The sequence below is a fragment of the Cibotium barometz genome, chromosome 19, assembly GCF_041138505.1.
Source record: "Cibotium barometz isolate CiBa-2024 chromosome 19, ASM4113850v1, whole genome shotgun sequence".
NCBI lineage: Eukaryota > Viridiplantae > Streptophyta > Polypodiopsida > Cyatheales > Cibotiaceae > Cibotium > Cibotium barometz.
Genome location: NC_141064.1, coordinates 4039951 through 4184129, shown reverse-complemented (window position 1 = coordinate 4184129; position 144179 = coordinate 4039951). Strand labels below are relative to the sequence as shown.

Here is a 144179-nt window from a genome sequence, read left to right as displayed (position 1 = left end):
TTTTACAACCTGATGGATTGCTTGGTACCCTTTCATGCTGATTCCAACTGCATCACAAGCATGTTGAATTAATGAAGAATCAATGGAGGTTGTAATCTCGCTCACCACATTGCTAACAATAGCTTTAGGACAATGAGGGTCAGTACAATTGAGAGAATATCCTTGGTATTTAGAATGGCTTTGACCAAATCCTTTCATCCCTCTTCGTTATTAGAACCACACACCTCTTGTAGAAAATTTCTGGCGTAAAACACAAATCATGACTATTTTGTTTAAATCACTGAGTGCATAATGAAAGTTTATGTTACTTACTTTGCTGTACGAATCCTTTTCTTTCATTTTCCACCTTTATACGCAAGAGATTCTATACCATCGAATGTCTTTTTGTATTCACGAGCACCATTTAGCGTTGCTTTGAGTCGTTTGATAAGTTCCTCTAGCCTTTGAATCTTTGCATCCTTCTCCACATTCTCTATGAGGATCTCTTTCATTTTATCTGATGATGTTTTAAGTCCTTCTTGACATTGTAAAAGGGTGAATTGTGATGCTTGCAATTGACATTAGAGAATATGGGTTTGCCAAGCTCCACTTGTAGTCAATCTTCTGCAGTATCCTAACAAGCCAAGCTCTCATTCACCAACAAATTGTATAAAAGATGATAAATCGCGGAAAGGAGGGTTTGCTTTTAATGGAGGGTCAATTGGATAGAGACGCCCATCAGCCCAAAGATCTATATTTTTCTCCTTAGCTATCCTATGAGCTTAGACAGATTGTGCATTAGTAGGATGGGTTTTTTTAGAGCTGCCATACTCTTCAGGAACACGAATGTGTAAATTAACCTTCCGTTTTCTAGCTTCACAAGGGGCTACACACACAACTTGCAAAGGCTCTATAGCTAAGCAGAGAAAGAAGCTAAAGTATAGAGATCCTGAGAGAGAGAGAGAGAGAGAGAGAGAGAGAGAGAGAGAGAGAGAGACTGTTAAAACTTTGCTGTTGAGGTTTATTGTACACAAATCTATTTTTCAAAGTAGAAAATGATATTTTTTATATACAAATATACTAACATAGAGTTTTTCATCAATAAATTACATTTATGAGAAAAAATAAAAAATAATAAATTTTGGGGTCCCCACAATTTCGGGATCTCATGGATGTGATTCTTGATAGTTAGTTATGTTTATGGGGTTGTGGGGACCTGACAGTTAGTTATGGGGGTTGTGGGGACCTGACAGTTAGTTATGGGGTTGTGGGGACCTGACAGTTAGTTATGGGGTTGTGGGGACCTGACAGTTAGTATTGGATGTACTGTTACCATATTATAGTAGTGATGTGTGTGAACACACTTAGGACCGCCGGGGCACTTTTTCCCTCACTAGGAGGTTTTTTCCCCCGTGCATTGTATATACGCCCATTATCTTCTAGGGCTGGTTATCTTTCATTTTTGGCACTCATAATACACTACTGTGTTGTGCTCAAGCTTCCTCATCTTCTTGAAGTTGTGTGTGCATTCCTGCAACCCTAATTCCAACAATTGGTATCAGAGCAGGCTTCCTCCTCCCGGGCAGCATCACCGGCACCTGCCGCTTCATCTCCTCCGATTGCAACGAGGTTTCACGTGCGTCTGCAGGTTAGTATATGCCGTGGGAGGGCCCGTAGGGCTCGTTTGTTTCAGAATTTTGATCTGAAGTCATTTCGCCCTCCGTTTTTGCATTCCAAGTACTGCGCAGGCAAAATCGTCCTACTGTGCAGATTTTCTGTCAAGTTTAAAATCTGCAGGACAGGTGCCCATTCGTCTGTTTTGGGCTGTGCTACATAGCACAGGTCGATTTTATACAGGTTTACCTCTTACAGACAGCATTTACATCTAGTAGTACAGTCATTGGCCATGGCTGACAACAATGATGTATTCCGCATGTTGGCTGCTGAGGATAAGTTGGATGGCACCAACTATCCATTGTGGGCATATATGATGCGACATGTATTGGTAGCAAAGGGGTTATGGAACATTGTGCAGGGTATTGATGCACGTCCTATTGTGGCTGGGAATGCTGCAAACACATCAGAAACAGGTACTGTTGATGATGGTGCAGGCACAAGTGCTGTAGCAGCTGTTCGAGAACCACCACTTTCAGCAGAGCAGATTCGTTGGGATGGTAGAGATGCGCAGGCTCATGCCTTGATTGCGCTGTCTGTCAAACGTACCATTATCCCACATATTCGCTCCTGCAGGACTTCTAAGGATGCTTGGGATGTACTTGCCACATTGTATCAGGCAAGAAATGAGGCTCGTGTTGCTTACCTCCGAAAACAGTTGGAGAATGAGCATATGAACGAAGGTGATTCTATGGATAGCTTTTTGACAAAGATCAAGGATTTCAAAGAGCAGCTCATTTCTGCAGATGAAATCCTGTCAGACAGTTCACTTGTGCAGACTGTTTTGAATGGTCTACCAGATTCTTATCAGGGTTTTGCTTCCACTCTTCGCTTGATGATGAAAGGCAATCCCAATGCCTTATCATTTGAGGAGTTAGTTTCTGTTTTGCTGCAAGAAGACCAGTCAAGGCAAAACAGGAATAATATGCGTGTCGCAGATCAAGCTTTCGTTGCTAGTCAGAGAAGCGGGAAAGGTAAAGCTGGCTTTTCTTCTAGTAAGCAGAAATCTGCAAATGCTGCGCAACCAAAGAAGGAAGACAAAGATGAGAAGAAGGGTGACAAACAGAAGACATTTTGCAAGTACTGTAAGGGAAATGATCATGTCATCAAAGCGTGTCCTAAGCTGGCTGCGAAAGAGGCTAAGAAGAAAGAGGCTGGTATGGCTGTTGCAGATGCCTCTCCTTCTAACAATGAATCTGCTAATGTTGTGCTAGATACAGAATGGGCATTCAATGCGCAGTGCAGTTATGACCCATCTTTGCATGACACATGTATGTCTGCAGTAGATTCAGATGTATGGTACTTTGACAGTGGTGCCACTAAGCATATCACCTCGCAGCGCAGTTTATTCACTTTCCTTGAGTCTGCTCCCACAGGGAATACTGTCACTTGTGCCAATAACTCCTCTTATCCCGTTAAAGGAGTTGGACAGATTGTGCTGAATGTTGCAAATGGCAACACCTTTACACTTTTTGATGCATTGTATGTGCCAGGGATCAAAAAGAATCTGCTGTCAGTCTCCGCATTTGCCAAAACAGGTTTGGTTGTAAAATTTGTGGATGACAGATGTACTGTTCATGATCTCTCTTGTGGTGACATCATTGTAGCATCTGGTTCACTATGTCGAGGGCTGTATAAGCTCAATATGGATGGCAAATGTGTAGAGGATTCAGCATGTGCTATTATGGATACGCAGGCTATTTCAAATGCAAAACTGTGGCATGCACGTTTTGGTCATCTGAATTTTGCAAGTTTGCTGCGCCTGCAGAAATCTGAAATGGTGTCTTCTTTGCCTAAGCTTGAGGCACCTGTCAAGCATGTTTGTGAGGGCTGCATATTGGGTAAAATGCAGCGTGCTTCCTTTCCCAAAGATGGATCAGTGAGAGCTGAACGCAGATTGCAGCTTGTTCACAGTGATGTTTGTGGTCCCATGCAAACTCCATCATTTGGAAACTACCTTTACTTCGTGACTTTCATTGATGATTTTACCAGGCATGCATGGGTATATCCTTTGAAGGCAAAGTCCGAAGTGTTTTTGTGCTTCAAACAGTTTTTGGTTATGGCTGAAAATGTGTCAGAAAGTAAGATGGGCACCCTCCGTTCAGATCGAGGGGGGGAGTATATGTCTTCAGAATTTAATGCATTTCTGGCTGAGCGTGGGATAAAACACCAATGTACAGTGCCGTATACACCACAGCAAAATGGTGTGGCTGAGAGAAAAAACAGGTCTCTCATGGAAATGGCAAGATGTATGGTTAAGAGTCAAAGTCTACCACATGGTTTTTGGCTTGAGGCTGTCATGTGTGCCACTTATGTACTAAACAGGTGTCCCACCAAAGCATTACAGGTTGTCACTCCATATGAGGCTTGGCATAGGCGCAAGCCATCTGTTGGCCATTTACGTGTTTTTGGTTGCCTGGCATATGCATTAGTGCCTGTGCAACATCGCAGAAAATTGGATGACAAAGCTGTCAAATGTATTTTTGTTGGATATAGTGCTCAGAGCAAAGGCTATCGTCTGTATCATCCACAGACAAAGCGCATTTTGGTTAGCCGTGATGTTGTGTTTGTGGAAGATGCAGTTCAGCCCTTGGTTTCATGTACTAAGGAGACAGATATCAGCTCACGTGATGTCTATGATACATTGTTGCCTCTTTTCAGTGGTGCACAGTCAAGTGCAATACCTCATGAGGCAGTTTTTCAGCCTATGCAGGTTTTAAATGATGGCACAGATCAGCCTATATCTGATGCAGATGTGCATGATGCACTTGAGGATGAGAGACAAGAGATTGAGGGCTCTAGGAATATGCCTAGATGGCTGGTGCAGACTTTGCGTGACAGCAAGTTGGATGCCCCTTTGTCTAGTCGCACTCGTTCTGGCTCTCATGGTGCCTCTTATGCGTCAGATTGTTATGCATTGGCTGTTTCTAGTATGTGCGATGAAAGTGAGCCTGTTTCATTTGATGAGGCACAAAGTTCAGAAAATTGGATGGCTGCTATGCAAGCAGAATACGATGCTATTATGAAGAATGGTACATGGTCTTTATGTGACTTGCCCCCTGGCAAGAAGGCCATTGGCACTAAGTGGGTATACAAATTGAAGCGTAAGCCTGATGGCACAGTGGATCGCCATAAGGCTAGGCTTGTTGCAAAAGGTTATGCTCAAGAGAAGGGCATTGATTTTGATGAGACTTTTGCTCCCACATGTCGTATGATCACTGTTCGTAGCATCTGTGCATTAGCAGCTCATAATGGTTGGAATGTACATCAGCTGGACATAAAGACTGCGTTCTTAAATGGAGATTTGCATGAGGAGGTGTATGTATCGCAGCCTCGTGGTTTTGTTCAAAGAGGGCAGGAAAACAAAGTGTGCAGGTTAAAAAAGGCTTTATATGGTTTAAAGCAAGCTCCACGAGCTTGGTATGAAAAAATACATGCATATTTGACTGCACATGGGTTTCAGAATAGTCCAACAGAAAGCACTTTGTATGTTAAACGTGTGGATGGTGTACATCTAATCATTGCTCTCTATGTCGATGACATGCTGCTCACAGGACCAAATGAGAGTCATATTGCTGATTTTAAGGCTGATTTGAATGCCTCTTTTGAGATGTCAGATTTGGGGCATTTGCATCATTATTTGGGGATACAATTTAAGCAGTGTGATGGAGGTATTGCTTTGTGTCAGACAAAGTATATTGAAACATTGTTGCGGAGATTTGGCCTTGAAGACTGCAAGCCTATTGCTACTCCAATGGAGACAGGTTTGAAGTTGAGTCTTCATGATGCTGGAGATCACTTTGATGTCACACTCTATCAGACAGCTGTTGGTTGCCTCATTTATGTATGCATTACGAGGCCAGACATTCAGTTTGCAGTCTCACAGGTGAGCAGATTTATGCATAGCCCAGGCATTAAGCATTGGCAGGCAGTGAAGCGTATCTTTCGCTATTTGAGTGGTACTCGGCATCTTGGGTTGTTTTATCCCAAGGGGGGATCATTGCCGCCAGATTTACATGCTTTTTCAGATTCTGACTGGGCTGGTTGTTATGACACACGCGTGTCCACGAGTGGTTTTTGCTTCATGCTTGGAAGCTCATGCATATCATGGTTGAGCAAGAAGCAGCCTACTGTGGCCACTTCTAGTTGTGAAGCTGAGTACAGGGCAGCTTTCACAGCTACGGTTGAGTGTGTGTGGCTCAGACGCCTTATGGCTGATTTGGGTGTTGGGCAGCCATCTGCCACCACCCTCTTCACTGACAGTCAGAGCGCATTGGCAGTTGCGCGGAACCCAGTGTTCCATGCTCGTACGAAGCACATTGAGGTGCACTACCATTATGTCAGGGAGAGACTCTCTGCAGGAGAGATCAGTTTGGCTTATGTGCCAACACAGGATAACCTTGCAGACCTTTTCACAAAGGCTCTGCCTCGTGAGAAGTTCGAAGCTTTTCGCAAAGCTTTGGGCTTACTCCCTTTTGTGGATTCGTCCACATAGCTAGACACTTCCCTATACATGAGTGCTAGCTCTTGTTCACCGCATCACTCCAGGGGGGATTTGTTACCATATTATAGTAGTGATGTGTGTGAACACACTTAGGACCGCCGGGGCACTTTTTCCCTCACTAGGAGGTTTTTTCCCCCGTGCATTGTATATACGCCCATTATCTTCTAGGGCTGGTTATCTTTCATTTTTGGCACTCATAATACACTACTGTGTTGTGCTCAAGCTTCCTCATCTTCTTGAAGTTGTGTGTGCATTCCTGCAACCCTAATTCCAACATGTACTAGCTCCTGATAGGCTTTTGATGTGACCCTTGAATTACAAGCTTTTTGGAGGGAAAAATTTATTTTGGTTGGGTGGTGTTTTTTCCACCTCAAAATGTTAAAAAAATAAAAAATAAAAAATGTCACTTTTCAGGGCCCACCTAAATACGAGAATGTTTTGCTGATGTGGAAGGGAGATATGGTGGGAGTTAATGAAGAAGGAGATTTCAAACTGACAAGAAAGATTCAATTTGTAGAGAGTGAAGATTTAAAAAATTCAAAAAGTAAGAGAGAAAGTATGAGAAAAGTAAAAAAGGAAGAGAGTATGAGAATATTCTCTTTAAAAAGTGAAACTAGGGGGGTATGGCTGATGTGGTGGCAAGGAAAAAAATAGGGGTCATCATAGCCTTTGTCTCCCTTAAGCCCAACCTTTTAAGCTCTAATCCCTTAAAATTAGGAATCCTTAGGAGGCCCTTTTTGGGTGGTCCAAAAAATTCCTAATGCACTACGTGTACTCATCCCTCCTCTCACCTCACATCACTCACACACACTCACTAGAATTCAGTAGAGAAAGGGATTCGTAAGAGGATTAGCAAGATCAAGACTCTATTGCACAATGGGAGAGTTCTTTGTATTATGAGAGATATTCACTTATATAATGGCCATAAGGGTTCACACTCACTTAAACTGTGGTTGGCCAGAAACTTTAGGCTTATAAGAGGCCTAATGCTATTACAATGACTACTCTCATAATATATCCATGAAGTACATCACTTAGGACTTCATCCTAACTTACTACCACACGCTCTCGAAGCAAAAATCATGATAAGTATTACATAGGACCATTACGGGTGCTCGTCCAAGTTGTAGATTTGGACACCATTGCTTCATATCTTGTATGTATAACCTTTTAGTGTATATATCTTGACTCCTTGATATAAGGTAATGGCAGTAGCTCTTGTTAACCCTAAGAATGGGTTAACATTCCTCCCTTCTTGATGCCGATCACATTGAAGACCTTTGTGTGGGGAGAATTGGCAAGTTGATTGCTTTTGATGTTGAGTGACGTTCAATGGTCTTTGTTCTTCTAGTAGGAATAAGAAAGGCTAGCTATTAAATTAAAAGGTTAGAAATTAGCAAAAATTCCTAATGGGGTGGGTGGCTGGGGGGTTATTGCTTTACTGCATTTTTATATTTTTGTGAGCCTATTTTTGGGGGTTAATATTTTTTGCTCACTTTGTTTTTTTGGCAATCATAAATAGAGTTACATGGGATTTTGTATTAGTTGGGAAACTAAGAGATGTTAATAATGGTAGAGACGAGAAGGAAGGGTCCAGAGGAACGTAAATAAAATCATCAGAATGAGATTGTGATTCTCAGTTCCTCATTTGATTCATTGAAGTGACATTCATCATTTTAATAAATTGGCCTTCGATGAAGTCCCTTTTTGTAGTAGGATTCGTGTCAGATGTCGTTGAGTAGGACTTGTTCCTGCACGCTTCTTCCTAGATGCTTTTTATTATTTTATGTAATATTTAAGTGCTCTTATGAAGTAAATATACATGAAGTACAAGAATTGAGTCACATAGACTCTTATTGAGCTGCTCTTGTTGAAGTAGCCACTTATTGGCGAGGCTTGAAACAATCATGTCGACTTGCGAGGCTTAGATAGATATCTTCACAAAGGATTATATATCATTGTGTTGTGAAGACTCTAGCTTTGCTTGGAGAGTTTGTAATTTGAAGGAAAATTCTAGGCGCGCGATGGGTTGCACCATTGACCAAGCTTTCGCCCAGCATGGCCTCCCCATCTAGAGATGATGAGCTTACAGGACTACCACCCCCTCAAGAAGTCGACCATGCACGAGAAACTTTGCCAACTCATTGAGAAAAGATTTGTACGCCCCAGCAACTCTCCTTGGGGGGAGCACCCATTCTTTTCCAAAGAAGAAGGACGACACTCTTCATCTCTGCATAGATTACCAAGGGCTAAATCAAGTCACTCTGAAGAACAAGTAACCTATCCCCTATATCAATGAGCTTCTTGATAGGCTTCATGGAGCGAAGGTTTTCACTAAGATAGATTTAAGGTTTATCAGATCAAAGTCCAGGAAGTAGATATACCCAAGACAACTTTTAATACCCATTATGGCCATTATGAGTTTACTGTGATGTCATTCGGGTTAAACCAATGCTCCTGCAACTTTCAACCGCCTAATGCAAGATATATTTCATCCCTACTTGGATAAATTTGTTCTTGTCTTTTAGACATAAACTCTATGCTAAAGAAAAGTAAATGTACCTTCTTTACTCACACTAGATTGATTATCTTGGATTCATTATCTCCCAAGATGGTGTCTCCGTAGATCCCTCTCAGGTCAAAGATATACTAGTATGGCCACCCCCTAATTTAGTCCGTAAAGTTTGTGGATTTTTGGAAATCACAGGATGATATAGGATTTTCATCAAAGATTACTCCCTAGTAGCTACATCCTTGACCGATCTTCTAAGAAGGATTGCAAAATAGTGTGGTTTCCAATCCATCAAGTCAACTCTAATCAGCTCAAAGCCATCATTACCTCAGTAACTTCTATATTTCACCAAGGAATTTGAGGTGGTTATTTACTGATGGTGGCAGTAGTCTAGCACTTGGTGGTGTCTTAGCTCAAGAAGGAAGATTGGTGGCTTATACTTCTTGAAAGCTAAAGCAAAATGAGGCCAACTATGCCACCCATGATTTGGAACTCTTATTAGTTGTTCATTGCCTCGAGTTATGGAGAAGTTTCAGCTTGTAACCAACCACGAGTCTAAAGTGGATCAGCCTAACCTCAATATGAGGCAGAGAAGATGGGTTGAAATCCTACAAGAATATGACTTTGACATCAAATTCTTCCTTGGAAAGGATATTGTGGTAGCAAATGCACTTAGCCTCTTGAGTGTTATTTCTATGTGAATGATCCCATACTGGTCAAGGTGAAAGAAGTCTCATTTCATGATCTTGACTGCCAAAGGATGGTGAACTTAGTTAGTCAAAGAAGGGAGACTTCAGAGAAAGAGAAAAATCTAATCAAGGGTTACTTCACCCATGATGGGTACCTCTACTTCAATCACAGGCTATGTATTCCTAAAGGACTCTTCCCTAAGGAAGCTAATCCTCCATGAAGCTCATGATAGCCCCGTCGCCCCGCAAGACACCCAAGCTATGCAAAGACCTTGAATGCTCTAAGGAGGAGCTATCATTGGGCAAGCTTGAAAAATGATGTCCTTCGATACTTGAAGAAATGTCTCTCATTTTAAAGGATCAAAGCTAAAAGGGTCATCAAGCCTTGGATATTCCTCAAATGAAGTGGGAATGCATTAGTATGGATTTTGTCATCACCTTCTTACCACGCATACTTTGCATGGGTTGGTTTTGCCATCAAGTGAACAATTTGTGGGACATGCATATGTAGATGACTTATTTCTGCCTAGAAATGATATGGATGATCTCAAGTGTGTAATGGCAGCACTTGACCTTTTTGCATGTGTGGCAAGCCTCAAAGTCAATTTTAGAAAATCCAAACTGCCTCAAAGTCAATTTTAGAAAATCCAAACTCTTTCCAATGAAAATTGAAGATTGGCATGCTCATATATGGCCACGAGGGCGAATAATTGAGCCTTCATAGATTGTGTGTCACTTAGGATATCGTTGGCATGAAACACTGCTGTGCTAATGCACAAGCAGACTGGATATTACAACGAATAAAAGGGAAGTTGTACTATTGGAATCTTGCCACTTGGCCTCTGCATGTGCTCTTGAGAATAGTGCAATCCATACTCACTACATATATTCAATTCTTTTTACCTCTTCTGTTTTGGCCGCGGGATCGAATTGATGCCTTTATGTCAAAAATATTAGAGATTTTTTGGAAATCAAAGCACCATACAAAAGCACTTAGGCTATTGTCAATGGCAAAGCTATGTACTCCTGTACAAGAAGGATATGATTCCATTTTTGTAGTGGTGGACTTGCTCACCAAAGTAGTTCATCTTATACCAACAAAGAAAACCTTCAAAGCTTTATCAAGGAGGTCGTCAAGCTTCATGGTTTACCAAAAAGGATTGTCCGTGATTGGGACTTTGATTTCACTTCAAAGTTTTGGAAGACCTTATTTTAGGCATTGGGTACTCGACTTTGCTTTAGTACATCTTACCATCCAGAGACTAATGGGGCAGACTCAGAGAGTCAACCAAGTAATCGAGGACATTCCCAGAGCATACTACGAGCGGGAGCCAAAAATGGATTCAATACCTTTCTCTAGTAGAATTTGCCTATAATACATCTTATCACCAGAGCATAGGGATGTCACCATTTAAGGCACTCCATGACCAGGAATGCTTATCTCTCATAAATTTCTTTGATCCGACCTTAAGAGTTGAAACCTCTAGAAAAATTCTCGAGGAGATGGAAGAGCAGAGAGAGGTTATCTAGAAAGATATTAAAGATGCTCAAGATCAACAGAAACATTACGCTGACACAAAGAGGTCTAAAAGGATATTTAAGGAAGGAGACAAAGTTCTTTTGCAACAAGTACAACCCAAGTGTAGCTCTCTATCACTTAGAAAATATAAGAAACTCATCCGGAGATATTGTGGACCCTATACAATCATCAAGTGTTTGGGTAGAAGTGCCTATAAGCTATAGCTCCCAGCAGCCATGTAAGCTTGTTGAAGCCTTATGTACCCAATCTCGATCATACTCTTGATGATGAGTAAGTTGTAATCCTAACTCAAGGAGTGCTTTTGATTTGTAGCCTAGTAGAATCATAGACTCTAGAGAAAGGTAGCAGCTCCATGATCGAACCCTTACAAAACATCTAGTGTAATGGGAAGACTGCCCTAAAGAGGATGCAACTTGGGAAGATGAAGCTACACTCTTAATAGATTACCCCAAATTCATGACGAGATGAGGACATCTTGATTTCTTTAAGGGAGGAAGGATGTAACATGCCCATCTTTAATAATAATATATGTCCATTTAATAAATGAAATTATAATCCTTTTTATAGTGTAAAAATTAACATTTTAATAATTGAGCTACTTTCACTCGGAACCTTAAAATTATGAGTTCAAATTGAAAATCTACGCATGATTTTACCCTAGTACAGGATTTTACAGCACTCAAAATGGACACCGGAATAAGCCTCTATGTAAAGTTTTAGTTAAATTATGGTAAACTTCCGACCTTAATAAATGCCTGTCCGGGTGTCTGATTGACGAATGGATTGCACCCTTGCAACCAGAAAAACGCCCCGGACAATTTCACTGAAAAAAAATTTAGCAATTGTGGGACGTGTCGGCACGCATAGAGACTGACGCCCCAAAAGATGCCTCCTTGGGAAATGTGCATCAAAGGACTTTACCTTGGACTGTACACATACAAGGGCGCCTACACATGGACCAAAAATTGGCCGCCCTAGCATATGGTCTCCACTAGCCCACCACATGGACACCCATGTGACCACTGCTCTGGAAGATACATGCATACCCCACCTTTGGCCTGCTTACAAAGCTCCACTCTTTATACAAGCCCATGCAACCAGAGGTCGACGTTCTTTCTCGTACACCATCCTTTTCCACCCCTCTTTACTCTCTCCTTACCCATACCCAACCCTATATAAACCCCCTAGTAGTAGCTGACTCATAGCCGACACCTCTTTGAGTGGAGACTCTCCCCGACAACCCTTTGTAGCCACCCTCCAGCAAGCCCTTTTTCAACCAAGCTCCAAGCAGCCGCCCATCCCTTGTATTGTGGAGGGGGGTGTCCTCCACCTCTCCCCCCCACAGTGTGAATAGACTTAAGCAGCAGAGAACCCTTCTCCTCCCCCTAGCCCTTTGATTCTAGTTTACAGCCATCCTTGCTCTCAGCTTAAGGACACTCTAGTTCTCCTCCCCCCCACCCCCCCCCCATTATAAAGAGACTTGAGTAAGCACATTCTAGCTCTTTAGAGGTGGTTTCCACGGGTAAGTTTTTTGCTCATAAAGTGAGCAAATGGACTTCAAATTGTGATCCGTCCAGATCATTCAATTCATGATTGGGCGATCTATGAGAGAGTGGATAGTATGGATCCTCCTTGAAGTCACCAAAATGTTGCCTTGGGAAGCATGCATGACAATGACACAAGAGGGAATGCTCCGAACGCGGCCCTAGCTCTTCCCTTGGGAGTTCCTCATGGAGGCAATGGCAGGTTAGCTTAACACTAGTTTGGTACCAAAACAGGACTCTTGAGTGTCCTTTTTTGGTGGTTGCGAAAAAAAAAATCAAACTCCTAATGTAGGCTTTAAAAACCAAAATGCTTCATTTGGCATGTAGAACATAACCCTATGCTTATGTAAAAAATGCTAAACATATAAAATGCCTTTTTATTTGGAAGTACATAAGCAACAAAGTAGCATATGTCTTGAAAATGAACATTTTTCAGGATTTTTCAGGATTTTTCCAAATATGCAAGCATCATTCTCTCAAAAAAAAAATCCAATGATATCAATAGCATTTTTCCCAAGATATTTTGATAGCATACATCAGTACAAGGAGGTAGAAGTTCACCAAAAAAATCATTTTCCTTTCCTAGAATTTTTTCCAAAAAAGTTGTATAAAATCAGCAAAACTCAATCACGCCACTAAAAAAAATTGTAGCCCTATCAATGAGAATGTTGATTATTGGTTTTCATGCTTGAGATGAGATAAATAAGCCATAATTTGATGTGTATGACACTAACTTAGCCTCCACTTAAGTAGGTTCTTATCGCCTAGTTCTAAAAAAACTGTAAAAAATAAAAATACAAAATTTGATCATCTTTTTTCAAAAACTAATCATAACTATGCTTGCACAAGTAGTCTACACCTATAGTTACAACAAATAATGCACTTACACAGCTTTTCCCTTTGATGAAAATCAAAATTAGGCTCATAATTAGACATTTTATGTATTAAAAACAGGTTGCGCAAAAGGCCATGTATGAGAAGAGGCCCAAAAAGTGGCTATAAAGTTTTGGAAAATTCAAAACATAGTATTTACCCTATATAACATGGGTGCACCTCAAGTTTTACATTATTAGCTTGCATATGGAAGGAGAAAAATTCATGCTCCACCTGTATAAAAAACGTCATTTCAATATTAGCGAGTCAAAAATTTATCCACCAATAATTATCATTTGATGATTCCAAGATTTAGTTTACATCATAGGCTTTCCATCAAGCCAAGTTTCATGATCAAACTATGTCCCTTCTAAAAGTTATGTACAAATTACTACTATTTTGAAAACAGCAAAAATCATGCATTTTATCAGCATGTGTCTAAGAAAATTAAAATATTGCCTTGCAAAAGCTAAGAAAAGTGCAATTTAAAAAATCTCAATTTTTTTTGGGTCTTGAGGAACATCTGTGGATGTTAAGCATTTCAAAACTCTTAATAGATTGCCCACAAAAATTCAAGAAAAATGCTAACTTTCAGGACACTTTAGTGTCCTTAGGACACTTTAGTGTCCAATTACAGAACTAGTGTTAATAATCATCTAAAAAGAGAATTTTAGATTAATCCTTAGTCTTAGCATAAATTAAGAAAGATCAAGGATGCTACTTTTCCTTGTTTTGAGAATATAAGCTTCCATAATTATCTAAACTTAAAATATCTTGTAGAATTATTACTTTCTCGAAAACATAATGTGGTTTCACATATCTTATAAGGTTGGATTGAACTATTATGTTGCTATCTTGTATAAATTAAAGTATAGGTACATCTTCTCCATGCCTTGATGCTAACTCCCTTCCTGTTCTTATGTAGCTGGGTGGCAACATTAGCGAGGGCCGAGTTAGCGAAAGGTATCCCTCATACAATGGGAAGTTGGAACTTGCTGGTTTAGTGAGAGTTATGGATGTTGCCTAGTTCTATGGGCCCCCCACCCTAGCGCATAGGCATTCCTCCTGATTAAGTGACGGAGCCTGAGAGGACGACAGACCATCTTGAGTTCTCACACCAGCTACCAACGACGACGAAGTGTATGGTCCCGTTAGGGATTGCCTAGTTTATGGAGATTGGAAGGCTGAATTCTAGATTATCGGTGGAATAAAACATGGAATAAGAGAGCTTGGAATTGTCACCAGCTACCAACGACGAAGTGTATGGTCCCGTTAGGGATTGCCTAGTTTATGGAGATTGGAAGGCTGAATTCTAGATTATCGGTGGAATAAAACATGGAATAAGAGAGCTTGGATCTGGCTATAGTTGGTTTGAACCTTTGTAATTATTATTATTTAATTAAGTTCTTTGTTTTCTAGTATTGTTATATCATTGTTTTAAGTTCTTTGTAATTATTATTATTTAATTAAGTTCTTTGTTTTCTAGTATTGTTGTATCATTGTTTTAAGTTATAACGGTGAGTTGGGTGGAAATTGGGAGGGTGGATCATCCTAACGGCACCATTCTATGGATGGGTAGACCCAATTAGTCGGGTAGCTTTCTAAGTAATCGTACTACGCTAGGTAAATAAGTCCCTGGGAAATTCTATTCTAGAGGACTAGGAGAGTGGTCGTGCCTTGCGTAGATGGGGAAAAAGGAGTTACTTCTAGGAATCAAAGATAGAGGTTGCCCAATATAGGTTGATCACCCTATGGGTGATTCAATTTTTTAGAACTATTTAGGAGACCAGGCTCCCCCTGCAAAATAGAACTAGGTCTTACCTGGTAGTCATATCCTGGTAGTCATATCCTAGGTCTTACCTGGTAGTCATATCCTCGTATCTCTACATAGTAGAGGTGTCGATGACTAGGAAATTCATTCAAAGGCTTAGTAGACTATCTTAAGGATTCCCCTTTTCAAGTTGGAGACCTTACACCTTAAGCTCTTTGGTTGTTACTACCTTTGAAGTTGAATCGTGAGCTTTTAGCTTCTTAGATGCCTTAGTTGAAGCTTGAGCTTTTAGCTTCTTAGCTACCTTGGTTGAAGCTTGAGCTTTTAGCTTCTTAGCTACCTTGGTTGAAGCTTGAGCTTTCAGCTTTGTAGCTACCTTGAATGTTTCCTTGGCAGCTTCCCTCGTCTTGGTCTCAAATCTTATGATGGCATTAAGGGAGACTATATAAATAAGTCCTCCTTGTATACTTAACAAGTTGTCAAAGTGGTTGATGCTCTTGCCATTGGGGTGATTGTCACTCTCTATTGTGATAATCCTTGAGAGCATATTTGAATTTTAACTTGTCATGTGTCTCTATATGGAATAACATTAGGGCTTTTGGTGCGGCAACTTTATGAGGACACTCAATAACATAGTATAGGCCAATGGAAACATTGGAGAGGTGGTTTGTGCGACATGTTATTGAAGTCTCTTGCTACTTGTTGCACCATACTTTAAACAAGGAGGCATAGTCAATGTATGGGATTTGCTATGCATATCCATGTGAATCATAATGCTTATATGACTCATAGATCTCCCATTCCGAACTCTCAGAGTCTATTGGTAGAGTCATTAAGTACTATTGTACTGGTGTGTAGCAAAATGTGGTGGTAATACTAGTGGCGTGGCTATAGAATTGGTGCTGTACATACCTCTCTATTTTGGGTTCTAATACATGGGCCCTAGATTATGCACCAGTTGGGTATGAGCGGTAAGGCTAGTGGTTCTAAGCATAGGTTATGGTATCGAGTTTCCCTGGTACCAACAATAGGTTGTATCATGGTTTTTATGAGGGAGCTAGCAATTGTTATCTAGGCCTTCACACTATTTCTCCATGGAAATAAATGTGAGTGTCCACCTTGATGAATTGGTTGGGTTTAGCCTTGTTGGGGCTAGCCTTTGTGCTAGTCGAAAACAATGAAGCATATTTTCTACCAACTCATCCATGTTCTTGTCCTTGACTATGACTCTAGTTGGTGTTGGTCATCTAGACCTGCTGTTAAGGCTTTAGATGACATGTCCCCTATCTGTTGGCTTAGACGGGTGACTTCTACATCCTCAATAACATGAAGATGTAGTGTGCCTAGAACTATAGAGATAGTCGTGGAGCCTCTTTCTCTTGAGACTGATTGTAAATTGATCAATTGAACATGATAATTCATCTAGTCTCTCATGCGTGGCGGGAGGGAATGCAAGATACTTGGTTCTAGCAATATAGTCCCTCATTATTTCACCCTCGTCTTGCTTGAGTTATAGATATATGCAATGAGGCTCCATTGGGCGAGGATCCCATAATGAATGTGTGCCTTAAGACCTTGTAGCCATGTGGATTTATAGATCTAAACCACTGGCATGCTTTGCCTTCAAGGCAAAGTCTGAATGAAAAGATCTTGGTGTGATCATCAATCCTTCTCATGGCCTTGCAAATTTGATTGAACTTTTCTAAATACAAAATGGGATCTCCAGTTCCATCAACTTTGGTTATCATCCTTAAGATATGGATTAGATTTTTTAAACCCAACTCTGAGCCTATAGGCATTATTTTTGGGTTAATCCCCCTTCCTATTTCAAATGCCATCCTAAGCATGTCTTTTGTATATTCCCATTGGGGTGTACTGTATGGAAATGGTTGCACAAAACCTTCTTGTTCAAGGTTTAGAAGTTTTTGCCCCATAATGTGGCACTTATCCTATATTGTTGGCTACAACCTTGCTATGAATAGGTGATGAGATTTCTCTCGTAGCTCCCTTTGGTTTGAGGTATTCCTTGTTGACATTGGCTCTTTACCCTTCCCCATTATATCCATGTTCCTCGTCCAAACGAAGAAGAACTCGAACTTGGTTCTAGTGAAGGTGCTTCTATAATGAGATCCTATGGAGAGTGGGGCTCCTGCTTGCATTCTATGTGTGCCTGCTAATGGTACAACAAAAGAGACATGTTTCGATTAGGGAACACTCGTCCCTAATGGTACAATAAAAGAGACATGTCTTCATTACCATTAGGGAACACTCGTCCCTAATAAAAGAGATGTCTGCATTACCATAAACTATAGTTGATGGGCTACTAGTGGTTGTGGTCCCTTAGACAAAACCATCTTAGGATCGACACCAAATGTTTGAAGCATTGTGGCATTGGGTGACATGGTTTGACCATTTCCATAGGGAGAAATTTTTGAGGTTTTTGGTCATCATGCTCCTCTCCTTCACTGGAGCTTTTCCAAATATAGGGCGGTTTAGTTCCCTTTTCATAAAGTTGATGGCGTTGTTCATAGAGTCGGTTGGTAAATATCTGAGGCTCGAAGGACCCATTGCAACTAACGTAAGTGTTGTTAAAAGAGAGGCTATCTTTGCATTCCAAGATATGAAAATTTGATTCCATTCAGTTAACCCTAAAAGTCCTCTAACTTCTCTCATTGTCTTGGTTTCTAGCTAATCTATCAACATTTGAAGAACTTTCTCAAACCCTAATTTTTTTGACCGATGGGCTGTCAAGAACCTTGCCAAAATCATTAGTTCAATGATCTTCTCTCTCATGTGCAATAGAGAAAGAGAGGTTTAATTAAAAGACAACCCTTTTGCTCAAAGGAGAGAGCCCTGTGCAAGAAAAAAAGAGAGCTTATTGCTATTGTGTCGTTTGGGTCAAGGGGAAGACTCCATTGCTTATTGCTTGTTGGTGGCAAGCGAGAGAGAGAGAGAGAGAGAGAGAGAGAGAGAGAGAGAGAGAGAGAGAGAGAGAGAGAGAGAGAGAGAGAGAGAGAGAAAGAGAGATACATCTCTAAAGTGCGATGGAGTTTGGGAGCTACCGCGCGACAACTCTAATAAGGTATTATAGATGGATATAATCACATTAAGAATCAATGTATATTTAAAATTATTATAAATACATTTTTAAATTATTGCCATGATTCCTTTAATATTTTGTGAAGACGACTACCATCATTTGTGACCTTGATGGCATCAGATGGCTCTTGTTGTCGTTCTAGTTGGTAGCCCATTTATGTACAACAATTATTATTTAGTGGGCCCTTTTAAAGGCACACATATGTCCTAGTGTTCCGTGAAAACCCACAAATAGCTATAATGAAACTAAAAATCTATGGTTTCACGCATGATAAAATCTTCATATTATATTTTAAAAATATTTTACGATCTTATGAAAGAATCTCTTTTTTTGTATGATATAATTCATACTTAACTATTCATATTTTGTTTGATCATAGATTCTGGTAGTTTTTTCAAGGGGGGAGAGAGTAAGGATTTATGGAGGCATTCTTCACTTTTATTTATCTTCATAAAGATATATAATACATATTTAATTATAAATTTGCAAGTTATAGGCACTCCATGATGATATTCTCTTGTACTAATGCTTATATATATCCTTGATGATTATGCTAAGACGAGTACCACCATCCAAGATTGTGGAGATCTCATTCCCTTATAAACAACAATAGGAAATATGGCATCGTTTGTGGGTTAGTCAAGAAGGTTCATTGGTGAGGGCCTCAAATTGTATTGATTCTCTGCCACCTCACCTGAGGCTAACTATTAGGAGATGGAGCCACCTTGGTGTTGGTGGCCTGGTCTCTTTTGGTGGATTCTCCGGGTGGCTCTATCACTATGCCTAGTTGTCTGGGGTCATTGCTCCAGCTCTCCTTGCATGTGCTAGGTGTCGACATGTTTTCATGCCATCCAGATATTCTCTTATACTTTGTCCTTCGTTCTGATCTGGTCTATGTCAATTCTTATCTTCCTTGAGTCCCTTCCACATCTCCTGTTCTTTGGTTAACCACTTGTGAAACTTGTTTTCTAGCTCATCCTTTGTAACTCTGCTTTGTACTTATGCCTAAGCTATTGGATCTCTTCTTCTCTGTTGGCTAGCTCAACCTAGACTTTTGTGAGTTTGGCAAGTTTCTCCTTTGTAGCTTCTTTTTCCTTTACGCCGTTGGTCCAGGATAACCTAGGTGATTTGTCCTTCACCTTCACTTTTAGCTCTTTGATTGGCCTTGGTGTCTTTTTCTTGTTGCTCTTTGAACTCCTTGATTGATTCATCTAACGCCTCTATATGAGTATGGAGTGCTTGTTCTTTATTAATTTTCTTTTCGAGCTTGTTTTCTTTGTTTATGTGCTCCCTCGACTCCTTCTTAGTTATATTATCTATTAGGGTATCTGCCCCCCTGAGCATAGCTCCCTCCTACAGGTCTTTTGGTTTCTTTTTTACCTTCTACTTTTAGGTTCTAAAACTTTTCTTTCTAGTCTTGCACTTCTTTTCATAGCTATGAATATGCATCCACAAAGAGTATCCACTCATACACAAGATTCGAATGCTTTGTAGCAACCTTCCTATTAATCAATGCCATGTCTTAATGAGATTCTTGATAATAGATGATAATGGTAGACTATCTATCCACACCCAAAACCAAGCAACTCCTCGTGCATGCTAATACCACCATCTTTTTTTGTTTCTCACTCTTGCGGTGCTATGTTCCTCAATAGCACGATCGTCAAAAGTGCTATCATTTGGTCAAACCCGACACTTTAATGGTTCAAGACTGGTATCTTGATATCTGACTGTGCCCAATGTAATAAGGTGGTGCACCACTAGCACCCACCAGCCTATAGGTCAATTTCTTGATGACTAGACTATAGCCAATCAACAACCGGATCGTTGATGAGATGAGAGAGAGAAGTGAGAAAACACTAACATGCTACAGTTCATAAATGCAAAAAAAGAGAGTCCATAAGCATGAATATTCGAAAAAAATGGCCAAGAGCCTCCATACACTAAAAAACACAGAAACTCTTCACTTTCCAAAACATAAGCAAGCCGGACACCCCAGATTACATTCATGCTTCTAAAACCAACCAAGTTTGTCTGCTCAATACAATGTAATACTATGGAATCCATACTCAAACTTACACATTATCTCTCTTGTCTCAATACAACCTCTGTTGTTATACATAAATGGACTCAACTGGGTACTACACATTGGCTCTCAAGATCGTTACAAAGAAAATATTGTTACCCAACATGTAATCTTGATCATTAATGAAACATTATGGCAATATTGTTGGTGGTGGTGGCCTTTAGAGCTAACTTGGCAATCTGTCGGCACCCTTAGAGCTAGTTCACCTCTTCCAACAACTCATGTCTCGACGTTTACAACTAACGTTTGCAAATGCATGGCTTGTGTTTCTAGGCTCACGTCTTTTTTTTTCATGGGATTCTCGGCTCACATCTCCTAAGTTAAGAGGTGATTTGGCCTAGTTTTTGGAGTTTCTTGTGGTTTGGCCTAGTTTTTGGAGTTTCTTATGGTTTGGTCTGGTTTTGGGAGTTTCTTATGGTTTCTTAGACATGAATGGGGGGTGATGAAGGTTCCTCATTCTAATTAATGGTGTTTATGCCACTAATTATATGTTTTTTTATTGAGTTTTGTTTACATGCTTCGAGCTATGAATTTTGATCATGCATGGAAAATTATGAAATGCATAAATAAAAAATTAACTTTCCATACAAAATGGGGCTCAAAGCTGATGTTTTTAAAGTGGATTACACTCACAAATGCTAAGCTTATTTTTTATTCAATGCAACAAAAGCAAAGCCTTGTGGTCTTCAAAATCATGCAAACCACCATTCCCCTTTCAAAATATGCAAATAGAATGACCTAATGCATGAAAAGATGCAGGGGGGAAGAGAGCTTGAGCTCTTGCAAGCACACACACACACTCACAAAACCCTAAAAAAGAACACACAAGGTGAGAGGCTGAAAATCTTCTTCTTCTTCACACAACACTCAACACATCATATACAAAGATAAGAGTACACACAATATGAAAAGGTGCTCAACCAAATACATACTAAGGTTCTCTATAGTGTCACACAGCCTGTCATCCCACTGGCGCATATCACCCATGATCTCACCAACAACGCCAGTGGTGTAAGTGTGGGGCCTATCCCTCAGGCGGGTCATCAGTGTCCACCGCCTCACTAGATGAGCTTGATATCTCAACACTCCCCCTCGAGCTCAACTCCATCTCATGTACACCAAGCGAAGCCCTAAATCTATGGAGCTTCTCTGTGCCCAATGCTTTGGTGAAGATGTCAGCGACCTGATCCTGTGCTGCTGACATAAACAAGGTCAACGTCTCCTGCCAAAACCTTCTCTCTGACAAAATGATAGTGGACCTCTATATGCTTCTTCGTGGACCTCTATATGCTTCTTCGTGGACCTCTATATGCTTCGTGCGAGCATGAAAAACTAGGTTCCTGGCCAACTGTATATACTGCTAATGTTGTCATAGAAAATGACAACTTGTCTATCCACTGATAGACCCAAATTTGCAAGTAGCTTTCTCAACCAAGCTACCTCACATGCTGCCATAGCAGCACCTCTGTACTCGGCCTCTGTAGTACTGGAGGTGCTGCCATAGCAGCACCTCTGTACTCGGCCTCTGTAGTACTGGGGATAGAGCAACCGTAGGCTGCTTCTTGCTGCTCCAAGTCACAGCAGCACTCCCCAAAGAAAACATGAAGCCACTAGTAGATCTTCTATGTGAGATACTACCAGTCCAATCAGCATCGTCTTCCCAGTTTCATAAAATAGTCCACAATGCAAATGCGTCTCAATGCATCCAGATGCGGCACAACCCCTCTATCACTGTGTCTCACATACAGAGACTCACATACAGCAAGAAATCTGCATTGGCTACATGAAAGCCAATAGTGACAAGATATTCAAAAATCTTGTCAGACCATGCTCTTGGTGCTTGTTTTAGGCCATACAAGGCTTTCTTCAACCTACAAACATGCTCGGGGAGTGGCTCACATCCTCATAACTAGGTGGCTGCAACATATACACCTCTTCCTACAAATCCCCATGCAAGAATACATTCTTTACATCCATCTGATGTAAAGACCATTGCCTTGATACAGCCACTGCTATCACAACTCTCATTGTTGCCATCTTGGCAACTGGGTTGAAAGTTTCCTCATAATCAATACTATATGTCTGCGCATATCCTTTGGCTACCAATCTAGCCTTGTACCTACTTATGCTTCCATCACTGTTATGTTTTATTTTATACACCCACTTGCATCCAATGGCTTTCTTGCCTTCAGGAAATTGTACTAAATCCCAAGTCTCATTTCCATATAGTGCATCCATCTCCTCATCCATAGCTTTCTCCCAACACACATTTCCAACAGCCTCATCAATGCATGTGGGCTCTACAACTTGTACAACTTTTGCCATGTATGCATAGTGATGTGCCACATAACCATCATAGGTAAACCTCTGCACAGGATTCTTCACCCTCCCAGATCTTCGCAGCTTTGCATTCATCGCTTCCATAGCCTTCTTTACACCAGGTGTTCTCATAGCTGGTATCCCAAGATCCTCATCAAGGCCACTAGACTCTCCATCAACATGAGAATGCCCTGCAAAAATGTCAGGCATACTAAGGGACTCAATCACTTTCTCTTTGCCTTTATGTGATGTACTAATCACATTTGCAGGACTGGTATTATGAGGCAGCCTGCCACTCCATGGTCTATCAATTGAACCACTAGATAGGAGTCAATAGCTTAGAATAGATAGAAAAATAGTACTAAACCCTAGTCTAAGCCCTTGTTGGTAGTGCCAAATATGATCTTACCTTATTACCAAAAAAAGTGTCATTTAGTCTTGCCTTAGAGCTACAAATGCAACTTCCTGATATAGGTACGCTAGCTCTCTTCTGTCACACCGTTGTCACATCGAAAGGCTTCCTTTACTATAAGGGGGTGAGCTCTCTATACCTAGACTAATACTAATTAAATTAAACCTAATTAAGTTAACTAATCTTAATTAGTTGAATTAATTAAATTAATCCTATTTAAGTTAACTAATTTGAATTAAGTTATCCTAATTAAATTAGCTTAAACTTATTAAAATTACTATTTTAATTAAAACTAACAAAAGCTAATGTAGACTAATTGAATCTTATTACTATTTCTCTCTCTCTCTCTCTCTCTCTCTCTCTCTCTCTCTCTCTCTCTCTCTCTCTCTCCCCTTTCTCTTTTTCTTCTCTTTCTTTCTCTCTCCTCTCTCTTTCTCTTTTTCTTCTCCTTATTTCTCTATTTCTCTCTTCTTCTTCTTCTTAATTCTCTATTTTATGCTCTTTTCTCCCTCCTCCTCTCTTCTCCGTGCACCTTTTTTTTCCCTTGTACACTGTCGGAAGCAAGGTTCAAGGACTAAGCTCATAATACAATGTGTGGGGGTATTACATAAGGTGAATACAGATGGTGTATGTGGAGCTAAGACTACAATGCCACCAGGGAGGAGGTTGGTGGGTGTGAGTTGGCTAATGTGGTACATTGATTACATTACCAAAGGTAGACAATGGAGAAGGTGATGAGTGAGAGTAGTGACTAGCAAGGTAAAGTTAACTCTTCTCAAGTCAAATCTTGTAATAAGTCCCAATATACATAGGGAAAGTGTCTAGAAGTGTATAGTAGTAGTCCCGATTCTTGCTGGCTCGAGAGAATCACGACTGGCTAGCATGGATTATAAATGTGGGGTCAAATTTAGTAGAACATTTTTAAAAATTTAAGTAGAGTACATAAGATATATATGGAGAGAGAATACGGTGAACATTTTGCTATCATTTTATCTTCATGATTTTATAGAGAATTCATAGTGTTTGAATCTAATCAAGTCGTTAAGTCATAATCAATCGTACCTAATTGCAATGGTAATAATACATTCTACTCTTTACATTTTTATCATTGTGTGCATAATATTGTTATTGTCATACCTTTCCATGCATGTGTATTAGGTTAATATCCAAACACGATTAAGTGAAAATAACTTATAATAGTTAGAATTGCTAATATGATTTTTTAAAAATTTTGGTGATTTGATTGTCACTTAATGATGAACCTTGTACTAGTCAAGTCTTTTGATAGTTAATACAATCCCTTTCCAACAATATTAGACCTAAAACAGTACCCTTTAACATTGGTGTTTAACTCAACAGCTTAACTTAGCCTTGTCGAATCATGTGTCGTTGGGTCTTGCCTTTGAACCGTACTGCAACTCTCGATCTGGGTGCACTAGCTAGTCTGTCGCATCCTCACGTTGTTGTCACGTTGGAATGTTCCTTTGCTTAGGGAGTGAAGGTAGAGCTCACTATGACTAGATGGGGACAAAAAGAGAATGTCCTTCACAATGTTTCTCTCAGAAAAGGTGGGTAAGGATGAGCTAATGGAACAGGGAAAAGGTGAGTAAGGAAGAAGCTAATGGAAGAGGGAAACCTACAATCAAACTTATTCAAGCAAGCATCCATCTAGTATACAAGAATCCAATAGAGTAGCATAAGAAATCAAGAGTAGACTACAGAAGAGCTCACAAGTATTCTATTGCAAGGAAATCATGATGTATTGCTTAGTGTCAAAATTTACAAGTGATTAAATTTTCACACTAGGCTGGCCAAACTTAAAAATAGTCCAACTACTATTACTTGTCTTAGTGTTGATTTTGCTTAAAGGAAGTGATATTGAGCCAAAGATTAAAGTTTTTGGGAGCGTGGAATCTCCCATGGTTTTCTACTGAGAGGGTGAACTTCATTTTGAGTGGATGTTCACATTAGGGTTCAAATGGACTTAGGATGGAAAATGAATGAAACTAGGGAGATGAGAGAAAGTGATGCACAAGACAAAAGGAGGAGTTAACTAGAGAAGGTGTGAAGGAGAGGGGACATGCATAAATTCTTATAAGATTTCATTTGTATAGAGCTCTCCTAGCACATTCAACCTCATGTTTATTGGACAAGGAATAGACACACGGAAGCATATCCCACAAGGGAGAAGGAGGGAGGAGAGTGAAGTAGGCTTGCCATTGTTATTCTCGAGCTTGGATGATGATTATCTCCCAATCACCTCGTACTCGCACTTGTGCTAGGAATCGCACTCACAATCACCTCGCACTCGTACTCATGATTATATCTTCGACTATTTAGTTCATTTGATCATAAATAAGTAAGTGAGTGACAAGTAAGTCTAAGAAGCTTGGATCTTGGATTCTTCCTTAGGCACTGGAGAGCACATGTGCCAACAAAAGACTCAAAGACAATAGACTAGCCATTGGCTAGTGAAGATAGAAGCGAGAGTGAGAAGAAGATAAAATGAATAGGATTAGGTAGAATCGTGGTGTTGTCCCCTCCCCTACCCCCCCCCCTGCCCCGCCCCCCCACACACACACACACAAAATTAGTCTAGGTTAGCTCTTCTAGGTTGTCTTAGGCCTTGTCCACTCCACCACAATAGACCCAACTCTATAGCCGCCCACATGGCTCGTAGCTAGTGAGTGCAACCGTGTAGCTGCCCATGAGGCTAGTGATCATAAATCCCAAAAAAGACATTTATGCACCCACAATAATATAATTGGGTTGATAAAAGTTTGGGCGCTATGGGGAAATTTTTGCCATTGTGTGGTTGATGTCACTCAAGTACCATATCAATTACATTTCAAGTAAGAAATCAATCTAATAAGAGGCAATAACCATCACTCGAGTTTGAAGTGATGCATGAAAGTGAGGTCCGATGTGATGCTTAGATTTGTGGAAAGTAGGGACACAATGCACAAGTACCCGACAAAGCCAAGGCAAAACTGGGCACAAAAACAAGGCTGGGCACCAGTTGCAAAAGAAGACCGAGCAAGAAAGCAAAAAACCGCAAGCAACTAGCCGTATGGGCTACCACCGAGGACAAGTGCTTTGTCAACCCCATCAATAACGACTAATTGGTTTGTGCAATAAAATTAATAAAGCCTCCTTTTATTGCTTATTTTGGTTTCCCCACTGGGTCACGAGAGCACCCCACGGAGGGCAAAGCTGATGCACAACTAGGATTGGTTTTGCATTGCTTATTTTGGTTCCCCCATTGAGTGGGTCATGAGAGCGCCCCATGGAGGGCAAAGCTGATGCAGAACTAGGATTGGTTTTGCAAGTATATCACTCGAATAATCTAAATGCTACACTCAGAAAGTCCATAACCAAATCCCAATCCAAATCAGCCCTCCACTTACAAACTTACCCTTGCAAGTTTTTGATTTGCATTCAATCCTCTTCACAACACATCCATGCCTCCTGCCTTGCACCCAATAGTCTCACTCTTGACACTCATTGGGTCCCATTCATGCAAGCCACACTCATGCCCCATGCCAATACTTTTCATGCTTGCCTTCAATCTGGTGTGGTTGACAACACTTTCTCTTATAGAATAGTCCGGTTAAAAAGAGAATGCTAGCTATGTTTAAAGGGTCTTATGTTAATACCTAATTGAATACTTAAGCCTTCCAAAGCAGACACAAGCTAATTAGGCTAAATGGCAACTGAGTTTTGTGTTGCACCTATTATGCCTTGTTTACAACCTACCTAAACTCCCAAGATATAAGACTTGTGGATTCCAATATCTTATTTCAATAACTTGCCTTGTGATGCCTCTACCCACATTCTTCTATACACTGCAAGTGCATTGCGACATACTTTGCTTCTTGTTTGTTTCTCTAATATTGATGTCATCCTTGCGTGCATACCTTATAACTTTTGACCGCCTACTTTCATATTTATTCTTGTTATACTAGGCCTTTGGTACCTAGTAAAGCTAATGCCTCTCTCTCTCTCTCTCTCTCTCTCTCTCTACACACTACCTCCCCCCTTTCCATACACTCCATCTATCTTTTCTATAACTTGATTTCTCTCTGTCCCCTTTATGTAAATCCTTAATCTATATGTCCTTCCTTTATAACTATATTTTCTCTTTCTGACCCCATCTCCTCTATATATACCTCCATTTCTCCATCTTCTCCCTCTATTCTCTATCTAGCCTCCCTTCTCTATATACACCTCTCCTTCCCTCTCTCTCTCTCTCTTCCCCCTTTTTTTCTTCATGTCTTCCTCCTCTCCCTACATCCACTTATCTCTCTACCTGTTATCTTATCTATTTGCCCTCCCAATTCTCTAAACACCTTCTCTCTCTCTCTCTCTCTCTCTCTCTCTCTGCATTACCTTCCTCCTCTCTCTCCCCTCCCTACACCTCCATTTCTTTTTCTACCACTCTAGTGTCTATCTACCCTCCCTTTTACTTCTACTCTCTCTCTCTCTCTCTCTCTCTCTCTCTCTCACACACACACACACACACACACACACACCCCACATCGTACATATATATTAAGTGTATATCAAATATACCAAAATATGTATATATGTATACTCATAATATATACTATAGTATATCTATTTCAAATTCGGAATGCTACATATCTATATACAATAATAGATATATTCATGTATGGGGCTTTTAAAAAGAGGGGGCAAAACATTTTGTTATTCAAAAACGTACAGCCCGTTGGTTAGAATCATTATCTGTGTATGTTGGTTAGAGGACGTTTTGAAAACTCATTACCATCTCTTCCTTTTCTTCTAGGCAATACATGTTACTTCCATGTATAATCAATCAAACTACTGCAACACCAACATTCTTTCTTCCAAGCTTCTGCCGAACTGCGCATAGTGTTGCTTTGACAAGTATCCTTCGAAGGGTTGATTGGCATTATATTTGGAGCTTCCAACCACATGTTCTTATAAATCCATTCCAACAACCTTATGGCAACCTAGCCAGTCACTATGTCCCTCAAACATGCATGCATGTAAGCTTGAGTAAATGCATATTGAACATTATAATACGTCGACAATTATAGTGATTCTTATGAATCGAGTCTCACAAGTCGTGATCCTCACTCCAAGATACTCCCATCACTCTCAATCAATGTCCTCTCAAAGGTTTATTAATTGCTTGCTGTCGCACCTCCACATTAAAAAAAAATAGACTCAAATTAGACCCTTTACGAATTCCTACACATTCTCTCTCTACAAAGATTGGCACATGGTGAAATTTTTACAAATCGACTCAAAAGTCAACAGAGTTTGGGCATTTGAAATCTACTCTTCGATACCTTTCCAATGATACATAACATGATAGATAATTGTGCATATTCAAGAAATCTTCAAATTTGGTGATGATGCCACATCATCACCAAAGTTAACTTCTTGAATGTATAAATTATCATTGAAAAGGTCTCAAAGAGTACATTCCAAATATCCAAACTCCACTCATTTCTGAGTTGATTTGTAAAAATTTTACCGTGTGCCAATTTTTGTAGAGAGAGAATGTGTAAGAATCTTTAAAGTGCCCATTTTCAGCCCAATTTTTTTCTAATGAAAGATGAGATGCTAGGTTGGTTCCTAATACATTGTGTTAACTATGCTGGGTTAGTTCTTAATACATTGTGTTAACTAACACAATGTTTCAACAATGCACCATATCTTTTAGACCAGCTTCCTAGATACCTAATGTATTACTAACAAGTGAATTGCATGCCTTAGCTACAATTGAATTGAGAGAGAGAGAGAGAGAGAGAGAGAGAGATCTATGAAACCAAAAAAAGATCTACATAATAGACCCATGTGCATGCGTGTGGGTGGAGAGAGAGAGAGAGAGAGAGAGAGCGAGAGAGAGAGTCTTGAGTAGAAAGGCTTACAAAAAATGGAGACCTTTGGACATTCAAATGCTTATAACAAGTTGGTATCAAGTCTTGCCCGTGTCCATTAGAAAAGCGTGTAGGCGACAGTGGGACGGCGTGCACGGGCTCAATGGATTAGGGTACATCGTTCACCAATGAAGACATAGCGGCAGGTTGAGTGTTATGATCGCAAATCAAACTCCCATTCAGATTTGGTACGGTGTTCGGTAGGTTCAGTTCCTACTGCATGGAAAAGAATGTATTGGATCGGTGTTGAGAAGGAAGGATTCTTCGAAAGGCCATGGGGAGATACCGTCTGTTTCCAATCAGGAAACCATATCCAAGCTTGCCGGGCATGCCTCATGCCGTGTACGGCAGATCTGCATAGATATATGTCTGCGTATGTGTCTGTATATATATATATATATATATATATATATATATATAGAGAGAGAGAGAGAGAGAGAGAGACGGGTAACGGAATCTTTTTGGGGGATGGGGGGAATATGAAAAGGAAAGATGGCGGCGGGGAGTGTGTGCACACACATTCTTTTGACCATCTTCTTGACATGACGGAAAGAAAGAGACACTGTGAGCTTGGATACATGACACCCAAAGAAATGCCACTTGTATCCAACCTCCACTTAGACCTGGTTGTATCGATAAAGTATTCTGGGCGTTGTTTTTCTTTTTCCCCACCTACCGAAACCGAATTTTGTTCATTGCAACATCCCATTCAAGAAAGATTCTGATTTGCTTAATCCAAGATCCTGACGAATTTCTTGCAGAGAGAACTGGTAGACAGGCTGAGTTCTTCAAAACATTTCCTACAGGCAAACAACAGCATGACCATGACAGCAGTCTCAGGGTTTTCCCTACTCTTGAAAACTTGCGTCAAAAGGCTGGGGAATCTTCCCAGCTGAAGCCTAATATTATAGCGCTCATACCCTACATGTCTGCAAAACATGGATTCCTGTTGGTTTTACTAATTAGTTTAACACATCTAGTTCAGTGTGTCCTTGGCATGAATACCTTTTGCGAGGGAACCTTTATTCAGCGCGACTAAACTCCAGCCTATTAATTCGAACCCAGTGAAGTAAAGAGGAAAGGTGGGTGACCTAAAAATGTAAAGAGGCGTCTACTTTCTCTTGGTATGGACTGGGTTGCAACAATAGAGCCAAACGAAGCTTGTATCTCTCTATCCTCTGCTTCTGTTGCTCCCTCAACCTGGATTAACAATAAAAACCAGTGTTAAAAACTACCTAGGTATGTACATCTCAATTTTTTTACCAAAAAAAAAAGAAGAAGGAAAGAAAGGCGTATAATAAAGCCTTGCAGAGTAGATTCCAAAATTCAAACGGCATGCTGAAACTTATGATCGACTGGAAAAGAGTGGAAAAGGCATGCAAGAAAACTGTAGATATTCATTTTTCGAAAACTGTTTGGTGATCGTCTTACTTAGATAGGGTGAAAGTACGACTTTGTAAATTGCGTCATTAAAGCACCTTTCAGACAACATGTCCCTCCAGGAGGCGCAGCTGCCACTCTCACGAGAAGCAGCAAGCCGCTAAGAGGTGTTAAAGATTAATCGAGAGTCAGGGTTCACCCAAAAATTGTATGACTTTGAACAACACATGAGACTTTTATATCTCTATATATTAAGGAAGAGTTTAACAAAGCTGCCATGAGGCACAAATCTGGAGGTTAGGGAAGAGGAGCAGGAGGTTCGAGGAGGTTGGGGTAGAATTTGAATTTTGGAGGTTGGAGACGTGCGGAGCACCAGTCAGCCAACTAATAGTTCATTTAATAATATACGCACATGAATGATGCATGAAAAAAAAACAAAACATATGCCACTTTCATGATGGTGGGTTAATAGCTCACCTTTTACGTACACTTTTGAAATGCTTAACGTGGTTTGCCAGTAGGTCTTGTTCACTTGGAACTCCAGCATCACCTTCCATATAATCCTGTACACGAAAAGTGGATCTTGTATTTGAGAGAGTGTCTTAAGGGTACAAACAAGAGCACACGAAATATAGAGGAGTTTGATCCACTGTGACCCATTCAATTTGACAATGTAGCCTAACTTTCCACAGATTTTTTAGGAACCTCAAAAGTTGATCGAAGTTCAAGAGCATCTTTGCTTTCATTTTCTTCAGGTAAAAACTCGTCGTTGCCTACTTTGCTGGAAGGTAGTGGTTTTGGCAAAAGCTTCGCAAAATTCTGCAGTCCTGGCTTTTAAAGAGTAAAACCAAAGGTAAATTAACCTTTAAAACATGATGCATCAAAACCTGACCACATCACAAAAATCTACAGTACACAAATCGTGAGCAGAAGTACATATAGAATTTACTAGGTTGATCAAAAAGCAAACTAATAAAAGGCCAAATAATTGTTTCCTTATATCAAGTCATCTTCTGCAACCCAAAAGGCCTGCGGCAAGGTTGTTAGCACGGTTGATGCCCTCTTGCTCTAGCAGTTACTATTGTTGAACAGCATGGTAGGTGCATCCTCATATTGAACCCCTTAATCGTATGCCTATTCTGATGCCAGACCAGTAAAATAAGCCTGCCGTGAGCTCTCATGTCACAAATTTGGATGCCTCAAGTTGTCATCATGTTACATTATCATTCCGCATCCACAACTGCATGGTATAATTGGGAGGGATAAAATTTTCCTTGGGAAATGGTGCTGGTACATATATTTTGACGTAAAAAAATTTCAGGGCATGGGTAGGTGAGTCCTTACAAGTCTTCAAGGCGGTGTTAACTACCCACAGCTACCACTAGGTTCATGTTGGGGGGTTTCAGGGCAAGCTCACATCCTGTTTAGTCAGGCTCACATCACATATGCTCAGGCTCACGTCATGTCCAAGTATGCTCATGTCACCTCCCTACAGGCTCACGTCACGTCCATGTAGGCTCATGTCACCTCCCTACAGGCTCACATCTCGTCTGATTTTTGCAGGACTGGGGGCTCAAGTGGCTGACCAAAGAGCTGTTTGCACAGTTTGACTTTTTTTTTCTTGTTTCCCTTGGTCTATTGGTCTATCGGGGGTGTTTAATATTCCTACTCCTCCATAGTACATATGCAACTATGATGGCTATAATAAATTCGTTTGACTCGCTCATTTGTTTCAATGATATGTATCCAAGAAGTTTCGGGTTCCTGATCACAACAGTAGGCATACGTAAACTTCTCCAAGTCACTTCAGCCTAGAGAAGTTGACTGCCGTAAGGAGCACGTAAGACCTTGGGCCTGATGTATCCAGACAAGTATGACAGCTAGAGCTTGAGATGGTGAGAGTCTTAACGAAATGGCGAGTTCCTTAAACAATAAGGTGAACTATATTTGTGGATTTATGGTTTTCTTCAGTGCATTTTTTCATGGGGAAGCCACAGCAGGGCTCTCAAGACTAAGATGGTTGAACGTAGCATAATCCTTGAATCAGTCTAAGGCATGTTCACTAGTTTGGGGCTGATCTCTGATCTTGCCATCTTCAATGGTCTTCAAGTACCATCTCGGAGGCTTCTTCACCACCTTGGAGGTGACTCCACTCCCACGCCATTTGCCTCCTCTCTAAGACTATTTAAGCTGAATTTTGAAGTGATCACACTTGTTTATCATGGGCTGAACCATTCAACTTCATTAACATCATCATCACCATTGAACAAAGATAAAATGATGTCCTCCTCCTTTTGCTGTGTAAAATCAGCACTCTTCTGCTCATAAAAAATGACATCACGTTTGATGATAATCTTCTTTCATGAGGATAAAATAGGGCTGGAGCCCAGTGAACTGGTCATTGAGGATCCACCAGAAGTGGATGAGCTTGAGGAGATTTTGCAGAGCGAACAAATTGTGTATCACAAGGAACACAAGCTTGTTGCAGGCAAAGTTGTCTGTCGTTACCTTGTGTAGTTCAAGAACTATCTTCCCATTGATGCTAAATGGATAGATGAAGAGTTCTTTAGAGATTGCCCATGCTTGCTTCAGACGTACTTGGATGCTTTTCAATTGCGGACAACTGTTTAGAAGCTAGGGGGGATGTCACCATTTGGCCACCCAACTGGTCCACCCATGCTTTCTCATTATGTATGTACATTGGACCGGTGTCCATGACAGTTGCATATGCCAAGGATTGATGCCACTCATGTGATACTGTGGACTTGGCTTTCTGTTGGGACTTGTGTCTATGAGTACATGTTCAAAAATGCCTAAAGGATTGGTGTTCCATTGGGTGTGGTACCTCGTGTACTTGCCTAGAACATGTCTATTTTAGTATAGTCTCATGAACGTGGATTGTCCATACCAATGCTGCATTGCATAGCATCTTTATATGCTTGCCTGCAATGGACTTTGCATGTTGTTTTCATGCTTGCCTAACCAATGTGTAGTTCCGGGTAAGGGGACGCCCGCCCGTGAACCATGCGTGTGAAACTGTCTTTTGACATGGTTATGTGGCATGTGATAGGTGGTAAGTATTGGCCAAAACCAGCATTAATTTATAAGTGAGTGTGTACACACTTGATTAAGTTTTGGGTGACCAAAACTCACTTATAAGTCCGTCCTCTCTCGGTCATTTGCCCCTAGGTAATGCCGTCATAGCCTCTGGTAACTCCTCAGATGTGAAGGGTCAGGAGGAAAGTCCTGAGACCGTGAAGGAGAACCTCTCATATGCCGCCACACCCGCTCACGTGCATCCAGTGCTTGTGAGGAAATGGGGGCACCCGTGAGAAGAGTGCTGAAGAAATTTGTGGCGATGGCTCTCACATGAGGGGGGGTCTGTAACAATGGATCCATCCCGTCTCGCAACCTGCGGATACCCTCTCTCTGTCTGTGGGGGCTTGCAATCTCAAAGAAATCTCTAGTGACCCTGTCTCCCGCTTGTGTCCAAAAAGAGGCTCTGGTATGGTATCTATACTCCACCCGCCCCTCCTCTACGGATCTAAGCTATGTACCAACGGTAGCCAGCTGCTGACTCTCAATCCACGAGCTATCTGGTACACTCTCCTGAATCCATTGTAGAGAAGCTAGACCCTTGCGAATATTCGAAAGCCAATCAATCTACTCTACACTGCCTCTTGTAATAAACTTCTAATCTTAGCAAGACCTGCATCCAAGGCGCCTGCGACGCCTGCTCTTGAGTGAAAATCTAGCCTCTCCCAAATCCCTTCTATCCTGCTGCTGCAAATCTCAGAGTCTTGGATGAGGCTATCTGGAATCCGGATACTCAAATGTCTATTTTGCCTCCCAAACCCTGAATGTTCCATGAGACAATCCGCATAACTAAGAAAGGTGGGAAGCAGAACTTTCGGGAAAATGCCCTCCACTCGAAGAGTCTTGGGCGTGGGTTTTGATGGAGAGTAATCACTATCGGTCCTCGGGGGAAGCCGTGCTAGATGGGCACATATCATGGCCTCCATGTGGATCCACTCTATTCGAACCCTGGAGTATGCATTGAAACCGGCCTCTGGTAGAAACCAAAGTGCGGTAGACTAGCAGTCACCCAATCCAATTGTAGTCGAGACAATTAATCAAATAAACAGGAGCTAGAGTGCTCCAAAACAAGAAGGAGAACGACACCTCTTGGCCCCAAAGCTTGGCGCCCGTTTCGATATTTCTTTATTCAAATTCAATGGAAAGATTTAGATGATTACAACATGGCCATCCATGGCTCGTATGTCTGCAAGTACAATCTGTCAATCCTCAAAATCTCTTAGCATAGAGGTTACACAGCCTTGTGTCCCAAGAACACCACACTGTTATCTCCTCTAATCTGCTAAGTCTGTACATCCATGAGGCCTTGAATATGCATCTGACTGAACCATGCACATAGCCATAAATTGAGCCATGAAAACCAGTCCACAAACTCATCCAAAACAGCCCACAATCTTGTCCTGTTTCCACCCTCTGAACTGCCAAACCCTTCCTCTCACTAAGGGCTAGAGAGAACCACTCTAAAACAGTCTTGAGCCAGTGAAAAGAGAGACTCCAAAAGACATCACCTACAGTCCCACTTGCTCATAAAGAAAGAGAGACTTACAGTCTTTATGTCGCTTTCCACAAGAGAGAAAAGACTCGAGGAAAAGCCCCGAACTGTCCTGTCCTCTTGTCTTGCACCCGGAAGAGAGAGAGAGAGAGAGAGAGAGAGAGAGAGAGAGAGAGAGAGAATCTGTAGGCACTGATGCTCTGTAGCCAGTAGCCAACCAATCTTCCAGGAGCTAAAGAGAGAAATGAAATGAAATGAAATGTTATATTAACGTCTTCAAAAGGCCAAAGTGACCTATGAGACCAAAGTTACAACCATATGACAGCTGATACACTATCTGGAAAAGAACAGAAAGGACTGAAGGTAAGTATCTAGCCCTACAATACATCAATAGGGAGCATCCGAAAGCAGCAACTAGGGAGAGTGGGAAGCTAATGCTACTAGTCAAAATCGGGTACATGAGTACATGGATACATGAATACATGAATATGGGGGAGTACAAAAGTGACAGTGAGTACAACAGTATATGGCTGGAGTGGTAATCATCCTAGGAGCTCTAGCATGGGTCTCTGCCGGATGGCCTGGATATCTGCCATAGTGAGATGCCTGGTCGGACGAGCCCGATGCCTCGCAATGATGCTCTGAATCCTCCGGTGTAGGCACCGTCTTTGATGTAAGGATCCGCGAACCCTCGAGCGTCTGGATCTGCCCAACTAGATAGCTCTCTCAACTAGAGTCCCACGGGGTGCCCACTGTTGGGCTGTCGGCTGTGTGTCCTCCCGGGTAGTCCCTCTAAAGAAGTCAGTAATCTGTCTCTGTGTGGACTCCCTGCCAGTCGGGCGTCTGCTCCTCATACTGGACTCTCTGGGCCTGCGGATCTCCAGGAGATAAAGAACCTCATCAAGTTCCTCAACTTCCGGCTGAGCCTCATATGATACATCCTCAAGCACATCCCCACGGAAAGGTCTAAGTAGACTCACATAAAATGCATTGTGAATCCTCCAGTGATCTGGTAGCTTCAAACGATAGGCCACCTCACCAATCTTTTCCAATACCTGAAAAGGTCCATAATAACGCATGCTCAACTTAGGGAATAAAGCGCTCTTTACCCTTCATCTTTTTGAGCCTAGCTTTCTCAAATCGCAAAAGAACCCAGTCACCCAATGCAAACTCTAATGCACGTCTGTGACGGTCTACTGCTTTCTTTTACTTTTGCTAAGTTTTTTGGAGTGCCAACTTAACTCTCCTATAAGCTTCATCCATGTTCTCCACATACTGGTCAACCTCAAATATCTTATCCTTTGTGTGCGAAATGGGTGGTACCTTCTTCCCTCCTTCCACAATCTCAAAAGACGCCTTGCCCGTCGAGATATGGATGGTGTTGTTATAAGCAAACTCCACCAAAGGAAGATTTCCCATTGTTGCTTGTGCTCTGACACATAACACTTAAGAAGATCTAACACTGTGGAATTAGCCTCTTCTGACTGACCATCTGTATATGGATGAAACAATGATGAAAACTTGAGAGTTGTACCCATGTTGTCAAGCAACCCTCTCCAAAATAAACTCGTCATCCGTGGATCACGGTCACTAATGATAGATGAAGGCATGCCATGATACTTGAAGATGTTCACCATGAACAACTTCACCATGTGATCAACTTTGATCTTCTTACGCACGGGAATGAAATGAGCCTGCTTACTTAACCTGCATATGATAGTCCAAATGCCATCATTCCCCGTTTGTGTCCTCGGAAGATCAAATATAAAATCCATGGCAATGCTCTCCGATGGTCTATCTAGAATAGGTAAAGGCTGAAGTAACCCTGGTGTCTTCTGACAGTCATACTTCACCTTCTGACATACAACGCATTGCCTAACAAAAGCATCAACATCTCTTCTCAAGGTCAGCCAATAAAAGAAAGCTTCAACTGCCTTTACCGTGGCGTCAATACCTCTATGACATGCATACAGCGGAGCATGACTTTCAATCATAACCTTGAGTCGTAACTGCCTGGTAACACACAGTCTACCATGCATCAACAAAAATCCATCGTCGAGAGTATAATGATCATGCCGTTGACCCTCACACATCTGATCATAGACCTTACCAAAATCCTCATATCCTGGGCATACTGCTCTTTCATCTCATCAAACTCATGATGATAAGCAAGTGAAACTGCTGAGACCTGTGGCTTGCGTGACAAAGCATCTACCACAACATTCTTTTTGCCTTCCACATGTACAATCTGAAAGTGGAACATAGACAGAAAGTTGGCCCATCTCATTATGCCGATGCCCCGTGTACTATGAGATTCGAGGGAGGTTCCACTGCCTCTTCCGAGCTGAGTTCGGAGCACTTTCCAGGATCATGGACTTCCCGGATCAGAGATGCCTTGGACTTTTTCTTCTAGAGCTCCGTAGACACAGGGAGTCCTTAGTTAGATCTAGATCAGCTGTACTTGCTCGAGGACCAGCACAGAGAGCTCTCACTGACTTCTTCCATACCAGCACTCCAAGGGCCGATCCACCCATCATACCCAGACCACAGGCTAATGTAGGAGCTCATCCGCGAGGTGTGACACTCGACAGAGCCACTAAGTTATGCAGAGCTCGATGCCCCAGACTCCATGGCCCTCACCCACGGCCACGCCACCACAAGAAGAGCCGGGCCATCATCTCCCATCATCGCAGGACCTTCTCGCGCCATCTCAGTTTTACCACCTTGAGCACCATGTCACAGCGGCCCATGAGGGATGTATTAGGGTGATATGAGAGCTCTCTGTTCATGTACCTAGATCTGATTTTAAAGTTCTAAATTTTTGTTATCTTTCTATTTTGTACCCAAGATTATGTACCTCATGGATATGATGTAACCTTTTGGTCTCATAGGTCATTTTGGCCTTTTGAAGACGTTAATACAACTTTCTTTGTTTCTTCTTTCTCTCACACGCACACCATGGAGTGCTTTCATTCTCCTTAGCTCCAGCCTATGAACCTGTAACCCTAGTACCATTAATTGGTATCAAAGCCACTGTCGCATGTCTTGCCTTCGCTCGCCAGCACCGTATTGTCTACACTCCACAACTTCTCCCGCTTCGCTTCTTTACCTTTCCTTGTCTGCATCCTTCGCAAAGTACCGCTGGCATACCATCGCCTCTGCCCATTGCGCCACCATTGTTGGGCAGAGCTCATGATAGCCCCGTGTCGGCGTGGCTGAGCTGAGCTGAGCTGCCTGTTCAGTCAGGTGGGCAGACTAGGGGGGGGGGGGAGAAGAGCCTGGCTAAGCCTCCAGGCCATTGGGTGGAAACGCCTCCTCCCTGGCCTTCCCGCGTAACCCCTGTTTTCTGGCCATCTCACTTGTTCTTCGCCTGCGCCTTCTACTGGTCGTCCCTGTTTCACTTGCTCTTTGCCCTCGCTCCACAGGATAGCACCGCCTAGTAACTTCTCCACAGAGAGCCGCTCCTCTTTGGAAGCCCTGAACTGTTGCCTCTAGCTCCCGCACCAACCAAGTGCACTAGTAGTAACACATGCAGCAAAAGTGAATGGATCCGTACTCTATCATGGCCCTACCAATGTCTGCTAGCACCCCGTTTGTTGAGAAGTTCGCCGGCAATGGATTTCCTACATGGCAGACTAAAGGACAGCTTCTCCTTATGCGTGAGGGCATATGGGGAACAATGTCTAGAGACAATGAGGATCTTGGAGACACTGAACTTGAAAAGTACCATGTGTGGCGGCAACGGAATGAGAGCCATCACCCTGATTTGTCTCAGCCTCGCGGATTCTTTGGCTCATCACATTCACTTCAAGTCCACATCCAAGGAAAAATTGGGGAGCAAAGTATCCCCGCATGTGATTTAAAAGGACTATTAATTGCACTACCCAATGGGATAATAGGGCTTAACCCTTACTAAGCCTCTACTAATGATGCATTTTTACTAATAATCTCCCTCTCCTCCTCCTCATAGAACACGCATAGAAGTGATGGAGCACCCTCTTTATACTTGAGGGTCTGAGAATAACAAAATATAAGGATCTATGCATGGGCTAGTTTACAGAGGACCACGGTTCACTTAATTGGGGATTTTGGTGTGCTAGAACTAGTTACTTTATGGGCTTGAACTCAAGTTACTCCAGTTTATGGTGGGCTCTATTAGTTGCATGGTGGCTTAGCCTACAATTTACTAATTAAGTTTCACTTAACTCAACTAATATACATGTAGATTTCTTCTATTTTGAGATGCACGACTCTCCACTCCACATTATGTATGACCTTGCCATACACAGCCATGGTTAAATATCCCCCGTATACATAGGCCTCCAACCTTAATCTGACAGCCCTTCATTATTTATTTATCCCCCGTATACATAGGCCTCCAACCTTAATCTGACAGCCCTTCATTATTTATTTATTCATTCCCAAAGTTTCTCACACCTTAGTGGATTTAGTTAATTATTAGCCTTGCTCTTACACATGACTAGTGCACACAATAGTGCCCTATTTATTTCTTAATTATTTTCTCAACATGGGATCATTAAATTAACAACCATCCTTTAAATTTACTAGTGCACATATGTTAATATTCAACGTGCAATGTGTGTACCGCACATACTTTATTAGGTCTAGGTTAATTTATCAATATCCAAAATTATTTTCCCTAAGATGAATTAAAATTTTCATGGTTAGAATATTCAAAATTTATGTAGAGCTAGAATTTGTGCACATCATTATGTTCTAGAGGGTAGCTCTAATATGCATAAGAAAATCACTAATACCAAAGTTTTTTTTTTGAAGCTCAAATTTCATAATCTTAAAATGAATGAAATTAAGTGATCATTTGGCCAAGTTTGGGTCAGTAGTCCGGCAACTTGCTAGTCTTAAATGTGGGCCCGAAACATGAAGACAAAGTGGCTGTATTTATTAAGAGTATGCATCGAGAAGGATAGGAGAAATAACAGTAAACAAGCAGCGGCTATGATCATGACAAAGTCTTCGATAGCTCCAACAACTGGAAAAGTGGCAAGAAGATTCAGTGTAGATATTGCAAGCGGGTAGGCCACAGAGAAGAAAATTGCTTCAAAAAGAAAGAGAAGGAATGGGAGTAGCAGCATGCAAATCTCATCACGGAAGAAGACATTCCAAAGCCATCCAAACACGGTGACAAAGAAGAAATCCATGCTGCAACCGTTCAGTTCCACAATGTCTCCCTCTGTGAGGAGGAAGACTACTACTGGGCTTTCTATGTCCTGTCTCTATTTATGTACTAAGTGTCATGTGTACTTTGCTGGCGTAGTCCCCTAAAAATGATTGTAATAAATGCTCAATGTATGTGTCAGTGTTTATGTGTTTTTACCGCCTTGTGTAAGGCTCCTTATCCATCATCCCTGTTAGGAGCAAAGGGGGGTAACAAAGAGCTGGTCTTGAAGCTTCTGTCACTTGCTGATTAGAGGATTAGCATGGCACAAGAAGTGTGCATGGCTAGATCGCTCCTTTGCAGCATTTGATGGAGTTAGAAGGCAGTTACTTCCTTTGCGTGTTGGGTCTCACCTCCGTCGCTCCAAAGGGGGGTGGGTTGGATACTTCGGAGCTTCACGTCTATGTAACCATCCTATGTTTGTAACCTTATTCATATGTATGTGCGTGTGAACACCTACTTAGGTGTGAACACCCCCTATATGTGGATAGGATAAGTGTGCCACATCTCATTAGTGTGTGTGTGTGTGTGTGTGTGTGTGTGTGTGTGTGTGTGTGTTGACATGTGTCAAAAGATAAGGCTACTCTCAAGCCTACAAAAAGCATTGTACTTGGTGAACTTCAATCATATCAATCAACCATGATTGAGTCACGCAACACTCTCTCTCTTTGAGCATTCCCTCTCTCTCTCTCTCTCTCTCTCTCTCTCTCTCATATAGATTGGATTCGACATTCTCAGCTCATAGCTCTAGTTTTTGTTTTCTTTTGTACCATGATGAGATTACATGGACACTATTGTATCACTTTTAGTCTCAAAGACCCACTGGGTCTTTTGAAGATGTACCAGAGTCCGGAGAGAGGGCTACCATGCATTTCAGGCTATGATTGGGCATCCACCTATCGAGAGGAGACACGCACATGTGGGGTATGCCCATGCCTATCTCTCCTTCAACCTCAGCTTTTCCCAACCATCCTCACCACCACCACCGATCTCCCACTACACCCAGATTCACTTCCACCATGATGGGGACTCCACTTACTCCGACCATCTCTACCAACATCTAAGTTTCTAACATATGCCGACCTCACCTCTAAGCTCACCACAAATCTTACACACCTTTGCTATAGCCGCTTTCCCATCCACCAACCAATCTACCACCAAATCCCCCACCAGCACCATGCCCCAGAACGATTGGTATGACAAGGAATGCCGCATAACACGTGAGCATCTCTTATGCGAGGTTGCAACTGGCCAAATCCGAGAGCGAGATGCTCAAAGCATTAACCAATATACAACTAGACGTAAGAAACGAGCACATGTCAAGGGCCAATACAAGGACTTATACCAATCTCTCAAAGGTGTGAATTGTACTGAGGGCTGGAAGAAAATCTGGGAGAAACGTCCACCCACACCCATCACATCTCCATCCATATGGCACACATACACACAATCTCTATACGAAGTACCAGATCAGCCCCCCATCCCACGACCATCACATCCACGTCCCATCACATCCACCTTCTTCACATCCGACATGGTAGAGCCCGAGCCATCCAGAGACTCAAACATGGTAGATCACAGGACCACGAGGCCCCCTTGGCAGAGCACATCTGCCATGTGGGGGAGACTTTGGGCACCCTTCCTAGCTGATATGTTTAACTGGGCTCTTTCCGAAGGCTTCCCACCCACCTGGACAGCCATATCATCACCCCCATTCATAAAGCCGGAGATCCCATGGACCCCAACAACTCCACGACTATTATGATTGGCCACACACTGGCCAAACTTTATGGGTCAGTACTTGAGCTTGAGCTCAACACACCAGCAGAGAGATATGGGCACAGAGCATCAGAGCAGGCAGGCTTCTGCAGGTCATTCTCTACTTTGGATCACATCTTCACCCTTCGAGCCATCATAGAGGAGGCCAGAGCTCGACACCAACGGGTTTACTGTTGCTTTGTGGATTTCCGCAAAGCATTTGATAAAGTGCCTCGAGCCAGACTACTACAGAGACTCTAGGATTTGGAGGTACCATCAGGAATGATTTGGGGGATCATGGCATTATATGAGTTGATCAGAGGGCGGGTGAGATGCCCATAGGAGGATTTATCACAGGAAATTTCCAGTACCATTGGAGTGAAGCAAGGCTGCCCACTATCCCCCACTCCCTTTGGCCTCTACATCAATGAGATTTCGGCCTTCATTGATAGAGGAGGGGTGGGAGGCATATCACTAGCAGGCATCCTTGTTTCCATATAACTTTATGATGATGCATTGTGCTTATTGCAGATTCTCTAGAGGCTCTCGAGAGGCATCTTGACACGCTACAGGACTTTTGTGTACAGAGGAATCTCACAGTAAACCTTGGGAAAACCAAGGTTATGGTCTTCAACACATCCCCTGTTTTCACATCTCGACTGAGTTTCACCTAAATGGGCAGCCCAGTGAAGACTGCATACTCATATGTGTACTTGGGAGTTCGATGAGCCATGCTACAGAGGCTAGACTGATACAAGGGTATGCTTCTCTTGCTCTCATGGAGAGACAGTGCTTCTAGGCCCACTTCCAGGAGCCGAGGACCAAGATGTGGCTATTTGACACCTTGGTCACTCCGGCATTGATGTATGGAGCACCATTCTGGGCACCTGATCTTACAGCGGCCAAATGACCAAGGATAGAGAGGCCTGAGGTCATGATGCTCTCCTGTATGATACGCAGCAAACCATCGGTCCCACACGATCCTATCATGGCAGAGTTTGTGTAGCACCCATGGTAGTAGAGGCACTCTTCCAGACAGTCACATACATTCATAGGATCAGTGCCATGCCCCCCTGGAGACTCCCGAGGCTCGCCCTACAGTCCTCCCAGCTAGCAGCAGATGTGAGCAACTAGCTAGCAGCAGATGTGCATGAGTCATGGTATAGCCAAATATGCACCAAGTTCACAAGGCACAAACTCAGGATGGATCGCCTCCCCCCACACCAGTATGACCCAGATTCCCTATTCATCAAGCTCTCTTAGGATGATAGGAACCGAGTGATCAGATATGATTTATTGGGACTATACATACAGGATACCTGGATCACAACACATGAGCCACTCTCACACAAAAAACAGTGCTACATGGATACTTTCATGGGGCTTACAAAGGATGGTTTCATACTGAGGGCCAGATATCTTGACATATACATGTCACATACCATGCGGATTGCAGTGGGCCAGTTTGCGGGTGTCATCACACCGTTTGAGGATAGAGACAAAGAGCCATGCAGATACCTTGTTAGGAGAGGATATGCACTATGTGCCGATAGGAGGTCGAGTCAAAGGAGCACTTTATATTATGAGAAGCACCGTATATTATGAGATTCAAGGAAGGTTTCACCGTCTCTTCAAAGAGGGGTTTTATCTAGGATCATGGATTATCCAGATCAGCGGTGCCTGGGCCTCTTCCTATTAGAGCTTCACTACCACAGAGGCTCACTAATTAGGGAGTCGAGACCCCATGGGAGACACCCACCCCGGCCCCAAGCGACCATCACTCAGTTCTTTCGACCACGAGAGGATGCCCCACCAGTTATGGATGACATACCCATAGCCTCATCGAGCCACACATTCTTGAGTGCCCGACCCCCCGCCAGATCCCACTCTAGCATGACTCTGGACCGGGCCATGGCACTAGAGTGAGCCCGACGCCCCAGACTCCCTAGACCTCGCCAGCAATACAAACATCAGCCCCAGCTTGAGGAGATCTTGGAGAGGCACAGAGCCACCTTCCCACGCCCAGCAGATCTGCAGAGCCTTCTAGAGGCTAACCCCATGCTTGATATCCTTGATGGCCCCCTCCCCCTGCCGGGGGGTTAGCTCCATAGGTTGTATGATGATGGTCCTACTTTGTATCATATGGCTCAGATTTGACATTCTCAGCTCATAGCTTTAGTCTTTGTTTTCTTTTGTACCATGATGAGATTACATGGACACTATTGTATCACTTTTAGTCTCATAGACCCACTGGGTCCTTTGAAGATGTTTAATATAGTGTTCTCTCTCTCTCTCTCTCTCTCTCTCTCTCTCTGCACACGCACACTATGGAGCGCTTTTGTCCTCCTTAGCTCTAGCATGTGAACCTGTAACCCTAATACCATTATTTCTCACTAGAGTCTTTGGATGCGATGCATATGCATATTACTGGATGAAAAAAGGAAAAAGATTAACGTAGAGTCTAAGAATTACATATTCATTGGTTATGAATCAAATGAGAAACATATGAAAAGCATTGTGTATATGCCAATGACTAGGCAATGCCAACCTGAAAGCCACTTCATTGATCTTCTCGATCACTCGAAAAGGCCCATAGTACCTAGTTGTAAGCTTTGGGTATGCACCCTCTTTGTCAGGCCTCTTTGCAAGTCTTGCTTTCTCAAATTTCAGCAATACCCAATCATTCTCTTTGACATTAAATTACCTTCTATGCTTATCGGCAACCTTTTTATGTTTGTCTTATGACCTTGCGATGGTTGTCTGCACCTGAGCAAAGGCAATATCCAAGTCTCTTACATGCTCATCAGCTACAAATATCTTATCCTTTGTGCGAAGGATGGGTGGTGTAAACGGAAGGGAAACTGTAACACAGAAATCTAATCAATCATGAAAATTGAAAATACACATAAGTATGCCAGACAAAGGACGATGACAAATCTGCACAGTACACCACACTAGGGGCTAGAAGATGGGTTGCCCTCTCTTCCCCCCCCCCCCCCCCCCCCCCTCTTTATGGTTAGATTACCAAAAAGAAGTCTGCTTCCAGATACAACTTCACAGGTGCCCATGGATTCTCCACTGGCTAGCACCTGTCTCTTCCAAAACAATATGAAAGCAAAACAAATACGTATGCAGAATTTTGTTGACAATCCTTAGCACAAGAAGGCACTTCCGGCATCAAGCACATGCAGGACAACTATGAACACCCATAGCACTCTCGCATCAGCGCGGAACAACCTTGTGTCTTCACCCTCCTCTTGTATGGCTCACAGGACAAGTCGACCAACCATGAAAGGTTGTTTACAGCAGTCGACCAGCCCTCAGCAGCAGCCACAGAAGGATGCGAACAACAGTAGCACACTCGCCTGGAAGCTCTCAGTCAGAACAAAACTTGTCCAAATGATGACAAACAGCTCCTCCTCTCTGTATTTATGACCTGTCCAGCCTCTGTTCAAGCTGTAAAACCAGCCGGCCAGTAATGGAAGACATGCAGAAGGAGTCGGCCAGCATCTCCCATGCATCTAGTGAATATTTGTCATGATAGATAGCTGTAGTAGGCTGCCAACAGGCTAAAAACCAGTCGATCAGCCCTCATGCACACTGAAAAGCAGGCGCCTTCCTCAAATCTGGAGTATTTCTCAATAATAGAGGCTCCCCGCCGGAAATAGCTCACTCATGTGCTTTTAAGGTCCAGAAGGGAGGGCCTACTTGAAGATAACCCAAATATTGTCCAGAGCCCGTCTTTTGGCCGCCACAGGTATTAAATAAGTCCTATCCAGTGTGTACAACTTATAAGTGTGTGTGAACTTGCACACACTTATAAGTGTGTGTGAACCTGCACCCATAATTCGACATCAGGGGCGCTCAAGCCTTCTTCAAACATTGGCAGCATGGTTTCCCAGCAGCGGCCGAGCAGGGAGAGCACCTATTCCATGTCACAGTTTGCTTTCTTGGACTTCGCCCGCGAGTACCTTCCGCTCCTTTCCAGGATAGGATCATTGGTGGGCTCGGTGCTTGAGACTGGCCCCACGGCAGCTTCAGTGGTGGCTAGAGCAGCTGGCCTTCCTTCCATAGTTACCGCGCAACGGGAACGTTCCGGGAACGTCAAATGCCAGAACAGGAGCGGGAACGGGAACGGAGCGGATCGGGAACGTCAGGGAACGCCACGTCATATGAGGAGGGGCCAAGAGGAGGTAGGGAGAGTGTGCGGCAGCCAAGAGGAAGGGTGGAGTAGTAGGTGGAACGGAGAGTGTGGGGCAGCCAAGGGGGCAGCCAAGAGGAAGGGTGGAGTGGTAGGACAGAGCAAGTTGCAACTCAGCAAAGGGGAGAGCACTCAGGCTTCAGCAAATGACAAAAAAACAGCCGCAGCAACAACAAAACACATCGCCGCCGCCGTCGCACAGAGACAGTCAAGCCGGAACGCCCGGAACGCGCGTTCCGCCCTACGTTCCGGCATTCTGGGAAACGTTCCGCGGTAACCTGGGCGTTCCGCGCTCCGATTGCGCGTTCGGGGAACGCGGCATCTTCCGGACCGGCGTTCCGGCGTTCTAGGAAGGCAGAACGCCGTTCCGCGGTAACTATGCTTCCTTCGGTTAGAGTTTTGGTTCCTGACATCTCCTCCCTTCCGAAGGTCATTCAGTTACCTAGGATAGGGGGGGGGGGGGGGTGGGATCGATCAGAAAGTGGAGTTTTCGGGGCTCCCGAACCAGTGTTTTATATGCAGGCAGGTCGGCCACCTGGCAAAGCCCTGCCCTCGCAGGAGACTCCGACCTTCACCGCAGCAGCAGACCTCCGATGGCCCGTCCACAGATGCGGCTCGGCAGGCAGTCTCCAGGACACCTGCTCAGCCCATAGAGACCTCTGATCGACAGCCTGGACACGAGCGCCGTAGTTTGCAGACACAGGCAGTTGAGTTTTCTCACCATGTGAGCGACTTGGAGATTACAGACATGGTAGGCCGACTCTGGGAGTTGGCACATTTCTTTGATACCGGGAGTGCGGATGCCTCCGGGAATCGACACTTGGTGGTTCGCATAGTGGCAAACCTAGAGCGAGACCCTGGCTATGTATGCATACAGTTTCTCCGAGCGGGAGGCAGTCACTATGGGACACAACCACTGGCGCCTGGTCCAAGACTCTTGTAGCACACCGGGTGGGCAGATTCGTAGTCGCTTGGATGGGGATTACTCTCCATCCAAGCCACTTGCGAAGGCCCGCCGTATGGCTGAGACAGCCTCCACCTCAGCAGGTCATCCATGAGGATCATCTCATGGAATGTACAGGGCCTTGGCGGTGCACACTATGTACGTTATCGTGGTTGCTTGAGGCAGGAGCTTTAGAGATGCCTGGTTGGGGTCAGTATTGATATTCCGATGATGCAGGAGCACCATTTGAGTGAGAGCATGATTCGGAGATATGCTTCGGTGATGCCTGGTAGATGGGACACTTTTTGGTCTGCAGGTTTTGGCCCCTTGGGTGGGCAGGAAGGAGTATGTATGGTCATTGCGGATGCATGGCGGCAGGCCATTGTGGATCGCGGGGTCATTGTGCCTGGTAGAGCGCAGTATGTTATTCTGAGGATGCACGATGAGCACATTGGTGTGCTCAATGTCTATGCGCCCAATCATGCTAGTGCCAGAGCAGAGTTTTGGACCCTTGTTACAAATGCATTGCCCGAGGCCGCACATTGGTGTGTTGGGGGAGACTTCAACATGCTTGAGGACCCGGCCGATAGGATGGGAGGCAGTCATGTTACAATGCACGGCACGGAGCTTGCAGCTTGGGAGCGATTTTGTATGACATTGCAGATCACTGATGCATGGCAGCATGAGGCTTTCTCCCGTTCTCAAGACAGTCTTAGTTTTTCTCGATCGGATCGCCGGCAAGGAGGGACTAATCTATCACGGATTGAATGCTTTTATGTGGGCGACAGGTTCGGGGAGCGTGGTGGCTCCGTTGGCATTCTCACTGGCACCTCTTTCTCAGACCATGCGCCAGTTATTTTGACTCTTGAGGAGAGGACATGGGAGACCAGCTTGTAGTTGAGGATCCCAGAGAGGATACTTACAGACCCCAGTCTTTTTGAGGACATTGAGAGGATATGGCAGGATAGCCAGAGCTCTGACCTGGATGCAGCAGGCCAGTGTGCCCAGGGGCTCATCGAGCTCAGCTCTTTTTTGCACGCTACAGCCTTGACACGGCTGGGAGAGACACGAGAGCGAGAACGTCGCTTGTGACATAGCCTTGCTTCGCTCCAGCGCCTTGAGGAGCAGCAGCCTACATGTGAGTGGGTGGCATCCCAGCTGAGCCAGGCACGCCAGGAGATTAGAGAGGCAGAGGAGCAGAGACACCAGTTTTACTATCATCGCCAGGCCTCTTAGTGGACTCAACTTGGTGATAGAGTGGCTAGGGGGTTTTTTTGAGATCACCTGACGCCGCCATGCTCGCGCAGGAGTACGCCAGCTCAAGAGGCAGGACGGATCGTTAGCCACTGAGCGCGAGGAGATTAGAGCTGTTGCCACTGAGTTCTACAGAGACTTGCTTTCAGCGGAGCCAGCCACGGAGGCACGTGATGCTTGTAGACAGATTGTGTGGGCCCATGTGCAGAGGAGGGTCACAGATCGTATGCGCACAGCTTTGGGTGAGCCCCTTTCAGAGGATGAGCTTGGTGAGGCTTTGAGGGCCCTCCCGCGTCACAGTTGCCCTGGGGAGGATGGATTGACGCCTGCCTTTCTTATGCGCTACTGGGACCTTTTGGGGCCAGGCCTCCAACATGTTTTGGACACTGGGGTGATGCCACACAGTTTTTCAGAGGGCTTGATCTTTCTTATCCCCAAGGGGGAGGGAGTGTCAGATGATATTTGGCAGTGGAGGCCTATTACGATCCTCAATACTGTCTACAAGGTCCTAGCCAAGGCCTTGAGTTTGAGGATCCAGCCTTTCCTTGGGGATTTGATTCATGCTACCCAGATAGGATTTGTCAAGGAGCGCAGTATCCTTGACAACATTTTGACCTTCTGGGAGGCGACGGCCCGAGCTAGATTTCTCGGTGAGGACTTTTTTTTTTTTTCTTGAGAAAAGATCCTTTCATTAGTTATATAAAAAACGCCCGTAGGGCTACAAAAGATCTCTCCTGCTCCTAAGAGAGATAGAGCAGCGAATACATCATGGCAGCCCGGGAGACTCTCCCTAGGTGCTGCAAAATACAAGCATCAGTACAAAGAACTGAGCGGCTAAATCATACAATAGGGGGGGGGGGGGGAAAGCCAAACAGGTGGCCTGTAGTGCCAGCGGGGGGATCCCGTGTGTAGGGTGTAGAAAGGGCCACAGCGCCAAGTGGTGTGAAAGGCCTGGCGCCGTAAGATCGCCTCATCCGAGTCTCCCCGGATGCGGTCGTACTGTCCTCGCAGGGTGTGAATCAACTCCTGCCAAATCCCCCGTACAGTCTCTGCTGGTGGCTCCAATCTCCCCTCAAAGGCCGTAAAGCACCGGGCCCTCCAGGTGAACCAGATGGTGAGGCTGCTGAGGAGCTCCCATCGTAAATCCCTCTCCTGTGTCCAGCTGGCGGACGAGAAATCCGGTGCCGGAACCAGGCGAGGCTGGCCCCTAATAAATCTGATGGCCTGATTGCCCTGCTCCATCTCATAGCCCATAGCAGGCCCTGACGAAGTCGACCAAGCAGCGGCACCCCACGTAAACATACCCTCTGGAGAGAGGGGGGCCAGAATACGCAGCATCCGCAGCCAAATCTGCTGTGCCTAAGGGCAGTCCCAAAGGCAATGTCTCTGTGTCTCCATAGGGTGGCCACATCGGACGCAGGCCGCCGGAAGACCGCTGTAAACAAGCCAAGTGCTAACTGCTGAGCCCCTGTGGCACTGAAAAGCCGAGATCCTGCGGGCCTGCCGACTAGCCCAGAGCCGAGCCCAGAAATCCTCCAGGAACTCCTGTGAGAGTCCCTGTAGTCGCCAATGCCCCGCTGCCCGCTGGAGAAACCGTCCTCCTCGCCGTCAAAATATGCCGCCCCAGCCGAACAATATACTGGAAAAAGGTGATCTCTGTGGCCTCAAGGGATGCATAAGGATCATGCCACTCGTACTCCCCGGGGTCCCACTGTAGCCGGGCCAAGGGGCGCGCTGCATATGCCCATATGCGCCAATCCGGGAGCACATCAGCAAGGTCGAGGTCAATATGCCACTTCCGAGAAGCGGCGGCCACTACCCGAATCCTTTGAAAGGTGCACTCTGCAACCAAAGGCGACTCCACCTCCACTCTCTGGAGTCTGTCCTCATCCTGAATCTCATAGTAGAGGCATCTGCCATCCTCAGTGCTAGCTCTGACAGCAATCAGGATCTCCAACTGTGTAAAGGCTCCCATCCACCGTGGGGCCACTGGCTCGAGAGGCGTGAACCACTCCTCTGTGAGTGCCTCCAGTATATCATCCCTCATAATCAACCCCCCTCTGAAGTGACTCAGCCTCTCCACCTGGATCTCCTCTGGTAGACTGCAGAAAGCCTGCCAGTCTCCAAAACTACGAGCTGGGCCTGCCGCCGCTAAAGGTCCCCAGGCTAGACGAGGCCGAGAACCCAGCATATGACCCTGCTCCGTGCGAACCGCTGGGCTCCAGATGAGCGGCTGTCTGGCCCGCTCCTCAACACAAGAAGGAGGCCGCTGAGAGAGCCCCGGTCTCAGCAGCTCCCAAGCTCTCAGGATGCTCAAAGCAAATCTGTCCTCCCATCCTCTACTGAGGCCTGTCCTCCTCATCTCTATGAAGATCCAGCGAATCTCTGGTGCCCAAGTACCCCCTGCTGGGGGCGCCCGAGCCTGTAGTCGCTGCAAGAGGAGCTCTTTCCAAGGCTCAGCGCCTGGAAGCAACCCCCGAACAATAAGCTTCCCCAATAAGGCTCTCCTCTGATCGACTGGATCTATAATGCCCAAACCGCCCTGAGCCAGCGGAAGTGTAATAACTGCCCATGCAACCTTTGCCCGAGCTGGCTGACCGTCCCTCCCGGACCACAGAAAGTTCCTGATCAGCCTCTGTACCTGGGTGATGCAAGAGCTCGAGAAAATCCAGCAAGACGTAATGTACCACATGGTCGCTAATAGCACCTGATTTGCCACCACCACCCTCCCAGCCAAGGATAGTCGAGCTGTACTCCAATACAATAGCTTCTTCTGAATGCTCAGAAGAAGCGGGGCAATCTGCTGCTCAGGTGACAAATCTAGGCCAATTTGGCATCCCAAATACCGCACTGCTGTGCCTGGAGCAATCCATCTAAAACCGGGGTCCGGGCTCCATGCCGGAGTGGGAGCACTACTGATCCAAAAGGCCACTGTCTTGCGCCAATTGATCAGTGCTCCCGAAGCTGCACGAAAAACCTAGAGCGACTGCTCAGCCCGAATAAGATTGGCCTCATGGCCATGCAAAAATAAACCCGTGTCGTCTGCAAACTCAGCATCAAGCAGGTCCTCCCCCCGGACTGGGAGCTACAGTCCTCTCAAACCAACCTCTTCTGCCATCAAATACATACTCATAGCCTCCGCAAAGAAGAGAAAAAGGAAAGGGGCGAGAGGACACCCCTGACGGACTGATCTGGTCAGCTCAAAACTCGGCCCCCGTCCTCCTGCAATCAGCACCTGGCTGCGAGCTGTGGAATACAGAGCTGCCACCCCTCTGATCCATCCTGGCTCAAAGCCCAGGCGAAGCATAGTGCCCTCTAAGAAACCCCAATCAACTCTATCGTATGCCTTCTCAAAATCGAGAAGCATCACGACCAAGTCCTCGCCAAGAAATCTAGCTCGGGCCGTCGCCTCCCAGAAAGTAAAGATGTTGTCAAGGATACTGCGCTCCTTGACAAATCCTGTCTGAGTAGCATGAATCAACTCCCCCAGGAAGGGCTGGATCCTCAAACTCAAGGCCTTTGCCAAGACCTTGTAGACAGTATTGAGGATCGTAATAGGCCTCCAATGCCGAATGTCATCTGATACTCCCTCCCCCTTGGGGATAAGATAGATCAAGCCCTCTGAAAAGCTCTGCGGCATCACCCCAGTGTCCAAAACATGCTGAAAGCCCCTGCGGAGGCCTGGCCCCAAAAGGTCAGAGTAGCGCATAAAAAAGGCCGGCGTCAGTCCGTCCTCCCCTGGGCAACTATGTCGCGGCAGGACCCTCAAGGCCTCGGCAAGCTCAATCTCTGACAGAGGCGCACCTAGAACTGTACGCATATGGTCTGTGACCCTCCTCTGCACATGGGCCCACGCAGTCTGTCTGCAAACATCTCGATCCTCAGTAGCTGGCTCCGCTGAAAGCAGGTCACTATAAAATGCAGTAGCAATGGCTTTGATCTCCCCGAGCTCAGTAGCTACCGATCCATCCGGTCTACCAAGCTAGCGGACTCCTCCTCGCGCATGACGGGGTCCAGTGATCTCAAAAAACTCTCCAGTCACTCTATCACCAAGCTGCGTCCAACTGAGAGGCCTGACGACGATAGTAAAACTCATGTCTCTGCTCCTCTACCTCTCTAACCTCCTGGCGTACCTGGCTCAGCTGGGACGCCACCCACTCACATGGAGGCTGCTGCTCCTGAAGGCGCTGTAGCGAAGCAAGGCTGCGTCTCAGCCGTTGCTCCCGCTCGCGAATCTCTCCCAGTCGTGTCAAAGCTGCAGCGTGTAGAAAAGAGCTAAGATCAATGAGTCCCTGGGCACACTGGCCCGCTGCATCCTGGTCAGAGCACTGACTATCATGCCAGATCCTCTCAATGTCCTCAGCGAGACTGGGATCTGTAAGTACCCTCTCTGGGATCCTCAACTGCAAGCTGGGCTCCCGGGTCCCCTCCTCCAATGCCAATATAAATGGCGCATGATCTGAAAATGAGGTGCCAGCGAGAATGCCGACGGAGCCCCCTCGCTCCCCTAACCAGTCGCCCACATAAAAGCGATCAATCCGTGATAGATTAGTCCCTCCCTGCCGGCGATCCGACCGAGAGAAACTAAGACTGTCTTGAGACCGGGAGAAAGCCCCATGCTGCCATGCATCAGTGATCCTCAGTGACATGCAAAACCGGTCCCAAGCTGCAAGCTCCGTGCCGTGCACTGTAACATGACTGCCTCCCACCCTATCTGCCGGGTCCTCAAGCATGTTGAAGTCTCCCCCAACACACCAATGTGCGGCCTCTGGCAATGCATCTGTAACCTGAGTCCAGAACTCTGCTCTGGCACTAGCATGATTGGGCGCATAGATGTTGAGCACACCCAATAGCTCATCATGCATCCTCAGAATGACATACTGTGCTCTACCAGGCACAATGATCCCTCGATCCACAATGGCATGCCGCCATACATCTGCAATAACCATGCATACTCCTCCCTGTCCACCCAAAGGACCAAACCCTGCAGACCAAAAAGTGTCCCATCTACCAGGCATCACCGAACCATATCTCCGGATCCTGCTCTCACCCAAGTGGTGCTCCTGCATCATCAAAATGTCAATGCTGCCACCAACCAGGCATCTCTGAAGCTCCTGCCTCAAGCAGCCTCGATAGCATATAAAGTGTGCTCCGCCAAGGCCCTGTACATTCCATGAGATGATCCTCATGGATGCCCTGCTGAGGTGGATGCTGTCTCAGCCGTACGGCGGGCCTTCGCAAGCGTCTTGGATGGAGAGTAGTCCCCATCCGAACGGCTGCGAATCTGCCCACCCGGTGTACTGCAAGAATCCCGGATCAGGCGCCTGGCTGTGGCCCATGGCGACTGCCTCCTGCTCTGACAGAGCAACCTCGTGTATACTCACATATCCAGGGTCGCGTGCCAAGTCTGCCACTATGCGCACGACCAAATGCCGAATCCCTGAGGTATCCACACTCCCGGGATCCAAGAAAAAATGAGCCAACTCCCAAAGTCGGCCTATCACACCTCCAGATCGCTCATGTGATGCGAAAACTCAACTACCTGAGTCTTCAAAGTGTTGAGAGCAAGCTCTAGAGTCCACTCCCGGTCACAAGGTCCACAAAGAGGGAACGAGAAGGCCACCGCTGAGTCTAGTGCCTCCTCCCCGCGGGCCGGAGGTATCACTACATGAACGCGAATGGGTGCTGGCTCATGGGGGCCCTCTGCTCCAAAAAGCCGTGTGAAGGTATAATCAAAAGCCTCCGAGCGCTGTCTAATGCCAAGGCGACTCAGCCGACTGTGGATAGATGAAATCCGTGAGGCCCTAATCGGCATAGGTCTCCTCTGTGATGCTCGAGCGAGGTCAGTGCTCAGCGCTCTCCGGACTGCAGGTGAGCGCCAGGGAACTGCCAGGGCCTCCCGTGAAGGTGAGGCGGGCGGAGGGGGAGGAGGGGGAGGCGAGGGAGGTGGAGAGGGAGCCGCTGCCGAAGCCGGAGCGGGGGCGGGAGGAGGCGATGGTGGAAGCGAGGCGGAGGGAGGGGACGGGGGTGGGGGGGTGAAGGAGGGGGAGCTGGCATCTCCTAGTCCTCAGTCGCTGCAGGGGTCTCCTCCTGTAGGGGAGCAAAGCTGTTCCTCACGGGAACCCAGTGAGGCTGAGACTGTGGCTGCTGCTGCCTGCAGCAGCGGTCTCTGGGCGTGCTGCTGTGGCTGTCTCCCTCAGCGGCGCCCCTGTCCAGGCTGCCACTCCGAGGGCTCTGTGGCCTGAGCAGGTGTCCCGGAGGCAGCTTGCCGAGCCGAATCTGTGGGCGGGCCATCAGTAGCCTGCTGCTGTGGTGAGGGTCGAGGTCTCCTGCGAGGGCAGGCCTTGGCCAGATGACCGACCTGCCTGCAAATGAAGCACTGGTTCGGGAGCCCCGAGAACTCCACTCTATGATCTATCCACCCCCCCCCCTATCCTAGGTAGCTGAATGACCTTAGGAAGGGAGGAGATGTCAGACACCAACACTCTGACCGAAGGTAGCCCCGCTGCTCTGGCCACCACTGAAGCTGCTGAGGGGCCCGTCTCTAGTACCGAGCCCACCAATGCTCCGAGCCTGGAGAGGAGCAGAAGATACTCCCGGCGGAGACCAGGGAAACAAACTGCAACATGGAAGAGGCGCTCTCCCTGCTCCGCCGCTGCTGGGTCAAATCCATGCTGCCAAGGTCTGAAGAAAGCCCGAGCACCCCTGATGTCAAGGAGACTCATGGCAAGGACCTTGGCAACGCTCTAGGCGGCCTCGAACTCGATCTGATAATGTCCCCGGCCCAGAAGCTGTACATCCAGGATCTTGCCCACATCTGCAAGAAGGCGGGCCTGAAGAAGATCCCTGATCTCCCCTCTGCTGGGGCGAGTGCCGACTATACGGCAGATGGTGGAATGAGCCTGGAGGCGTTCCACCTCTGCGGTGAGGCTCGCTTCCTCTTCCGGCGAAAGAGAAATCCTGATGGGGGTGACCTCGGGGGCGGGCGAGGGGGCTGCGGATGAGTCCCTCTGAGGCGGGGCGGGAGGAGCCTCCATCAGAGTCTGAAGCTGCGGCGAAGGCGAGGCGAAGGCGGGAACCTGCTGGAACCGAACTGCACACAGAGAGGCGGGATACGGAGCGAAAAAGAAAAACAAAACCCCAAGGGGGGGGCGGAAGCTAGAAGGAGAAGGCGAATGAGAAAAAGGTGAAGGCGGGGGGCTGCGCGCAAGAGGGAAGGGGAGGAAGCGAGCAGGTGGCAGGGGGAGGATGAGGCGCAGCAGAGTGGAGGGGGGGCGTGAAGACAAGGGGGAGGCGCGAGGAGAGAAAGCGGAACAGAAAAAAAAAGGGGGGGGGGGCGCAACAGCGGAAGCAGGCCGGGGGGGGGGGGGGGGGGGGGGGGCTAAAAAAACCCGGCGGCGGGCAATGAAGGCGGAGGGGGAAGGAGCGATGGGCAGGCGGGAGGGCGAGCAGGTAGGGGGGGGCGACAGGCGCGATGCAGAACTACGAGCAGGGGAGGCGGGAGCTTCAGCGAGCGCAACCACAAAGCTTCTCGGCGAGGACTTGGTCGTTATGCTTCTCGATTTTGACAAGGCATACGATAGAGTCGACTGGGTTTTTTTGGAGGGCACTATGCTTCGCCTGGGTTTTGAGCCAGACTGGATTCGAGGGGTGGCGGCTCTATATTCCACAGCTCGTAGCCAGGTGTCGATGGCAGGAGGACGGGGGCCGAGTTTCGAGTTGACCAGATCAGTCCGTCAGGGATGCCCTCTCGCTCCGTTCCTTTTTCTTTTCTTTGCAGAGGCTATGAGCATGTATCTGACAGCAGAGGAGGTTGGTTTAAGAGGACTCCAGCTTCCAGTCCGGGGTGAGGACTTGCTTGATTCTGAGTTTGCTGATGACACTGGATTGTTTTTGCATGGCCAGGAGGCCAATCTACAGAGCGCAGAGCAATCTCTACAGGTTTTTGGTGTGGCTTTGGGAGCATTGATCAATTGGCGCAAGACAGTGGCTTTTTGGATCAGTAGCGCCCCCACTCCGGCATGGAGCCCAGGCCCGGGTTTTAGATGGATTCCTCCTAGCACAACAGTGCGGTATCTGGGATGCCAGATTGGACTTGATTTGTCACCTGAGCAGCAGATCGCCACGCTTCTTCTGAGGATTTGGAAGAAGCTTTTATATTGGAGTGCAGCTCGGCTTTCCTTGGCTGGGAGGGTGGTGGTGACAAATCAGGTGCTTTTAGCGACTATGTGATATATCACCTCTTGTTGGATTTTCTCGAGCTCTTGCATCAGCCAGGTATAGAGGCTGATCAGGAACTTTCTTTGGTCTCAGCGGGATGGTCAGCCGGCCCGAGCTAAGGTTGCTTGGACAGTTATTACTCTTCCGCTGGCCCAGGGGGGCTTGGGCATTATAGATCCAGCTGATCAGAGTAGAGCCTTGTTGGGGAAGCTTATTGTTCGGGGGCTACTTCCAAGCGCTGAGCCTTGGAGGGAGCTTCTTTTTCAACGGCTGCAGGCTAGAGCTCCCCCAGCAGGGGGCACTTGGGCACCAGAGATACGGTGGATCTTCACAGAGATGAGGAGGACAGGCCTCAGTAGAGGATGGGAGGACATATTTGCCTTGAGAATCCTGCGAGCTTGGGAGTTGCTGAGACCAGGGCTTTCTGAGAGACCTCCCACTTGTGATGAGGAGCGGGCCAGACAGCCGCTCATCTGGAGCCCAGCAGTACGCACAGAGCAGGGTCATATGCTGGGTTCTCGGCCTCGTCTAGCCTGGGGACCATTGGCGGCAGGCCCAGCACGCAGTTTTGGAGATTGGCAGGCCTTTTGCAGTCTCCCGGAGGAGATCCAGGCGGAGAGGCTGAGTCACTTCAGAGGGGGGCTGATTATGAGGGATGACATTCAGGACGCTCTCACTGAGGAGTGGTTCATGCCTTTTCAGCCAGCGGCCCCACGGTGGATGAGAGCCTTTACACAGTTAGAGATCCTGATTGCTGTCAGAGCTTGCACTGAGGATGGTAGATGCCTCTACTATGAGATACAAGATGAGGGCAGACTTCAGAGAGTGGAGGCGGAGTCGCCTTTGGTTGCAGAGTGCATCTTTCAGAGGATACGGGTAGTGGCCGCCGCTTCTCGGAAGTGGCATATTGATCCAAACCCTGCAGATGTGGACTCTGATTGGTGCATATGGGCATATGCTGCGCGTCCCTTGGCCCGGCTCCAGTGGGACCCTGGCGGAGGCATATTTTGACTGCGAGGAGGACGGTCTCTCCAGCTACATCGGAGCATTGGCGGCTACAAGGACTCTCATAGGAGTTCCTGGAGGATTTTTGGACCAGGCTCTGGGCTAGCAGACAGGCACGCAGGATCTCGGCTTTCCAGTGGCTAGTTGCCCACAGGGACTCGGCAGTTGGCACTTGGCTTGTCTACAGTGGCCTTCCGCCGGCCTGCGTCCGATGCGGCCACCCATTGGAGACACAGCGACATTGCCTATAGGACTATCCACAGGCGCAACAGATTTGGCTGAGGATTCTACGCATTTTGGCCCCCCTCTCTCTAGAGGAAATGTATACGTTGGGAGCCACTACTTGGTCGACTTCGTCAGGGCTACCTCTGGGATACGAGACGGAGCAGGCAAGCCAGGCCGTCAGATTCATTGGGGGCCAGCCTCGCCTTGTTCCTTCACCGGATTTCTCGACAGCCGGCTGGACACAAGAGAGGGATTTACGATGGGAGCTCCTCAGCAGCCTCACCATATGGTTCACCTGAAGAGCCCGTTGTTTCAGGGCCTTTGAGGGGAGACTGGAGACACCAGCAGAGACTGTTCGGGCTATCTGTCAGGAGTTGATTCACACCCTGCGAGGCCAGTATGATTGCATCCGGGGCGGCTCGGATTGAGCGATCTTGCGACGCCAGGCCTTCCACACCACTTGGCACAACGGCCCTTTCTATACTCTACACGTGGGTACCCCCCCTGGCACTACAGGCCACCTATTTGGATTTTCCCCCCTTCTATTGTATGATATAGCCTCTCAGTTATTTGTACTTTTCTGCACCTAGGGAGAGTCTCCCTAGCTGCCTTGATTGGATCTCTGCTCTGCCTTCTTATGAGCAAGAGAGGGTTTGTAGCCCATTGGGCTTTTTTCTTTTTATAACTAATGAAAGGATCTTTTCATGGGGAAAAAAATAATAATAACCAAGGTCAAGCACACATGAGTGCAGCTAGACTCGAAGAAACACCCATCTGCTCAGTTGTATCAGCTAAAATGTCCAAGACTCACGATCCTTCCGGAACCTTCCCAGAACATAAATACAAAAAATCTCCAAAATAGCTAGTCCCACGAAATCACATCATGTCAAGCTCCATGAGCCATACATGTATACCATGTCAGGTCCCACAAGCCACACATGTACTATTATGTCAGGCTCCATGAGCCATACATGTATTGTTTTGTCAGGCTCCATATGCCACACAGACACACCATGTCAGGCTCCACCAGCCATACATGTATGTCATGTTAGGCTCCACATGCCACACATGAACAGTAGAGAACAGAAGTTCTGAGGAATTTTGTGACATTCCCCCTGCTTCTAAGCAGTTGACCGCAACTAAAAAGCTTCCAAATAGGCCTTCAGAAGCTCCGGATAATCCACAAAATAATCGTCGTCCATCCATTTTGCATCCATAGCCGAATAGTTTTTAAACTTCACAAGAAACCTGCATACTAGCTTGCCACCTGCATGCTTACGCTCTTTATGAAAAACTATCTGCTCATGCTGCAATACCTCCTCAAGTTCATCCACTTCTAGTGGATCTTCCAAAACTAGTTCCATAGGCGGTGGTCCCACATAAAGTCTCAGCAAGCTGACATGAAACGCATTATGTATTTTCCAGTGATCAGGCACTAATCTATAAGCCACTTCGTTTATCTTCTGCAAGATCTGAAATGGCCCATAATACCTGTTTGAAAGCTTAGGAAACTTGCCTTCCTTGCCTTGCCGCTTCCGAAGACGTGTTCTCTCAAACGTAAGTAATACCCAATCACCTTCCTTGAAAATTACTTCTCGCCTGTGCTTATTAGCCGCCTTTTTTTGCTTAGCTTGAGACCTTTCTATGGCTGTCCGAACCTATGCAAACTCAGTATCTAGATCTCGGATATACTCATTTGTTGCCAAGATTTCATCTTTTGTTCGTAAGATAGGTGGAAGCACCACCTTGCCATAGACTATCTCAAACGGAGCCTTATTAGTTGAAGAATGCATTGTGTTATTGTATGCAAACTCAACCAATGGCAAATACTTTTCCCAATCTGACTTCTAGTCAGATACATAACACTTGAGCAAATCAAGTACAGTTGAATTTGCAATTTCACTCTAACCATCCATTTGAGGATGATAAGCTGATGAAAAACTTAGCTTTGTACCCATGTTATCAAACAATGCCCGCCAAAATAAACTGGTTGTCCGAGGATCTCTATCCCCCACGATAGACTTGGGCATGCCATGATGTTTAAAAATCTAAGCCAAGAACAACTTCGCCATGTGCTCTGGCTTGATTGTTTTTCTCACAGAAATAAAGTGTGCTTGTTTGCTAAAGCGATCTATAATAGTCCATATAGCATCATTACTATGTGCCAATCTCGGCAAATCCATAATGCAATCCATAGCAATGCTTTTCCATGGTTCCTGCAGAATGGGTAAGGGCTGAAGCAAACGAGGTGTCTTGTGCCTGTCAAACTTGACTTTCTGACACACTAGGCACTCTCGCACATAAGCTTCAATATCCCTGCATAAAGCTGGCCAAAAGAAATATCCTTCCAAAGCCTATGTAGTAGTCAGAATACCACGATAACCTACATATGGAGAAGCATGACACTCTTCCATAACCTTTTGGCGCAATTCATGAACTACACAAATACGAGTTTGCATCATCAAAAACCCATCTCGAATCGAATAAGATGGAACAACAGTACCATCATTCAAATCAGTCCATATAAACTGAAAATCTGTATCCAAAGCATACATATCCCGCATCGCTGACAAGTCCTAATGATAAGCGGTAGCCACTGCATGCACTTGAGGCCTACGTGACAAAGCATCCGCTACCAAATTCTTCTTTCCCGGAGTATGCAAAATCTGAAAATGGAACATGGACAAGAAATTTACCCACTTTAGATACTTTTCTGAGAGTTTAGGCTGTGTAAGAAAGTGCCGTAAACTCTGATGATCTGTTTTAACCATAAATTCAACCCCCAAAAGATAATGCTTCCATGTTTGAAGGCCATGAATAACAGCTAACAACTCTTTCTCATAGACCTGCAAATACAATTCTACATGTTGTAGGTGGCGGCTTTCAAAAGCCATCGCATGTCTCTCTTGATTCAAAACAGCCCCCAAACAATCTAAAAATGCATCACACTTGACCACAAAAGGTCTATGCAAATTTGGAATAATAAGAACAAGCCCTAAGATGATGGCGTCCTTCAACTTTTGGAAAGCTGTCTTTTTTGGATCTGACCAATGAAATACAACTTTCTTCTTCGTCAAATCATGCAACGAAGAAGCCAAGAAAGCAAAGTGTCGAATAAATCGACAATAGTAAGAGCATAAACCAATAAAGCTCCTAACTTGATGAACATTCTGAAGTTCTGGCCAATCCTTGATAGCTTGAATCTTTGCGAGATCTATGCGTACTCGATCTTTGGAGACAATATGCCCCAAATAGTGAATCTCTAACAACAAGAATTCACTCTTCTTTCCATTGATGAAAAGCTTGTATTTCCTTAGCTCTTCAAAAACAATGGCGAGGTGCTCTTTATGCTCAACCTCAATCTTTGAAAAGATAATAATATCATCAAAGAAAGTTCCTGTGAACATGCGGTGAGGTCTAGAAATTATGTCCATCATTCTATTGAAAGTGGCAGGAGCATTTGTAAGTCCAAATGGCACAACCAAATACTCATATAGCCCAAACAATGTTCAAAAAGCCGTAATCTGTACATCTTGAGGTACCACTCGAATCTGATGGTAACCACTCTTAAGATCAATACGACTAAAACAAGCAACTCCCTGAAGTTTATCAAGAATATCATCGATTCGAGGAATCGGAAACCTGTTCTTGATTGTAATCTTGTTAAGGGCCCTGTAATCAACACACATTCTGTATATCCCATCCTTTTTCTGCACAAGTAAAACTGGGGAACAATAAGGCGAAGAACTTGGCCTTATCAATCCCTTCTCAACAAATCATTCCCTTGAGTCATGATTTCCTCCTGTTGGGCAACACTCACCCTATAAGAAGGTCGGTTAGGAGGAGAGCTACCAGGGATTATGTCAATACAATGATCCTTTGGCTTCTCTGGGGGTAACTATCTTGGTAGGGAGTCAGCAACACAATCAGCATAGTCACTTAAGAATCAATCTTATCTTGATCTACAAGATTTACAGCATCATGCTCAATATTATCACGTACAAAGACCAAGTAAGAACACACTGATTTCTTTATTGCCTTGGAAATAGATATGTGGATTACAACGGGTATGATACTCCCGGTAGTACTCGCATCAATACAAACTTCCCTACCCCTATGAGTAAAAATAACTTTCTTTTCTTTGTGCAAAATCTTGGGATCCAAACGATAATGCCAAGGAATCCCAAGAATCACTTCACATCCCGTAAGTGGTGCCACGAGGAAGTCTTCATGATCCAAATATCCCTATATCTGTATGCAAAGCTTCCCAATGATGGGAGTGACCTTAACTTCCTTTGCCCTCAAAGGCAACAGTGCCCCTACACAGACAGGAGGGCCACAAAGTCTTTCCACACGCTCACTGCCGCTTAAACCAAAAGTAACCTCTTTCGAGGCGAGACAATAAGACCAAGGGTTACCTAAGAATCCCAACCTTCTCTCATGGATAATGACTCCTTACAGCCATATCCAACATCATATTAGGCACAAATTGTGTAGAAAGCCAGGCTCTGATACCAATGTAAACGGAAGGGCCACTGTAACACGGAAATCTAATCAATCATGAAAACTGAAAATACACATAAGCATGCCAAACAAAGGAAGATGACAAATTTGCACCGTACACCACACTAGGGGCCAGAAGATGGGCTGACCCCCCTCCCCCCCCCCCCCCCCCTCTTTATGGTTAGATTACCAAAAAGGATTTTGCTTCCAAATACAACTTCACGGGTGCCCAAGGATTCTCCACTAGCTAGCACCTGTCTCTTCCAGAACAATATGAAAGCAAAACAAATACATATGCAGAATTTTGCTGACAATCCTCGGCACAAGAAGGCACTTCCTACATCAAGCACATGCAGGACAACTATGAACAGCCCATAGCACTCCCGCATCAGCCCAAAACAACCTTGTATGAAAGCAAAACAAATACATATGCAGAATTTTGCTGACAATCCTCGGCACAAGAAGGCACTTCCTACATCAAGCACATGCAGGACAACTATGGACAGCCCATAGCACTCCCGCATCAGCCCGAGACAACCTTGTGTCTTCACCCTCCACCTCTATGGCTCACAGGACAAGTCGACCAGCCATGAAAGGCTGTTTACAGCAGTCGACCAGCCCTCAATAGCCACAGACGGATGTGACCCGCAGTAGCACACTCGCTTGCAAGCTCTTGATCATAAGAAAACTTGTCCAGATGATGACGACCAGCTCCTCTCTGTTTTTATGACCTGTCCAGCCTCTGTTAAGCTGTAAAACCAGCTGGCCAGTAGTGGAAGACATGCAGGAGTCGGACAGCATCTCCCATGCATCTGGTGAGCATCTGTCACACGATAGATAGCTGTAGTAGGCTGCCAACAGGCTGAAAACCAGTCGATCGGCCCTCATGCACACTAAAAGGCAGGTGCCTTCCTCAAATCTGAAATTTTTCCCAATAATAGAGACTCCCCACCGGAAATAGCTCACTCGTGTGCTTTTTGGGTCCAGAAGGGGGTGCCTACTTGAAGATAGCCAAAATAGTTTGCAGAGCGTGTCTTTTGGCCGCCACATGTATTAAATAAGTCCAGTCCAATGTGTACAACTTATAAGTTGTCCGGACACTTATAAGTGTGTGTGAACCTGCACCCATAATTATTAGTATGTGAAAACGTAAAGTTGTAGATTGGGTGTTTGGGGACACTTCCCACCTGCAAAACACATGTAGACCACTTGTTAGTCGTCATCCAAAGGTAAAATCAAAGTTATGCACACACACGAGTGCAGCTAGACTCGAAGAAACACCCATCTGCTCAGTTGTATTAGCTAAAATGTCCAAGGCTCATGATCCTTCCGGAACCTTCCCAGAACACAAATACAGAAAATCTCCAAGATAGCTAGTCCCAAGGAATCACATCATGTCAAGCTCCATGGGCCATACATATATACCATGTCAGGCATCACAAGCCACACATGTACTATCATGTCAGGCTTCATAAGTCATACATGTATTGTCATGTCAGGCTCCATATGCCACACAGACACACCATGTCAAGGTCCACCAACCATACATGTATGTCATGTCAGGCTCCACATGCCACACATGAACAGTAGAGAACAAAAGTTGTGAGGAATTTTGTGACATTTGGCAAAACCACCTTACCATAAACAATCTCAAACGGGGCCTTTCTAGTAGATGCATGCACCGTGTTGTTGTATGTAAATTCCACAAGCAGTAAGTACTTCTCCCAAGAAGACTCCTGATCCGCCAGATAACATTTCAAGAGATCCAACATGACTGAATTTGCAGCCTCACTTTGCCCATCCGTTTGAGGGTGATAAGCTGATGAGGAGTCCAATTTGGTGCCCATATTATCAAATAAGACCCACCACGAGAGACTTGTAGTCCTAGAATCTCTATCTCTCCCACAATGGACTTCAGCATTCCATGATACTTGAACATTTGTGCAAGACATATTTTAACCATATGCTCAGCTTTGATGGTCTTTTTCACCGACAACAAGTGAGCTTGCTTGCTAAACCTATCCACAATTGTCCAAATAGGACGAGTTTGTACTCAGCCACTATGGCTGTTTTCTTGGTAACTAATAGAAGGATATTTTTTCCCAAAAAAAAAAAGAATATGTGAGTCAACCCATTGGTTTTGTGGTTACTGGCCAACAAGACAATATGTAAGCCCTATCTACGCTAGAAAAACAAGTTCACACTTGCAAAGCATATGCAAAACAACATGCTCATTCACAATGCAATTGTACTTGGATAATCCACCCATCTTCAAGCATTTTACACGTATGATACAACTCAAGTATGAACCCCTACCTCTAGAGTCTATCCACATGACTCAGTAATTACTTACAAGATTTACATACACAATTATCCATATTGGTGAATACATCACACGGATAATTAGTCAAAAATGGGATTCATGGACATAACTATCCATACTAGTGAGTACTCATGCAGAGGTGATTTTATCTATTTGGCTAAACATCATCCATGCCCTACGAGGATGATGGGAGCACCTCACAAGCTACTCAAAGCGAATGCAACGCCACCACCTCCGCCGCACCACCTTCCTATGCACTCAAAGAGTCCGTGCCTATTTCTCACTAGAGAGGATGACGGAGCGATCTGGCACTACTGGCCCCAATGTGCCGTTTTCCTTCCCTCCCCCAACATAGTCCCTCTCTGAGAGTGGCCAACTAGAGACCCCCCCTCCCCTTCCTTTTTTCCCTCTTCACTATACCTCTATCTAGGGATGTACATATCAAGCTCTACTTTGGGACTGTTTTGTAGTTCACTTTCTGTGGACATTTCTCTTTTTAGAACAATGATCTTTTCTTCTTCTTCCTTTTTTCTTTTCTTTTTTTTTTTTTTTTTTTTTTGGGGGGGGGGGGGGGGGGGGACTCACGCGGATAACTAGCCAAACTAGTGAAAACCCCCCTCACGCGGATAACTAGCCAAACTCCACCCCCCCCCCCCCTTCTCTCTGTATGGTGCTTTTAAACGGTTGAGTGCAACTAAAAAGCCTCCAAGTACGCTTCAAGGAGCACCAAATACTTCTTGAAGTATTCCTCATCGAACCATTTTGCATCATGGCTAGATTCTTGCCACAAGTGAAACATCCACCATCTCAGAAAGTTCAGAGACCCTAGAGGGATTTCTCTTCTTTCTTTGGATTGGAATCACCCAATCCTTGGTTTGGTTTTGATTTTGTGAAGTCTTCCCAAAATTAACTTGCACTAATGCTCGAAACCCTGGTCGGAACTTCTTGAGTGCGAGGTTTCTAAGATACATGTTCTATGTCTGACTAGCCATTGTCTCCTCATAAATCCTAGCATACTTGATCACACCCTCAGTGTTTTGCTATGATTGTTCCTCGCTGGTAGTTTGTGATCTCGTGCCATCCCACAGATAAAGAATCCACACAAAGTTGTGACTTCCATGTGCCCCGCCCGAGATTGCAACTCTCTAAACCGTTGTAAATACATGTCAAAAGACATGTCAAAAGACATGTTCTCCATATCCAAGCCTGCAAACTTGGACACCACATTAAACTCATCCTCCGCCAAGAGGAACTCATCTTGAAACCACATCTCTAAATCCACCCAAGTAGAGGAGTTTATCCCTCAGCTCTCTCCACCAAGTAAGGGCCTTGCTTTCCCCTTCAGGAAACCCCTCACCATATGCATCTTCAGAGCATCCGAGAAAGGGTGAAACTCGAAGTCAACATTCCAATGGTTGAGCAATAGTCAATAAAGGTGAGGGCTTCAGACATAGTGATTTGTTGTATCCTTTGGAAATACCAAAAAAGAAATGGCAAGAGTATTTCTAGCGATTTTAAGATTGAATCACCACGGACATTAAGAAGAAATAATGTCATTTGCATAATCATTGACTGACTCACAAACTTGGCGAGATTTATTCCTACTAAAGAGAAAATCTCAGCTATGCAACTTGCTCATTTGTATGTTGAGAAGTTGTTTAGTGTTTATGGCTTGCTAATTGAAAAATGTGAGTGATTGAAATCCTAGGTTCAATGGATATTTCTCATAAGAGGTATTCGAAAAATTGGACACTAAGCTAAGTATGAGCTCGTCCAATTGTGAGTTTGATAGATAGACAGAGCATGTGCAACATGTGCTATACATATGTGTCTGTGTGATAGACCGATCGGGAACAGTATCTTCCATTAATAGAGTTTGCTGACAATATTTTGCTACTAAGATGAGCCCTTTAAAACCGAAGTATGGATTTTAGTCTACAGCCCCGTGGATGTTTTGCTTTGAGAAAGCCAAAGTTGGCACTGCGAAGCAGAGAAAAGAGATGCAGCAATTTGGAAGAGAGAGCATATGAAAGTGCAATTCTATGCTAAACAAAGCAGTCAGTTAGAGTCTTGGAAAAAGGCCAATGGATTTTTGAGAGTTCCTAAATATTTTCAAGTAATGAGGACTAGAAAAGTTTTAAAGTTATCTTTGAGATATTGTGGATCTTATTTGACCTTGAAAAAGATTAATAAGGTGGCTTACAAATTGCATCTTTCGGATGGAGATTGATAGAGGTACTCGGTGCAAGAGATAGCTTTGTGTCTGACTATGAGCTTGCGAGACTTGAGGATCCATCCGCTTGTGTTCTCCATACAACAGTTGTGGGTGTTAAACGTAGTGAACAGACCCTTAGAAACACAATGGTTTCTAAGTAGTTGATTAAATGGAGAGCCATGCAGTTGAAGATAACATTTGGGAGAATGTACTCCAGAGATATTGTCTTCCACTCGTCCTCTTGTTATGAGAGGGAGAACGTTGTGTCATGTTGTTTGGACATAGCAAGGCTAGCATGAGGCTCGACAGTTCATTATAGAGTGAACTAGATTATTACGCTACATAGTTGGTTTGTGGCTCATTTTAGAAGAATTCCTCTGTGGGACTCAGACCTTGCGAGAATCATGCAAATGAAGACAACATTTGGGAGAATGTACTCCAGAGATTGTCTTCCACCCATCCTCTTGTTATGAGAGGGAGAATGTCATGTCATGTTGTTTGGACATAGAGAGGCTAGCATGAGGCCTGACAGTTCATTATAGAGTGAACTAGATTATGAGGCTACATAGTTGAGTTGTGGCTCATTTTAGAAGAATTCCTCCGTGGGACTCGAGAGGGATCTCCAAAGGACCCTGCTACTAGTTAGCCCACTAGCATCAGTGATAGTTGTGAGGGTTGGGGGTGCATGGTATGGGACGTGCGCGTCTTGCAGATGCAGACTAAGCCAGGGTTGCATAGTCTCTAGCTGGAGGATGGCTAGTTTGGAGCCCATGATCGGCTGACCATGGATTACATGTACTTGGATTGCTTCATGGATATGCTTATGCGTGTGTGGATCTTGGGCTGTCAGTGCAATTTGCTTTGCAGTGTTTCAATTCGTCTGTAGGACTCAAGGAGAGGGGCCTCCCAAGGGCTGTCAGTGCAATTTGCTTTGCAGTGTTTCAATTCGTCTGTAGGACTCAAGGAGAGGGGCCTCCCAAGGACCCAATATTAGAGAGCCCACTAGCTAGTCACATCGTGAATGGGGGTGCAAAAGAGGACTTCTAGTCTAGGCTGCAGATGAGGTTATAAATGCTAGCAACCTTTGTGAACCTCTGGGAGGTTTTGTCATCTAGCTTAACATGTAGAAATGAGAAAAATGAATCCTTATGGTGGTCTATTTTCTTGCATTTGTTTCTTACATGTGGTATTTAATCACCTGCCAAAGACTAAATGTTAACGATATACAAACATGTCAAATTGTCAATAATGCAGAAATAGTCACCCCAGCAAAGCCAAAGGTGTGACTCACCAGATCATTTCTTGGCATGTCATTCCTTAACCATTGCCGGCACAAGGCATAGAGAGATGTTGAATCGGAATCAGTGCCAACTTTCACCTTGCATATTGGAAACATCCATACTCTTGTGGTCAGCTATAAATTAGAAATAAACCTACACAAAATAAAATTCCATTAACTATGAAAATGTCATTTATATATAGCAAAACAGCAATTGATATGAGGAAATATTTTGACAATAATTTCTTCCATGAGAATTTTTATTTAGGGCCAAATCTGAAGATCCGTTGACTGTTAAATTATGCGCCGAGAAGGGTTAAGAGCTCTAAATGATGAGGTAAGGGGTTGGATTTCCCTTTTGCAGGAAATCCCACTCCTAAAACCCAAAAAGAGAAAACCCCTTATAATGGCTCCCTTTTCCCTTTTCATATGATGACCTCCAGGCTGGGCCTTGGGGGTGTTGGAAATAAGTGCACACTAGGTGTACTATTTCTCTAGTCTACATTTGTCTAGTCTCAGTTTTTGTCTTAAGTCTTGAGTATGTGCCATGTGGCACCTCTATAATTGTCCCATAAGTCAGTCTACTCTATCTTGTACTTCTCACCTATATATTGTGGGTGTCACATCAATGAAAGTATCAATCTTGTGTCTTGTCTACACTCATCTCAAGGTATGTCTACGCTTTGTGTCTTTTTCTAGTCTTGCTTTCATTTCAGTTTCAGTTTCAGCTTTGTCTCTACCCCATTTTTCATAACATGGTATCAGAGCAGGTTTATCCTGGCTCCCCTCATCTTTGCCCCTGTTTCCTGTGAGCGACTGCCCCTCTTCTCTCTCTTGCTGCAGTCACTTGGTTCAGAACAGGCCGCCGCTTAGCTGGGTGCTGCCCCTGCTCTTGGTAATCGACCTACTGCTGTAGCAGCCCAACAACTATCTGCCGCCGCATTGTTGGGAGCTGCCTCACGCCTTTTTTTTGCATCTCACCGTTTCTATATGTTCGCTCCTTTCCTCTAGTATTGCACGGCCTGAACTTTCTGTCCGCCCACTTTCTTGCTCTCCGCCCTGTTCAAGCTCATACAGCTCGTTTTCGTGGAGCTGCTATTGTTCTCTTTCTTGGAGCTGCTGCTGCCCGTTGTACTGTTGCTGCTCTCCTTTGGCTGCCTTCTTCATCGACTCAAGGGTGCGCATCATCTAGAAGCAGCTGCAGATCGACTTTCCTCCTGTTAACGAGCTATTTGCTGCATTCAGTTCTGCCATCGCTTCCTCTTGAAGAGTCTACAAGGTACTGTGCATTGTCTTTGCTGGTCAGTCCTTTTCTTATCCTCATATCTGCAAATTGCTAGTTCCTCATGCTTCGGTGGGCTGTCACATGCTATGGCCTTGACAAGTGGTGAGAGAGCCGGCTTCTAAAAATAGTTTGGATCTCTTCTTTCATTCATTTCTACAATCTTGTAAGGGAATAGACACTGCCCTTGCATTTTAGCAAGAGGTAAGACCTTCCCACATGGCCTCTTCTACTCATTCTCTCATGTCTATCCGACAAATTCAATGGGTCCAACTTTCATACTTGGCAAATCAAAATCAAGTGCCATCTTATGAAAGAAAGTCTTTGGGACATTGTTCACCATGCTGCTCCCGAAGATTCCGACATTGAGCAAGTTATCACTTATGCTCCCACTGCCAAGAATGACAAAGCCTATGCTATCATCTTGCTCGGTCTTGGAGATGATTACATTCATCACATCTCCGACATACAGTTTGCTTCTCGAGCATGGATCACTTTGGATACCCTTTTTGGACCCCGCTCTAAAAACTCTGAGATTGCACTTATGATCTCATTCTTTGATCTATATATGCAGGAGGGAGCTACTATAGCCTCTCATGTCAATTATTTTCGCAGTCTTATGGTTCAGCTTGCATCAGTGAAGTCCCCCATCTCCGAAGATATTGCTATTGCTGTGCTTCTCAAAAGCTTACCTGACACCTATGCTACTCTTGTCACTACCTTCAAGTATCACAATAATCCTACTCTTGAAGGTATCATCAATGCTCTCCAAGAAGAGGAAAGAACTCAACAACAAAAGGTAACTGACACTGCATTTTTAGCAAAGAAAGGAAGCTCTAAGGTAAGAAAGCCTTGCACCCATTGTGGAAAAACTAATCATATGGAGAAGGACTGCTTCAAGGCTCATCCATGCACCATTTGTGGCCGTGATAATCACCGGGAGAAGGACTGCTACTCTAAAACCTCTACATCAGCCCCTGCATCTACCTCAGCCCATGTTGCTGCAGCATCTCCATCAGCAGATCTTGCTGTTCATTCCTCATATGATGAGGAGTGGGCTTTCTGATTACTTCATCTTTCTTGTCTACCACTTTGACCACCGATGATGTAGGTCAAGGGGTTCTATGTCTTACTCATTCTGCTTTAGGACCTCTCTCTTGTCCCTACCCGAGAGGTAGAGATTTCCTTTAGGAGGGGATGTCTTCAAGGTCCATCTGTTTGTCTACAGTCAGTCTTCTGTCTATCTAGTCTTGTCTGTCTGTCTATTTGTCTATCAATCTGACTGTGTCTTGTTTTAGATCCATCTTGTCCCTATCCTTGTGGACCCATATGAGGATATCACTTGAGGAGGGGTGTCTCAGGATCTTTGTCTGTCATGTCTTCTGTCTTGTCTCTCAGTCTATAGGTTTTTATGTCTGTCTTCTAGTCTTGTCTTTCTGTCTTTCTCCTAGTGTCCACTTAAGGAGGGTGTTGGAAATAAGTGCACACTAGGTGTACTATTTCTCTAGTCTACATTTGTCTAGTCTCAGTTTTTGTCTTGAGTCTTGAGTATGTGCCATGTGGCACCTCTATAATTGTCCCATAAGTCAGTCTACTCTATCTTGTACTTCTCACCTATATATTGTGGGTGTCACATCAATGAAAGTATCAATCTTGTGTCTTGTCTACACTCATCTCAAGGTATGTCTACGCTTTGTGTCTTTTTCTAGTCTTGCTTTCATTTCAGTTTCAGTTTCAGCTTTGTCTCTTCCCCATTTTTCATAACAGGGGGCACACTGAGCTAGGGCTGGCTACCACCGAAACATGCCCAAACACATCCCTAAACCTGCACAAACTGGTCAATGCTGAGATATGCACCTTGCACCCCCCTCCCCACCCCCCCAATCATGATCCCTCTCTTCCCAGCTTGCTCATAGAACCTCTTTACCCGACCCGAAGTCATGATCCATCTCTTCTCAGCTTGCTCATAGAACCTCTTTACCCGACCCGAAGTCATGATCCATCTCTTCTCAGCTTGCTCATAGAACCTCTTTACCCGACCCGATTCACAAAGTCTTCCTCGGTTAAGAGTGGCCCATGGGCTTTTAAGAATTGAGTATTTGTTCACCTTCATTACAAAGGTAAACCCCTCTTAAGTAATAACTATAGATTAGGTGTAGGGTTTGCACAGGTACAAGCCTAAGCTATGGGGGATGAAAGAGATCCAAGGTGTGTGTGTGCGCGCGTGAGAAGAGGCGGGGGTAGGCTCCCAACATACTGGGAGAGCACAACGTAGGGCCTGTGTGTGTGTGTGTGTGTGTGTGTGTGTGTGTGTTGAGAGAGAAATGAGAGAGAGAGAGAGAGAGAGAGAGAGAGAGAGAGAGGTGTTTTAGGTGGTTTGAAGCGTACAGTCCTCTACCAGCGGAATCGACCACTGTTGTAACAAGAACCAGAGAGAGCAAGAGGGAGAGGCTTCTTGGCGACCAACTGCTACTTCACCGAGAGAAGGAGCCACAACGAGACAGAGGAAGGAGGGAGAGGGAGGCTGTTGCTCCTCGAGGCTTGGTGGTCAGCTCCAGCAGACTGCTAAATTAGGGTTTGCAGGTGCTGAATTAGGGTTTTCAGGTGCTGAATTAGGGTTTGAGAGAACGGGTTTTCTTTGCTTTTGTACATGGATTCGGATGACCCGGTTGCTGCTGTTGGTGGCTTGGCTGCCAATAGCCTTAACATGGATCTTATTGAGGAGATGATCGAGAAGGATGTGGGTTATGCTTCAGATGCCTCGGAGCAACAAAAACGTCAAAGGCTTGATGTTGATGCAAGCTACACCCCGGTGAATGTTGGAGAGAATGCAGAGGAAAGTTCTCAGGTACCTTCTCCGGAGTTTGCACGTTTGTTGCAGATCACTGGTGAGCTTCTGCAAGAATATGTGAAGGCAAATAGCTGCAAATATGTGAAGGCAAGAATATGTGAAGGCAAATAGCTACAAATGGCTGCAACAATAGATAATGGTGGTGTGGCTGATGTATGCACGGAGACTCCTTTGTTGCTACAACAGCTAGCAGATTTTCATGATCGTGCTGCTATCTTCTTCTTTACTGGGCGTATTCCGTTGTTGCCTCGTCTTAGAGCATGGTTGGGCCGCTTGGTGTCGCCTGAGGCACCTGAGGTGATTTATGATGGTCCGAGAGGCTTTTATGAAATACTTTTTCGCACTTCGGAAGTCCGTAGGGCAGTCTTGGAGCAGGTGCCACTCTTTTTGGATGGGCAGTTGGTTCATGTGGCTCCGTGGAAGCATATGGCAGAGTACCAAGATATGTTGCGCCAGGCTTGCCCAGTTTGGGTTGAAGTGAAACAATTCCCACCAATGTTTTGGCGTGTTTTACCAGGTCTCATGCGAGATATCAGTGATGTCTTGGTGGTGCCTTGAATGACATCTAGAAACCGAAATCGTCTATGCATGTTGTGGGATACTGGGAGACCTAGGCCGACACATTTGCGTGTCAATATGGCTGGGCTGCAACCTTTAATGTATGAATTGAGGTGGGATACATTTGCTGGCCACTGTTTCAAATGTGGTGAGATGGGCCACTTTGTCTCCGAATGTCCTAAGAAAGAACAAGTTGTTGCTACCAAGGATATCGTTGATGGGCAGTTGTCCGTGGAAGATGAGCATGATGCTCCTTTACATGATGCCCAGCACATGGATGTACATGTGGATGTTCAGAATGAGGTTGAGCAGCCATGGGTGGAAGTACGTGGTAAAAAGACACGATTTGTTGCCCCGCGGGGGGGATTTCTCAGATGCTGTTTGGCGGGGGCCTTTGCGTACTCATCAGGGGCCCTTACATACATATGCTCATCGCCCTTTGGGTTCAGGTGCCCAGCAACAGACCAGGATTGAGAGGCCGGGAGGCCAACTTTCTCAGGGTACAGGGGCTCTTGGGGTGGATAGAGTAGAATGCTATCCTATTAGAAGCCGCCTAACAAAAGAAGCACAACAACAATTGCCTCTTGTGTTTGGTTCGAAGGGTGAGGTCATCTCGCCATGGGATGGTCATTCCCCTTCGGCACGTGCTCGGGAACTCCAAGGGCAGTCTGAGATCACAAATACCATGTCTAAAAATGCAATGCTTCAAAAGGTTCGTGATTTGGCAGATTGTCCTGGGCCTAGTACACCGCCTTGTTGATTCCTTTTCTGGGAAGGCTTATGAAAATTGTACAATGGAATGTAAAGGGTATTTCTTCGCGCCAAAAGCAGTTCAGACTTTGGCGTACAACTTTTTGTCATGGTTGGGATGTTTTGTGTGCAGCTGAACATAAGCAGCATAAGTTGGCTGGCAAAGCCTATGTTTTTGTGTGCAGCTGAACATAAGCAGCATAAGTTGGCTGGCAAAGCCTATGTATATAAGGGGTTTCATGTTTTCTACAGCGGACATCCTGCTTCGCAATCAGGTGCTATGTTTGTTGTTCATTCGCAGTTTCAGCCTTCTCTTGTGATTCAAGATGTTCATGGAAGATTTCTAGTGATACAGATTGTTTGGGATGATACGCCTTTATGGTTGTTAGGGGTGTATGCTCCAAATAATGCTTGTGCACGCCGTTTGCTGTGGAATGACTTGTGTGCTCTTTCAATCTCTCATCCTAGCTTTGTGATGGGAGACTTTAATATGTGTGTCTCCAGGGAGCAAGCCACGTCGCCTCATTCTGTAATGGATGGCCTGGAGAGAATGGCGTGGGAAGCTTTTGCAGCAAGGTCGCTAAAACAAGACATGTGGTCTTGGTTGCATCCAGATGAAAGCGGTTACACTTATGCCTCACAACATTTTCAGGGCACTTATGCTAGATTGGATAGGATGTATATTTTACATCAAGATCTCTTTTTGCCAGAGGTTCTTACTATGATGGTTGATCAGCAACAACTTTTGTCGGATCGTTGGCCGCTTGTGTTTGAAATGGTCTATCATCCTGTGGATGCATATAAAGGCTTGTTGGGACGCTTGCCTTTGCGCTTAAATCACACTTTTTTGGAGCATGAAGTTTTTGATGTTTATATGCGTCACTTGATACGACATTTCTCCACAAGAGTGTCCATGGCTGATCATCATGCTTGGCCAGTGTTCCTTACCAACACTCGGAAATTAGCGCGGCATTATGGTCTTGCTAATGCCTCTATACAAAAACAGCATGTGGCTCTTCTTGAGTCGCTTTTAAAGGGCTTGCAGGCGTTCATGTTTACTAACTCTATGGATGCTGAAGTTGTGGATACCATAGAATGGCTGAAAAAGAAGCTATCTAGGATGCAGGAAGCACAATATGTTCGCTTTAAACTACTTGCACGTCTTGATGCTTTGCGGGATGCTAACTGTCAATCTCATCGCTTCTATGATAAGTTGCATCAAAAACATATGCGTGAGAATATTGTTAGGCTGATGGATGCCCAAGGCAACCTTGTTACTCAACCTTCTGAGGTTATTCAGCATTGCATCAGGTTTTATGAAGATTTGCTTGTCCCTCGAGAGGATGTCTCGCCGGCTGTCCTGGCTGCAAGGGAGTCATTGTTTGCTGAAGTACGATATCAAGTTGACCTTGATGTGGCGGTTCAGCTTGATGCTCCTGTTACTCAAGGGGAAGTGGAAGTTGTTCTCTCCAAACTTCCCATGGGAAAGAGCCCTGGTTGGGATGGTTTGACAAATGAGTTTTTCCGAAAATATGCTGATCAGCTTGCAGAGCCTTTGACGCTTATTTATCAAAGGGTTTGGGATGAGGGATATATGCCTACCGATTGGAAGTTGGGCATACTTCGTTTGTTGCCCAAAGTCCCTTCACCTACTTCTTTGGCTCAATGGCGCCCGATCTCACTTATGAGTATTATGTATAAAATCTTTACAAAGATTTTTGCCAATCGCTTGCAGAAGGTGCTTCCTACTCTTATTCATCCATACCAATATGGATTTGTGCATGGCTGGAATATTTTGCATAATATTCTTAATGTTCAAATTGGAGTGGATTATGCCAAGGCAAAGAAGCAAGAGATTGTGATGGTGCAGCTGGATCTTGAAAAAGCTTTTGATCATGTCAGCTGGTCTTTCCTTTCTCAGTTAATGACAGCCATGGGCTTTGGTCCCAAAATGGCTAATTTGGTGCATTTACTTGGCTCTGGCTCTATCACGCGGATTATGCTCAATGGAGGACTTTCGGATGGTATTTCTCTCACCCATTCTCTCCGGCATGGCTGTCCTCTTAGCCTTCTTTTCTTTGCCATTGCCACTCATCCTATGTTATCTCGCCTAGATGCTATGGCATCGCATGGTGAAGTGGTTGGTTTCCATCTCCCTCATGGCAAGCAATTGGTTGCTCAAGCCCTTGCGGATGACACTTTTATGTTTCTCAGGGCCGAAAAAGCCAATATAGATCGAGCAATGCAAGCTTGGAATAATTTTGCATTGGCTTCTGGGCTGAAAATAAATTCAACAAAATCAGCCCTCATTGTATGCACGGAATTTGATTTTAAGGCATTAGGGTGGCAAGGCCGTGTGGTGCATACAGGAGACATTGTTCGTCATCTTGGGTATCCGGTGGGTGTGGATGTGGACCCCCAAGTGCTTCTTGCTTGGATTTCTGCTCGGATCTCAGATAAATTTGTGTATTGGAAAGCTCAAGGGTAGCCTATGCACGTGAGGGTTAAGGTAGCTCAGGTTATTATGCTTAGCATGATTTCCTATTTTTTGCCTTTGCTACCTTGGACGCACAAATCTCTTCTCCGTTTGGTTGCTCCCATTCGGTTTATGCTGTGGAAGAGGCAAGGAAATATTATGGGTCAAACATGGATAGCTTGGAATCACATTACAACGCCCAAAAGAATGGGTGGGGCTGCTTTACTGGATGTCCGCTTGCATATGGTGGCGCGTAGGTGGGTGCTTTTTCAGGATATGTATTTGCAGGAGCAGCCGTGGGTATTCATGGCTCGTGACTTGATTGAGTTGGAGGGATTGTCACATGGACGGACACGTGTGCAGGCTTCATGGTGGGACATTGTGAATGCGGCTCATCCTGTCCGTATTCGCTCATCTCACATTTTATCGCATATTCTCCTTTCTTGGCATGAAGTTCTACTATTGGCTCGGTGGGATCCTGGTCATGAAAGACTACTTTTGAACTCTTTGCAGTTCGAAACATTTGTGGAGTTGCGTGTCATTGTTTGGCCAGACAGAGATGCTTCACGCATACGACTCAACCGCATGGTCAGGTTAGGCTTGGTTAGAATCCGAGATGCTGTGATACCCGGTCGTGACAGGCCATATTCGTTTCGTCGTATTCTGCAGCACTTTAGGGTTCCTCGGACATTTCAGCCACTATGGGTTGACATCATGCATGCAGTTGAGCCTTTTACTCCATTGCCTCGGCCATCTGCAGATCAGCCTTGGCTTGATTGGACACTATGTAAATCTGGTGACTTGATATCACTTTCAGCTAACCAGGTCTATCATAAGCTCGTATCAGAGAAAGATTGGGTTTCAGCCAAGGCCAATAAGGTGTGGGAATTGCACAAGTCTAAATCATGGTGGCAGAAAACTCTTATGCGTGGTTGGCAGTCTAAACTCCCTTACCAAGGTAAGGTGTTCATTTAGAGGATGTTGGTGGGAGGACAAGATCAGCTCAGCCGCCGTAAAATTACATTGGCCTCTTGCTTCTTCTGCACAACATGCACTGAAACAGTTATGCATCTGTTCATGAGTTGTGCAGTGGCCCGTCAGATTTGGTCTTTTGTCTCTCGCGTTTGGGAGGTAGTAGAGAGGTCTACTGTTTCGGCTCATCAGTGGATATTTGGGATTTGTCCTCAAGTCGTTACTTCGGACAATCACCTTGTGATATTCCATTTCCTTAGATGGACAGGACTTTGGCATATTTGGACTACACGGAATGGGTTCATCTTTGATTCCTTGTCTGGAATACATGGGCACATTCTACGTATCCGCGGTTTGCTGCTTTGGCAGTTTTCTTCTCTTCTCTCAGCTCAACTACTGGATGCAGATGTTATTTCGTTATGGTCTACGGCGGCTCGGCTGGCTCATCTTTGATGCTTTTATCTGGGATGCTTATTTGGCTAGGAGGCTTTCTTATTAGTATACAGGTTTGCATGGTCATGATCCTTTAGAGGATCTTTTGTGGGGGGTTTTTTTTGGGGCCATAGGTTCTGTGTGAGCCATGTGGCTGATGTACATTTTTACATATAATATAAAACACCATTTCACGAAAAAAAAAAAAAAAAGAGAGAGAGAAATGAAATGTTATATTATCGTCTTCAAAAGGCCAAAATGACCTATGAGACCAAAAGTTACATCATGGTGGATCTGAGAGAGAGAGAGAGAGAGAGAGAGAGAGAGAATGCTCAAAGAGAAAGATTGTAATTAGATTCATAGATGTGATGTTCACTCACCAAGTACAATGCTTTTGTAGGCTTGTAGCCTTATCTTTTGACCCATACAAATATTACACTGTAATTAAGTATATGCCAGATGGCACACTTATCATCTTATCCACTCATAAGAGTGTTCACACACAACTAGCACAATAACCCTTTTAGGGGCTGTTCACACACACATATATGGACATACAAAAAAGGGTTCACACACACAAGGGGACCCACAGACATGAGTCCAAATCCCAACAATCCCCCCTTTGGAGCGAAGGTGGACATGATTGGGAAGACCTTCAATAGCCATGGTGATTTGGGCTCTAAACTGCAACACATGATACAAAAGAACACAATGTGCCAACACCTAAAACCCTCCCATTAGGCCTGACAGAAGAGCTTGACCACACATGACTGTGCCTACATCAGTCTACCCAAAGAACCCCCCAGGGCCCACACTCCCCCGCGCGGCTCTAAGCAAGGTATGACACAAAAACAAAGCCTTTTATAACAATAAGGCATTACAAAGAGAACAAAAATGAAAGACTGACACACTCACACAACATTGAATACAATAAATTTTGGGGGACCACCTGGGCAAAGATCCCATGAACTTAAACATAAAATAGAAAATAGATAAATTTTTGTAAGTATGAAAACTTCCTGATGATGTGCCAATGAAGAACGGTCTCTTTCAGCAAGCTTCCATGGCACTGCTCCTTCCATGGCACAATAGAAACTTCAATTCGATGTAGTAGGCTTCAATTTGAAAAAGCCCCAAATTTTGGATATTGCTAAGGCCTTAATTTGATGAATTTTACCAAATTTCTAATGAAAGGCTTTGCAATTACAGGTGGCTTTTGTGTACGTTGATGGCGACGCCGGTGGCGACAACGTGCTGATGACGTGTTGAGGCCAAGTGCTGACGTGGAGCTGCGCTACATGTGGGGAAAATGCGCGAAGATGATGGCAATGGCAGAAGATGATATACTAACAGCTGAGGAGGGCAGCACAGGCAACGCTGGCAGAGGTGGTGCACAGGCTGTGCAGGACAGGGGAGGCAGCACAGGGTAGCGATTCAGGTGGGTGTTCGGCGCTGCACAGGTGGCATTGGTCATACACAGCAGTGCTGGGCAGAGAGTGTAGACAGCAAGTCGATGGTGGGCTGCAAATGCGGCACAGAGGGCAACTTAGGCCAGCACAAAGGCAAGGATGGAGGAAGAGCTGCACACCGCTACAGATGCGGCAACAACAACAACAAAATGGATGTGCGTCAAAAAACGACGAGCGGCAGGCACAAACTCGAAAAAGCAGAGAGACCGTAAAGATTCTTTGATACCATTTATAAGTTGGGGATAGGGTTTTCCCAGGTACAAGCCTAAGCTATGGGGGATCAAAGAAATCCATGGTGTGTATGTGGGGGGAGAGAGAGAGAGAGAGAGAGAGAGAGAGAGAGACAATGCTCAAAGAGAGAGTGTTGTACGACTCAATGATGTGATTAGATTGATAGATCTTAGAGCATAGCTGGCTGAAATCATCTAGAAGCATGTAGGCTTTACGAAGGCCCGAATCTATGTAATGGACAAGGCTGTTCATTAGATTGGATTTCATGCACATGAGTGGCACATTGATCCCCCTCCCGCGAAGGTGGCCAGCAAGAAACTCTGGCGTTTATGGATCTAGGAGAGCATGCCCCTCACGTGCCTCCCTAGTGGGACCCGGGGGAATGGACCTAGCGTGATCCTGCAAACAGGGAGGAGATTCTAGGCACCCCGTTTTTCACATACACCACACGACTAGGCCGCAAGATCCAGATGCCCGAGGTCAAGGGCACCCCGGCAGCAAGACACCGGCAGTCTCAAGGCCCCTCACCGCGCTTTCTCTCATATTTTTGGAAGAGGCTCTGGGACAATTTTCAACCTCAGAAGATCACCCTCTTTTTGTGGTTGCTAGCACATAGGAGTTTGGCAGTTGGCACGTGGTTGGCCATTAGCAACGGACCAGCAGCTTGTCCGAGGTGTGGCCACCCTCACAAGTCTCAGCGACATTGTCTTTGGGATTGCCCGAAGGCTCAGTAGGTTTGGCAGCAGATTCTCTGCATTTTCACGATGTACAGGACCTCTATCCGTACTATTACATGGGGCATTGTCCCTTGGGCCACTCAGACTGAGGTTGTCGTGGCTTATGAGGAGGAAGATGGGGGGTTAGCCCTTCAGGTCTCCCACCTTCGCATTTCATCAGTGCCAGTGCCAGTCCCAACCCCATCTACAGATCACTGGACTCCGGACTCCGGGTTCGTGCCAGAGATGCGAGATTTGTAGCAGCATTGCAACATGGCACATATGGAGAGCTTGATGTAGCAAAGTCATTGAAGGCACCCACACTCCCCCTGCGGAGTCCATCAGGAGCATCTGGCTCAACATCATTCATACCCTCCATGGTCAGTGGGGGAAACGGTGTTTATAACCATATGCAGAAGCGTCGGGAAGCCTTCTTGAGGGTCTTGCAACAAGGTCTTTTTCTCACAGATAGAGGTGGTGAGCCCACTTGGCACTACACACCACCTGTGTGGTTATTCCCTCCCCCACCCCTTGTATGAGATAGCCTTCTCCTCATAGAGCAGCCAACCGGAGAAGAAGTGCATCATCCCCCCTCCTTTCCCCCTTTTTTGTTCTTTGGTCCTCGCTAATACATGGAGGCAAGTTTGTATCTAGCCTTTCGAGGTTGTGTCTAGCCCTTCAAGGGTGTTTTTTTGTTGACTAATAGAAGGATCTTGTTTCCGGAAAAACAAAAAGCAACAAAATAACTCTAAATTTGGATCAAAAAAAGTTTCAAGCTTGAGTCGAGTTTACAACACAAAATCCACGAGGGACATCACACCGTCATGAACAAAAGAGAGCATATGAGACCAACAATCTACAATCATCATCTCTCTCTTATCAAAAGACCACGACATTCCCAAGATCATGACCATCCTGTCAAGGTTTATGATGTGAAAGTCCAAATCCTCCTAATATTCCTGAATCTGGACCTCCAACCTAGGCACCGTTCGATCCCACACTTCCAAGTCTGTACCCCTGCAAGATTGACCATATAATGATGATCATTTTTCACCGTGGTTACCCATAGTATCTGCAGCAAACATAAACAAATAAAATTGTGAGTAGAGCCGTTATCCACACTCAATGGACGCCTATAGATCCCTGAGCTCAGAGGAGATCATGCGGAGCAAAGGAAGACTCACAAATCTGACACACCTGGCAACTACTACCATCCCAATGACCAATTTCAACACAAGAGATCAAAGAGTTACCTTGCAGTTCCATAATATGTACCACGAACAACCTATGCTTCGAGTGCAATCAGTCTGGCCATCACTACAGGGATTGTCCGAAGAAGAAGTCTTCGGGGGTAAAGACCTTCCACGACTTAGAGCCACCTGTTCCTCGGTAAGTGGCGCACAAGACCTTCGCTTGCCTCTAGAGCGCTTCTTGGAATTACACTACAACCATTGACCTTCCTCGGATGCTACACCATGCACTCGCTTCTTGTCTTTCGAGGATTTATGGTTCTTGCGTGAGGAATCACCTACAGACTCACCAGCCCTTTTGACTACAAGGGTATCATCAAAATTCTTGGCATTTCTGTAGATGTCAACCAATGAGTGAATATGGTTCCAGAGAATCTCATTCTGATAATCCGGCGAAAGGCCAAACAAGTGTAACATGTAAACGAACCCATGAGGCTCCTCAAGCGCCATATGGTTCTAGAGAACCTCATTCTAATGATCTGGCGGAAGGCCAAACAAGTATAACATGTAAACCAACACATGAGGCTCCTCGAGCGCCTTAGAACGGTTCACCAGGTCCTAGCTCTTCTTTCCCATCTCCACTTTAAACAACCTTCGAAAGTTTTTTATCTTGTTAATAGAGACAAACTGTCTTAAACACAAGCTCAAAAGCAGCCCATTAAGGCTTCACACAGATATCCTTCCACCTGATGTATGCTTTATGTTGAAGCATAATTTGAATCTGACTAATACGATGAGCATCAGTGTGCTTGTAAAGATTTTTTAAAAACCGTCCATTTCCCAAGCAAGGTGTCCAAGTAAAGTTCCTTGCAATCTTTCTTCTCACTGGAAAAAGGGTTCGGATGAAAGGAAACCTACAGAGGAGGAGGATTACTGGGGAGCATAGCTGCACTGTCTCTATAAATCAAGCACAGTGGAATACAAAGAATCCACAAAAGGGGATGCATAAGGTTGAGGAGTGAGTGAAGGCAACATAGACGGCAGAGGAGGCTTAACATAGCCCATATATTGGTGATATACCTGAGAGTATTGAGAAAAAGCAGAATTAAGATTGGGATCAATACTAGAACTCTGCCATAGGAACCGACTATTCCAAATACTGAGATGGTACCTGAGGCATAGAAGTCATGTTACTTGCACCCCAAGAGGTACCTCTGCAAACTACATGGTAGTATCTCTCGCAAGCTCTCATAAACAGACGACATGGTTGTCAGCTGGCCACCAAAAGCATCCACACGGACCCCCGAAATTGCTTGTTGTTCCGCCATGGAGTAGAGGATGCAGAATTTCAGCAACCATGCAGAGAATTAAGGAGTGCAGAAAGTAGGAGATGGTCGCTATTAGTGGGTAGGCCACTTAAGCTTTCGGTTAAAGCACAACTCACAAAGGTCGACTATCTTCAGCTTTTGGTTAAAGCACAACTCACAAAGGTCGACTATCAGCCCACACAGCATGCATGCTTTTATGAGCATGTACCCCAAAAAAGCAAGCTAACTCCCAAAATAACAAGCAAGAATAACTCCCAAAATAACAAGCAAGAAGAACCCTTTTTGTAATAAATACCTCGGAGGGGGGAGAGGGGGAGGGGAGGGGCCACCCATTTTTTACCCCTAGTGCATTTGTCACATGCACCATGCACTGTGGTGCAGTGTGACACATTAGCTCATCAACAATGATATACTTATACAGATATTTAGTACCTCTTTCAAGAATATTTGTCGTACGGCGTGATCCCATTGTGAGCCCTACTCCGGGACATGTCACGCACGAGCTATGTAGGTCAGTCTCCCAGCCTTAGATGTCATGGTCAATCCCTTAACCCACTTGGAGAACAAGCATTTATGTCATCTGAGGATTAGGGCATGTGAAGTCGGTCCTTTTGGTGCATATATACAAAGCATTTTAAAGCATGTAGAAGCATGGGGCATGGGCCAGCCCATTGGCTAGCCCATGGGGCAGCCCCTAAGAACCAGTTGGCAAGCTTTATGGCCCTAGAAATAGTGCCACACCAGCCAGGTCTCACACAGGACAAAAGTGCCAGCATTTAGTGCTTAAAAGATCAGGTCATAAGCATTTATTGCTGGCCAACAGCTGTTGTCTTCCACCGACCAGCAGCACAAGGCACTATAAGCAGACCCACACTTCACTACAAAAATCATCTCATAATTCACTCTTATGTCATAGAAAACAGTGCAGATAGGCATGCTTCAAGACCCTAGTCTTTGCATGCATTAATCTCAGCCGAGTACCTAGTGCTTCAGTCCATAGGCAGCCCTAAAGTTTTTCTTTAGCAGTCAGCCTTCAGTAGTGCATCTGCCTCAGCAGATCTAGCCTTATGTCGAAGTGGCTTCAAAGTTCAAACTGCTTGATGGTTCAGCAGACGTCAGGTCTACAACATCCTTGTGTTTGGCAACCACCGTCAGTCAATTCTCAGTAAGTTCTCTGCATTGTAACAGTTCTCCAAATTAATATAAGCAAATACTCATGCCTGCCGGGAGGGGGGGAGGAGGGTGGTGGTGGTGGTAAATTGGGACCCAATCTGGTGTCGTCTCTTCTCGGTACCATTGCCTTTTCAAACAGAACTTCAATCCTATTAGCCGTATCATGGATTATCCAAACCAGAGATGCGTGGGCTTGTCCTTGCTGGAGCTACCACAACACACACAGAGTGTCCTCAGAACACAGACCTCAAGAGCTAGCTCACGATCACCAGCTGCTTTCAGCCCCCGCATGTTGTACCTACTCCACCAGCAGATCCGGCACTTCATCTGACCAAGACAGTATTCAAGAGCATAGGGGTCTCTCTACCGCAAGCCACTGAGCTGCAAGACGACCTCGGGCCCTTGGACCACAACCACTACCATTCCATCAGGTTCCAGTCGATGTGATCTTTACACGTCACCGACACACGATGGAGGCCTGTTCTTCTCAGCCTCTCTTCAGTATTTAAGATCTTGCGGCCATCCTCTCCTACCTGATGATGTATCTCATCCATGGACCCCTTCACTCCATAGATTTGGGATAGAGTGCACAGTGATAATTCTTGTATACTTTATAGCATGCTCCCCCGTTTGTTCTATGCATTTACCTAGGACTTAGCTTCAATTACTAGGTTTCTAGTTTCAATTTCAATTTTGTTTCAGTTTTCCATGACGATAATATTCCATGGATACTTGTAATCATCTTTTGTCTCATAGGCCCATCGGGCCTCTTCCACTCTACCTCCTATGTGTGAAAGATTTAAGTGGATTGCTTCATGCTCACTACATATAGGTATAAAGGTCTTGATATGCGTTACTACCCGATCTAGCCAGTTGCATGTTACATTGGTATCAGAGCTTCTGGTTGTGATACGGCTTGACTACCTAAGTAAGAGCAAATCCATGAATTGTAAAAACTAAGATCAGGAAAAACCACTCACCATTCACCATGCCAAGAGAAGAAGAAAGAAGTTATCGAGAAGCATTGCTACAGAAGAAAGTGTCCGCGAAGACACCACTGCAAAAGAAAGTGTCCCCGAAGACTCAAGAAAATAGAAACTCTTCTGCAAAGCACAAATATACTCCTTCAAGAGCTAATGGAGCAAAACAAGTTACTCAAGCTACAGCTACAAGCAGCAAAAGAAGCAGAAAAAGAAAAAGGAACAGCCTAAAGAGCAACCTAAAGAGCAGATTACAAAGCAGGGTTCCCAAAATTTCAGCACATGCTTCTTCTCATGGAGCAACAAAGAAGACGGGAACTTGATGTCAAATCCCCAAGGATCTACTCGTGGAACGCTCCTGGTACAAGACTCGAAACCTGCAAACAAACCAAACAAACAAGAAGGGGGTGCAGGCTTGACTCACCTCCCAACCACGCCAGCCGTGGGCAAACCCACAGACTTGGTTGTCCCCACTGAGCCACGAGCTGAGCTAACTAGATGGACGTACCGACCAATCTCTACCTCGTGACGTCCCATACCGCCACGAAGCTACCCTCGCGGGCCTCGAGACTCCTGCCGGCCTCGGCTACATAAAGCAAGTGCACATCTAACTAGATCCAGGCTCCAGACCATAGAGCTCTCACAAATCACGCGAGACTCTATATGACTAATGACTAACCTTGGCCACCCTTTTATAGGCTCTTGGCCGGTCATCGGGCGTCCACACTTGGGCGCCCACCTGTCCATACTTGGGTGCCCGCCCGTTAGTCTACCCCTAACTCAGCTCACCAATCAGCCTGCCTAGCTCCAAGCTTCCCCAAACCTCAAAGCTAGTCTTGTGTGCATGTAGCACACGGTAGATACACACTGTGCACATGATACTTGATAAGGCACAACAAATAGAGAGGAAGCCAAAGATAGGGAGGCAGACGCGCGGTGCCAAACTACCAATATAAGCTAGATCGGGAAGCCATGCCAACTCCAGAATCAACAGTTGCTAGCAACCCTACATGCCAATCTTATGGCAACGCTTCCCAAAATGACACCTGGTCCTCGTACCTCATCTGCTCCATCAACCACCGTCATATGAGCTCAACCAAATTTCAGTAAGTATTATGGTAAGTGTGATCATTCCGCACTTACAAAGTTCATTCACCAATTTGTTGCATACTTTCCTTTAGCTAAAGTTTCAAATCCACAAGATAGTCCATCTGGCCACTCGACACCTCACGGGAGAAGCTGTTACTTGGTGGCAACATTGGTCAGGTCTCCACACACACCTAACCACAGGCATGACCAGTATGTATGGGAGACTTTTGTGTCGGACCTCAAAGCAAGATTCCTTCCACCCCAGTTCATGGCCAATTTGGAGAATGAGTTTTACAAACTCTCCCAGAATGGGTCGCCCATGTTGACTTATTCGAATAAGGTCATCACCATGGCAAAACAATTAGGGAATACGGAAGACAAGAAGCTAAAACAATTTCTCAAGGGGTTAGATACGAACATCGGGTTTCTTGTTCGCAATTTTGAGGCTCAATCTTATGACCGGGCTTTGACTCTAGCACAAAATCAAGAGATGATGCTAAGCGGAGGTAAGCCCAAGCAGGTCCAGACTACTCCCAAACCCGAGCAACAGCAGCAACAGGAGTCTTCATCCAATCGGGTAAGGGTACTCACAACAATAAAGATCATAAGGACAATAAATCTCAAAGCGCCTCAGGCGCAAGAAAACCACAAAGGCTAAGCCTAAAAAAGACGGTTGAGAAAAAGGCTAAGGAGGGCATTATTGGAGGTTATCTCCAGCCAAAGGAGAAAAGGCGGTACTAGAGAGAGAATCGTTGTTTTTTCTGTCATCAAGTAGGCCATGGTAAGAAGGATTGTGCGAAGTTACAGGCTTATAAAGCCACCAAAGCATCCTCCTCCATAGTGGCCGCCGCTGAAGCTACATCCACCCCTCTATCTTCAAACACAATGGCCATGCGGCTATACCCTCTTTGAATCTAGTACACCTAGTGGTATTTGATGATAAGCAAGAGGGCGATACTGAAGGGCAGACAAAAGCTCTCATCCGTGCTTATGGCACAACAAAGAGACAAGAGTTCATCGTCCTATTTAACATGGGAAGCTCAGAGAATGCCATCTCTCCATAGTTGGCTAAGAAGATGAGTTGCACATTAGTGTCTCATAATTTAGTTTGGATGGGTTTACACCTAGTCTCCGCACACATATCACTCATAAAGCTCAAAAGTTTGAGTTAAATGTTCAAAAGGCCACGTTCAAGTGAGATTTCACTATTTCACCACTTGTGGGGTGTGACATGTTCTCGGCATCCACTAGTTCCTATTCTTGATTGGCAGCAGGACAACTTCACAATCGTCGATGGTTTACCTGAGCCCATCATAATCCGCGAGGATAGGAGCATTCAAAGAATCTCTCTCATTTCACATGTACAGACCCAGAGAGCTCCGGAGAAAAGGAGCTAAGTGTGCGTTGATTTATGTCCACACCCAAGAGTCTTTTGTTCAACCTGCAACCCCCTTAGAGAAGAAGTTGGCAAGTCTCCTTCCAAAGTTCCAAGACATCATGTTAAGCCTCCCGCCCTCTCGTACTGAGGATCATCGCATTGAGTTGGTCCTCGGAACAAAGTCTCCCAGCAAGTTCCCCTATCACCTTTCTAAGGCATTGGAGGGCAAACTGGAACAATAGTTATCTCAGTTACTCCGGGCCGGATTCATCCTCCTATCATCCTCACCATTCGTTGCACCCATTTCATCCGTGCAAAAGAATGATAAGACTGCATGTTTATGTGTGGATTACAGGGCACACAACAAGCTCACAATCAATAATAAGCTCCCAATGCCCATGATAGAGTACATTCTCGAGCGTCTTAATAATGCTAGATATTTTTCAAAAATAGACCTAAAGAGTGGCTACAGCCGACATTCTAAAGACAGCTTTTCGGACCGAGCATCGCCATTACGAGTTCATGGTAATGCAATTTGGCCTCACCAAAGCATGAGTGACGTTCAATAAAGTAATGTCTCAAGTATTTATTGAGCTAATTGGAAAGTGTGTATTCATCTTCTTGAATGATATACTCATCTTTTTTGCCACAGCAGAGCAGCATGACCAAGATGTGGAGAAGGTCTTGCAACTTTTATGGGACAATAAGCTCTAAATTAACCAAAAGAAGAGCGCATTTGGCCTCTTAGAGGTTTATTATCTCGGATACGTTATCAATGAGTCTAGTATTCCTTTGGACCCCAACAAGGTAGAAGCTATATTGGATTGGGATGTACCTAAGACTGCCCAAGAAATCAGATCATTTGTGGATCTTTGCCAAGCCTATAATACCTACATGGACAAATTTTCCGACCTTGTAGCACCTCTTGCAAATCTGCTCAAGGGTGTGAAGAAGCATCACCAGAAAGTGTCCGTTATTTACGGACAAAGCACTTGAGGCCTTCCATGCATTACAAAAAGTAGCCTCAGAAGCACCACTCCTAGAGCTGGCATCATGGCATGACCCAGTCGAGGTTATCACTCATGCTAGGCCATCGGCACTGTTTTACACAAGACAATAGACCAGTAGCTTACTACAGTCGTAAGTTGAATAATACTAAAAGAATTTTCGGTGTATGACAAAGAGCTTTTAGGAGTGACCACCGCTCTTAAGCATTGGAAACCTTTCCTTTACGGGAGGAAATTCACAATAGAGATTGACCATCAGGCAGTTAACTCATTGCAAACCATGCCTAGTACCCATGGAGTGACAAGTAAGCCAGGTGGAGTCAGATCTTCCAACAATTTGGAGATATGATCGAATATGTCCCTGGCAAGAATAACCTTGGTACCAATGCTCCTAGTCGTAAGTCAACCGTTTAGACGTTACAAGAGTCAATTGTGCTAGAAATTCAAGGAAAAGATTTGGATAGCATGAAAGCACAATATGCGGATTCAATAGAGTTCGGGACTTCACACAGTTTGGCCCTTAGTTCAAAACCGGGTCATTACTTCATCCAAGATAGCTAGTTGTTTTACAAGAACCGGCTATGCATACTCAAAGAGAAAAGACAGACACTTCTTCACGATGCCCATGACTCTCTTATTGGGGGTTATCAAGGTATCAACAATACCTTGAGGAAGTTAGAGCGATTCTTTTATTGGCCAAAAATGTGAAGGATGTCTACTAGTATGTCCAAAAAGTGGAGGTTCCACACTCGAAGCAAGCCAAGTTGCCACAACCTTTGCCTATTCCCAAGGGACCTTTTCAAGACATCAGTATGGATTTTGTAGATCCTCTTCTAGCTACTACAAGAACTCAGAATACAGTGTTTGACTATTGTGGACCAATTCAACAAATCTTCATGCTCATTCTATGCAAACAGACGGCCACAACCGAAGATATTGCTCGCTTGTTCATTCATTTTTGGTATCTAGATAGAGATCCAAAGTTTACTTCTCATTTTTGGAGAGCATTGTTTGATAACTTTGAAACTAAATTGCAGTTGTCTAGTGCTTTTCATCCACAGATAGATAGCCAAACAAAATTTACAATCAGTTGGCCTTCGACGTTCTCAAATCATATTGTCATGACAAGCAATCAAAGTGAGAACAATATCTTCCGTTCGTACAGGCAATCCTCAATGATACTCATTCATCTAGTATTAGCAAGACTCCATGAGGCAACATTTCGTCCCTGTTTCTCGTCATTTCTTACGAGAATGGTATCACCATCATTGGAGGCCAACAAGACCACAGAGACATTCTCAGAGGTCATTGAGTCAGTGAAGGAGCGCCTAACCAAATCACAAATCTGGACAGGACACTGATAAAACATGGAGAAGAGATTGTAGCAGGAAAGAAGTCGGCTTGCGAAGGAAGGGTAGCCGGTGGAGGACATGCACTGAAGTCCCAATCAGGACCAAGTGTAGCCGAGATTAGCAAAAGCGTCTGGACAAAAGAAAGAGAAGGACATCCAAAAGAAATCTGGACATGACTACTAACAAGAAGAAGTTAGGAACCCGAAGGAGAAGAAAAAGAAAGAGAAAGAAGGATGTATGAAAGACAAGGCATGCCAGCTGATGAGACAAATAGCAAAGAATATGACATGTGGGAGGATCTCAGCAAGATGAAATTAAATATCACTCTAGATCAAATGTTGGGCATACACCACGCAAGCCAACAAGTCTCGCAAAGATGTCAACTACAAGGAGGGAGATTGGGTATTTCTTCACATCATGAAGCAACCATTAAAGCAAGTGGACAAGCATTGTCCCAAGCTCTCTTTCCAAAGTTTTGACCCGTTTCCCATTGTAAAGAAGCTCAGTGATGTCTCCATGAAGTTGAAATTGCCAGATAATTGGACTCTACATGATGTCTTCCACATCTCATGGTTAAAGCCATATGTTGGACCATCCTTACAAGAGGTTCCGAATGAGCAACAACCTGAAGTGGTCGACGAATCAAAAGTCATCGAGCCTGAGTAGATTCTCCTCCATAAGTGGAAGCATGGTTTCGGTCGAAGAATCACAGTTCTATACAAAGTTCAAGGACGGAGGCACTCAAGAAGCCGTTTGGCTGGACAAGGATTCTTCCAAGAGTACCCCCAGTTATTGGTGGACTACTTGGAGGCCATGCAACTACTGTCAAGCTGAGGAGGAGGGAATGTCACATGCACCATGCAGTGTGGTGCAGTGTGACACACTAGCTCATCAACAGTGCTATACTTTTACAGATATTTAGTACCTTTTTTAGGAATATTTGTTGTACACCGTGACCCCATTGTGAGCCCCAGTCCAGGACATGTCAAGCATGAGCTACGTAGGTCAGTCTCCCAGTCTTAGATGTCAAGGTCAGTCTCTTAACCCACTTGGAGAACAGGTATTTAGGTGCATCTGGTGTTATCTCTGCTCTCTCTCTCTCTCTCTCTCTCTCTCTCTCTCTCTTCCACTCTACCTTCTGTGTATAAAAGATTTAAGTGGATCGCTTCATGCTCACTACATAAAGGTATAAAGAGGGTCTTGTTGCACGTTACACGATCTAGACAGTTGCATGTTACAGCATTTATGGGCTTGTGAATGTATGGTTTCATCTTTTATGCTTATGTGGGTTAATTAAATTAGTTAATTTTCTCGAGATAAATGGTCCCCGTTACATTCTTCCGTGGACATTCACACGCAATAAATCCAGGCAGTGTCCATGCTAGAAAACAAGTTCACATATGCAGAGCATATGCCAAGCAGTATGCTAATGCATAATGCAACTCTAGTTCAGATAATCCGCCATCTTTCAAGCAATGTGTAATTAAGCTCCTCGTGTATGAAACTGTGCCTAGGAGTGTGGCAAAATGACTCCTAGTCATTTTTCATGGGATTAACGCACATAATTAGCCATACTGGTGATAGCTTCTCTGAAACTGAGATTTCACATTTATGTATAATGACGAGTTCGATGAAGGTGGTATGGTTTTTTTTCGTGTCTTGCCAAGAGAAGTTCACTCTCCTTGGGTAAGAGAAGTTCACTCTCCTTGGGTAAGTATGTAGAATTAGAAAACTGATAGAAAATTCAGCAATTTATGCCATAAATCCAATCACAAGTACAATCAGATTTGTAAAGATTGTCTAAAAGTCCCGAGTGATTTAGTTTGATTGAATGTGGAGTTGATTTAGAACTGATCTCTTACAATCTACAACAAGCTATATGGGGGATATGAGCTGTAAGCTTTCTTATATGGACATCTAAGGATCCGTTAAATTGTTCAAATTGTTTTCCACAAGTTCGTTTCTTACTTTCAGATTACTCTAGGCAAGCATCTCACAAGTAAAATTTTATGTGCAATCTCATTCAAAAGCAATTTTAGACTCCTACAAATTGTACTGAAGTTCATACCAAACCCATGATATCAAGCTCACATTACAATAATTTCAGGGTAGAGTTTCAACGAGCAGTAAATTGAGAGGTCAAGAAGTCATACATAACAAGGAACCAGTTCCCATTGTGTCCTATTTCTTAGAAAACCATGAAAGCATAACTTAGTTTTTGGTGCTTACAACATCTCTATAATCCCTCTGCCCTTGTATTACCGTACACATGCATCGACAAAAGAATGCATGCTCAACCAGGGGGTTAAGGATTTCAAGCCACACTTAACTAGTAAAACCATAGAGGAACTCACTTTTCTGTCATTGATGTTGATGAGAGACGTATGCTCCACAGCCTTGTCTCTGCAACATTACAACAGCCACTTTATGTATGAGATCAGTGGCACATAGTCTAGGCGCCTGATATATCATGGATGTAACATGATTTACCCAAAGTACCTTTGAAGAGCATCAATTGAGCAATTCTCTTTTGTGATCACAGAAGGCCTTGCCATGACAATATCCTGCAGCATGAATCATCAGTACATCTTGTGCTTACGCCTAATCATCAACATAACTACACCAAACATTTTTGGTGGTCAGAGAGGGCCTTGCCATGACAATATCCTGCGGCGGCAGAAACTAACGAACAAGACAATTACCTCTTATAGTTACACCTAATCATGAACATATCTATGAGAAATAGTTTTTGTTATCGTGAGCAAGAAATCATGCATGAATATCATAATAATCAAAAAATTGTCGGACATTCATAGAAAGCCAACAAAAGAAGCCCACAGCTTGGGTGTGAATATTTACCATCGTTTAAGCTATGGCTGCCATTGAATTGCTGATATGAACCATGAAATTCTATAACGTGATGGATGGGACACAGGCGAGAGGCTAGCGAATGCATAAGTTTGAGACAAAACGGTGGCAGTTGAAGAGAGAGGGCACAGACAGGCATACTTTGTTGAAATGAAGGGTTGCTTTCATAGCTGAAATTAGATCCAGCCAGCTTGCATGAAGAATTTGAAATTATATCTTGTGAAAGGTTTTTCAATATATGTCGGCTTTCGACTGAACGTTTGTACTACTAAATTGAATATTGCAGAGATGCAAGCAAACAAATATAAAGATGTTGCTGAGCTTGAAACATGGTTGCTTTGATTTTTCAGCCCGCTATACATAAGAATGAGGCTGCACCACTCCTGGGAGGATTGGCCTTCAATAAAAAAATTATGCCACCGCCATGGATGGGCACTTCAATGAGGGTTGAAAGGGAAGCAGAAATCAGGGTGAAGCTTTACTCTGTACCTCCTCCTCATGTTGTTGCCGGGGTACAGCAATTTGAGAGGTATGGTTCGCAATATGCCTGTTGTGCTGACGATGGGTGTGTTGCTTGTGTGCTAATCTGCCACTCCTGCTATGGAGCAGGAGGCCATTGGATGCTTGCATGGGCAACTGTGAGCTGACTTCATGATGTTCAACAATCTCTGTGAACTAAGACAGCAATCAAAGAACCACTAGCATTAATGAGCAAGAATGATGATTATCATTCAGAATTCCTTGCTTTTCTAGCACCTTCATTGTAAGAATATTACCTTCTTATAAATCATTTCAAAGGGAGCTTTCCCTATGAAAGAATGAACTATTACTATTCGCAAACTCCAATAACTTTTTTAAAAAAAACTCCCAGGCTGATTCTACTCAGACACATAAATTGTTAGTGAATCCAAGGTGCTGAATTGGCTCACTCACTCTGCCCGTTCATCTGTGGACGATAAACAGAGGAAAAGTTCAACTTACTGCCTATATTGTTGAAGAGTTGAAGAGAGCTCACCACAACAAATTAGTAGTCCTAAATCCCAATCTCCAACAATAGACTCTAAGCGAGAGCGGATCTCAGAGTGATTAACTATGAACATAGTTAAATACACAATTTATAATGAACACAAGGCTGACACCAACACCACGCTGGGGTCAAAGATGGGCCGACCCCCCCCCCCCTTCTTATATTTTATTACAAAGGAATGTTTGTAAATACAAGCTTGTCAATGATCGAAGGACCATCATGTTTCTATTACAAGTGAACTGATGAAACAAAGGTAAACAAATGTGTCGATGTCCCAATCACAGGCATATCCGAAAACGGAAGGAACCCTTCCACAGAGTACCCTGATTCTCCTTAAGCTCTAATCACAAGCGTATCCATAAAAGGACGGATTTTCCTCATCGAATACCCTGGTTCTTCAAATATCTGAATGACTGGACCACTTAAATAGCCCTGGCACTCTCCGAAGAGCCCAAAGCCAAGCCTTCAAGGGCTTCCAAAAGTTTTCCAAAAACCTGCTACAGGTCTTCTAGAGTCCTCCACAAGGTTTATGGGCAACCCCTTCCGCAATGACCAGCCCCAAATGTGTAGAAAAACAGGGCCTCCTCTTGGGCAGCACAATACAGGTATTTTACAGCCATACGTTGAATAATGAAGCTGTTGTATAGCCACCAATGGAAAAAAGGAGCACTGTACAGCTCTTGGGCAGCCTTCATAAGCTCACACAATCCATGGGCAGCAGCAGTACAACCTTGATGCTCCCAGGCAGTCTTCAGAACATCATACAATCCATGAGCAGCAGAAGTACAACCTTGATGCAATCGGAAACAGCCTGTACAAAATATGGAGTGGACGTTACTGGTCGAACAGCAGAAGAAATAGCTGTAAGAGTGACTGTACAGTAAAGAGAGTGCTGTACAATAGTCAAATACCTCCAAAACAGCAGCCTAGAGCTTTTGAAAAGTAAAACGATGAAGCAAAGAGGCCGACTTTCTCCAAGCAATGAAGGGAGAGCCATCTCTTTCCAAAAACTATCATCCAAAGTCTGTAGAGAACTGGTTGTACCTCTCATAGGTGGGGTAATGCCGCATGGAAGGTGGTGTGCCTGCCCACCCTTATTAAAGAAAGGGCCCACAATAGTGCCCTTCCTTCATAATCCACAAGGGATGCCCTCCCTTAATCCATGCCCTTGGGTTTTTAAAAGTTGTCAACCAAGCTTTAGTGAAGTGTGTAGGTACGTACAGGTATACATTAGCCTACAAAACCTTATACAGGCCTAGGGTAATGCTTATCACCTACAAAACTCATAAGAAACATCCATTAGGCTTCAAACACGGTCATGTACATGTGGCCAACAGATTCTCACATGCCCATGCAACATGATTAATGCATAGACACATTTGACTGGACAATCTCTCATCTTCCCATCTTGTCCTCCAACAATCTGAACTCGGGCACGATCATACATCCCAATGTGATATCTACCCAAACGTGGGATTCCATGGGTATTATACATAGTTGTCAGGTACGATACCGTACGATTCGTACGATACAATACCGTATAGGAAAATACAGTAAGATATTTAAAAATATTTCTTATCGTACGATAAAATACGGTGTTTTAAAAAACTACTTATAAACTTAGGTATTTCCAATTTTGAGATATGGAGTATTTTAAAAAGGAGGGAAGCATCATAGTACATAGGAAGCTCAAACAGCAATAGACAAGCAAAAACTAGACCATTACTCCAATTATGTTTGGGAAAAAAATATCAAAAAAAAATACCCCCCGAAAAGTCCGTACGAGTCCGTACGGTATCGTACCATACGGTATTCTGTACAATATGCCGTCATACATCGTACGGAGAACTTAGGCCATAAAGATTCACACCATATGAATTGCCTTGATGGTTTTGCTGTTGGTGAGAGGCAAGGAGATGGAAAGCTTGAAGACACAAGAAGAATACACACAACAATCGACTTACACACAAGAAGAAGTTGGCACTCACGTTAATGTTTGAGGAAATCCTTTTGCACCTAATGTCAAAAGTTCCCCCCTACATCTAAGGACCAAGGGGTCCAAGTACAAAGTGCCATGTGTACTCCTACATACATACATGTCCACTACAAAATGTGTAAACCTCCTACAAACCCCCCTCTAGTGGAAATGTATATGTACAGAGTAGATCAATCCCCAAATAGTATCAAGCCCAAAGCTTTGCGGAAAGCTTCGAACTTCTCTCATGGAAGCGAGTTGGTAAAGAGATCTCCCGCGTTGTCCTATGATGGATAATAGGATAAGACTGCATGAAGCCTCTCCCGTATGTAATGAACCTCTATGTGCTTGGTCCAAGCATGGAAAACTCAATGATGGATAATAGGATAAGACTGCATGAAGCCTCTCCCGTATGTAATGATAATGAAGCCTCTCCCGTATGTAGCCACTCAGATGAGGACTATTCTCCATCCAAGCCGCTTGCGAAGGCCCACCGTCCGGCTGGGACAGCATCCACCTCAGCAGGTCATCCATGAGGATCATCTCATGGAATGTACAGGGCCTTGCTGGTGCACATTATATACGTTATCGTGGTTGCTTGAGGCAGGAGCTTCAGAGATGCCTGGTTGGGGGCAGTATTGATATTTTGATGATGCAGGAGCACCATTTGGGTGCGAGCAGGATCCGGAGGTATGGTTCGGTGATGCCTGGTAGATGGGACACCTTTTGGTCTGCAGGGTTTGGCCCCTTGGGTGGGCAGGGAGGAGTATGTATGGTCATTGCGGATGTATGGCGGCAGGCCATTGTGGATCGCGGGATCATTGTGCCTGGTAGAGCACAGTATGTCATTCTGAGGACGCATGATGAGCTCTTTGGCGTGCTCAATGTCTATGCGCCCAACCATGCTAGTGCCAGAGCAGAGTTCTGGACCTAGGTTACGGATGCATTGCCAGAGGCCGCACATTGGTGTGTCGGGGGGGACTTCAACATGCTTGAGGACCCGGCCGATAGGGTGGGAGGCAGTCATGTTACAGTGCACGGTACGGAGCTTGCAGCTTGGGAGCGATTTTGCATGACACTGAGGATCACTGATGCATGGCAGCATGAGGCCTTCTCCCGCTCTCAGGACAGTCTTAGTTTCTCTCGGTCGGATCGCCAGCAAGGAGGGACTAATCTATCACGGATTGATCGCTTTTATGTGGGCGACAGGTTAGGGGAGCGAGGGGGCTCCGTTGGCATTCTCGCTGGCACCTCTTCTTCAAACCATGCGGCAGTTATTTTGACACTTGAGGAGAGGACACAGGAGACCAACTTGCAGTTGAGGATCCCAGAGAGGGTACTTACCGATCCTAGTCTCGCTGAGGACATTGAGAGGATATGGCATGATAGTCAGAGCTCTAACCAGGATGGAGCAGGCCAGTGTGCCCAGGGACTCATCGAGCTCAGCTCTTTTTTGCATGCTGCAGCCTTGACACAGCTGGGAGAGACTCGCGAGCGGGAGCGTCGGCTCAGACGTAGCCTTGCTTCGCTTCAGCGCCTTCAGGAGCAGCAGCCTACATGTGAGTGGGTGGCGTCCCAGCTGAGCCAGGCATGCCAGGAGGTTAGAGAGGCAGAGGAGCAGAGACATGAGTTTTACTATCGCCGCCAGGCCTCTCAGTGGATGCAGCTTGGTGATAGAGTGACTGGGGAGTTTTTTGAGATTACTGGGCCCCACCATGCTCGAGCAGGAGTCCGCCAGCTTGGGAGGCCGGACGGATTGGTAGCTACTGAGCCCGAGGAGATCAGAGCCATTGCCACTGGGTTCTATAGAGACCTGCTTGCAGCGGAGCCAGCCACTGAGGCTGGGGATGCTTGCAGACAGACTGTGTGGGCCCATGTGCAGGGGAGGGTCACAGATCGTATGCGTACAGTTCTGGGTGAGCCTCTCTCAGAGGTTGAGCTTGCTGAGGCCTTGAGGGCCCTTCCGCGCCATAGTTGCCCAAGGGAGGACGGATTGATGCCTGCCTTTTTTATGCGCTATTGGGACCTTTTGGGGCCAAGCCTCCGCAGGGGCTTTCAGTATGTTTTGGACACTGGGGTAATGCCACAGAGCTTTTCAGAGGGCTTGATCTTTCTTATCCCCAAGGGGGAGGGAGTATCAGATGATATTCGGCATTGGAGACCTATTACGATCCTCAATACTGTCTACAAGGTCTTAGCAAAGGCCTTGAGTTTGAGGATCCAGCCCTTCCTGGGGGAGTTGATTCATGCTACCCAGACAGGATTCGTCAAGGAGCGTAGTATCCTTGACAACATTTTCACCTTCTGGGAGGCGACGGCCCGAGCTAGATTTCTTGGTGAGGACTTGGTCGTGATGCTTCTCGATTTTGAGAAGGCATACGATAGAGTCGATTGGGGTTTCTTAGAGGGCACTATGCTTCGCCTGGGCTTTAAGCCAGGTTGGATTTGAGGGGTGGCGGCTCTATATTCCACAGCTCGTAGCCAGGTGCTGATTGCAGGAGGACGGGGGCCGAGTTTTGAGTTGACCAGATCAGTCCGTCTCAGGGGTGTCCTCTCGCCCCGTTTCTTTTTCTCTTCTTTGTTGAGGCTATGAGCATGTATCTGACGACAGAGGAGGTTGGTTTGAGAGGACTCCAGCTCCCAGTCCGGGGGGAGGACCTGCTCGATGCTGAGTTTGCTGATGACACGGGTTTATTTTTGCATGGCCAGGAGGCCAATCTTCAACGGGCCGAGCAGTCGCTTGAGGCTGATCAGGAATTTTCTTTGGTCTGGGCGGGATGGTCAGCCAGCCCGGGCAAAGGTTGCTTGGGCAGTTATTACACTTCCGTTGGCCCAGGGAGGCTTGGGCATTATAGATACAGTTGATCAAAGTAGAGCCTTATTGGAAGCTTATTGTTCGGGGGCTGCTTCCAAGCGCTGAGCCTTGGAAAGAGCTTCTTTTGCAGCGGCTGCAGGCTCGGGCTCCCCCAGCAGGGGGCACTTGGGCACCAGAGATACGATGGATCTTCATAGAGATGAGGAGGACAAGCCTTAGTAGAGAATGGGAGGACAGATTTGCCTTGAGCATCCTAAGAGCTTGGGAGTTGCTGAGATCGCGGCTCTCTCAGAGACCTCCTTCTTGTGATGAGGAGCGGGCCAGACAGCCGCTCATCTGGAGCCCATCGGTTCGCACAAAGCAGGGTCATATGCTGGGTTCTCGACCTCGTCTAGCCTGGGGACCATTGGCGGCAGGCCCAGCACGTAGTTTTGGAGACTGGCAGGCCTTCTGCAGTCTCCCAGAGTAGATCCAGGTAGAGAGGCTGAGTCACTTCAGAGGGGGGTTGATTTTGAGGGATGACATTCAGGAGGCACTCACAGAGGAGTGGTTCACGCCTCTCGAGCCCGTGGCCCCACGGTGGATGGGAGCCTTTACTCGGTTGGAGATCCTGATTGCTGTCAGAGCTTGCACTGAGGATGGCAGATGCCTCTACTATGGGCATATGCAGCGCGCCCCTTGGCCCGGCTCCAGTGGGACCCAGGCGAGTACGAGTGGCATGATCCTTATGCATCCCTTGAGGCCACAGAGATCACCTTTTTCCAGTATACTGTTCGGTTGGGGCGACATATTTTGACAGCGAGGAGGATGGTCTCTCCAGCTGCATCGGGGCACTGGCGGCTACAGGGACTCTCTCAGGAGTTCCTAGAGGATTTTTGGACAAGGATCTGGGCTAGTCGACAGGCACGCAGGATCTTGACTTTCCAGTGGTGGCTGGTCGCCCACAGGGGCTCTGCAGTTGGCACCTGGCTTGTCTACAGCGGTCTTCTGGCGGCCTGCGTCCGATGCGGCCACCCTAGGGAGACACAGAGACATTGTCTATGGGACTGCCCTCAGGCGCAGCAGATTTGGCTGTGGATGCTGCGCATTCCGGCCCCCCTTTCTCCAGAGGGTATGTATACGTGGGGTGCTGCTGCTTGGTCGACTTCGTCAGGGCCTGCTATGGGCTATGAGACGAAGCACGACAGCCAGGCCATCAGATTCATTAGGGGCCAGCCTCGCCTTGTTCCTTCACCGGACTTCTCGTCCGCCGGCTGGACACAGCACAGGGATCTACGATGGGAGGTCCTCAGCAGCCTCACCATATGGTTCACCTGGAGGGCCCGGTGCTTCAGGGCCTTTGAGGGGAGACTGGAGCCACCAGCAGAGACTGTTCGGGGAATCTGGCAAGAGTTGATCCACACCCTGCAAGGACAGTATGACTGCATCCGACAGATGAGGCGATCTTGCGGCGCCAGGCCTTTCACACCACTTGGCACAGGCCCCTTCTATACCCTACACGCGGGGTCCCCCCGTTGGCACTATATGCCACCTGTTTGGCTTTTCCCCCCTCCTATTGTATGATATAGCCTCTCAGTTCTTTGTACTGATACTTGTAATTTTCAGCACCTAGGGAGAGTCTCCCTGGCTGCCTTGCTTTGTTCTCTGCTCTGTTTTCTTATGAGCAAAGAGGATCTTTTGTAGCCCTACGGGCGTTTTTATATAACTAATGAAAGGATCTTTTCTCGGAAAAAAAAAAAAGTAAACCTATGGATACAATCTGGAAATCTTTCCTAGGGTCCTTGATGAGACACTTCTTACCCACAAACTCAACATGCATACCCTGCTTGGCAATAGAAGACACTGACACTAAGTTCTTCTTTATGATGACTGGCACATACACCACATCATTCATGCAACTCTACTTCCCATTGGCCAATACCAAAGGCACCTTGCCTATACCTTTAACAAGATATGTTGAGTGATTTGCACAATAGACATTACGATGACCTAAAACACATCCCATAGATCTGGAAACATCACTCCTAGATGTTATGTGACAGGTGTCTACGTACCAAATAGGAGAACTCTTCTCAAAAGCACCACTGAGAGATACATCACTGGATACAGAAGCATCACTGTTGACCTCTTCCATGGTCAAAAACACCCAATCATCATCCACAAGGTTAGCTGAATTTTCTTGCTTGCGAGGCCTCGGATGCATCAGCTACATTACCAGATTCCTTCGCCGTATCCTCCTCCTTGTCCTTTTCTTGAGCTATCCTTTTACGACACGCATTGACATAGTGTCCAAGCTTGTGGAAAAAGTGGCATTTACCCTTCTTTTTCTTAAAAGCTTCACCCTTGGCTGAAGTATCACCCTTAGAAGATGGAGTCAACCTTGGACTTCCCTGTCTTTCACTGCAAAAGCATGTTCACCACCATGAGTACAGTAAGCCCTTGTTTGCTCCTCTTGTAAGAGCAAGCCCACAAGCTCATCAAAAGTCACTAGATCTCTACGACCTCTCATTGAGAGATTAAGAGATGTATGAAAACCAAGGCAAGAAGGTGGCAAAGAATTCAGAGTATTAGTAATAACAAGCTACCTGTCTGGTATGACTTCATCAATGTCCAGCAGTTGTTCCCTCAAATCCTTGACCTAGATGAGATGCTCTATCATTGAATCTCCCTCATGCATCTCAAGAATATGCAACCCGTTCTTCATTCCTCGTTTGATACATGTTATCCAAAGTGTCCCACACTCGTTTAGCAGATCTACATGACCATATGTGTGGCATGATAGATCTCTTGATAGATCTCTTGATAGACAATGCTATCAAGGACATCGCCTGTGCATCACGGGAATCCCTTTGCTCCTAAGTAGAAGGAGGGCCTGCAACCTATGCATCAACTCCTATAACACTTTGCGCTGCATTTCTAGGAGGTGTAGCTGGGTGAATTGCTGGTGGGCGTGTCTTCACCAGACACGATATCCCACAACCCTTTGTCTACCAACACATTCCGAATCATAAAACTCCATAACGTAGTAGGTTCCATCCAACTTGTTCTCCTGGGTGAGCACCCCAAATACATTAGTGACTCTCTTAATGCTCACAAAATCCAAAACTCAAGTTTAGTACTAGTGGATAGTGAAGGCTTGTGGCTTCTGGTGCTACATGGCGCAACATGCAGAGAGACAAAACGAGAGAGAAAATGATGCTCAAGTGAATGCATGACTAAATTGGTTGATTAGATTGGTTGATTTTAAAATGAAGTACAAGCCCATGTATATAAAGGCCTTTCCCAATAACAAACCTTTTGACTTTATTTAATGCATCCACCCTAAGAGTCGATTCACATGCCGACACACACACATACTGTAACTATTTGGCCTCCTAGCTCTATTTCACATGATGAAATCCATGCCCGAACACCAGATAGGTGAAAGAAGACATGGGGACAGGGCCCATAAGGTTTGATTAAGAAAAAGCACCATTCTTGGTCAAAAAGCACGAAAAAGCAAAAAGCCAAACAGGGTTGACCGCGAGCCAAGGACACCATTGGAAAGAGGAGACTGGGCCATACCAAAAAGCTAAAAGGCGCTTTCTCAAAAAGCAGCTCCACGGCCAAAAAGCAAGGCCCTGAAGTTGTAAAAGCACAAATCAAGAACTTTGGCTATCATTAATAATATTTAATAAAAACGCAAAAGCATCACTTTTTGGCAAAAAGCAAGGCTTCCCCAAGTATAAGAGAAGCATGAGCCTCTCTTGAGCATCAAGTTGAAGAAGAACCTCTTCATCACGTTGCCATCTTCGTTGAAGCGTGGAGATTATCTTCTTCATCATTATCTATGAACCAAATCATGGAGTTTTTCATCATTATCTATGAACCAAATCATGGAGTTTTTCATCGTTGCCATGATTTGAGAGCGCCTCCAGCAACTACAGTGCCACATCATCATCTTTTTGTACGACTATACGGATCCGTACAGCTACATGGAATGTATGGGAAAAAAATTTCCAAAAACCTAAAACTGCTCAAAAAACCCTAAAAATAGCTTTTTGGAGGTTTTTATTGCCCGAAACCATTAAAACAGGTTTTATATCAGTTTTCTTGCCAGAAAGAGCTTTTCTAGGGTTTTCATCATCGACATGACTATAGGAGTTGTGGAGATTATTCATGGGATGAGCGAGTGGATTTAGAGCTTGGACATGGAACTTGGCCATAGAGCTTGGACATGGAACATGAAGCTTGGACATGGAAGCTTGAACTTGAGCATAGACATGAAGAACTTGGACATAGAGCTTGGGCATGAAGCTTGGATATGAATATGGAACACAAAGCTTAGACATGGAGCTTGGATTTTGGACTTGGACTTGGACTAAGATTTGGATTCATTGGACTTGGGATCCATTGGATTTGGATATTGGATCTCATACTAGCCCGGTGAGAGATACTTGTGGGTCATCCCCGTGGTGTGCTCAACATTAGAGATCTCGTGCCTCGACATCGACATCGACATCGACATCAACTTGGATATCCTACATCGGCATATCTGTTTGTTTTGTATTCATTGATTGTATTGATCGTGGCCAGTGTGCCCGTGCATTGTTCCTGAAAAAATTTCTGAAAGGAGGCGGGGCATGTTCCCCGCTCAATGTGTACTGTGCAAGATCCCTATTCCCTTCTATCTCTCCTCTCTCTATATATCTTTATCTCTTGGACACGTGGTTGAGTCTGTCACTACACGCCTCGTTGGGCTTACACATACACTTATCTCTCTATAAGAGAGTGTATACACACACATGAAGCTCCGATTTTCCAACAAACTTCCTTCGGAGCGAAGGCGATATTTTATGACGTGGCCTTCATACTTATGGTGATTTGGGCTCACTCGCACCACATGATACAAAAGATCACAATGGCCATACCTGATGTGATATAACAGATTACAATCAAGCCTGCAAATGGAGCTTAACCACACATAAGATTCCTCAACCCTTCTAGACTATCCCCCCGACACAAAACAGGGTAGTCATGGAAGTTACGAAGTCTTTTATAGCACAAGGTGATACAAACATTTAGGCGGAAAAACATAACACACACTCAAGCTTATTTTGGGGACATCTCAGGTAGAGAAACTAACTCAATCGGCTTTCATCAGAGACAGTGGCATGTAGACCCCTCACCGGCCTCGATAGGGGAGGATTGTTCTTGGAGACTCTGGGCTTGGGACAGCAAGCCCCTTATTCGCCTTCAGTGGGACCCAGGTGAGTGGTTTTGGCGAGACCCCTATTCGGCCCCTACCAGCCCGGCCATCCCCTTTTTTCAGTACACCGCGAGGCTGGGGCGGCGGATTCAGAGACACAGGATAGCGAGCACCCCGGCAGCGGCCGAGCATTGGCGGCGACAGGGGCTCTCCCCTGCCTTTCTTAGGGACTTCTGGCAGCGCCTTTGGGCCAGCTTCCGGCCCCGGAAGGTGACGCTTTTTCTCTGGCTCACAGCGCATAGGGGACTGGCTGTGGGGGCTTGGCTAGCCTTTGGCAGACACCCAGCGTCCTGCCCTCGGTGCGACCATGCACAGGAGTCACAGCGGCACTGCTTATGGGACTGCCCACAGGCACAGCAGGTCTGGCAGCGCGCTCTCAGGATGGTTTTTGCAGGTTCTCCAGGGGAGATGTTGGTGACATGGGGTGCGGTGGCTTGGGCCACGGACAGCGGCCCTGCACTTGGATATGAGGACGTTCCTGGCAGTGTGACCATCCAGGTCTCTGATAGGGCGATGGCTGTGGTTCCGACGCCAGACTTCTCTTCGGCAGCCTCACTGGAGGGGGTCGGGCAGAGATGGGAGATGATCAGCAGCATGACGGCCTGGCACATATGGAGAGCCCGATGCAGGGAGGCCATTGATCATCAGACGACTCCACCGGCGGAGGTCATACAGGCTCTCTGGGTGGACATCATTCACACCTTGAGAGGACACTGGGGGAAACTCCAGGGTGACTCGGATCGCATGAGAGGGCGCCGCAAGGCTTTCCTCCGCACTTGGCAGCCTGGCCCTTTCCTCACCGCGAGGGACGAGGATGTCGCTTGGCACTATCGGCCGCCAGTTTGGCTCTTCTCACCTCCTTCATGTATTACTAGGTAGCCCCCCCCAGAGAGCGGCCAGCCACGGGGGGGAGCTCAGGTGTTCATTGTGTTTTATCCCTCCTTGCGAGGTGAGCTTTGTAGCCATATGGCGTTTTCTCAGTAACTAATAGAAGGATCTTTTTTCCACAAAAAAAAAAAAAAAAAAAAAAAAAAAAAAAAAAAAAGAGAAACTAACTCAAACACATAAAGAGCTAGAAATGGGCTAGAAAGCCTAGTCTGTATCTATCTCTTTAAGAGATAGATCAAAGAGTTCAGCAAAAAGAGCTTTATTAGGTGCTGTTGTAGAAGTCTCTGGCATCCTCCTCTTAATCTGCCTCATCTGCCACCAAGTTTGCATGGTTTTTCTCTTGTTCCTTGGCCATTCTCTTGAAACACTGGCCTTCAGTATGTTCAAGCTTTCGGCAATATGTACACTTCACTGCCTTGCCTGTGAATTTCCTTCTTTCTTTTGACAAGAAGCTTTTCTCAATGTTGAGGACCACTGTGTTTTGGTCCTGTAACCTCCTGTCTTCATCAAGGACTGCTCTCATGCTGTCATAAGTCATCTCTCTAGACACTCTAAGTATAGAGAGCACTTCTTTGAACTTGTCTATGTCCTCAAGACTACAGAAGAGGACAGCCTTCTTGTCGTCTTCATCAATGTTGGCAACGAGGGCACCAAGTTGTAATAAACAACCAATAGTGCTCAAGTGTTCTTGAGGTGAGTGCTCCTCCTTCATTTTTAATGTATAGTATTTTTGTTTTAAGAACACTTTGGAGTTACTAAATTTATTGCCAAAGAGATTTTCCAGCTTGTTCCATACCTCCCTTGTAGTTTTGTCAAAGTCAATGTGACGTATCAAATTATCTACTAAACCCAAGCCAATATGGGCAAGTGCTTTGTCATTGTGGTCCACCCATGCTTTGACATCTCGAGAAGTGGCAGCTCCCTCGGGTTTCTCATTTGCTCCTTTGACTATGTTCCACAGGCCATCTCTCATGAGGATCAGTCTTACTTTGGTTTGCCATGTTGGGAAATTTTATCCAGAGAATTTCTAGAAAGTGATAACTGGTCTAGGAAAATCAGTGAACTAGTGGTAGCCTGGTAGGTCTTCAAATGCAGGTAAACGAGCAGCAGCAGAGAGAACTTGGCTGACCACACCAGAGGCGAGGAGGGCACGAAAGCAGATCAGTGAACAAAGGGAAAGGTAGCAAAATATGAACTAAGTAACACACACCTGTCCTTTAAGGGTGAGCAGGCTGAAGATGCCTGAAGCGGCGAAGGAGCTCGACGATGGCGGGAGAAGACAATAGCTTTGTGCTTGGAGAGAGCAGTCGAACGGCGGCTCGCGAACGACAACAAGACGGAAAGTAGCATGGAGCAGACCTAAAATCAGCGTGAGAAGATAAGGCGACCCGACAGTGGCCGACAACGAAAAAAAAATATCTCCAGGTGAAGGCATGCAGCAAAAAAATCTTCAGACAAGGCCAAAAATTGGGGGTAGCCGGGTACGGCAAGTGGACGCCAAGCTCCGCAGGCGGCTCAATCGGGGTCCTTGCCCCCTGGTCTGCCTAGCCGGCTGAGCAGTGGCACTCAGCTCAGCCCGGCAGGCACCCTATCGTAGGGTCTGCCAGGCGGGCGGCGCAAATGGGTGGAGGCGGTGGCACATGGGCGGGGCTGATCAAGCGACTACCAAACGGAAGCGCAACTATCAACGACAGCAACGAGTGCACTGATACCACTGAAAGCTTGTGGCTGCTGGTGCTACATGGCATAGCATGCAGAGAAACAGAACGAGAGAGAAAATGATGCTCAAGTGTATGCATGACTGAATTGGTTGATTTTAAAATGAAGTACATGTCCATGTATATAAATACCTTTCCCAATACCAAACCTTTTGACCTTTTTTAATGCATGCTTATCCACCCTAAGAGACAATTCACATGCCGACACACACACATGCACTTATCTCTCTATAAGAGAGTGTACACACACACATGAAGCTCCAATTTCCCAACAGATAGACCACATGTCTTGGATCATGGAAGTCCCTTTGGAGAGGCTAAAGAAGCCAGGAGGTGTGTTAATCCCTGTTGTTTAAGCCCTTCCTCTACTCTCTAATCAACTAAGAAATCCTTCCAAAAGGTAATGGTTAAGCTAGGAAGTTTGAACAACCCTCTTCTATAATCATGCTCAATCACTCTCACTCAAGCAAGAAGGCATGCACACTCCATACACACTCCAAAAGGTAATGGTTAAGCTAGGAAGTTTGAACAACCCTCTTCTATAATCATGCTCAATCACTCTCACTCAAGCAAGAAAGCATGCACACTCCATACACACTATCGACACATGCAAGCATGCACATTACAATCAAATAAGCAAGAAGGCAAGAGGTCAAGAGAAGAAGAAAGCTTTGCACTTAAGAAATGATAGAATTCTCCCTATTCACATTATCAAAAGTTGTATATATACAGTTGCTAGTACCTTATGAAAGGGTTCACACACACCGGGACTTACACATTTGACCCTAACTTGACGACACGCCCAACACGACACGACATATTACATCCTACAGGAGGGTTACATATTAGTACGAGAAGGCAAACACTAACATGTACCACATGTGCACAACTCTAACTGCCCCTTGGCGGTACAATCCTCACTCGTCCAAGGGCTCACAAAATGCCTGGTGTCTAGCCTTAAGACCTTGTACTTGAGTTGGTGTACTATGTCCACGGCATTCAAGTGTGGGATGCATGTGACATCCCCCCTTGCTTAGCTTGACGACAGGGTCAATAATGTCATTGAATAAACCACCTTTCAAGTCTGCTACAAGCTGCTCCCACCCACAAGTGGCCATGCCATCCACGATGTGGACTTGGGACCACGACTGCCACCACACAATAGCATCAACAATGAGTTGACAATTAGCCAATGAAGCCTTTTCATGATTTGTCCTAATAGCTACATCAAAGCAAGCCTCGAACTAGTGAATCCTTATTGTAAAGCGGAGGGATCAAGTTTAATGTCATACTTACTAAAGGTGACCTTTTTGGAAAAAAGGTTTCTAGTCCTCAAGCAAGTACAGGTGATCTGGATCTCACTAAGGACTCCCTGTGTCTGCAGTCTCTAGAAGAAAAAGTCCCAAGCATCTCTCATCCACGAAGTCCATGATCCTGGAAAGTGGTTCGGACCCAGCTCGGAAGAGGCAATGGAACCTCTCCCAAATCTCATAGTATACAGGGCATCAGCATATGTAATGATCCTCTGTTTCACGCTCTGTGTGACAAAGCTGGCATATCCTGTCCTCTGGTGCAGCCGCCGTGGGGCCCATATCTGGCAGTCTCCACTCTCAGCTGGTGGGACAAGGTGCGAATCTGGCCGATCGCACATCTCACCCCAAAAGCTAGGTGTGTGTCCATGTAGCGTGGGCGGATGATGAAACCATCCTCTATCAAGCATAGGAGGTGATCTATGTAGAAGGCCATCTTCGTCCCCAGCGGACGACTAGGTGAACTCCGTGTCCTCTGAGTATCCAATCTAACAATGTCCTTCCTAATAACCCTGTTCCGCTCTGTGCGGCTGAGAGCAAATGACGGGGCCTCTATGTTGTACTAGAACAGGGGGAGTGCCTCCATCTGCATGTGCATGCCAAACCAAGTGCCTACCTACGCATACCAGCACTTTGTATCTCGCTCAAGGGTCAGCTTTCTCAAGGACTCCATGGCTAGCCGGGAATATCTATCTAGTCTAGTGGAAGCTCCCATAGCCTGTGCCAGTATGTCACTGTCTGGAATAGAGCCTCTGTCACTATCGGTGCAGCCCCCATCTCTGCTCGCACAATCACATGTAGCACTCATGGCTTGCTCCTAATCATGCGCGAGATCATCGCCACTAAGGGCCTCTCCATCGGCTTCCACCCATCATATACCTCCTCTGTATCGGTCTCAGCCGGCTCTCTCCTATGTCTCCTCCTCTGGTATAACCTGGGACCCCAGATGGGGGCACCATATAGTAGTGCAGGTGTAACTAGAGTATCAAATAGCCAAAGCTTCGTCCTCAGCTCTTGAAATTGTATCTGTGAGCATTTCCTCTCTAGCGAACCAAGGGCTGCATATCCCCTCATCAATCTAGCTTCGGCCGTCTTCTGCATCGAGAATTGAGGTCCAGTAAAAGTGATCCCAAGGTATACATATGAGGTAACATACTCCACAGGCTCTCGACTGTATGTAAATTGTGTTGCAGATCTACCTATCTGTTGTGGGGAGGTGTTAAAGATCATGACCTTCGAAGGTTCACAGTGAGGTCTTGGTCCTTGCAAAAGGCCTGTAATACAAGAGGATCAGTATCAAGACTCCTGCTAAATTATGTGATCCGAGATCTCGTCAATGTATAGACCAAATAGAGTAGGAGACAAGGGGCAGCCCTGCTTCACCCCGATAGTGCTATGTATGATCTCTAAGTCACCTCCTAGAGCCCGTACTCTACCTGTGACTGACTCATAGAGTGTAATGATCTCCCAAAGCATCTCTGCTCGCACTCCCATATCCTGTAGTCTCCTCATCGGTCTAGCCCTTGGGACAGTATCAAAAGCTTTGCAGAAATCCACAAAGCAGTAGTATATCCGATGCTCATGAGCTCTCCCCTCCTCAATGATCCCCCGTGGTGTAAAGATATGATCTAGTGTGGAGCACCCTCTCCTGAAGCCTGCCTGCCCCGGTGCTATAAGTCTCTGCTCCTCGGACCATCTACTAAGCTCATGCTCCAAAATCGAACCATAAATCTTGGCCAAGGTGTGACCAATCATGATAGTCCTATAGTTGTTGGGGTCCATGGGGTCACCTGCTTTCAAGATAGGTACAATAGTATTCGATGACCAACTGGCGAGGAAGCCCTCACATAGAGCCCTGTTAAACATGTGAACCAGTAAAGGGGCTAGTGTGTCCCTAGCATGAGAGAAATGTTCGGTGAGGAGTCCATCATGATCCTGTGCTCTCCTAGTCTACATCCTGTCAATAGCATCTCTCACCATGCTTAGGTGAAAGAAGGAAGAGTGTGGGGGACGAGGTTCGGATGGATGGGGGAGAGGTGGCTGCTCGGGGGCATGGTAGAGAGAGGTGGCATAGGTGTGCCAGGTGCTGGGTGAAGTAATCGGAGTTGGAAGGCAATGATCTTGGAAGATCCTCCAGGCCTCCTTACAGTCCCTCCCAAGAAATAGTTAGTATAGCTCCTGCTCAAGCATGGCTAGGTAGGCGCTCTTCTTCCTCCGTGTGAGACATCGGAAGATCGATCACTCGTGCCTGCTCGTCGCAATGGTGGATCCTAGCGCCACCTCCCGACGTAAATGGGCTTGGGTATCACGACATTCCTCGTTGTACCAACTATTCTATGGGACAATCCCTCCTGGTGATGTAGGGTGGCTCTACAGTGCGGGAAGGTGGCTGCAAAGCGGACGTATAGAGGGTGGTTGCGAGTTGTGTGGTAAGCTCATCAAGTGGGATGTGGGGGTCGAGGTCGGAGAGGATGCGGTAGACGTGATTAGAATAGATGGAAGAGGTCTCTCTGGGAAGTAGTATCTCCGGCGCTGATGGGGCAAAGAAGGTGGTTGGGTGGTGTATCGGCATGTGAGGGGGAAGGCCAAGTATGCATGGTCGGCTGCAACACCAATGGGGTGAGGCAAGATGATAAACTCTGGAATGAGTGGGATCAAAGAGAGGGATCCCATTAGATATTCCACTGCACTAGCTCCATGTCCGAAGGGGTAGGAGGTGAAGGAGTTGGATGGCTGTGGACGGTGAACAGACTTCCATCTGTATCCCCACCTTTGGAAGCCTACTCCCCTGGCACTGATGTGTCTCTATGTATAAGACCAAGCCTCTCCCTCTAAATGTCTCCTTAAACAGACCTGCATTGGTCCTCAAGACGCCATTGCAATTCTAAACCGCAATCTCTAGCTTGGTCTCATAGGTCTCGCACCGTCATTGGCCACATCGTTTGGTGATGAGCACCCTCCCATCTCTGTACACTGCCCATTTCCCTACCTTCCATGCATCCAAGATGCGTGGCATGCACTCCTTCTTGTGTGCCACCTGTGCTAGTGTGAGATCGTCTTCAAGGTAAGTCTTTTCTCCTTTTAGTGCCTGCGTTTTGGTAAGGAATGCTTGCCTCGCCTCCAACCCCGCAAACTTGAGGATGAGCAGGTTCCTTGGTGTGGTGTCTTTGGCCACCCTCCATGCCTCGACGAAGGGGTATCAAAGATTTCCATCTTTCTGCATAGTGCTATGGCGTCCTCTTTCGGTGAGGCTCCTTCCTTCCATCCCACCACTCTCACATTCAATGTCCTAATCTTCCTTCTTTTCTCCTCTTCGAGTGTGTCATTGATGATGTTTGGTGATGATAGTGGGTTCCGTTGCTTCTTGGCAACCTCAATCCAGCTGCCCGCTTCTTCCACTTGTTTTTGTGTCTTCTTAATCATCTCAGCCCATGTGGTTGCCTCGTTTGCCTTCTTCTCCTCTTGCTCCTGGAGGGTCTTCATTTGCTCTCTAAGTGTATTCAGCTCGTCATTGAGGGATGGCTGAATTTTTCCTCCATCGAATTGAGTATGTGCCCTCAAGGTCTCATTTTCCACTTTAAGGGTGGCGACTTGGGCCTCCAGCACCGTGATTAGTGAGGCATGGTGGCTGGTTTTTGCATCCAACATTTGGACCATTTCCTCCTGCATCTTGCTGAGCTGAGTTGCCGTGTGTACCTGCATGTCTGTCTTCCACCTATCCATCTCCTCTTGCGTGGAGGCACGCAACCCATGCATAAGGTCATCACTATCCTTGTTCTCCCCGAGCTTCTTTTGTAGGTCCTCAATGTCCGTATCCTGCATTTTGCATACTTCTCTCATGGTGGTCAGGCATGTTTTGATCTGGGGGTCGCTGATCTTCTATGTGCTTGCTTGCCCACATCGAGCTGTATTTCCTCTCCTTCTCACCTCTAATCCTTGTTTCTGGCAAGCTGTCCATGTTGGACTGAAGGGGTCCCCTTTCTAGTACTGATTCTGGCCCACAACTCGTGGCCCCCATAGGTGGTTCAAAACATGTTAAAACTGTAATTGATGATGAAATAGCTGACTTTTGTGAATGATGAGTTTGATGAAGTAGATAAGGGATGTTCAGAAGAAGAGGTTCTGCCTAGGAAAAAAGCACGACGTGATTGGAATGAAGGGTGGGTGAGGATTTATGATTGGGCTTATTTTGATAAGAAGTAGGTCGTGTGTTTTGCAAATTTTGCAAGCAAGATAGAAATTCCAAGAGTGATTTTGGTAAAATAGGTTCCAAAGATATTCAAATAAGCGGCCTTTTTGATCATGCAAGATCTGATACTCACAAGTTTGCCTATTCATCTAGTACAAGTAAGGTCAATATTGCAGATGCACTAAGTAGTTTGAAGGATAAAGCCGATCTCGCCACATCAAACCTTTTGCTGCCACATACCACGTGGCTAAGGAGGATCTTGCTTTCAGTAAGTATGCATCAGTTTTGCAGTTGCTCTCCTTATATGGCTGCTCTTCACTTCAGTAGATATGTATTATAACGATAAGTAATGGATCACCTTTGTTCGATATATTAGTGAGTCCTTGATGAAAGTCTTCTTCAAAGATTAAAAGAATCACTGTTTTTCAGCATCATGATGGATGAATCTACAGATATTCAACTTAAGCAGCACTTAATCGTTTATGCGTCATTCTTAGAAAATCATGAACCAGTTACAATTTTTGGTGGATTATTAGAGATTGATAGCGGAACATCATCTAATTTATACAACATAACCATGAAGTTCATGTCCACCTGAGGTCTTGATATTCAAAAAATGGTTTGTTTTGGTTCAAATGGTACATCAAAAATGATTGGATGCCATAATGGTTTGTCTGCACGTTTGAAAAGAGATTATCCTTTCATGATTAACATTCATTGTGTTGCACATCGAGCAAGCTTGTGTGTGTCTGATGCAGTAGAATTCATGCACGCATCTAAATTTTGTGCAATTTTAGAATCTCTACATATAAGTAGGAATCTATAAGGTGAGATGGTTGAGTAGACACAGTGTGGTTCATAAGGTTTGTGAGTCTTTTGAGGCTTTGCTAGAGTTTGCAAAAATAGAGAATAAGTCTCTTTTCGATATGATTTCAAAGTTTGAATTCATATATAATATTCAGTTCATGGCTAATATTCTAGAGAGGCTCGCAACATTAAGTACGGTATTTCAACAAAATTATGTTGATGTAACAACGATTGTTGGCTTTATTGAGGTTGAGATGCAGGCTTTGGAGATGTATTTCGTGTTGGATCGTGACGTCGATGTAAATGCTTCAGTACTTGATAGACATAGTTACCAAATCATCCCAGACTATGGACCTCTTGATGGACAACTTTATGCCTTACATTCATCTGTTCGAGGTAACATGTACAGAAGCATCAAAATTTAAGAAAGAGAGAGAGGGATCTGACTTGGATAGATCAATTTTGTTTCAAAAGTCTTTTGTTGCCTCAATTATTGAGAATTTGAGGAAAAGATTTTTTTATAATCATGTTTTGAGGTGTTTTAAAGCTTTAGCTCCTAGTTTTCCTGTGGAAAAAGAGTTCAAAAACTATGGCCATTCTGAGATTGACGAGCTAGCATCTTTTTATGGAGAAGAGAAGGTGAGAGTAAATGGTGAAGTTTTGGAGGCATGATAAGTAGAGACCTAACAAAGAAAGAATATCCCTACTTCAAGCTACAAGCTGCCAATGAGTGGAAGGGATGGAGTTTAAGAAACACATGGGTTACAATAGAGAGAAATGACACAATGAAAGAAAAATATCCCAAGCTACTACGATTGGCAGGAATTGCTACAATTCAATGTTGTAGCACTACATCATGTGAGAGGCGATTTAGTGTTCAAAATCTCATCAAGACTACGTTGAGAAATCACTTGAGCACAAGAAATGTCCATGCTTTAATGTGCATAACAATTGAGGGACCAAGTTTAGTCAACTTTGATTTTCAAGCGGTGATTCACATGTGAAAGATGAGAGCAAAGACAAGCCGACACATTTTCGGTGATTCAGCAAGATTAAAACCTTAACCCACATCATGTTATCTCTTTTTAACTTATTTATGTTACTCAAATTTTCATACATGTATTTTTATTCTTTATTTTTCACATTTCAACAAATGTTGATATCCGTCACTCTTGCAAAGCTCTCTGTTTATTGTACTTTGCTATGTTTGGTCAAGTCTTTTTTCCCCTATTGATAGTCTAGGAAATCAAGTATGAATACAGCTTCATGGAAGTTTTTTTGAGTTAATTGTAATTTAGCTTGTTATGTGTTTACTCGGGTAGGATGTGAGAATGTTTCTCTCATAAAATCAAATTAACTATTTGGCCAATGATGATCATATCTCATACTCAACTATCATGGAAGTTGAGTGAGATTGGATAGATTCTAATACTAAAACATCACCTCTCTCTCTCTCTCTCTCTCTCTCTCTCTCTCTCTCTCTTATGGCACTGGATGGAGTTAGACATAGATCTGCATAGCATGCTTGTACTACCCCTTTAGCATACAGAGATGCATCTTGCCTTAGCACTCCATCCACATCCCCACCCCCCTTATATTGTTTGTATATGGGCTCCACCGATCCATGATGATTCACAGTGGTATCCAGACACATGCACACTTTTTCTTTTGTTTCTTTTCTTCCGATGACCGGAAGAACACAGTTGTATTATTTTTTGTCTCATAGGCCGACTTTGGCCTCTCGTAGACGTTAATATATCTTTCTTTCTTTCTTTCTCTCTCTCTCTCTTCGCTTCTCTCTCTGCTGTTCGCTTCCTTCTCTGTCTTCGCCCCCTTTCCCCACCCGTCCTCTCTCTCTTCGCTTCTCTCTCTACTGTTCGCTTCCTTCTATGTCTTCGCCCCCTTTCCCCACCCGCCCTCTCTCTCTGAGCCTTCTCTGTTGTTCGCTTCCTTCTCTATCTTCACCCCTTTTCCCCACCCGCCCTCTCTCTTCACTTCTCTCTCTGTTGTTCGCTTCCTTCTCTGTCTTCACCCCCTTTCCCCACCCGCCCTCTCTCTTCGCTTCTCTCTCTGCGCCTTCTCCGTTGTTCGCTTCCTTCTCTGTCTTCGCCCCTTTTCCCCACCCGCCCTCTCTCTCTCTCTCTGTGCCTTCTCTGTCTTCGACCGTTTTCCCAACCTGCCCTTGCTCAGGCCCCCAAGGCAGCAACATACTACCTGCTGCTGCTAATTGGAGAATGAATTCATGATATGTATATGGCGAGCATTGTGTTTAAGGGTCTACCTCCCAGTTATCATAGTTGGTGCAGGGCTCTGATGGATTGTGAAAACACTTCCTCCTTTGAAGAACTTACATGCATGTTACTTCAAGAGGTGTTGAGCATAGAAAGGGATGAATCCCAAGGGTTGAGGGGTAGTAAAGAAGTATACAACGTGGGATCAACCTTCCCAAGAGGAAGAGGAGGTCGAGGTCGAGGTCATGGAAGGGGCCAGTTAATGCAAAGCCAACCTGAAAACTCTTCATTTGGGCATCAAGGACAACAATAAGAGAGGTTTAATCACAAACTTATAACTATAGAGGAAAGGGAACTTTCAAACCATCCAACAACAATGGAATGCAAAGAATAGTCCCTTGTTATTATTGTGGAAAGAAGAGGAAGAGGCAAAAACTTTTCCCAACCGAGGAAGGCAATCATCAGGTAGTAGTTTCTGATTCACCTTTATGGGCCGAGTCTACGCGGTGGATGGTGGCATGGATTATGACCACTAACCTACGTGGTCATGTCATGGCCGCCTTGCGTATTGGTGAGTATAGTTTAATAGTGTTTAATGACATTTTTGCAAGGAGTATGGAATTCATCATCATCTTAAAACACCCTATACTCCTCAACAACCACTCCTCAGTAAAATGGTGTTGCAGAGTGAAATAATTGTCTGTTACTTGAATGTGCAAGGCGCATGTTGAAATCAAGTAAGCTTAGCGATGGTTATCGTGTTGAAGCAATCCAAAATATAGCATACTCGCAAAATAGGTCTCCAACAAAAGCATTGGAGGGTATAACTCGACAAGCAACGTTCTCCGGAGTAAAACCATGTATTTCTTGTTGGGTATTTCAGAGCTTCACGTTTGTGTAACCATCCTAGGTGTGTAACCTTATTCATATGTATGTATGTGTGAACACCTACTTAGGTGTGAACACCCCCTTATATGTGGATAGGATAAGTATGCCACATGTCATTAATATGTGTGTGTGTGTGTGTGTGTGTGTGTTCACATATGTCCTATGTATGTGTCAAAAGATAAGGCTACTCTCAAGCCTACAAAAAGCATTGTACTTGGTGAACTTCAATCATATCAATCAACCATCAGTGAATCAGTGCCAGGGGAGTCGGCTTCCAAAGGTGAGAGGATAGAGATGGGAGTCTGTTCACCGCCCACACCCACACACAGTAGGGGGTACCCCGGGGTCGGGAGGGGTGGCTTTATTATACAGGGAAGAGCTTCAACATGTGATACAGGTGGTCAGACGAGATGAGGCCGCACGGTTTTTGTGGGTGAGGATCTAGACAAAGAGGGCCCGAGACATCTACCTTGCAGTGTGTTACTTTGCACCCTCCAATTCTAAATATGCCACCCATGGAGAGTCCTCGTACCTGCCCCTTTATGGTGACATTATGAACTTTTCCAATCTAGGGGACATCCTCCTAGCTGGAGACTTCAATGCCCGCACCGCAGGTGCACACGTACCCTTCTTTGAGACAAATGATCCCATGTACCAGGAGATTGACACGATGTGCTGGAGCGGACATCACAGGATACAGCAACCCGCACAGACTATGGAGAGTATCTCTTAGCCCTCGACGGAGCTCATAGGCTAGCCATTTATAATGGCCTAGCTAGATGGCCTAGATCCAACTCCTTCACCTCCTACCCCTTCGGACATGGAGCTAGTACAGTGGACTACCTAATGGGATCCCTCTCTTTGATCCCACTCATTTCGGAGTTTACCATCTCTCCTCGCCCCATCGGTGTTGCAGCCGACCATGCATACCTGGCCTTCTCACTCACATGCCGATACACCATGCAACCACCTGCTTTGCCCCATCACCATCCGACATCCCACTTGATGAGCTTACTACACACCTTTCAGCCACCCTCCATACGTCCACTGCAGCCGCCTTCCCACACTCTAGAGCCACCCCTACATCACCACGAGGGACTGTCCCACAAAATAGCTGGTACGACGAGGAATGTCGTGATACCCGAGCCCATCTACATCGGGAGATGGCACTAGGATCCACCACTCACTAGCAGGCACGAGTGATCTTTCGACGTCTCACACAGAGAAAGAAGAGAGCCTACCTAGCAAGGCTTGAGCAGGAGCTATACCAACTATTTCTTGGAAGGGACTGTAAGGAGGCCCGGAGGATCTTCCAGGATCATCGCCTTCCAGCTCCGATTACTTCACCCAGCACCTGGCACACCTATGCCCCCTCTCTCTACCATGTCCCAAAGCAGCCACCTCTCCGCCATCCACCCGAACCTCGTCCCCCACACTCTTCCTTCTTTCACCTCAGCATGGTGAGAGATGCTATTGACAGGATGCAAACTGGGAGAGCACAGGATCATGATGGACTCCTCACCGAGCATTTCTCCCATGCTAGAGACACGCTAGCCCCTTTATTGGTTCACATGTTTAACAAGGCTTTATGTGAAGGCTTCCCCGTCAGCTAGTCATCAAATGCTATTGTACCTATCTTGAAAGCAGGTGACCCCATGGACCCCAACAACTAAAGGACTATCATGATTGGTCACACCTTGGCCAAGATTTATGGTTCGATTTTGGAGCATGAGCTTAGTAGATGGTCCGAGGAGTAGAGACTTAGAGCACCAGGGCAGGCAGGCTTTAGGAGAGGACACTCCACACTAGATCATATCTTTACACTACGGGGGATCATTGAGGAGGGGAGAGCTCACGGGCAATGGATATACTGTTGCTTTGTGGATTTCCGCAAAGCTTTTGATATTGTCCCATGGGCCAGACTGATGAGGAGACTGTAGGATATGGGAGTGCCAACAGAGATGCTATGGGGGATCATTACACTCTATGAGTCAGTCACAGGCAGAGTACGAGCTCCAGGAGGTGACTCAGAGATCATACACAGCACTATCGGGGTGAAGCAAGGCTGCCCCTTATCTCCTACTCTATTTGGTCTATACATTGACGAGATCTCGGATTACATAGACACATAGGGAGGACCAGGAGCACATTTGGCAGGAATCCTGATACCGATCCTCTTGTATGCAGATGATATTGTTCTTATTTCTGATTCACTAGAGGGGCTGCAGAGGCATTTGGATGCATTACAGGCCCTTTGCGAGGACCGAGACCTTACTGTGAACCTTGGAAAGACTAAGGTCATGATCTTTAACACCTCCTCACAGTGGATAAGTAGATCTGCAGTACAGTTTACATACAGCGGAGAGCCTGTGGAGTATGTTACCTCGTATGTATACCTTGGGATCACTTTTGCTGGACCTCAGTTCTCGATGCGGAAGGCGGCCGACGCTAGATTGATGAGGGGATATGCAGCCCTTGGTTCGCTAGAGAGGCAATGCTCACAGATACAGTTTCAGGAGCCGAGGATGAATCTTTGGCTATTTGATACTCTAGTTACACCTGCACTACTGTATGGTGCCCCCATCTGGGGTCCTAGCTAATACCTTAGGAGGAGAGAGAGGAGAGAGCCGGCCAAGACAGATACAGAGGAGGTATATGATGGGTGGAAGTCGATGGAGAGGCCCCTAGTGGCGATGATCTCACGCATGATTAGGAGTAAACCATCAGTGCCACATGAGAGTAAACCATCACGCAGAGATGGGGGCTGCACCGATAGTGACAGATGCTCTATTCCAAACAGTGACATACTGGCATAGGCTATGGGAGCATCCACTTGATAGATACCCCCGGCTAGCCCTAGAGTCCTCGAGACAGTTGGCACTTGAGGGAGATACAGAGTGTTGGTATGCACAGGTAGGCACTTGGTTTGGCATGCACGGTATGCAGATGGAGGCACTCCTCCCCTTCCAGTACAGCATAGAGGACCCATCATTTTCTCTCAACCGCACAGAGCGGAATAGGGTTATCAAGAAGGACATTGTCAAACCGGATACTCTGAGGACATGGAGTTCACCTATCCACTGGGGTCAAAGATGGCCTTCTATAGAGATCACCTCCTATGCCTGACAGAGGATGGGTTCATCATCCATCCACGCTACATGGGCATACACCTATGCTTTGGGGTGAGATGTGCGATCGACCAGATCCGCACCTCGTCCCACCAGCTGAGAGTGGAGACTGCCAGATATGGGCCCCAGTGTGGCCGCACCAGATGTCAAATCACCACGGATCCCCTTGTGATCGATCTTGGTTCGAAACTCGAATCCTGCAAACAAACGAACAACAAACAACAAAGGGGGTGCAGGCCTGACTCACCTCCCAACCATGACAGCCGTGGGCAAGCCCACAGTCTTGGCTGTCCCCACCGAGCCACGAGCTGAGCTAACTAGGTTGACGTACCGACCAATCTCCTCCTCGCGACGTCCATACCGCCACGAAGCTGCCCTCACGGGCCTCGAGATTGCTGCTGGCCTCGGCTGCGTAAAGCAAGTGCACGTCTGCACTAGATCCAGGCTCCAAGACCATAGAGCTCTCACCAACTCGCGAGAATCTCTATAATACAATAACTAACCTTGGCCACCCTTTTATAGGCTCTTGGCCGGTCATCGGGCGTCCACACTTGGCCGCCCGCCCGTCCATACTTGGGTGCCCGCCCGTTAGTATTTCCCTAACTCCGCTCGTCAATCACCCTGCCTAGTTCCAAGCTTCCCCAAGCCTCGAAACTAGTCTTGCATGCGTATAGCACACGGTAGATACACACTGTGCACATGACATACTCCCCTTCCTCTAAGAGCTCACTCCTGAGCTCACTAAAAAGCCAAGGTAATCTCTCTGAAGAGTAGTCAATGTCTCCCATGTAGCATCCTCCTCAACACGATCCTTCCACTTGATCTTGTATTCCGTGATAAGCGTATTACGCAATCTTCTTTCACGAAATCCAAGAATCTTTTCACGTTCGTGCGGAACAAATGTCATGTCCTCGACATCTATAATTTCTTGAGGAGTAACTAACTGATCTGCTCCACCCAGTACTTCCTTAAGTCTACTGACATGAAATACAGGATAAACTTTCACATGAGAAGGCAAATCCAATTCATATGCAACTGAACCAATCCGTCGTGTAATACGAAATGGTCCACAGTATCTAGGGGATAATTTCGGAGATCTACCTGTCTGTAAAGTCTCGGAATCTTTCGGAACTCGCAAATACACCATCGTTCCTTCAGAGAACTCTCTAGGTGAACGATGTCTATTAGAATAAAACCTGTCTCGGTCTTGAGCACTTCTAATAGATTCCTTTGCAACTTGTAACATTTCCTGCATATCTTGCAAAAAATTACGTGCTGCATCATGCTGAAGTCCTGAGAATCCTACTGTAACATTTCTAAAACCTGCCTCGGTCTTGAGCACTTCTAATAGATTCCTTTGCAACTTGTAACATTTCCTGCATATCTTGCAAAAAATTACGTGCTGCATCATGCTGAAGTCCTGAGAATCCTACTGTAACAGGTGATCTTGGTTGAAAACCATACATAAGCATGAAAGGACTAAACCCTGTACTCGTATGCTTAGTACTGTTATATGCAAATTCTAACATAGGAAGATAATCCCTGTCTTTTGGATACATATGCTCGAAGCATATCCTCCAAAATCTGATTCACTCTTTCAGTCTGGCCATCAGATTGAGGATGATCTGAGGAACTCAAATTCAAAGTTGTTTCCAACTTCTCAAAAACAAGTTCCCAAAAATCACTCGTAAACTTAGAGTCCCTATCACTGACTAAGTCCTACGGTAACCCGTACAGTCTAAACAATTGCTCGATAAACTGCCAAGCTAATTGCGTAGCTGTAATAGTCTTCCGGGTCGGTAAAAATCTAGCCATTTTTGTCAAGCGATCTACCACAACCCAAATAGAATCGTGGCCTTGATGTGTTCTTGGCAATCCGGTAATAAAATCCATGGAAATACTTTCCCATTTATTACCTGGGATTTGCAAAGGATGCAACAACCCAGCCAATCTAAAGCGTTCAGCTTTATTTGCCTGACAAATTTGACACTTGAGAACATAATCTTCTACATACCCTTTCATCTTCGGCCAATAAAAAGTGTGTTTCACTAATGATAGTGTCCTATGTACCCCAGGGTGTCCAGCACAAGGGGCGTCATGACACTCCTTCAGAATCTTGGACCTAATGTCCGGGATCTGTGATACACAAATTTTGTCATTACGGAATAGCAAACCATTCCGAATCATCCACTAGCCTCCTACAGCCTGAATAGTAGACTGCTCAGTCATGGAGTTTCACCTCTCTAATCCGACTAAGCGCATTTGCAATATTATTCATGGACCCTTTCCGATAACGGATCTCAAAATCAAAATCTTGCATTAACTCTGCCCAACGAGCTTTCCTTCCTCTCAAAATCAAAATCTTGCATTAACTCTGCCCAACGAGCTTTCCTTGACTTTATCTTTCAAAAGTCTGAGAGTACTCCCGTACAGATTTCTGAAGAAAAACAACAAAACCGAGAAAAGAACGAAGTTGTTTCACTGTTCGCGGTATAGGCCAGTCCAAAACCTTTTGAACTCGGTCATAGTCAATGCTCAATCCATCTCTAGTGATCTTGTGTCCCAAGTAAATGATGTCGGTCATAAAGAACTCACATTTACTTAACTTAGCATATAGTCGATTCCGTCTTAAAATAGATAAGACAATCGTGAGGTGTCTGACATGATCCTCAAGAGTACGACTATAAATCAAAATATCATCCAACACCACCACAAATTTCCCCAAATGTTCATAGAAAAGATCGTTCATCATTTGCTGGAAAGAAGCTGGAGCATTGGTTAACCCAAAAGGTAATACGAGAAACTCGTAATGGCCATACCTAGTCCGAAAGGCGGTTCTTTCGACATGCCTTTCATGAATACGTATCTGGTGATAGCCAGTACGTAAATCTATCTTCGTGAAATATTTCGCTCCTGCTAACCGGTCAATCAGGTCATCTGATCTAGGAAGAGGATAACGGTTCTTAATTGTCAGCTTGTTCAATTTCTTGTAATCTATACACATTCTCCAAGTATTGTTCTTCTTGCTCCTAAGCAACACAGGTGCACCCCAAGGTGATTTACTTGGACGGATTTGGCCCATCCTCAAATAATCTTCGAGTTGTTTAGCCAACTCATCTTCCTCAGCTTGGCTCATCCTATAAGGTGGAATACTGACAGGATGAGCACCAGGGATCACTTCAATACGATGATCTACTGCCCGTTCAGGTGGTAAACCCGATGGCAGTTCCTTAGGAAATACATCTTGAAACGAATCAAGTATCTTCTGTAATTCTTTGCTTTCAAACACACTTAATTCATTCACATCCATGGAAGGGGTGAGAAAAGAAGAAAGTGGAATCAAGACACAATGAAAAGCGGTATACAAAGAAGAATCCATTATATTTCCAAAATCAATTGTGTTTACAAGAGGTCCCTGAGAGGGATGGATACAATCACCTAAAATACTATACTTGGTGTCCTTATACTAAAAAGAAAAAATATGACTAGACCAATCTATCTGGACGTCAAGAGTCTAAAACCACTCAATCCCTAATAACAAGTCTACATTTTCCAAATGCATAACATAGCAATCGAGAATGTCTTTGTAGTCCTGAATCTGGATTGGAAGCATCTCCACCTTGCAATCCCAAACTTGTCTTCCCGCAGGTAGACGTACCTCATAGGTATGGTCACTGAGTGTCGTATCAAGACTCAATTTCTACACAAGTTTGTAGTTAACAAAGTTATGCGAACTGCCAGGGTCTAAAAGAATGTCAATTTTATGGCCATTCACTTCTCCATAAACTCGGAGAAGATCATGCATGCCAAATACCTTAGAATTGAACAGACAATCAGAACAAGTACTAGGGCGAGAAAGTACAGTAGTTGACTTACCTGTCAAAGACAACTGGTTAGCTGCCTTTGGCTTGGGTCCTGCATTTGACTTGGTACCCTTTTGCTTCGGACACTCATTACGCATGTGTCCTTTTTCTTCGCAGATAAAACAACGTCCTTCCTTCTTGAGCTTTAAAGCCCTAAGGAGTCGTTTCTTCTTCGCTGGTGTCGAACTTGAACTCTTCGAAGGTTGGTCCGAAGACTTTCTCTTTGTCGTGTTAGCCATAGGTGCGGAGAACTTTCTTTTATGCTTGTTCTCGTGCTCGGTAACGGGTTTCAACTTGGAAGAGACCATCGTATCATCATAGATACGAGCTGAATGAATGGCCTCGTCCAAAGTTTTACATTTGTTATTTGTAACCTGTAATCGATACGAGTCGGGTAAACCAGCTACAAAAAACCCCAAAAGAGTAGTGGGATCCATCTTTGTAGCTTTCATCTGTAAGTCACGAAACTTTTGGAGGTAAACCTCATAAGTGAGGTGCTGCGAGGTCATGGTCAAAGCTGAAAACTGGGCAACAACATCGTAATCATCCTCTTTCTTGAGGAATTTTTTCTTGAAAACGTCTTCGAATTGTGCCCAAGTCGTTGGCTTAGGGTTGAGTTCCTTTCACCAAAGCAAAGCTTTGCCGGACAGGAAACCTGCTACTAACTGGATCTTCTTTCCATCATCATATGGATGAAACTGAAAGTGAACTTGCCACTTATGTAGCCACGTGTCCATGATCTCCTTGGTTCGCTGCTTTTGCTCGCCCCCGAACGGTTCCGGAGTAATATTGGGGCCTAAAGCTGAAGCCAAGGTAGCCATACCCGAGAAAGTAGAGAGGGTAGTGGTCAATAGAGCGATGGAGTTCTGCAAAGCTTGCATCTGCGCTGCGATTTGTGCTTGACGTTCCGTTGAAGAAGCGTCGAGAGCTCCTTTGAACTCTTGGAAATCTGATTTTGACACAAAATCGTCAAAAAGATCGACATCGGTACCTTCCGTAGGCTGGCAAGCCTTCGCGTTCCACGAGGGACTCCAACTCTGATTCTTGGGTCAACATCGTGAAGAGGGGACATGGAGAGAAAATTCGATCTTTGCACAACAAAAGTGCGAGCGAACTTGAGAGCTTGAGAGCTTGAAAACTTGAGAACTTGAGAGATGTGTGGCAAGAAGCCCACTTGAGGGGGTTTATAAAGGTTTCCCATAAAAACTAAAAGCCCCCAAAAGCTATGCTTGGCTTTTCTTTGCTTTTGTGTTTTGTTTTTTTTTTTCTTGAATAAATACATATATATATGTATATTAATATACATATATATATATATATATGTATGTATGTATGTATTAATATATGCATATATGTATGTATGTACATATATTAATATATATATATATTAATATACATATATATATGTATATATATTAATATACATACATGTATGTATATTAATATACATACATGTATGTATATTAACATATATGTATATTAATATACATACATGTATGTATATTAATATACATACATGTATGTATATTAATATACATACATGTTAATATACATACATGTATGTATATATTACATGTATGTATATTAATATACATACATGTATGTATATTAATATACATACATGTATGTATATATACATACATATATACATGTATATATACATACATACATACATGTATATATACATATATACATACATGTATATATACATATACGTATATATATATATATATACATATACGTATATATATACATATATACATACATATATATATATATATATATATATATATATATGGATATATATATTCTAAAGTCTTTAAAAAAAATAAACACTTTTAAACCTTGGAGAGGAGATGACTTTTAAATTTTTATAAAAAAATTTAAACTAAAAAAAACGAAAGCTTGTAAAAAAAAACGTAAGCTTTACTTCTGTTTTTTTTTTCCTCTCCTGGATTAGCCCGTCGGTGAGCTACTGCTGACGTCACCTGCATAGCTGCTTTCGCTAGCTCTCTTGCCGGCGCCACGCCAACCTGCCGTCGGGGCTGCCATCGTCAGCTGCGCTTCCGCCAGAGTGTTCTCACCAACCATCGCCTACGCTTCCGCCAGAGTGTTCTCACCAACCATCGCCTGGGCGCTGCCTGGGTTGGCTGCGCAGGCCTGGCCTGGGCGCTACCTGGCTGGCTGCGCTGCCTGGCTGGAGCGCCTGCGTAGGCCTGGGCTGGCCTGGGCGCCTGCCCGCCTGGCCTAGGCGCCTACATGGGCCTGGCCGCCTGGCAACATAGGCCCATGCGCCCGCCTGCAGGACCGCCAACAGAGACCCGCCAGCCTTCGATAGACAACGCCAGTACCTGCCAGCGCACAAACGCTCTCTCTCTCACTCTCTCTCTCTCATTCGAACCAGAAAAGCAAACGTGCTTTTTCTCTCTTTTTTTCTGTTTCTCTCCCTGCAGTTTATGTGTATGCACAACAAACATGCCTCTTCTCTGCAAACCAATCAACCCTAGTTAGACTACCATCCCCCCCCATCAACATGGGTGTCTTTGATGAAGAAAAAACATACTATTTCTGAAATCTGCAGTATGCACAGAAAAAACAGCAAGCTTTTTAGCACATACCTTTCTTCGACCTCTTCTTCTCTTGCTCGTTCACGAGGTATGCTCTGATACCACTGTCAAATCCCCACGAATCCCCTTGTGATCGATCTTGGTTCGAAACTCGAATCCTGCAAACAAACGAACAACAAACAACAAAGGGGATGCAAGCCTGACTCACCTCCCAACCATGACAGCCGTGGGCAAGCCCACATCTTGGCTGTCCCCACCGAGCCACGAGCTGAGCTAACTAGGTTGACGTACCGACCAATCTCCTCCTCGCGACGTCCCATACCGCCACGAAGCTGCCCTCGCGGGCCTCGAGATTGCTGCCGGCCTCGGTTGCGTAAAGCAAGTGCACGTCTGCACTAGATCCAGGCTCCAAGACCATAGAGCTCACACCAACTCGCGAGAATCTCTATAATACAATAACTAACCTTGGCCACCCTTTTATAGGCTCTTGGCCGGTCATCGGGCGTCCACACCTGGCCGCCCGCCCGTCCATACTTGGGTGCCCGCCTGTTAGTATTTCCCTAACTCAGCTCGTCAATCAGCCTGCCTAGTTCCAAGCTTCCCCAAGCCTCGAAACTAGTCTTGCATGCGTATAGCACACGGTAGATACACACTGTGCACATGACACCAGAGGACAGGATATGTCAGCTCTGTCACACAGAGCGCGAGACAGAGGACCATTACATATGCCGATGCCCCGTGTACTATGAGATTCGGGGGAGGTTCCACTGCCTCTTTCCGAGCTGGGTTGGGAGCACTTTCCAGGATCATGGACTTCCCGGATCAGAGATGCCTTGGACTTTTTCTTCTAGAGCTCTGTAGACACAGGGAGTCCTTAGTGAGATCCGATTCAGCTGTACATGCTCAAGGACCAGCACAGAGAGCTCTCACTGACTTCTTCCATACCAGCACTCCGAGGGCCGATCCACCCATCAATACCCACACCACAGGCTAGTGTAGGAGCTCATCCGAGAGGTGTGGCACTCGACAGAGCCACTGAGTTATGCAGAGCTCGACGCCCCAGACCCCATGGCCCTCGCCCACAACCATGCCACCACAAGAAGATCGGAGCCATCATCTCCCATCATCGCAGGACCTTCTCGCGCCAGCTCAGTTTTACCACCTTGAGCACCATGTCACAACAATCCATGAGGGATGTATTAGGATGATCTGAGAGCTCTCTGCTCATGTACCTAGATCAGATTTTGAAGTTCTAGATTTTTGTTCTCTTTCTTTATTACTATTTTGTACCCAGGATTATGTACCTCATGGATATGATGTAACCTTTTGGTCTCATAGGTCATTTTGGCCTTTTGAAGACGTTAATACAACTTTCTTTCTTTCTCTCTCCTTCCTTCTTCCTTCCTTCCTTTTGTAGTTTATTTAGCTTTTGAATTTTACCTTTTCGTTTACCCTCGTCTCTCTCTCCTTCCTTCCTTTTGTAGTTTTTTTTAGCTTTTCAACTTTTATCATTTAGCTGATTTTTGGTTCTCAAACTTCATCTTTCTTCTTAATTTATCTTGCCTTTTCTATATTCTACACTATTTCTAAAAAAATTGGTTGCCTCTCTAGTGGTTTGTAGAGTGTCGTGCAGTATTATTGTTTCTATATTATGTATGTATTCTGTATTTTCAATCTTTGTATTGGTTTCTTCATGATGTTGAATAAAAGAGTCCCAAACCAATCTCAGGCCAAAAGGTATCACATAACATGTAGTGTTTATGTAGTGCAAGGATATTAGTGGTTAATACAAGTTGATAAGGCTGGCTTATTGGGACCGTATTCTTAGTTGTTCTCAATCTATAGTTAGGTCCACATGCATTGTTAAGTTATACAATGCATACACACCATGCTCTCATTGTGAGAGAGCTTCTTTTATCTTGTACATAAGTAAGCTTTATTTATGCTCTCTCTCCTTGTATCAAGTGTTGAGCATGGCTTGGGAAAAGGCATTTTTTGTATGCTTATGTAAGCAACATCAATGCGGTAGACTAGAGAAAACATTGCCGCAACCAAGTAACCTACATTGGGCTAGTTTCTAACATCTTGTATATCCTATGATCTATCAACAAATTTATCTTCAATATAATGGTTTTTTTTTTATTGGATGCAAAAACTGATTGAGAATTTGTATTATCTCTCAAAAACTGACTTAAAAAATTTTGTAGTGTTTGAAAGCTGACTAAAGACTTTTGTAGCCTTTGAAAACCAATCGGTTTTTCTAAAAAACGATTAAAATTGGGAGAAGATTTTTTCACTTGAAGCTCTTGATGAGAAGAAGGAAGATATGCAATTACAAATTGAAAAAAGTCAACCCCTCATTCACCAAAATTGACTGTGAAGAAAAGTCAACCACGAGTGGTTGACCACATTCCCGACTTCTGATTTGAGCGTTCGATAGCTTGAGAGGTAGCCCTTGTTGAGTAGAATAACATGGTATGATCCCCTTCCCAATAGCAATTAGGGTTGATCCAAAAATTAGGGTTTCAATCCAAAACTGTCAAGGGGCATTTTGACCAAATTTTGCCATGACCCTTACACACGAGCAACCAAATTGCGGTGTAGCAATATGCAACCAAATTTTGACCAAACTTCAATCACAATTTCACATTTGCCCCAATGCAACACAAATCAATGCTCATCGCATTATGCCACAAATCCATTGCATTGTCACATCAATCACTCGGCTTCAATTGCTTTTATTGATCATTTGGCTTCCATAGCCACGGTATCCAATGTAGTGTTTGTTGATGAAGCGATTTTACTTGCCGATCTCCCGGCTAAGTCTTCCCACCACTTTACCGAGTTTGAAATTCCGAGACAACGATTGGGACCATGTCTTCACGACCAATATCTAGGATCCCTCTCCTGCCCAGGCACCACGATCCCGGGAGGCATAAAGCTCATGAGAGTTCAAAAGCACTCTACCCTTGGCTTCTCCACCAATGTGCCAAGGGCACCCTCACACATCCTCTTAGCAATAACACTGTGGAAATGGAGATGTGTAAGAACAAGGATAAGGATGGAGCACTTACATGAGCAAGCATTTATAATACATGCTTGTTGTCATTACAAATCACTTGTCAAGTTCCTTTCATGATAACAAAAGGGACATCACTAGAAATGCAAGGTCTTTGCACACGTCGAATCTTCAAACACTGGATTATCAGATCATTGAGAAGTTGAATCGTCAGATGTTGCAAGCTAGATCGCCAGATCGTTTGTGATCTGAGAGCTCGATTTGATACTCAATTGTCTGCGATCGGAGAGTCGGATCGGATCGGATCGGATCGTCTGCAATCGGAGGGTTGAATCGGATCGTCTGATGCTGGATCATCTACGATCGAAGAGTCAGATCGGATCATCTATGTTGGATGGCATGCGGCACAAGAGAGCAATCAACGCATGAGCCTGAGAAATACGCTGCTGCTGAGTAGGAGAAAGACGAGGAGGTGGACCTGCACGAGGGTGAGCGAGAATCACTTCACCTTCCGCTGGTGCAGGTGCAAGAGGACGCTCCTCAGTGCCATCCACATATAGCCATACATTCTTGGCAACCAATACATGACGCATCATATAAGCCCACATAGGGTAGTTATCCCCATTGAGCTTGTCCTCTTGAGATAGCATTCCAAAGAAGTCATTATTACTGTTGGCCATGATAACACAGCAAATCTGTCACAAGTCACCACAAGTAAGCAATGCCCAACAAAACCGTAAGAATGCGAGACAGAAATAGCAAGATAATCAATGGACTGAAAGGAAACTCCTTCACCATGAGAAATACATATACATGTCCCAAATCTGCAAGTGTACTTCACAATGATGCAAATCTGTCAAAGTGTCTACAATGGCATACATATACTGCAGCAAACCAGAACTGTATACATGTGCCGTGATGAAAAAACACAATCAGCTGACACCTGTAAGAGCTACAAGTGCACAAATCCTGGCAAAATCAAAAATAAATTGGTCGAATGCTCCAAACATGGGCTAAATGTAGAAAAGCCCTAATTTTTAGGCAGCCAATTAGACCAAATCTGAACCGGATCTGCACCTGTACATCTGCTAAAGCAATTGTCACCTATACCAAATGCTGTAATGCCCCAAAAAATTGGAGGAAATGCCTCAATGCCAAGTAAATGTGCCTGTAACGCCCACAAAATTGGGGGAAATGCCCCAATGCCAAGTAAATGTGCCTGTAACACCAAAAATTGCCTACAAATAGTGCCAATTTTTGCAAAATCCCCAAATTTCTAGTGCAATTATGCACCAAATCTGCTGAAATCAATGCCAATGTGTGCCAATGTTGCAATTGCAAGATCAATGGTGAAAAGCCCCAAATTTCAACAGGCAAAATGTGCAATTTTAAGTCAAAAATTTACAAATCCTTCAAACCTTGTAATGTTGGAGTTGCAGTTGGGCAGCAGGTACAATAGGCAAGTAGATCTGAGGCAGGGGCGTGCAAATCTGAGAGGGCAGTGCAGGGCAACGCACAACACATGAAGTACAGGTCAGGGCGGGGCGGCACAGATCTGGGGCGTGGCGTAGATCTGGGCGACATACGATGCAAGGTGACAAGCGGCATACGATGCAGGTACAATCGACGCAGGTACAGTTGACACAGAGCGACACTATTGCCAGAGGCGCAAGGCAGATCTGAAGGCGACGACGCATACGATGCAGAGGCGACGACGGCTATCACAGATCTGAAGGCGACGACAGTGTATCTGAAGGCGGCGGTGGCCGCGTGATTGAGGGCGACAACAAAGGCAACGGCAGCGCACAACGGAGGTGTACGGTTGGTGGCGGCAGGGAAGCTGAGGTATAATGCAAAGGACAATAGGGAAAACCCTAACCCTAATGCAACAAATCCCTATTGCAGGATGCAGCCTAACCCTAATACTCTGATGTGTGCAATAGGCTGAAAGCAGGAGGAGAAGCTCAAGGGCAATCGAGGTAACCCTAACCCTAGCAACACCCTGCTCTGATACCAATGTTGGGTAGGAGGGCAGCTAGCCTGCACACACACACAACCTCAAGCACAAAGAAACGTGAGTGTTGGAAAAGATGTACTCAATAATGATATGAAATGAAAGTACAAGTGAGTACTAAAAAGCCTAGGGCTAAGTGCCCAACACACATAAGTGTGTTCACACAGGGAAAAAACCTGTGTCCAGTCTCACAGGAAAAACTGCCCGTGAGTAAGCTGGGTTCACACCCGAACCAGCCGGGAGTGGACATGACCAACAGTAGGCTCACCACCTCTATCTGTGAGAAAAGGGCTAGGTCGCCAGAGCCTCAAGAAGGCTTCCCGCCGCTTCTGCATACGGTCAGAGCCACCCTGCATGTGACTATTTGGCCCTCCTAGCTCTTTTTACATGATGGAACCCTTGCTCGGACATTTGACAGGTTGAAGAAGGCATGGGGACCGAGACCATAAGGTTTGCTCATGAAAAAACGCCAGTTTTGGTCAAAAAGCAAAGAAAAGCAAAAAGTCAAACTAGGTTGACCGCGAGCCAAGAGTACCACTGGCAAGAGGAGACTCAGCCGGAACAAAAAGCAAAAAGCCGCTTTTTCAAAAAACAGCTTTAAGGCCAAAAAGCAAGGCTCTAAAGCCAAAAAAGCAAAGCACAAGAACTTTAATTAAAGTTGGCCTAAAGAGGAATGCAAGGCAAAAAGGTAAAAGCAAAAGCATAGCTTTCTGGCAAAGAGAAAGGCTCTCCTCAAGTATAAAAGAAGCATGAACCTCTCCAAGATGATCATCATTGTTGAAGGGTGTGAAGTTCGTCATCGACATTAAGGCGTAAAGAACTTCATCGCCATCATCATCAAGAACGTGAAGGTGTGAAGATCATTAACTTCGTCATGATCATCTAGATGTTGTTGTCCATACTACTGCCTGTACCTAGACAACGCCGCCATCTGCCATCTCTACGCCAACTGCTGCCAGCATTGTACCTGGCTGCTGCGCCTATCCGCCGTCGCCAATCACCAACTACACATGTTGCCTGGCTGCCGCTAGTGGCTGTGTGTCCCTACCAGTGCATCTGACATAGCCGCCACCACTAGACCACGCCATTGTTTAGCCAGCACCGCCATCTGTACTGCCACCTGAAGCGCCGCCTGCTCCAACTGCTGCGCCTGGCTGCGCTGCCAATTGGCCACCAATCAAGCCACCGCCTACTGTGTGTTGCCACTCCCCCAGCCAGCGCCACTGTACCAGCCACCTGTGCCCTGTACCTAGACAACGCCGCCATCTGCCATCTCTACGCCAACTGCTGCCAGCATTGTACCTGGCTGCTGCGCCTATCCGCCGTCGCCAATCACCAACTACACATGTTGCCTGGCTGCCGCTAGTGGTTGTGTCCCTACCAGTGCATCTGACATAGCCGCCACCACTAGACCACGCCATTGTTTAGCCAGCACCGCCATCTGTACTGCCACCTGAAGCGCCGCCTGCTCCAACTGCTGCGCCTGGCTGCGCTGCCGATTGGCCACCAATCAAGCCACCGCCTACTGTGTGTTGCCACTGCCGCCAGCCAGCGCCACTGTACCAGCCACCTGTGTGCCACCACTGCCACCTGCCGCCAACGACTGAACCACTGTTCTGAGCACCATCTGATAACTGCCATACAGCTAGAGCTATTCTGTCATTTGACATACTACCACATGGATTAAGCGCTGGTTCATACGCCTCTGTGTGTCTCTTTTGTGGGCTACTTCTTTTCCAGTTTAGGGCAACAAACTCTCAGCTGATCCCCATAAGCTTCATCATTCACACTTATCTCCGAAGTACCTTGTCTACGAGTTTGGGGTTCGTTGGATTTTGGATTTGGACTTGAACTTTTTGGACCCGGACCCGGACCCGGACCCGGACCCGGACTCGGACCTGGTTTCCTCAAGCTACATGTGTAAACTACCTACCCTACCCTCTAACCTTTCCATCATAAATATACTTCTATCCTTCATTAGAAATATACTCCTAAATTTGTTGCATGTGTAAACTACCAGCTACCTACCCTCTAACCTTTCCATCGTAAATATACTTCTACCTCTTATAGTTGTTCCAGATGGTGAAAGGACACAAGATTGGATTTTCCATGGGCAGATCCTGGACCTTATCCTAGTTTCTCTTTCTCTCAGGTTTCAGCTACTTTGATCTACAGGTTGATTATTCCTGTGCCTCGGTTTGTCGATCGAGTTAATAAGATTTGGCTCCTCACGAAGTCAGCTCGTTGGTGCCTGCAAAATGCCCTTCTTGTCATTGTATAAAGAAAACAGTGATGCATTTTCTTTGGTCTTGTCCACGGGCCAAAAGTTTCCTTCAGCAAATTTCACATTCTCTTAAAATCAGATACGCAAACGAGGATTAAGATAGCAAATTCCAGGAGGCAGAAACACATAGGAGTCAAGTGCAAGGAGCAAGAACGAGGCATCCATAAATGGGCAATGTACAAGATAAGTCAACATGTTTTTATTTAATAATGTTATTCGAGTACAGAACATATGAAACTGTACGCAAAGTATAGAAAGAGTCTTATGAAGGAACGCAACTAACTAAGCTGCCTCATGGCAAGCAAGCAAGGTTCTTGCAACCTTTGCCAACGACCTGTTCAGGACATTTCTATGGACCTCATCACAAACCTACCTCAAAGTGCAGGGACCAAAAACACAACTTCCTTGATATCATAGATAAGTTTAGTAAATTTGTAATGGTAACAAGCAAAATGTGGCCACTGAAGATGATGCCAAGTTGCATCAAATATTAGTACCCACTGTAGAACCATAGTGTCCAATAGGAAAACAAGGTTCACAAGTCATTTTTGGTGTGTATTGTTTGATAACATTGGTACTAACTCCAATTCTCCAATGCCTTTCATCCAAAGACGGCCTGTGCACAAACAGATATTTACAACCAACTTGCTTTTCACATGTTAAAGTGCTGTGTCAACAACCAACAAGGACACCGACCGTACAAAGAAAACTTCAAGAGGTCCCATTCCAATCTTTAAGAACATAGTTGTACCATAGACTAACACGGTATCTGATGTACCAGAAGGTTTTGGAGTCTATAAAGACAAGGCTGGTCAAAAACACAAGAGGCCTATACCAAATACGCCAACAAACATAGATTAGAGGGAGCTTGGGTATACCTTATAGTCATGAAGCATATGTTCCTAAGCTATCGTTTCAAAGCTCCAAACCCTTTCCGATCACAAGAAGATCAAAAGACATCGAAATGTGGCTATCACATACACACCTTAATCCAGTGCCTTGCAAAAGCTCCACATTCTGTGGTAGTTGGAACCCAATGTGGTATACTGTGTCATTCTCTCATCTCTTCATTTGAAGTACACGAAAGTACCAAAATATATAACAATGGCGTTTACATATGGTCAATGTGTTGGAGTATGCATAGGCGGAAGCATAGACAAGGGAAGAGAGAGAGAGAGAGAGAGAGAGAGAGAGAGAGAGAGAGAGCTTGTCGACAAGATCACCTTTATTATAGCATGAGGCTTTTACAATGGCAATAGCCAGCAAGAGAGCAATACAATGTGCAGGGATTGGATACAATAACAATGATGAGGGAGGCCCTTTATATAGGGATGCAAGGAGCTGGCCAACTTCCCCTATGAAGCTGGCCAACTACTCCACGACCCACAAATCAAGAGAAAATGCATAAAATACCAATAAATAGACACAATCCCAAAACACTAAGATGCACAATATTCTAACACCCCCTCTGTAGCTAATAGTGTGCAAAAGCGTGAAGAAGATAAGTTGATAAAGATGCAACCACGGACCCCCAATACTGCAGATACTGGAATCACCTTGAAGAGAGAACCCACCAACTTGTTTCTTTGAAACACACCACGAACAACAAAGAAATCTACTTGACTCCGAATTCCCACACCAGTGTGCAGTGAACTCCAAGTTTAGAATGATGAGCTACCAGACACACCGCACCCATTATCCCCCAACAGTGGACATCACGTCCCAAAACTTCGAACGATGAACTTGAAACTAATCATGTCCATAGTCTCTGCTACACCAAAGCTGACCTTGTCCTGTCACCAACCTGGACATTTTCCAGTATGAAAGGGGTCTAGTGGACTCCAGGATGTCTAAATATTTGGAAAGTACAAGCTTTGGGAATGGGGGATTATCCTAGAATACAAAGGACCACACTCCTAAAATTTAGGAGAGTTGCTATTTTTGGCCCGACTCCGATGGAAATTCTATTTGCGTCATTACATCTGGAATTGAGCAGATACCAAGAATTGGCAAAGTGCCTATGACAAAATGTCTACCACTTGGGATATTTTTAGAGATAAAGTTTATGGAAGGACCCATCTCTTAGATTGAGACATGTGACAAGAAAGCGGACCAAAGTGAGACAAGTGGCCTGACACTTGTTAGAAAATGGATCAAAGTGAGACAAGTGGCCTCACACTTGTCACTTCAGCTATTGTGTGGCTCTCCACTTGTCATTGTAGCCTTCTCTTGCCATTTTAGCTCATGGGAGGCCCAAATCTATCAATTGGAGCCCTCTCTTCATTAATAGAGGCTCTCTTGGTGTACACTAGCCTCCACCACCGTTACAGGCTGCCCTAATGATGGCTACTCTCTTTCTCTCTCTCTTGAAGGCTGCCCATGAAGAATACCGGCTGTTGGGGACTGTTTTGGAGGCTTCCATCACAAAGAAATACTGAAGGCAAGGGTATTTAATCATTTATTATGATTTCTAGCCATTGTACTTGTTGTACCAGCCCTTGTACCGACTGTACTAACTTTTGTACTTGCTGTACCACCCACTGTACCGGCTGTACCAACCACTGTACCTGCTGTACCGGCTGAATGGAGAGTTGTACTTGCTGTACCAGCTCTATTGCATGAAGACCCGTGGTTTTTGGGAAAGAATCAGTACCCACACGGAGGTATATGGATTATGTTGTTGGCTCGGCATTTCCACAGCCTATGTTCCAGCTTGGTTGCCTCGTGTTGGGCTGTGTTATGGCATTTGTATATGGATAATCCGGCTTCTCCCGTGGGGAGAGTAAGGCCCTCAAAGCTTGTACATGATATTATTCTCCTTGGGAAATAAAATACTCCAAGGGGGGGGGGGGGGGTCGGCCCATTCCGGCCTCTATGCGGTGTCACACGTGCAAGCTCCATTTTCAGCATTTGTGGATGTTTTGTCCATCTTTTATGTTTTATGCAAAGGGATGATGGATATGTATTAAGGCTGTGGCCATGTTTAAGTGTTTTAATATGCATTGATGGTATCAACAAGTGTGTCAAAGGCCCTAATCCCCCGGGCACCGCCGCGAGTTTCATTGGTATCAAAGCATAGGTTTTCTTGGAAGCGGAGGCTTCCTTCTATCAATAAGGAAGAGAAAAGATCTCAAGTGGGGACCACACTTACCATCATTGCTGTTAAGCATGGCCAGCCGCTTCATAGCTTATGAAGCAAGAGCGTGAGCAATAGACAGCTTGTTGATCGAAGTATTTATGAATTCACAAAATTTTATCTTGGAAGTGTGAAGTTGGCTTTATGTGCACACATTTAGCACTCTTTCCATATGGATATTGTGGACTATATTATCAATCTTACAAGCAAGCTATATGGAGATATATCTCAAGATATCTTAAGGATATGGTGACGAGATATTTCTTTTGGCTTCATGATTAACCTGCCACGCAAGGAGAAAGGTGGTGTTGTTTGCCTTGAGATGGTTTCAGGGAAACATTGTTTATGGCTCCCTTTATTGGGATGGATTATATCTATGGAGATTTCTTTCTTGGACGAGATTTATATAGATATTGGGCTTCACAAGCAATTTCTATGGACGAATCTGTCCGAGTTTATAGAGAAGAAATCTTTGGATATCTCATGGATATGATGCTTTTATGGATAAAATCCACCTCTACTCCAAGGTGTGTGGTTAGCACGGAGTATGTGGTAAGAGTTACGGTATACAGGTCTATGGATTCCTGGTCTTCTTTTCTAGGGATTTGGATCCATCCTCAGGTTTATGGATTATGTTTATGACTCCCTTTTACTAGGATGGATTATTCTTTATGGCTACCTTTATTTGGGATGCATTGGACTTATAAAACTCATGGTTCACATACCTTGTGTAGTGTTCTCTTGTCCTACATGCTCTCTTGAAGATTGTTCCTACCATGTGTGGGTGGAACAATAGAGAACAGATGGAAGGGAACATGGGCACTTCAAAGGGTAGTGTCAAGCACAACATACCGTGTGTAGTGTTCTCTTGTCCTACATGCTCTCTTGAAGATTGTTTCTGCCTTGTATGGGTGGAACAATAGAGAGCAGATGGAAGGGAACATGGAAACTTGAGAGAGTAGTGTGAGTTGGTGGCCGAAATGCCTATAAATTATGTGTAGCAGAAATGCTTATGGAACACCAGGTTATCTATGCCTGCGAGTGATTGTTTTATCTTGTTACTTGAGCCCACCTCTCATCCAAGGTGTGTGGTCAGAGTACCAACACGAAGTGCAAATGGTAAAGTGGACATGACACCTCGTTGGCACGGAACTAATGTCTATGCCAAGGGTCATGTGGACCAATGCCTTGTTGGCAGGAGACTTATTTTGTCTCGCCCATTTACTTGGGACATGGATTATGATATCTGGACTTATGGGACTGATTTGTCTCGCCCATTTACTTGGGACATGATTATGATATCTCGACTTATGGGATTGTTTGTTCTCGCCCATTTCTTTGGGACATGGATTTATTTATCTTTATGCCATATTAGAATCACTATCTCCCCATACAGAGGCCAAGAGGTTCATTGTTCATCTCACCATGCATGTGGATTCATGTTGGGATTGTGAGAGGACAATTCAATGAACACTCCACCATACACGTGGATTCGTGTTGCGATTGTGGAGTGAGTGTTTCATTGTTTCCACACCATGCTTATTGATCAGAGTTGGGATTGTATGGGAGAACATTAGAACTGTTGGGATTGGGAGAAAGGATTGCCAGAACTATGGAGAACCAGCTTTTCTGTCACCATGGATTGTGCTCTTGAATGGCACCATTTGTGTGCATAGCACATGTTTCTATGCGAGGCACTAGTTTCTCGTGCATGGCACTTATTTAAGTGTCTTAGCACCTGGTTCGTGATTTTCATTGGCATATGATTATCTCATTGATATTGGTGATTGAGACACAATTGGCTCTTGTGCCTGTGTCTAGCATATCTTCCATGGAATTCTCGCCCATTTATTTCGGGACATGATTTTGATATTGGTATTATGGAGACTTATTTAGTCTCACCCATTTCTTTGGGACATGGATTCTTCAGATATATTGGATTTTTGAGACTGTCTCGTCTCGCCCACTTGATGGGACATGATTATATATTAAACATATGGCTGTAGCTTAAAGTTGCAGACAACTTTAAGAAGCTAGGGAGGATGTCACCAACCTGGACATTTTCCAGTATGAAAGGGGTCTAGTGGACTCCAGGATGTCTAAATAGTTGGAAAGTACAAGCTTTGGAAATGGGGGATTATCCTAGAATACAAAGGACCACACTCCTAAAATTTAGGAGAGTTGCTATTTTTGGCCCGACTCCGATGGAAATTCTGTTCGCGTCATTACATCTGGAATTGAGCAGATACCAGGCAAAGTGCCTATGACAGAATGTCTACTATTTTAGAGATAAAGTTTATGGAAGGACCAATCTCTTAGATTGGGACATGTGACAAGAAAGTGGACCAAAGTGAGACAAGTGGCCTGACTCTTGTTAGAAAATGGATCAAAGTGAGACAAGTGGCCTCACACTTGTCACTTCAGCTATTGTGTGGCTCTCCACTTGTCATTGTAGCCTTCTCTTGCCATTTTAGCTCATGGGAGGCCCAAATCTATAAATTGGAGCCCTCTCTCTTCATTAATAGAGGCTCTCTTGCTGTACACTAGCCTCTAGCACCGTTACAGACTGCCCTAATGATGGCTACTCTCTTTCTCTCTCTCTTGAAGGCTGCCCATGAAGAATACCGGCTGTTGGGGACTATTTTGGAGGCTTCCATAGCGAAGAAATACTGAAGGCAAGGGTATTTAATCATTTATTATGATTTCTAGCCATTGTACTTGTTGTACCAACCCTTGAACCGGCTATACCAGCTATTGTACTTACTATACCTGCTGTACCAGCCACCATACCGACTGTACCAACCACTGTACTTGCTATACCAACCAATGTACCGGTTGTACCAACCATTGTACCTACTGTACCGGCTGAATGGAGAGTTGTACTTGTTGTACCAGCTCCATGGTTTTTGGGAAAGAATCAGTACCCACACGGAGGTATATGGATTATGTTGTTGGCTCGGCATTTCCACAGCCTATGTTCTGGCTTGGTTGCCTCGTGTTGGGCTGTGTTATGGCATTTGTATATGGATAATCCGGCATCTCCTGTGGGGAGAGTAAGGCCCTCAAAGCTTGTACATGATATTATTCTCCTTGGGAAATAAAATACTCCAAGGGGGGGGGGGGGTCGGCCCATTCCGGCCTCTATACGGTGTCACACGTGCAAGCTCCATTTTCAGCATTTGTGGATGTTTTGTCCATCTTTTATGTTTTATGCAAAGTGATGATGAATATAGTTTTGAGGACGCTTGGGCTTCTTCTCACTGCCTTGAACAATCTCCCACAAACCCTTATGAATGAACTAGATCCCCATATTCAGCTTACAATGGGCATAGTTGGTTCTGTCCAACTTGTCCTCCTTGTCCGTAGAGGGGGGGGCCATATCCACGGAAACAAAGTACGCCAAACACAAATCTCAGCACTCCAAGACTCCTCTCGAGCACTTTTCAACGGAGTGAAGCACGAGGATCAATCAGCCCCCTCTCAAATCTGCAAGAGAAAGAGCTAGACAGCAGCAAAACAGTCCACCACTACACACCATAAACACCCAATTGGAGGGAGGGGAAGTCGAGGAAGAAGCAGGGTTTGCAGGGCCACTTGTTTAGCTACACCACACGTGAATGAACCACCTCAAAAAAAAAAGCTGTCCTGACTGTAAAAACAGTAGCCACTACACCATCAACCACTGGGACTTGCACCTTGTCACCTTGCAGGGGTTGCACGAGGCAAGAGCACGTCTGGAAAAGAAAACGCTGATGTGAAAAGGCAAAAAACACAGCCAACAAAGAAGAGAAATGCAGCCACCTTGTGAAGCCCGTAGGAGGAGAGGGAATCAAAACACATATGAGGGCAGTTGGGATCTAGTCATGTGATACCATGTTGGAGTATGCAAAGGCGGAAGCATAGACAAGGAAAGAGAGAGAGAGAGAGAGAGAGCTTGTTGACAAGATCAACTTTATTATTGCATGATTTTACAATGGCAATAGCCAGCAAGAGAGCATTACAATGTGCAGGGATTGGAATCTGGATACGATAACAATGATGAGGGAGAGCCTTTATATAGGGATGCAAGAACGTGGCTGACTGCCCCTATGGAGCCGGCCGACTACTCCACGACCCACAAATCAAGAGAATACCAATAAATAGGCACAGTCCCAATACACTAAGATGCACAATATTCTAACACAATGATGTGTGAGGAAAGTGTAAAAATATTTGCAAAAGCTTGGCATTCCAAAAAGTTATGCTGCCCAGTCTCCCGCACCCCTATGGGGCATCTTGCGTGCCCTCTCTAACTCAAATCTACCATGCTATAATTCCATCTCGCATCTCAAATGGGGAGAGAGAGAGAGGGAGAGAGAGAGAGAATAGGGTATCTTAGGCTCTTGTAATTAGAAGTTATTTTGAGTTTGCATCACCTTCCTGGTCATGAACTCTACACTTACACCTTCCTGGTACACTCCGACCAAACCTTGACAAAGATGAGCAAAAAAAAAACACAAATAATTGTATGCTCAAGAAGTTTAAATATCCCCCTGAAGGGGAACACAATACTAGTGTGTCTAGTTAGAAGACAATGAGAAGTAGGTCTGAATACAGTATGGTAAGCCATAGAGGAAAAAGATGGTAAACTCCAAGAAATTTACACATACTTTCACCTTTCGGGCCATAAGAGTCAGAAACTCGGGAAAATCGATCATCCCCTTCCCATCTGCATCTATCTCACTAACCATTTCCTGCAGCTCCGCTTCTGCGAGATTCTGTCCAAGGGATCGCATGACTGTTCCTAACTCTTTCGTTGTGATGCGTCCTGCAAGAATTTAACAATCTGTCCCAATTAGCTAACCGGACATTATATTCTAATGTATAATCTCATGATTCTTTTTCTGATTTGCCAGTGGAACCACCATGCTAGATTATTGATGTCTTCAAGGGAAAATGAAGAACAGCAAAAACTGAATGTCTTGACACTTGCAGATGAGATTGCATTCTTAATCTAGCAATCAGCATTATCAATAAATATCCGCAAATTTATTTTTATTTTTTTTTAATGGAACTTCGTCGTTCTTTAAATTGATATTACGAAAGTAAACTAACGGAGGATGAGGAACTGTTATTAACAGCTAGCACACACAGAATGCTCGAACGTCCACCACCAAACAAAAGATGTAGAGCAAACACGCAACCATAAATTCTAAGTTTTCAACAACCAAAAAAAAAAACGCTCTGATGTTTTTTTCCTCCTCGCAACGAGGAGAGCTTCTTACTAACCGTCGCCATCTTTGCCGGAAAGACTGAAGGCCTCTTTAAAATCGGCGATCTGGTCCCCTGTCAGCTGCTCTGCCATGATATGATGCTAAATTTTATTAACGTATGTATGGTTTTGTTTTTGGGTGGCTTTGTGAGTCGAACGCTGATTTTGTGCCCCTTTTATTTGTTGAAAGGCTCACATTTCAGCAATATTTGTATATTAATTAATTTTCTTCACACTCCCACTTTGGACGGATGCATTAAATTGATGGTGGTATGCATTATTTGGAAAACACGTGTCTGCTTCGTCTGTTTGTTTTCTCTTAAAGAGTATTTTTGGTTCGCACGCTCCTCTCTTCTAGTTCTAGAAGCGCCCTTCCACCAATGCCATGGCGTGCTGCTTTTGTGGTCCGCTTCTCCTACATATTGCTGTTCTGGAAGCGGACTCTTGTACTCGTGCCGTCTTCTTTCGTTGGTGGTTAGTTCCGATTTTCTTCATCAGGATTTTTCGAGCATTTCTTGGTTCCTTGGCTTCTGGAACCTCTGGAATCGCGCTTTGGCCATGCCATGGGTTCTTTTCAATGATAGCATTATGGAAGCCCAGTCGCATGTCTTGCCTTATCTGTTCGTTTGCTAGTTCGCTTGGCTTTTGTTTGGCACAATGCTTCCACCTTTTTCGGTTATAATGTCTAGCTGCTATTTGGGCTTCTAGAGACATATGGTAAACACTCGGGTTTTCTATTTCATCACAATATGGTCTCTGTCTCATCACTGATCTAAATTTCTAGGGAGATACAATTTAGATGAACTTGCAAGAATTGATTTAATTCAAATAATTCATCAAACACCACTTGCTCAACATATTCACGGATCTAAATTTCTAGGGAGATACAATTTAGATGAACTTGCAAGAATTGATTTAATTCAAATAATTCATCAAACACCACTTGCTCAACATATTCAATAATTAAAAGAAAAACAAATTTAAAAACTTAGCTCACAAAGCACGACTCCAAGATTGGGTGCAATCATCCCCCTCATGTGTGTATGGCCTATTTCCCCCACACATGAGTATTTACAAGATACTTTATTCCAATTTAGGCCATAGCCTCCAAAAATACAAAAAGGTGCTTTTCTTGCACGACACTCTTTTATCTTCAAAAATAGAGCGCCCATAAATTGAGGCTTGGGTTTAACACATATCACGCTTTACAAAATATTAAAGATCAAGCCTATGCTTGATGAACTATGGGTTATTCAAAATAAATCAAAACGTGCACAAGCTAGCACATGTATTTACAAAGCTTGTTTACAAAAATGGTGTGCCAAGTAATAAATTTGTGCAACTTCTCTTCAATCCTCGGAATCCTCTTCACCTATAAAATAACCAACAATAAATTGGTAAAATAAATATTCCATAAGCATACAAACCATCATTACACACATGTTTGCCAGGCATAAGTAACCCAGAAATCACCCCTACATATGAACCAACTCAAGCAAGCATTGGAGACCCCAAACATACGTCAATATCCACCAAACATATTAATATTTATAATGGCATTACCCATGATATTAACATAATTTGGCATAACGCAAAGATAATCCAAGCGTCCTCGAATTATCTAAGAGAGTAGAATAATATTTTTAAGAGGGCTAAAATATATTCCCATAATATTCCCTCTTGCTTGAGTTTACAATTGCCCTCAATTGCCGGTTTGTTGAAAAGAACGGAGGATCTCTAGGAAAGCACGAAAATATTTCTCAGGCACCCATCTTGCATCTTCCACGAGGATGATTTTTGAAAGTTATTAAATATTTGCTATATTGGTTTCTAGTTCGAGTTGAAGTAATTTGATGATCAATGATAGTATCTGAGAGTAAAATTTCTTCCTCTCCTTCAATCAAAGGTGGTTCTTCATATATTGGATGAGTGGGAAGTGGTCCTTTGAAAGGTTTTAATAAGCTAGCATGAAATGAATTATGAATTTGCCAATGAGAAGGTAATTTAAGTTTATATGCAACATCATTAATTTTGTGAATCACTTTAAAAGGTCCATAAAATCTTGGTGCAAGCAGTTGGAAATTTGTCAACACTTTTAAGTCAACGCTTTTCAATTTTCAAAAGTACATAGTCTCCAAGTTCAAAAGATATGGCTTTACATTTACGATTTGCTTTCTTAACATACTTTTCTTGAGCATGAGCAATAGAATGTTTTACATCATTCAGAATGCTACTAAAATCGATAATGAATTGATCAATAGCTTCGATTTTGTGAGAAAGTCTAGATGTCGGAATAGACAGATGTTTTCCATGCACAGTTTCGAAAGATGCTCGACTAGTAACTGAATGAGGAGTATTATTGTAAAAAGCAGATTGGAGAAGATGAATGTACTTATCCCATGAGTTAGGTTATTGGGCAACATAGGCTCTGAGTAGATCCAAGATAGTACTATTAGTAACCTCAATTTTTCCATTTGTTTTTGGATGGAAAGCTGTGGAGAAATCTACTTTAGTGCCTAAGTTGGAGAATAGCGTGATCCAAAAGTTACTACTACAAAATCTTGAATCTTTGTCAGAAACAATGACTTTTGGCAATCCGTGATGTATAAAGATTTGTTTGATAAACATATTCGCAGCTTATTGAGAAGTCAAAGTTTTTTTACAAGGTAATAAATATGCTTGCTTACTTAAACGGATAATTATTGTCCAAATCATATCATTATGACTCGATGTAGTACGCAAACCTGTGATGAAATCCACGGATATTTGTTCCCAAATATCGTTAGGAATTGGTAGAGGGGTCAGGAGTCCTTGGGTTTTACCTTTGTAGCTTTTAATTTTCTGACAAACAGAACGTTCAGCCATAAATTTTGATATATCTTATTTAAGACGAGGCCAAAAGAACTCTCTAGAGGCTAATTATTTAAGATGAGGCCAAAAGAACTCTCTAGAGGCTAATTGTAAAGTAGTTGAAACACCTCAATAACCCATGTATGGTGGTTGATGCATTTCTTCGAGTATGAATTGTCTGAAAGGTTGTGTAATACACAATCTTTTTTGGAAGAAAAGATAACCATCATAGCATTAATAATCACAACCAGGGTTCAAATTATTGTCTCTAAGCTTAGTCCAAATTTCATTAAAATTTGGGTCTGTATCATAGGATTCTCTCATAGAACTCAATGGTTGACTTTGTTACTAGGATGTCTACTTAAAGCATTGGCCACAACATTTTCTTTGCCTGGTTGATATTGAATCATGAGTTGGAAACTTTGGATAAATAAAGCCCATTTGATATGTCGATAAGAGATCAATGGTTGGGTCAACAAATGACGAATGCTTTATTGGTCTGTCTTGATTAAGACATTAAATAATGTTTCTAAAGTCTTAAAGCATGGACAACCGCAGAAGCTAATTCTTTGTCATATGTACTATAATTTCTTTCTACTGGTTTAAGCTTCTTACTTCTTTCATAAGCAATGGGATGTCCAACTTGCATAAGAACAGCACCAAAGCCTTGCCCACTTTGCAGCAATGACTACAACAAAGAATGATCTCATTGAAAATTTGGTAATGTAAGAACTGGTGCATGAGTCAATGCTTTCTTAAGTTCAGTGAAGGAATGATCATGTCTACTAGTCCAATCAAAATGTCTAGCTTTCTTAAGAAGTTCAGTCAAAGGATGTGCAATGTAT

At 44.8% G+C, this 144179-nt stretch overlaps 2 protein-coding genes and 1 long non-coding RNA gene across 7 annotated transcripts; 1 reads left to right on the top strand and 2 right to left on the bottom strand.

Annotated features, from left to right (window-relative positions):
* Window positions 1–29713: 29713 nt before the first annotated feature.
* LOC147628115 (uncharacterized) lies at window positions 29714–140656 on the bottom strand. Of its 5 annotated transcripts, none has more exons than XM_086813134.1 (9): window positions 140502–140656; window positions 139883–140040; window positions 92616–92801; window positions 91758–91822; window positions 91613–91661; window positions 68037–68123; window positions 31019–31144; window positions 30791–30876; window positions 29714–30133 (listed from the first exon to the last, which is right to left on the bottom strand). In XM_086813134.1, the coding sequence occupies exons 1-9, from the start codon at window positions 140575–140577 to the stop codon at window positions 30025–30027; spliced, it is 942 nt and encodes a 313-aa protein (XP_086669260.1). In that variant the 5' UTR covers window positions 140578–140656; the 3' UTR covers window positions 29714–30024. The 5 variants fall into 5 exon arrangements, with proteins under 5 accessions (XP_086669260.1, XP_086669262.1, XP_086669261.1 ...); XM_086813136.1 differs by having other exon boundaries at window positions 31091–31144; XM_086813135.1 differs by having other exon boundaries at window positions 139889–140040.
* On the bottom strand, window positions 31155–40641 carry LOC147628117 (uncharacterized). The gene is made up of 3 exons (XR_015268055.1): window positions 39285–40641; window positions 31841–39228; window positions 31155–31798 (listed from the first exon to the last, which is right to left on the bottom strand). It is a non-coding gene; the product is annotated as an uncharacterized LOC147628117 (long non-coding RNA).
* On the top strand, window positions 68963–70758 carry LOC147628116 (uncharacterized). Its single transcript, XM_086813140.1, has 2 exons — window positions 68963–69303; window positions 69922–70758. The coding sequence occupies exon 2, from the start codon at window positions 69926–69928 to the stop codon at window positions 70370–70372; it is 447 nt and encodes a 148-aa protein (XP_086669266.1). The 5' UTR covers window positions 68963–69303; window positions 69922–69925; the 3' UTR covers window positions 70373–70758.
* Window positions 140657–144179: the final 3523 nt, after the last annotated feature.

Excerpts from the sequence above, each read along its gene's own strand:
- LOC147628116 (XM_086813140.1), top strand. The coding sequence starts at position 69,926 with ATGGTTCAGCTTGCATCAGTGAAGTCCCCCATCTCCGAAGATATTGCT.
- LOC147628115 (XM_086813134.1), bottom strand. The coding sequence starts at position 140,577 with ATGGCAGAGCAGCTGACAGGGGACCAGATCGCCGATTTTAAAGAGGCC. Across the intron at positions 91,662-91,757 it reads TCAATTGATGCTCTTCAAAG|AGACAAGGCTGTGGAGCATA; the intron begins GTACTTTGGGTA and ends GTAATGTTGCAG. Across the intron at positions 31,145-68,036 it reads ACATGCCAAGAAATGATCTG|CCAGGACTGCAGAATTTTGC; the intron begins GTGAGTCACACC and ends ACTCTTTAAAAG.